At 38.3% G+C, this 144,179-nt stretch overlaps 1 protein-coding gene across 2 annotated transcripts; it reads right to left on the reverse strand.

Annotated features, from left to right (window-relative positions):
* Positions 1-10,524: 10,524 nt before the first annotated feature.
* On the reverse strand, positions 10,525-119,711 carry il1rap.S (interleukin 1 receptor accessory protein S homeolog). 2 transcript variants are annotated; one of them, XM_041564752.1, is made up of 11 exons: positions 119,364-119,711; positions 63,178-63,242; positions 39,321-39,606; positions 36,313-36,502; positions 34,425-34,587; positions 33,736-33,807; positions 31,713-31,839; positions 29,603-29,751; positions 23,608-23,757; positions 22,147-22,290; positions 10,525-11,998 (listed from the first exon to the last, which is right to left on the reverse strand). In XM_041564752.1, the coding sequence occupies exons 2-11, from the start codon at positions 63,239-63,241 to the stop codon at positions 11,274-11,276; spliced, it is 2,070 nt and encodes a 689-aa protein (XP_041420686.1). In that variant the 5' UTR covers position 63,242; positions 119,364-119,711; the 3' UTR covers positions 10,525-11,273. The 2 variants fall into 2 exon arrangements, with proteins under 2 accessions (XP_041420686.1, XP_018121102.1); XM_018265613.2 differs by lacking the exon at positions 10,525-11,998 and adding an exon at positions 19,851-20,928 and having other exon boundaries at positions 119,364-119,696.
* Between the last annotated feature and the right edge of the window lie 24,468 nt (positions 119,712-144,179).

Here is a 144,179-nt window from a genome sequence, read left to right on the forward strand (position 1 = left end):
GATTTTGCAAGCCTTTAAGCTTATCATTAAATATCTGATTCCCAGAATTAAATTATTTAATGTTACTCGTTACAAAATGCGACAAGGTTGACACTAATGTTATGGTTCTTTCCTACTGCCTAAGGGCAATGGCAGACGGGGCAACTTCAGGTGGTTTAAGCACTGCATTTTAGAGTAGTTTGAAAACACAGCCCAAAGCCCCTGAAGCAGCCCCCCTAAATGTCTGTCAAGTGCTAATGTTATGGCTTATCAGGAGGCAATAACCAGAGCAGTGACAGATGGAGCTCAGTGCCAATACACTCTGGACTGTGTTTTACGTGTTGAGGTCAGCCTGTCACTCTTCCATGTGCATCAGTCATGGCATTTTCCAATTCATTACATCAAGAGGAACATTTTTTTTTAATTAAGTAGCAGCATCATTGGTCAGAATGAGCTACAGGCCATAGAGATAAGTTATCATAAGAAGCCTTGCTGCTAATTACCACTGCTGGTATTTTTTCCATTGTCTACTGGAATATTCATTGTGAGACGAGAAGTTTTTACAAAATTCTTCCATATAAAGGAAGACTCAACCAGCAGCAGTGTGTGTGAATGGACTCGGAAAACTTGCAGAGTAATACCAATGCCCACCTGATACTGCCTTTCAGGTTTGGAACCAGGGGCAGACAGAAGAGGCATCGAATAATAGCAGTGTGTTTAAAAATGTGAATAAAGTTCAAAATCCTTATAGCTTTTATGTTATATAAAAGCATTTAAAATAGCTTTTATTTCCATACATGCAAATATGTGTTATTCCTTTACAGAAAGTGAAGAAAATATTATTAATGTTAAAAAAAGCAGTGTCTGCATTCCTCTTTTAGAATGACCTCTTTAAGTATTGAAACTGATCCATGATCCCTGATATGTGATATCAGAAACACTACCATATCATGATGCTTGTGCCACCATGTTTCACTGACTTCATTCTGTACTGTGACTTAAATTCAGTATTTTGGGGGTCATCTGACAAACTGTCCGCGGCCCGCAGACCCAAAAAGAACAATCTTGCTTTTATCAGCCCACAAAATGTTGCACCATTTCTCTTTAGGCCCGTCAATGTGTTCTTTGGCAAATTAAAAGATCTTCACCAGTCTTTTTATCAACAATGGGACTTTGCGGGGGCTTCTTGCTGATAGCTTGACTTCACATAGGCATCTTCTAATTGTAACAGTATCACAGGTAACTTTAGATCTTTTTTGATCTTCCTGGAGCTGATCATTGGCTGAGTCTTTGCCATTTTGGCAATTCTTTTATCCATTCAAATGGTAGTTTTCTGTTTTCTTCCACGTCTTTCAGGTTTTCGTTGACATTTTAAAGCATTTGAGATAATTTTAGCTGAGCAGCCTATAATTTTCTGCACTTCTTTATATGTTTTTCCCTCTCCAATCAACTTTTTAATCAAAGTACTCTGTTCTTCTGGAACGACCCATTTTACTCAGAATGTCAGAGAGAAATGCACTATACCAGCATGCACAACATTTGCTGCCTTCCTTCCTTAAATAAGGGCCGTAATTGACACCTATTTATTCAAAGATTGAATGACCTAACTAATTGAACACCATACTGCTATTATTTGGAACAAGTAATTATTATTATTTTGAACAAGCCTCAATTAATGATTCAATTACACAGAATCAGCAGCATGCATGTCATGATGGTGGTTTTCTATTACTCTACTACACCTACTAGTAAATTATTTGCCATGTAGAAATATAATTTATAACAAAAACAGAGATTGATCAGGTTGATCAAGTGATGTCCGACTGCTATTATTCTGAACACAATTGTGCCTTTTAAAGAGTCTTCTGCCTACCCCAAGTTGTGGCAGCAACATTGCTGCTCATGTGCTTGTGGGGGTGCAGGTGGGTGGCTGAGTTGACTAGGGTGCCCGGTCAGCTTGTCCCTCTTTTGCTGCCTATGATTATAACATCTTCCCTGTGTCCACAGTGACAGGTGGATGCAAGCAGTAAAATAGAAGAAATATAGGCAGTATCAGGTGGGCACTGGCTTAACACCAGTATTGCTGTTTGCCTATAAGAAATATGAAGTAGACTTTCATTGGCTGTGAATGATGTTACAAGCAATATTGAGTTTCTCTGAAGTATTTTAAGAATAAAAAGGATAATTCTTCCTACTTTCATGTGCATACAGTTCCCCATCATGGTTGTTTTGTTACATGACAAGGGGACTCCTCAATTTTACCCTTGAGATAACCCACTGGACCTCATTATTACATACCTTAATGAAACCAGGAGACAGAGATGGGTGTAAAATGCCCACAGCATTTATTCACATTTTATCAAATAAATAGCACCTTGCTAGCTTAATCCAAGGCAATATTCTAAAGCCAGAATTTAACAAGAGATCGCTATTCTGCTGTGCCGCCAACATGAGAGAAGTTCAGCAGCCCTGCTGCCGGACCTGCATTTGCAGTGTGTCGATGATAGGAAATCCAAGCAGGCTGCCCCCTAGCACAAGCAGTAGTAGCGTCTGTATCAATCAATCCACAGGAGAGAACCTCCTTTCTCCCTCTTCTAAACTTACCTGTGCAGTATACTGGCAAGGTCCTACCGCTGCTGTGACAAATAAAACTTAAAATATAATATCATATGTGCACTGTTTTGATCCAGAGGAAGGCAAAAAACCCAGCCCAAAGCCAGTGCCAATTATGCTTCAAGAGGGAAAAAATTCCTTCCTGACCCCAATGGCGATCAGAAACATTCCCTGGAGCAAGCGATTCACATTAATTTAACTTAAATCAATACAATACAGACTCTCACAATTATAATGTGTAAATTAACCACAGAAACCACAATAAAACAGCATTTTCATGAAAACATCCATATTCAGTTATTAATAGATAATATAAGGTAAAGTAAACTGCTTCTTCCCCTGACATCAAGTTCCTCTCTTACTCGACCCCTGGGCCTGGCCATGTCCTGCTTTAACTCATTCCTTCTCACCTAAACACAGCTACATGTGATTTGGCACATCTCTGACCTAGACCAGTATAATTTGGCTGCTGGTCATTCGGATCCCTTGTCATGCAGCCCCTGCGCTTATAGCTCCAGGGCTTTCCTTTACCGCCTTTGTCTCCAAACTGTCCTACTGACAACAACAACAGATTTCATATTATGTTCTAAACTGCAACCTGTGCTGCTACCTTTTCTAAAAAAAATTTACCGGCTGGTGGAGGGGCGGAGTGGTCCCTGATGCAAAATGGGGTGGAGTCACGCACCATGATGCAAAAGGGGGCGGGGCAACACACAAAATGCCCAGAAGCCTGAAAAAAAAAGGTAAGTACTGAGTGAATTGGGGGCGGGCCAAGGGCTTTTTCTTAAGTGTATTACAAATTACCGGCTACTACATTGACGGTAAATTTATAATACCGGCTTCGGCCTTGGCAGGTGCTTTACCGGCTAGGCCGGTAAAATGCCGGCCAGATGGCAACCCTAGGTGCAGCATGGACAGAGAAATGGCAGCCACTGAAGTAATAAAACAAACTAGATAATGTAAAGAACTTTTCTGATCTGGTCAGTATCCCGTATACTCAGTGTCGGACTGGCCCACCGGGATACCTAGAAAAGTCCCGGTGGGCCAAGGTGTCAGTGGACCCTAATGCTGCTAGTAAGGTTGCCACCTGGCCGGTAAAGTAAAACAGGTATTAAGATAATACCGGCAATTACATTGGCCGGTAATTTTTTGTGGGGAGAAATGCCACTTACTTTTAAGTAGCTTCGCTGCTCCCTCCTCCCTCCCTGCTCAGCTATGCGGGCTGCGCTGCGGCGCACTCTCGCCGCTCTCGCGTGATGATGAGAAGATTTGTGGGCGGCGTCAGCGTGACTGGGGGTTTAATAGCTAGGCACAGGGGGTGGGGCTTTGGGCGGGGCTAAGGCCGGTAGTTTTTTCTAGAAAAGGTGGCAACCCTAACTAGACATTTGGCATATTTCATGGCCATTCCCTATTTCTATGATAACAAAGAGGCTAAATAGATGGAATAATAGACTATAGTATGTAAAGAAAAGAGACTAGGAGAATAGAGGTTGAGTGAGGAGAGGAATAATAATAGTACTAATAGTGGGCCCCTGGTCTAAGATTAATCGGTGGGCCCCTAGTCAAAGGTTTTTGGGTGGACCCCTGGTGTCCCAGTCCGACACTGCATATACTACTGGACTGACAGTGGTGGGTAAAATATATCAGTCACTCATACGTCAGATGCTGCAGCAGATGGTGTGATAGCAGTTCCCTTTCTATGGAGAAAATACATTTCTCAATGCACACTGTCCTTTAGTTAGTTGATGTTAATTGGTCCATTTAATTCAGCGCTGTATATCACATGCATATTTGTCTGTCATCTCTCCAGGTTTTCCTCTCTCTAGAACCACAATTCATGCTTGTATTGCAGACACGGTATAAATATAAAAGATTCCAGCAAAATAATTATCCAGTCTCCTGACCTTATTGAATGCCGTCTGCCCCATTTGCAGCAAGTTTGATTTATGAGATGTCAATGTCCTGACTGTCTCTCTGCCTACACTGAAGGCATACGCAGTATCCCAGGTTACAGTCGCTGCTCTCTAAGGGACACATTTCAGTACCAATTTATAGTGCTGTGTAAAAAAGTAAAATAAGAGTAAAAGTTGGTGTAAGAAAATATTTTTTTGTTGCAGCCTTTGTGTGAGTTAAAACTAGATAATAAAATAATTCATTATAAAAATCGAATCCGCCTATTTAAATTATTTTAGAAATGGCTAAAATAGTAACATTTCACACTACTCTAGACTAGTGATGGGTGAATTTATTCGGCAAGCGCAAATTTGCGGTGAATTTCCTCATTTCGCCACCGGCAAATAAATCCACAAATTTGCTGTGCAAAATTCTCAGCAAAATCTGGTGATGATTAACGGATGCCCATTGACTTTAAGGGGCCCATTTACTAAGGGTAGAAATGAATTTTCTAATTCAAAAACTTCGAATTTCGAAGTAATTTTTGGGTACTTCAACCATCGAATAGGCCAAAATTCGATTTGAATTGAAAAAACTTCACAAATTCGACCATTCGAAAATTGAAGTACTGTCTCTTTAAAAAACTTTGACTTTGCCACCTTAAACCTGCCGAATTGCTGTTTAGCCTATGGGGGACCTCCTAGAACCTCCGTGAGTCTTTGGATAAGTTTTTAGAAGTCAAAATTTTTTTTGCATGAACCTTCAAATCGTTCGATTTGAAGGATTAAACGATTTTTACTTCGATTGAAAACGGCTGTTTTTGAAAAAATACTTTGACTATCGAAGTATCAAATTCGCTGGTCGAATTTCGAAGTTCTTCAACTTCGAAATTCGACCCTTAGTAAATGTGCCCCTAATTGTCACTGGCATCAAAATCTGCGTTTCACTAATTGGGACACAGAAGATGAAAAGTGGCATTAAAGCAACATCTCTTTTATGGCCTTTTTCAAGTTACAAAGTTACAAAGCTTTCAAAAATATCCCCTATTTATTCTAACAGAGAAATCCCTTGCAGCTAGCAAACAAACAAGAAACTATCCAATAGAGAACTCAGCCAGCTCACACATCACTTTTACTGCTGTCTAATATTTTCATGTAGTCTAACCACATATATGATTTACTAGTGCAGTCCTGCATCTCCCTGTGTCCTTGATCAGGCACAGGAATGATGTCTTTCCAAATTATGCAGCTGTTTCAAATAGTACCTTACCAAGATAAATTAGGGTTAGACTTGTTTTCAAGCCCATATAAACATGATATTACTTCTTTATATTTCAGTCATGAATGGAACAAATTACTATTTATACAGGTATAGGACTTGTTATAGAGAATGTCCAAGACCTGGGGCTTTCTGGATAATGGATCTTTCCTTAGCTTGGATCTTCATACCTTAAGTCTACTAAACAATCATGTAGACATTAAATAAACCCAATAGGCAATTCAATAAGGATTAATTGCTGTATATCTTAGTTTGGATAATGTAGAAGGAACGGTTTTTAAAATTTTGGATTATTTGGATAAAATGGAGTCTTTGGGAGATGGCCATAAATACGGAGCTTTCCAGATAACGGGTTTCTGGATAATGGATCCTATATATGTATATCCATTTTTATTTTCATGGTTTGATTGTACCCCATGCATGTCAATGGTTTATCCACTTGAGATATAAGAACCTGTATTTGATATTATCCTTTTTTATTTTATTTCCCCAAGCAACTATGCCTGCAGTTTTTGCCTTGCCTAAGGTGTCATTTTCACTTGGTTAGTCACAAGCATCCCTTACCTACTATACGACTCGTATTGAAGAAGAAGCCAGTAGCCATAAAGTCATTACTAGAAGCCAATAGTCTTGAAATCCAGGGCCACTCAATGGCATAACTAAACAAACATAACCATACATGGAATTGCTGTTTTTGAGCACTGTGGAGTGTTACTTACATAATATTATACCATATGTAGTAAACATGCGACCAGATGGTAAATTAAGAACTTGTTTTTATGAAATTACATTAAATCAGATGGAAACTTTGAAGTGGTAAAAAAATAACCCCCTTACATACAATTAGCAGATGACAGATCCTCTTAAATATATTACTGCATCATAAAATTAACCACAAACAATCAGAAACCCAGACATTACTGTAGTGGAATAACAATAAATTCAAGACCTTTACTGCTAATGTAAAGCTGAGATTGTCACACTCATCCTAAGATGTGAAACTCTCTGAGGTTAAGGTATAAGGGGTTAAATAATAAAATACATGGGGAGGCATTTATCAACATTCACATTTTTGTGGTTTCAGTTTTTTTGAAACTATGATTAAACTTAATTTCTTTAAAAACATGAATTTCTTGTAATTTCTTAAAAGATCCGATTTTAAAAAGTACGAACAGAAAAAAATGACAGAACAATGTGTTAAAAATATATACGAAAATGAAAACCTTGAAAACCTTAAAAAGTCTAGTGTTTTGGACAATTCATGAAAACAATTAAAAACCCCCCTAAAAGTCTGAATGGCTAAAAAAAGGGTAGGATCAGCACAGCTCCCATTGAGTTCTATAGGACCTAAACTGCTTTTACTTGTCAAAGTTTTGTGTTGTTTTTATAATAGGCTCCTAAATTTTCCCAGGAGCAGTAATCTATAGCAACCAATCAGCAGGTAGCATTTACTGGTCATCTGTTTAAAAGCAAACATCGTATTGGTTGCTATAAGTTTCTGCTCCTTGGCAAACTTAGTTCTCTTTATTACACCAACTATCAAACTTGTATGCCCCCAAACTGTAAGAGACTGAAAACAGTGGAGAGGAGGCCCATCTTGAGGGACTCTGCAGTGAAAGATTAGGCTGTTTTACTATAAAGGGGAGTCTGAACCCTAAAGGTTGGGAAAAACTCATATTAATCTTATACATTGCAAGAATTCATAAACCATGCCAGTTTTGTTATAGACAAGGTGCTGGATTTTTATATTTGTATCCCAGCAAGCAGTATAGAATCAATCAACAAACATAATTAATTTGTACCTACGCCCCGGTTAACACATCAATTACTCCTAAAAATGAAATCAGCAGCCCATGTATGAATCTGCCTAGGCAACTCCAAGTACAGCAACTTGGTTTCTTCCAAAAGAATTAGTGAGAAAATAAAGCAGTTCAACGTTTTGATGAATGGAGATACACAAAAAGAAAATTGAGCTCTTAAATCATAATATATGAAGACAATATTGTTTAGCACTGAAAATTCCCACAAACGGGAAGGTGTGCTTACATTCTATGCAATTACTTCAACCAAAAATCCCCCACAGGAGCTCCATGGTATGTTACAAGATCAGCATCAGTAAAACCAAACTGCTTACTTCTGTTAATCCAACACACACCAGAGGCTTCCCTAACGGACATTACTTATGCATTTTATGTGTGTGATGAAAAAAAAATTTCAAAATAATTAAAAATTATAAATATATATCTTAATAAATGTATACAATACTGTATAATCATGCTTCCAGTAAAAACATTGTTGTTGTTTGTGATAATCACAGTAAGCCAAGAAATAGAACTGCAGCAGAAAGAAGGAAAGATTTATTGGGGAGGAACAAAAGAGCATAACATGGGTCAGCAATAACACAAGACATAAAGTAATCAATGTTATTTTTAAATTAAACATCAGTTTTGTCTAATGAACAACTGTAGAGCTGACTTATTTGTATAATTATCCATCAGACAACTCCTGGTATTATTCTCACCTTCTGTTTCCCCGTAGTATCCCAATTGGCCCCAGGATAAGAGCAGGTAAAACAATTTCGTAAAACCTACTTTTATATAGTTTTTTAATGCACAGGCTTGTTGGCTAAACATGGACCCACCATGATATATGAAGTGATTGAAAGCCTTGTTACAAAAATTGCTTATTAGTTGTGCTGACCAAAAAAACAAAAAGATTCACAGTTAAAGGGGGTTACAAGTACAATGTGATTGTCACGGCACTAAGGGGGTTATTCGAATCTGAAAATCCGGCATATCAGACCTGTCGAGGTTGCATATAAGTAAATAGTCAATAGGAAAAGTCCCAATGATTTTTTGATGTGCGCTGGGTTTCGTGCAATACCCCAAAGTTTTCAGAGCTTTCGGATGAAAATTCCAAAAAAAACCCATGAAAATCGCATGGAAAAATCCGGAAAAAACGTGAAAATCTGATTTTTTTACCGCAAAGCAAATTTTCGGGAAAATTTAATAAAAAATAAACATTAAAAACCCCAGCGGATTTGATATTGAAGTTGATATTGAGATAAATTCGGACTTTTAGGGGCAAATTCATCACTCGATATTCGACTGGGGAATGAAAATCCTTCGACTTCGAATATCGAAATCAAGGATTTTGCGCAAATACTTCAACCGAACGATCGAAGGAACGATTAAATCCTTCGAATCGAACGATTCGAAGGATTTTAATCCAACGATCGAAGGGTTATCCTTCGACCAAAAAAAGTTAGGCAAGCCTATGGGGACCTTCCCCATAGGCTAACATTGAGTTCAGTAGCTTTTAGGTGGCGAACTAGGGGGTCGAAGTTTTTTCTTAAAGAGACAGTACTTCGACTATCGAATGGTCAAAAAGTCAAACGATTTTTAGTTTGAATCGTGCGATTCGAAGTTGTAGTCGAAGGTCGAAGTAGCCCATTCGATGGTCGAAGTAGCCAAAAAAACACTTCGAAAGTCGAAGTTTTTTTTCTTCTATTCGTTCACTCGAACTTAATGAATGGGCCCCTTAGTGTTTGTAATAAAGAAATTCATGAAGTTTAGCCATTGTTATGCCATAACTGCACTAACTGCTCTGACTGTAGCCGGCTGTTAATTTACTTTGCACTTCTAGACACATTAAGAGCATTGTTTCTAATTTTTTACAGAAGGTCCTTCTGTTAACCTTTATAGCATCAGACTAGTAAGGTTAAGAAAAACGAAGTACAGGTTTATATTGAAATTTACCATGACGTCAACCATATTTTTCCCCCATAGTACCTGTAGCATTGAAAAATTTGAAAAAAGTACCTCCAAACTAGTATTTTATATTGATTTAATTCTTATAGAAAGCTGATACTTACTAAATCAAATAGTACTTAAGTCCACATACCATCGGTTGAGGAAGGTTTGTGTTTTCGGGGGCTATCACTGTTCATATGGAGAAGAGCCCAAGTGAAGGTAACAGATTCTGATTTATATTAGTTCTTGCAGTGACTGCTTTTTCATATTGTTTTGCAGGGTATAAATATGAGAAATAATAATACAATATTAATATTCTCCTTTATATTACTGTGTTCTATTTGTTCCTTTGTTTCTCTCCAATCAAACATTTTTTACTGTTGACCATTAAAGGACAGGAATAAAAAAAAAAGGACAGAAGCTGAATATTTTATTTGCTCATTACTTTCTAAAACTGCTTTCCTTTATCTGTTGCTCAAAGCTTTCAAGCTTTCAAAGAAATGCTGATGTCTCCTTTATTTCTAAATTACACTGTTTACACAGCAAATAATTCACCCTACCATGTAAAATGCCATTCCTAACCCAACAAGTGTATTTTTTTAGTTGTAATATTGGCGTGTAGGCAGCCATCTCAGGTAATTTTGCCTGGTCATGTGCTTTCAGAAAGAGCCAACACTTCAGGATGGAACTGCTTTCTGGCAGGCAGTTTCTCCTACTTAATGTAACTGAAGGTGTCTCAGTGGGACATGGATTTTTACCATTGAGTGCTGTTCTTATAGCTACCAGGGACCTGTTATCTGGTTACCTTCCCATTGTTCAGCTATTGGGCTGCTGAAGGGAGGGGGTGATATAACTCCAACTTACAGTGCAGCAGTAAAGAGTGACTGAAGTTTATCAGAGCACAAGTCACGTGACTGGGGGCACCTGGGAAACTGACAATATGTCTAGCCTCATGTCAGATTTCAAAATTAAATATAAAAAAATCTGTTTGCTCTTTTGAAAAACGGATTTCCGTGCAGTCTGCTGGAGCAGCACTATTAACTGATGCAAAACATGTTTTCTCATGACAGTATCCCTTTAAGAGCCCTAGTCTTTACATAAATGGTGATTCTGACTATGCTTACCTTTGCTTGAAATAAAATCATAACATTGATGTTTGCAGAGGTGACATCTGGCCCCATAAGGTATCACTCGGCCTTTGTGCCTATTACCTTTGCTCATTTTGTTGACCGATTATGTTATATCTATGTTGATTAGATGCACTAAAGAAGATTTATTTTCTTTGCAAATGCCTGTTAAGGTTGGCAAGTGTGAATAGGTTCATTTAATATGCCATATAGTAAGATGGGTAGCTACAGAAAAAGCCAGAAGTCCTTTGAACTGTTGGGAGGCGACAGTGTGTTTTTGAACAGGATAACCAGCTCACGTACTGAACACACACAGTTTGTGATTATAAAATGGCAAAGTATATTCCAATTCTTGTTGCAAAAACATGTGAACAGACTGAAGGTGTGACAACATAATGTAAGAAACAATGACAAAAGCGACTGGTCTGGAAAAGTTTTACAATTTGAGATATACAGATCACAAATGGTTGGCTCCATAGTGTATTGTTTGTCTAATATTCTAGAAACCAAATTATAGTGAAAAAACAATTCCCACCAGATTAGGAAATTTTGTCCAAGCCTCAGCTAAAGGTCCTCCTCTCCCAAAGTGTTTATTAGTTCACAAGGAGGTTTGGTTGCATTGTGACATTTGTTAAAGCACATAGAAGTCACTGTTATTATTAGACAGATCTGAGAATTGCTGGAGAGTGAAAGCTGACACTGGAGGTGGTGCTGGAGGCTGCTGGGTGGTGCCATTTTGAACCCAGTGGGTTTTATTTCTATAACTAACAGGTTTGCATAAATGTGTCTCCCATTTGGGCTTTGCACCCGCACTGCACTTACTACGCAGTCTGTTTTCACTATCACAATATGTCACACAGCACTGGCAGGCCTTTGTACCTCTAGGTCCATTTGATTTGACTTTACCCCCTTGGGGTAAATTTTTTTCCTTAGTACTTTGCACTGTTGGTGGAGTAACCAGTTCTCCTTTTAATCGTCTCTTCTTCTTCTGAATCTGGTCTAGGCTGATATCCGACTGAGAAGAGCAGCTTTCATTCCAGCTGGATTGAGTGGTTAAGCTACGTAAGGGCAAAGCCAATCGAAGTGCTTTCCAAAACTTTGAATTGTTTCTTCTGGAACTCTCCCCTTCCCAGTGAACATAGGGTATAGTCTCCTTGAGTTTTGCAATGGTGGTATTTGTTCCTTGAATTGGTTTGTATTCCACAATGATAAGACTAGTGCAGATAGAATTCTGGCATACCATACCTAGCTTAAATTCCAGCATGCTAATGCTTTTATCTATCAAATAGTCAGGGCTCAACACAACTATCATTCTTCGACTTCTCTGAATGAACTCAAATACGGCTTCCATTGTATCTAGTATGAACAGGGGGGTAATAAGTGGGATAGGTGGAATGAAAAGGGTGAAAGAAAGAAAAAAAGTCATGTTAAGGACAGTGTATTTTTAAAGTTTTGTGAGTTTCAGGGAAAAAGGCAATTGTTAGTAGAATAAGCTGCAGAGGAAAAAACAGAACAACGAAGAATAGGAATTAGTCCCCTCCCTTTGTTGGGAGATATCCGCTATCAGTAATTAGGAGAAGAAATAAAGCTGCCTGGAACAGTGAAAAGGTGAGTTAAAATATCATGGAATTTAAAGATGAAATATAATATGGCTCATTTACAATTGCAAAGTGCAATTTCAGGCTGCATTTCCCCAAAATGCCAGTGTAATTTCTGCAGTGAGTTGGAAATCTTTGGTAGTCATTTCCAGTATTTTTTGCTTCACTTGATGCATGCAGTTATGGGAACCCTGGAACTACTGCCACCCTCCACTATTTCCCTTTTACAAAAGGAGGTGGGACAGAACTAGAAGTGCTGAGCGAAATCATTGATAATAGCACAACTGCACTTGCAGTTCATAAGTGACTCCTAGGGGGTTATTTATCCAAATGTCAAAAACTCAATTCAAGTTTTTTTACTATAAAATCCAAATTTTTTTGTGGAAAAAAATATTTTTTCAGGATTTACTAAACCCCGAGGCTGCAAAAAGTCTGAATCCGAAAATCAGGCATCTCAGACCTACCGAGGTTGTATATAAGTCAATGGGAGAGGTCCCTATCTTATTTGGAAGTTTCTGTTGTCTGCAGTGGAATTAGCCCAAAAATCTGACTATTTTGGGGGAGAAAATTGTGCGATTCGGGAAAAAACTCAGAAAAATACGGGTTTTACACTCAATTTTAATGAGTTTGTCCCCAATCTGATTAAATCGTGCTTTTTGTTTTTTATAATAAATAAGGTCCAATCATGGATTCTAGTTTGGTCAAACTTTTTTTATTTAAATACTCCGAAAAATTGGGTTTTTGATATATATGCCCCTAATGTATGTTTAACAATGTCTGACGCATCTTGCATTCATTTTATCAGCATTTCCTTACAAGATCTCAACCTAAGATATTCTTTCTGTGCAGTTCAATGTCTGCATCAATATTCCTAGAAGCAAAACACTGTCGGTCCACTGAATCTGACCATTTGATCATTCCAGGATCCCCTTTCTTTCCACTTAATTGTTAAACTATAAAAATTTAAATATATATATATATATATATATATATATATATATATATATATATAACACCACGAAACAAGCTGAAATATGCTGTGATCAGCATCTGTTATGGAAATGGGGTCAAAAGCAATTAAGCAATTTAGCATCTGGCTAAGCACAAAAAATGGGGCTTTAAATGGAATACACAGCCCATCTTGCTGCATTATTATTTTAGAGAGTTTGATTGAATCTGAAATGGCTTTGAAATAGATTTGCGTGAATCTTCTTGACACATTTATAAGGCATGTGCTGAAATAGCTTCTCAAACATTAAACATATTTTAGTGACCAATCCACCAGTGTTCCAAAAACAATGGGGCTCATTTACTAATGCAGTGCAGCGCTAAAAAGAGCGCAGTGGCCTGACATTCGCCCAGCGCATGTGAGTATTTAATAATGTAGCGCACAATACCTTAACAGTTCGATTTGTGCGCTAATGTAGACGCAGACAGGTGCGACGTGTGAAACTGCGTATCATCTGTCGCAATGCTTATAATAAATTAATAATATTTAATTCCGCTTCATTGTTTTCTAATCTGCAATCTTGATTCCAATGTTGTGTGGCAGATACCACAAAGGTAAGGATTAGTTGTGCTTATGTATGAATGCGCTGCTTTAATTAGTTGCGTCACATATTGCGCATATTGCGTTCACTTAGACGCAAGTGTGTTTGTTTCTGTGCTAATATTTGTTTGGTTGCAAAGGTGTTTAGCCTACCTGAAACTCTTAAAGGAACCTTGGTCAATATAAACATGTTGGGGGGAAGGCGTGGTTAATCTGCACTTTACAGGGGTTGTGCAACATGAAATGCAAAAATGTGAATTAACTAGCGCAGCTGGGCAGGAATACACATTTTGAAGAGCGTTATTATTACGCCACAAAGAGCCAATTGTAAATATTGTGGTGCTGTTGCCCGGGTGCAGTTTTGCACATATACAGACGCAAATCTGCGATGACCGCAGTGCAAGCACATTGTAGCCACCCCACAGCCACGCCCCTCACAACCACGGTATAGTTTGCGACATAAATGCGATCGTGCTCGTGATGGCGCAGACAATCTTTTGCGTCCACTTATGCGCTGCACGGCTTTAATAAATGAGCCCCATTGTCTTTTTCGATACATCACTTGCACAATGACATCACAGGGTGTTCTGCAAATGCTTCAAAACTTTACCCAGGCTAATGAGCTATGTGGGGATGGACATAAGGTTTCACTGGGCGAACATAAGGAAATTAATTAAAATTAAAGGTATAGCAAGCATTTACGGAATATAATTTATAGTGTAGCACTAATAAAGAGCAAGCCAGGGACACCATTCATCTTATTCATTGCCACCCTCTGCCTAATTGTTTCCCTTTCACTGAATATTGAAGTCAGTATGCATATTCAATACTGTTGTCCAATGGGGACTGGTTTGTTTTGTACTTTACATATTTAATTCCGCTTCATTGTTTTCTAATCTGCAATCTTGATTCCAATGTTGTGTGGCAGATGCCGCTGTGCTCAAGATAACATATTCTCCTGGCATCCGTCTAAATCAGACATTACAATGATTCTCCAAGATGGGTTACATAATAAGAAAAGTACATTGTGTTATGGTTGTTAATAATTTATAGATGTACTTATCTTTAAAAAATTTAAAATCATTTTAATGAAATTTTTACTTTTTAACTCAAAGTTCTGGCCCATATCTCTTCTTCCATTGACCTTGGCTTTTTTCAACTATGCAAAAAAATACACAGCTCATTCCCTAGACTCTCTCCTATGCATTTTAGTGATGATGTTGTTTATTGGCTTAAAAATGCAATCTTTCAAGATTATTATTTCATCTTTTCATCAGGCATGTTGCATTATGAATTTACAGTCTAAATATAAGAGATAATATAACTGGTGAAAATATGTACATGCACAGTATAACAGATAAGCAGATCTCTTGGGAGAACTTAGACTCACAGTTTAAAGGGTAATTGACCTTCATTAGCAAACTGTAACTACACATAAAAACCACAGAATTGTGTTCTAACTTTCATAACCTGCAAAATTTTGTAAAATGGAAATTAGGGTGTATGACCACAAAATGGGCATGGTTGAAAATGTTTGCCGAGCTCCACATGCAATTTTTTTGTCCCTCTTTCTATTTCTATTTCCGAAATTTTGGGAGGTATGGTATGCAGTGGGGAAGTTGGACCACCCCTAAAGTATCCCAAGTAGGTTGGGACAGAAATACTGACTTGGATTCCTCTCCCGAGCAGGAGGAGTTTGGGGGTTTAAAGGCATAGCAACAACTGCAGGAGCAGCCCAGCTTGCAAACCCCCAAACAATTCCCTTTGCTGAGGATAATGTCACACAGGGCTGTTTATGGAGCTTAAAGCACCATATTTTGAAGTAGCCTGAAACAGCCCCATTATATTAACCCTGCAATCACCTAACAGCAGAAAAATCAAACAAGCATGAACAAGTTCCCAACAACTACACTCTAACACCTGCTTAGGATTTAGAGAGATTTGAAATTGCAAATAGGAGCAGTGCCCACTCAGATTCAAGGTACAACCAAAAACAAGATAAAGGTCATTTACGACCGCAAGTGCAGTATGGAAAGTGGAATTTCAGTCACAACCACCATGGCTTTTACAAAAATGTGTTCAGTCGCATGTGTGTGTTTTAATAAATCAGGTCCAATTGTGCTTAAAGTTTTTAGGGCTGGGATTACATAATTTCAGCATTAGCATCAAGATGATGTCTGTACATGATTATTTAGGCGCAAGCATTCTGCAACTAATGACACAGCCTGCTATTGGAATCCTGGACTACCACCATTTTTGAGTAGACGAACAAACCTATGCGGAAATGTGCAATGACTGCATTCATTTTTGCACAACTAAATGAGCCCTGATGAGTCTTAGCCAGGAATTACTGCCAAATAAAGCCATCTCTCACATCCAATGCTAATACTACAGTCAAATTGATCTTGAAATCGGACTAGGGTGTAAGGGTTCCACCGGAATAGACAGGACAGCAGGCTGGGGACCCTGTAACCATGCCTTGGGTCGATGGGAAAGACAGGAAAGTGGTAAAAACACATAAAGAAAAGGAAAAAAACCCTAAACGGAACATAAACTCATAGCTACAACCTCCACTGCATGAAAAAAACTGCTTGCAAAGCAAGAAAAAGAAGACTGCATGGGTCAAGCTAACTATATAGGTACAGCTCTGCTCTTATCAACTGCACAATGTGTGTATACCACAAATCATGACTTGCGGACTTGTTTTCTGGTTGTTGCCATTTTTCTATAATTTATGTATTAAAAATAAATGAGTTTTTTGACCCCATTGGGTTTCCTTGTAACATATCAGTTATCCTGTGGAGTTTCTAGACTGTTACAATGTGATATATAAGTTGCTAACATTTGTTATGTGTTTGAATGTTCCTACAATGTAATTAGTTTCTGGCACAGCTTGAAGTCTGGGAGCATGATCTGTAGAGACTGAAACTGCTCCTGCTGAGATATGTATTAATTAATGAATAAAAATGTAACAGTTTTAAACATTGGCAACCAGGCTTTCTGAGCTGCTACTGGGAAATATAAAAAGGGACAATAATAAACAAACAAGCAAATGGTAAAATATTCTATTTGTGGTGCACTATTTTAAAACAAGACATTTTGTGATGGTCAACTACCCTTTAACTTGTAAATGGGAACATTTTCCATTCAGTCACGGTGCTCTAAATACCTTTCCAGCTTTCCTTCCTCAGTTATGCACAACACACTATACTGTACATTACCCATGCTGATTTTTTTTATTACCCATGCAGATTATTTATGGCACATCAGAATGACTGTAACAAAATGACTATAACAAAAGCCCATTTTCACAGCATGTTTATTTACAATTAAGGGGAAAAAATTGGGAACAGATGTCAGTGTATAAAAAAGTTTTTTTCTGTATAAAAGGTTTTTTCTGACAACTTTTTACAAAAAGATGCTACTGATTAACAAAGAAGAAGGAGTTGTACCTTCTAAACTGTGAAGAAATTATATTTTATAGCACTTGTAGCTGATAAATACAGTTCTAAAATGTACAGTTATTGGGGGACTCCCACTTTTATTACCGGTGGATCACATGTAACCAATAAATATGCAAGGATCCAAAATGGCAGCTATACAATCGAATGACAAAAACATATATGCATATAAAATGGGAATTAAAGAAGAAAGGGTGCTACGTGATGCAGAGGGCTGTGGCCAACCGTAGGGGAAGAAAATTACATGATTAGGTAATTCCAAGCAGGGACTATTCAGCTGTTGTTGCACTGCAAAACCATGGAAAAACTGGTGTGAGTTGCAGTTTAACAACTAGAAGGTTACAGGTTGTGCATTCCCAATCTTTACACTGAAGACTTTTAACATATTTTGTCATATAATTTGTACTTTTCCCCACATTCCCCTCATGTGAATCCTCTTTGGTGTCCAAGCAAATATCCCCTCTGCCTACCTTATAAACAACCCTAAATGTAAGGGGCAGCTATTTGTTCATGTTTCCTCATGATAATAGTCACTTTAAAGGGGGTATGAACCAATTTCTGGGTCACAAATCTTATTTTCAGATTTAATTTTCAGTTAAAAAAAATTGTCCAAAAAGATAGTATAAAACTATATGCTAACTGGTATTCTCCCTGCATTGAGTACAAATAGGAGAAAATATCGGCCTTTTAAATAGAGCTTGGCATCATGTCCCTTTTAGCACCAGGTACAAGATAATAAACATGTAAACATTTTTAAGTTTTCATTAAAAAGGAATAAGTAGTCTACTTTGGCTCCTGTTTTCAATAAATGCCAATAAAAATGGTATAAAAACACATAAATACATCAGAATCTTTATTTTTATCACCTCTCCCAACAACTATCTCGGCAGTATAGTAAGCATTCTCTAAACATTAGCTTTAAACATTAGCTGTACAGAGAATGCTTGTGGCATGACTAGGCTGAGTACTTCATTCGGTTCCAACTTTGCATCCATTCACTGGTGCCTTACACTGACGGAAGGGATATTGGGGGTATTTAGGGAAATGTTTCTGTGCTGAGAATAAATTTCATTCTGATTTCGCTCACTAGAGGGTTTTTAAGACAGTAGACTGTATGGAAAGTGTATAGGTCAGCATTCTTGTTGGGGCTGCATACTCAGCAATTATATGCAATGCTTTAATGGAAAGCAAATAACTAGAGTGCCTGCTACAAGCATAAATAATTATTTAGGTAACTGCTGTTAAGATTTATACCATTTGCACAATGGAAGAATGCCTGCTGCCCAGTAGCAGTAGTAGCAAAACAGTGCAATAACAGACAATGATACCTGACCCTTCCTACTTATTTAAATTTTGCTTCCACTATTCAATGATCACTTTCCTTATTATTTAGTGTTTAAGGACAAATAAAGCTGGACAAGAATTGGCATCTATGACTTATATTTAAACTTACTGTTCCACCCCAATGGCACCTCAGTCCTATAGTAGTGAGGATCTGTGCACCAGAAGCCCACATTTGCTTCTCATGCTTCTTTTCTGCATGTTCTACAGAACATGCTCATATTGCTGTGGCTGATGTCAATCATCTGAACTTAGGGAGAGACACACATTATAAAAAATTAGTTATAACTCCCAAATTTATCTTTAGACTTGAATAAGTAAACAGACAGTATTTGCTCTGTACAACTCTACAGTGCTTCTATTTAGAAGCAAGCAGCTATTATACTCGCTGTATGCTGTTGCATAATATTGGCTGCAACAATTTCCATTGCCACCATGTAATGCATAGCTGGGATATTTACTAGCCTTGTATCATGTGGATGTTATAGGTATTTTATTTAAAGCTCTTGGCACAAACTACATTTTGTCCACCGTGTGAATAGTTTGCACAGAGAGACATCAGGTTTAAACTGCGAATAAAATGCAGACTATGCCACTAGCTTAAGCCTTATGTCACCCTGGGAACTGCTGAATTGTAGCTGGTTAGAAGTAGGTTTCATTGTTTCCTATACAGGATTGGGATTCATTATATGGAAACCTAAACATTTTTAGAAGTTTCCTTTAAAAATAAAATCAGTATCTTTTACTTAATTCAAACTATTATATAATTAACATTATTGGCGGCAAAACAATCTTATTGAGTCTATTTAATGTTTAAATGATTTTTTAGTGATCAAAACTATAGAAAGATCCATTGTGTTTTGGCACCTTAAAAAAAAAATTAAAAAAAATAAATATATATAATATATATATATATAACATGCCATATATATAACAAGGTTGTTTAGTCAATATTTGAATTTTAAATTGCACTCTAGCAATGAGCTTTTCTATAGCAGCCCACAGCACATCAAGCACTGAATCAGAAGGCAAAGATGGGATTTCTTGGGACAGAGATATAGATTGTTACCACCATACGGCTGTTATGCCTCATACTGTAAGTTCAGTGCATTAGGTACTAGGGATGCAATGAATCCAGGATTCGGTTTGGATTTGGGCAGGATTCGATCTTTTTCAGCAGGATTCGGCTGGATTCTTGTGCATGGCCGAACCGAATCTGAATGTAAATGAGGTGTGGGAAGGGAAATCGTGGGAAAACAAGGAAGTAAAAAACATTTTTCCCACCTTCTCCTTTTCTGACCCTAATTTGCATATGCAGATTAGGATTCAAATCCCAAAAAGTGGATTCAGTGCATCCATATTAGGTACAGAATAAGCAGCCTGTTCTTTTATCAGCTTTACCTTTATCAGTTTTAATCCTTTAAGAAAGATTTGCAGTCAATCAATTTCATATGCCAAAGTAAATAAGGAATAGTGAGAAGCCATATTCGTTCTAAGCCCTTAACTAAACTAACCAACAAACTGTCTTTAACTTTTAGATTTTTGATCATCTCTAAATAATAAAATAAATGGTATGAACAAATTATTAGCAATTTTCTGCCTTTCCTGGCTGGGAACCTAAACACTTAAAATGATGAAAAATACTATTTTTTGCTAACCTGAAACATAAAAATCATCTGTATGCCACGAATCTCCTAAAGAACTGCTCTTCTAGTTATAACCAAACTTCCATGGCAAGCCTTGCTAATATGAATCTTGTGCAGTCTGTTGAAGGTAACAGAGAATTTTGGAGAAATGAACACATTAGGAAACCTTATTGACAAAGTTTTGCCTATTTTGACAAAGACTGCCTATTAATAAAGTAGGTAATTGTTACTCTGTGCTGTCTCAGCATGAAGTATAACATTTTGTCTTTCATATAAAGGTTAATGGATGTTGTCACTGGTTCTGGTATCAGTTTTTCTCATTTCAGATCTCTGGGAGGATACAGCTCCATGTAGTTGTTACAGTAGCTTTTAGGTCGAGACTGCTTCTTTACAGGCATAGCCACATGGAGCTGCTTCCAAAATCTGCCATTTGGATACATAGATTTATCTCCTTTCCATTTAATCACACCTAAAACAGACTGAGCCAATTTTAACTCTTTAACCTTTTTACTACTTTTTATGGCTTTATACTGGATCAAAATAATACGGATGTTGCCCTGGGTGGCCATGTTTTCAAGGCCAGCTTTTAACTCCAGCAGGGTTTGTGTACCCTTTAAGACATAACTGGGACTAATTACAACAAGAAGACGGCGGCTTTTCTTAATGAAGTTCAGTGTCTCATCTGTAACAGCTGGGAAAAGAAAAGCAAGATATTAATGAATTTACACAGTGTATAATTTCTTCAGAAGCTGGCATATCAAAAACATTTAATGGATTCAAGGATTAGAATCATAATCTTCACACAATCTATTCAACTAAATTATTATTAGCAGATTAAGGCAATATCTTATTAAACCATATTGAACTTTGCACAGGGAGATGTAAACACATACTGCAAACTTTTAATGGCCGCTGAACATCAGAATGTCAAAAAATAAAAAGTCCATTGTATATACAACTTTATAATAAATATGAATCTTGTTTTGCACATAGCAGACTAGACTGTATCCGTAATTTCTATTTTTTTCAAAAGGACGACACATAAAACATCCTTAAATACTTGGAATAATAATACAAAGAATTACTTCATTGCCTTACAGACAATTTCAGCTGGGTTCAGCTAACGTATTGTCTGTATAGTAGTATAAAGTAATTTGTGGGTGATGGCGGATGTGTGCACATGTGTCCAGCAGCTATAATTATATCTTTGACCCATACATTAACTTGCTTTAAAACAGCTTTTTTTGCCTTTATACAAGTAAAAATAGATCAAACTCATACTACCCAAACACAATACCCAAACACAATTTTGTTTCTGTAGAAACAACATATGACTGAACACCATCTAATAATTAAATACTGTCTATGGATGTCCATGCAGAATGAATACTTCGACTGAAGTGGTATAAATGTAAAATATAACATAAATATATATATAATATAATAAATATAACTCTAGAGAGGAGGCATGCCTTTCTCTGAAATCCATTCCCCAGTTCTAATTGCAGAAATGAAGCCATTTAGGTTAGACATGCCTGTAAACATATCACTTACCCCAGCAGACAAAAAAAACTATTGCTCTGTGAGGTTACAATTGTATTGTTATTGTTACTTATTATTTATCTTCATATTCAGTCCTTCAGTACTATTCATATGCTACGGTAAATAAGACGCTAGCAATCAGATAGCTACTGATATACTAAACTGGGGAGCTGCTGAATAAAAGATAACTGAAAAACCGAAAAAACTGAAGATGCAAATTTAAAGGTAAAATACCTCTTTAGTACATATTTGTTAGTGCTAACATTGTGGAACTCAGTGGAGATACAAATGGCAAAGTTTCAAGGCCAGCTACAGCCCAAACCTGGATTAAAAACCACAACAGTAAAAGGAGCGCAGGCCTACTTACTTCCACCTGGTAAACTGTCCCGGTCAAAGATACACAGCTTGTATCCAAATTCATTTTCTAGTACTCCTCTCAGTGTCACCAGCACAAATTCTTCTTCTTCCGCATTCCTTGCATAGGATACATAGACGTCATATTCCTTTCCATCTGATGCAAATTCAGAAATAGTGTCAACTATACTGCAACAAATCTTTCAGAATAATAGTAAAAATGAATCTAGAATGTCAAATGTGAAGGTACAGGATGAAAGATAAAAAGTATTATTTCTTTGACCATTCATACATGCCTACTTGGTCTGATATGGATTAAATGCATTTTTGCTGTTTTAAAATTCCTAAAACTCTTTTCACACTAGTGATTGTTTTAGATCTATTGGTTCAGTCTAATTTCCGGAGGAAAAATAAGACTTTGTACTTTATAGGGTAAGGGGTAGCTATGATTTCAGCTGCATACTGTAGGTTGGTGTAACTGTAGCATGGGTTACAACAAGTTGGAATGAACTTTATATTCTTTGCATCCCTGTGGAGTCACATGATAATTATAGAATCATGCAATTTCACTGTTTTTAATTTGAACAGATTGTTTTGCACACATCTCCTCTTCCAAGGGAACATCTAAATCAAACTGACATAACTGTGTTGAGATAACATGAAACTGGGCACGACATGGCAGGAATTATAGGACCAACAGAATCTCTAGTGTTATTTAGGCCTTAATTAGATGTCCACTTCCTAATGATCAGGCCAAAGGATTTAAATCTAAAAAAAAGGTTTTCATTTAGACAGTGATGTTTAAATCTGGATTTGCATGTTATTTTATAATTCTGTCACTTTAGGGACTAAAAATTTAATTTTCACAACACAAACCTTTCCCGAGGAAGGAGACTTGGCAAACAAGGGCTTTGTATTACATGGAAGCCATACAGTAATATGGCATGAACTATAACTACTTCAACAATTTTCCCTTTCAGCTAAAAAGCACTGCATGTAGCAAAATGAACAGTCTGCCAATACATCTTTTATTCAGTTTACATAGTTTAATTCCCAAATTAAGGTTAAAAAGAGACAATTCCATCATGTGGGATTGCAGTGTTAATATACCCTAGTTGCCAATCACCACCCCAAACTTTTAATATTTTGTGTGCTTGTCTCTCTCCTGTGCAGAATAAGTATCCAGCATGTTTTAACATCTGAGCCCACTGTTAACTAATGTTGGAGGGGACAGACCATTCAGTATGCAGAAATGATGGCATGTATTACTCCAGGCACCCAGTAAGTAGGTTTCTAGTGCAGTTTTACTGTGCCATATACAAGACAGCAGTGTGGTGTCTATTGTATACAGCCAGGCTTATTCAGCTATGCCCGCAGTACTGTGTCATTTATACATATGTGCCATGTTAACTGCCAGGACACTGAGCACCACCCAGTGAGCTCATTATTACACATGATAAAACACAATACTTACCTCCAATGGTCTCATCAGTGCCAAAATGAGCCCTGTAGAAAAGCACCATTTCCAGCCAGTAGACATGATATACAATGATAAGGCACACCACAAGGAAAAGTGTTGCTCCAAGTCCACATGCCAATTCAGTAATGTACCTTGGAGTGCCCACTGTACAAGAAATATAGAATAGTTTTTTGACATTATACTATATAACTCAGTATACTGAGGTTTAGTTGACACAGAAACAGCTACATTTTTTCACTGTCACCCTATTAAAATAAAAGTAGAACTATCTGACATCAAATTATTAATTATATGATTTTCTGTTAATTTAGAATGTGCAGTATTAATTTAAAGTGCAATATGTGTAGAAGTTCAGGCATTTTACTGATGCTGAGTATATATTGCTGCCTGCAGAGAAAATGTAATACAAAAGGTAGGCAAAATGGCAAATGCCTCAAAAAATTGGGAAATTAGACATGAGCCAATTTGGTAGAACATTTTTGCAGGCTATGAGTTTGGATTACTTTGGGCTAAATTCTAAGGAGCAGATTTATTACAATTTAAACTGATGGATGGACAGTGTGAAATTTATCACAGTAATAAGGATATTTCCTGAAAAATCTTTTTCTCGTAGGCCCATTCTGGCAGGACAACTAGGGGTTAAGTTGCTCCTCTCTGGAGGCAGAACAAATTAATCTGTACTTTGAATCTCTTCCTTCCTGGTGTCTCCACCTATTAGACTCCTCAGTTTCATTATAAAGACTACTGGTGGAGATGGTTAACATGACTGACCAACTGTCTTTTGGGCGAGCATTTTGAATGGTCCTACCTGTCAGTGCAGCATAACTGGGGATGTCCCAGAGCTTTCCTAAAAATGGGGAAGAACAATAAATAACTGGTAACCATTAACTAACGGAACTGAACATGACCATGTCCATCTGGGACACCAAGGGGCTATCATGGTGAGTACTAATTCTGACCTGATCTTTTGAATTACCCTGGGAATGAGTGGAATGGGAGGAAAGACGTACACCACTTGGCAGTTCCATGGACTCACCAGAGCATCCATCTGCTCTATCTTTGGGCCGTTGACTTGGGGGGCATAGAATCTGGGAAGCCGTGTGTTAAAATGAGATGCCATCATGTCCATTGACGGAGTTCCCCATTTCACGCTATCACCTTAAAAAGATTGTGGACCCCGGGAAAGAAGATGGCTGATATGAGACTGTTATTCCTTTCCACCCATGCCTTGATTTGTGACACTTCATTTAGGGCTAATGCGCTTCTTGTGCCTTTTGGCTTTTATTAAGGATGAAAGGGATACCATTTTGAAACTTTCTTATTTCATGAAGCGGTTAAGAGGATGCAGACTGAGTACCGGCTGGAACCCGCCATCCTTCTTTGCGACTAAGAAGAGATTAAAAGCCTGAAAATTGTTGTTGCTTGGGGACTTGTAGGATTACCTTCCTCTATAGCAGGTCTTGGATTATGTGACGGAGGGCCTGTCTATTTTCTGTTTGGGAAGGAAGGGTTGAGGGAACAAATCTGCGTTGTGGTGGTTTGGAGGGAAAAGATATTTTGTACTCATTGGCCATGATGCTAGGACCCAGGGATCCACAAGAGATTGTTTCCAAACGTCTGCAAACTGTTGTAATCTTCACCCAACCTGATTTGTGACTATGGGCAGGGTGGACTAGTCAGGAGTCCTGACCCTTAATTGAAACTGACTTAAGGGGGAATTTTGTTTGATTCTGCCAGGAAGATCTGTAGTGGCTGTTGTGTTGTCGTTGAATCTGATGTTGTGATTTCCTGTGCTGTTTGCTACTGGATTGCGATGACTTGTGATAGTAATTAGTAATACTGAACTGTCTTGGCCACAGTAGAAGAGACTGCCGCTGGCTGTAATATGCTGTTGAGCTTTGGAATTCTTTTCTAAGTGCAGAATCTGTAATGTAGTGTTATGAAATAATCTCACGATTGGGGGGGGGGGGTCTTTTAACACCATATCTTAAATTCCTCTTGTACTGGATAAGAGTTGAAAAATATTGCAGGAATATTATCCATCTTATCTGTTTGTCCCAATTCGTTATCAATCACTTTACTAGTGGACTTGAATGTATGTATGTATGTATGTATGTATAACTTTATTTGTAAAGCGCTGCTAAGGAGCCGCAGTGTTGTACAATGAATAAAAGTACAATATATTTAAAAGTATACATAGGGAATACAAATCACACAATAAATATACACAGAGTTCATATCAGGACAAACAGCTTAAGTGCTATGTCGTAAGAGACACAGTGGGAAGGAGGTCCCTGCCCCATAGAGCTTACAGTCTAAGTGATTGGTAGGCCAACATACAGGCACAAATTGGAGATTAAAAAAAGTGCACAAGGTAAGGCAAAGTCTGTGCTAATGTTCTAGTGCTCCAAAAGGTAGACTCTTAGTTTTTGCTTGAAGAGATTGAGAGAGGATTCCTTAAGGAGGAATTCAGGGATGGAATTCCAGAGGAAAGGAGCAGCAAGATAGAAGAGTTTGAGACGAGTGAGACGGTGGCAGTGGATGTGGATGGTGTGAAGAGAAGGTGACTCTAAGAGGAGCAGAGAAGATGACCAGGAATGCACAGTGAGACAAGAGAAGAAATGTAGTGAGAAGCAGAGGAGTGAAGGGCTTTGAATGTTAGTAAAAGGGACTTGTATACCAGAAACGACCTAGGGCGCTTAGCAAAGTTGGCTAAGACCTTGTCTGTTTTTGAGAGTGGAACTTGCTCCTCTTTAACATCTAAGATTGTGAATATAGATCTAAGCAGATTCATAGGGGCACATTTACAAAGCTCGAGTGAAGGATTCGAATTAAAAAAACTTCGAATTTCGAAGTGTTTTTTGGGCTACTTCGACCATCGAATGGGCTACTTCGACCTTCGACTACTACTTCGACTTCGAATCGAACGATTCGAACTAAAAATCGTTCGACTATTCGACCATTCAATACAGTACTGTCTCTTTAAGAAAAACTTCGACCCCCTACTTCGGCAGCTAAAAGCTACCGAAGTCAATGTTAGCCTATGGGGAAGGTCCCCATAGGCTTGCCTGAGATTTTTTGATCGAAGGATATTCCTTCGATCGTTGGATTAAAATCCTTAGAATCGTTCGATTCGAAGGATTTAATCGTTCGATCGAACGAATAATCCTTCGATCGTTCGATCGCAGGATTTGCGCTAAATCGTTCGACTTCGATATTCGAAGTCGAACGATTTTAGTTCCTAGTCGAATATCGAGGGTTAATTAACCCTCGATATTCGACCCTTCATACATCTGCCCCTAAAAGAAACATTCAAAAAAACGAAAGTGTTTTAAAGGAAAGCCAATATCATGTACTGGTGCCGTGCACTGGCAAAACTGATGTGTTTACTTCAGAAAAACAACTATAGTTTATATAAAGAAGCTGCTATGTAGCCATGGGGGCAGCCATTTAAGCACAGAATACACATTAGATAACACATACATTCTGAAGAATCCATTGTATGCTACAGCACTTATCTGTTTTCTGCTGTGTGTCCTGTGCCTTTTCAGATTTGAATCTCTGTCCCCATGGCTACATAGCAACTTCTTTATATAAACTATAGTTTAGTTTCTGAATCCAACACACACAGTAACAAGAAGGCTGCTGTTAGTTTAGACGTGAAATCTCAAGCGTCTGGAGAACCAAGATGACCCCCTGTTAGATTAGACAAGGAGTCTTGTGCGTCTGGAGAATCAAGATAGGCGCCACAAAGGGAACACAGCCAGAGGAAGCTGATCACAAAACATTTTTGTCTAACAGGGGAGTGCCCATTTAGGGCTCAACTGGTAAGGTAACTGGTATAGGCACTGAATGCAAATAAATGTGACAACCAGCTATAATAAAGATCCCCTCAGACTTCTGGTTTAGTGAATGCCTTACTGCATACAATGTGATGGTTTGTAAAGAGAGCTCACTAGTGATCAGGCTGTCGTGCTGCAGAATTCCCAATATATAATGAAAACTTAATAATAATGCAGGAGAAGACAGGATAAACTAAAAAAAACTGAGGAGTAGTTGGTGATACCAGGAAGGAGGAGACTCAAAGTACAGATTAGTGTGTCCCTCCTCTAGAGAGGAGCAACTTAACCCCCAGTCATCCTGTACCGACAGGTAGGGCTATACTGTACTTAGAAAAATATTTTCCTGACAGTTAGTAAAGTGATTTAATGAATTACTACATTTATTTATACATTTTTTTATGGGCAGCATGTTGAGCCAGTGGGTAGCACCTCTGCTTTTTCAGCACTGAGGTCTGCAAGTAGTTTGTATGATTTCCCTGTGTCTGCATTGGTTTCCTCTGGGTATGCTGGTTTCCTTCCACACTCCACAAATTTACAGGCAGGTTCATTGTCTCCTGACAAACTTGGCCCTAGTTTTGTACATGTTATAGGGACTAGACTGTTACGGACTGTAGGCACTTGTGAATAATGTATACTCTCTGTAAAGCACTGTGTTAATGTGTCAGCACTATATAAATAGCAGATAACAATTGTAGCAGAATTGATTTAAATTGATTCGGCAGTGATTTATTTCTTATGGGGTGCTTATCAAGCTGGTAAAAACCAATATTATGAATTACTAACAATTTATAGAAACATTGAAAATTATATTTTACAGACTCCACAAGTCCATGATAACACTAATCCTGCCAAAATGTTTGGGTTAAGAACCAGATCATGTGTTCGGTGCATTGCTAGTATAACTGTAAATATGCAGAAAAGGAAATAGAAATAACTTGAGATCTTAAATGGAGTTGCCGGAATTGTTCCTGTCTCTCCCAATCAATCAATTTAGCCACACTAAAACCCATGGGATAAATTCAACAGTCAATTTAAACAAGTGTGAACCTCTAGAGCCTGTGATCTTTGAAATGGAAAATTGACCAGCCAAGGTTTGTAGAAAGTGCAGCAAAAGTGCACATAGTCATTTGCAGAAATGTTGATAATGGGAAATAGGTCATACAATGTCAAAGGAATGTGAGATTCTAGAATACTGATCACAGCAGTCATTTAGCAAAGAAAAGAGTCCATTGTGCATTCTAGTACAACTTATAGACATGCCAATGGCATTCATTTACAAAATAATTAATATAACAACATTCATTTATTCTACCAAAATGAATTAAAAAATTCCTAAAACTATTAAAGGACTAGGGAATAGCGATGGACAAATTTATTCGTGTTGAATTTTCACGTTTCATGGCCCGCAAATGTTTTTTCGAGAAATTGCAGCCAAAATTCGCTAGCGAAAAATTCGCCTAAAAAGAAAGAAAATTGGCTAGCGCATAAAAATTGTTGTGTGTCAAAATTGTTTCACGTCAAAATAATTTTGACACCCATTGACTTTGACAATGTGTTTCACAAATTTTTCACCATTTGCAAATTTTTCAATGAAGCAAAACGGGACAGATTTGCCCATCACTACTAGGGAGAAAAACAAGTCACATGTCAAGTCCTTATAGATACATCAGAAATACTTCTGGACCTAATGCTTTTCCTTATTTGTAGATGTTTTTGGTAGCCAAAGTGACAAATTTAAAGCGCCAGCACTTCCTCTATTACATGGACCATGCAATTTCATTAAATAGAAGTCTGCAAATCATCCATTTGAAATGTTCTACATATGTACGCTATAATCCATATAGTATGATTTACTCAATTGTGAATTTTACATCTGAATATTTTCAAATGCCTTCCAAATTGGAACAGCAAGTTCTTTTAGTCAAAGACTCCCTTGAATAGAAGTATTTTTCCCCCTGTGGCATTGCTTATTTTTATGAAGGCTTAACACCAAAGATTTAAAAATAATGTTGCATTGTTTGATCATAAATTACTATGTTGATGGAGAGGAGTGCTGCACATTGATTAAAAGTAGTAGTACTATAAGCAAGACCATGTAAATCACAGCTACATTTTGCCACTGAGGAAGTGCACAGTTATTTTTTTACCTTTCTCTTTCACTGCTGCTTGCCTGGAGACTTCTCCCAAACTGTTCCTTGCCGAACAGGTATAATTGCGCTTCAGCTCCTCCATGGTTATCTGTTTAATACTGAGGGTTATTTCAATTGTCTTTGCTCCACCAAGATGCTGATTCACACTAGGGTATAATTTGAAAACATTTCATTACTTGCTGTGTTTATCAAATGAAGGAAAGGACTTCCACCATGTACCAATATAACTAAAAATGTTTATGTAGTCAGTACAAAAGAGAAGAACCAACCATTCCATAAAAAGCATGGTTGAAAAGACCCACAAAAGCGTAACAAATGTACAAAAGATAGAATTTGAAAGCACTTATAACTAGGGTAATAAGACAAGCAGTGTTGCAGTTGCCTACAGAACCATTGATAGTAAAACAATTAATTCGAGTTATCATTAGGGATGTAGCGAACGTCGGAAAAAAAGTTCGCGAACATATTCGCGAACTTGCGCAAAAATGCGAGCGGTTCGCGAACGGTTCGCGAACCCCATAGACTTCAATGGGAAGGCGAACTTTAACATCTAGAAAAGACATTTCTGGCCAGAAAAATGATTTTAAAGTTGTTTAAAGGGTGCAACGACCTGGACAGTGGCATGCCAGAGGGGGATCAAGGGCAAAAATGTATCTGAAAAATCTGCCTGTTATTGCAGCAGTCAGCAGATGAGATCAGAAGCAGGACAGCTGCCCACTGCAGCTACATACAGAGCACTGCAGTAGAAGGTAGATTACTAGCCAGCAAAGCTACCTAAGCTTAAATGTCCCTCAAACCCCTGCAGACTTCTGTCCCTCCAATAACAGAGCAGTATCAAAACGATTACTAGCCAGCAAACTTTCAACTGTCCCTGAAATCACTAACAGGCAGCAGCTCTCTCCCTACACTATCTCTTCAGCACACACAGGCAGAGTGAAAAAACGCTGCAGGGCTTCGGTTTTTATAGGGAAGGGGAGTGGTCCAGGGGAGAGCTTCCTGATTGGCTGCCATGTACCTGCTGGTCTGGGGTGAGAGGGCAAAAAAAAGCGCCAACAATGGCGAACCCAAAATGGCGAACGTCGCGCGACGTTCGCGAACTTCCGGCGAGCGCGAACACCCGATGTTCGCGCGAACAAGTTCGCCGGCGAACAGTTCGCGACATCTCTAGTTATCATGTCAGATTACAGGTATTTTCACATTATTACTCAATTTAAGTGCTTTAACAACAAAGATTCCTGTTTATGGCAATTTATTTTTGGGCAACGTGTCATCTACAGCATAAAGTCCCACAGCTAACAAAGTGCCCTGTGTGCCATCTCTATATAAGGCTACCATCAGCCATATTGGCCTGTAGCTTAACTTCTGGCTATGAAATCAAGTCATTTAGTAAAGTAGATTTTAAAGTATTTGTTCCTGTGACTTTTTATTATGTTACTAAAGTGATATATAGCAAGGAAAGTTCCATGTGTTAGCTTGCGCTTCCTAACAGTTTTATTTAATCATAGAGCTCGGACAAATTTTGTTTAGACACAAATGGCACACAACAGGATGACATATCACAAAAGTTGTGATGGGAGGATTTAGTGTGCCATGTGAATCAATAATCTTTTTGTCCATGTTAAGCTCCCATTAGCAATAGCTTTCAAATATATGGGTGAAGAACTTCCAAAAATGTATTTCTTTGACAAACTGTCTCTTAGTGGACCCTAAATGAAACCTAAACTTGTGTTACCTGTATGGACTGGTATCCAAAGAAATCTTCATGGTACAGTACACACAAATTCTCACAATCTCTTCATGCTGGCACCTTAATACTGGATGGGTAGTGTAAAACTTAAACCTATCATAGACAGTTTAGAACCATGGCTGCTCTGATACTTTGTCTGACTTTACATCCACTACTGTAAATACATATAGGGAATAATGTAATATATAAATATGTTCCATGGTAACGGTTCCATGACCATATAAAGCCCCAAGGCTGCAGGTTGAGTGCTTATACAGGTCATGGAACTCTGAGATGACTTCTAATATAATATTAATTTACAACAAAGCATAAGTTGGTGCATTCTGAATAATGAGTCTCCGGACCAATTTTTTACATTACCTTTCAGTAATAGTAATTCTTTCAGTATTATCCTCTAGCTTTTTGCCATCAACTGTCCACCAGATATCCGTACGAGAGTTCCTTACAAAAGAGAAGAATACTTCACAGGAAAGGAACATTTCTTCACCTAAAGAAACAGACAAAATATACAGTACCTCCCATTAAAAGCCAAGTTGTTCTCTTGGATTTGTACACAATGGAATGTAGAGCATTTTTGCTTTTAAAGCAAGGATTATAGATACATCAGCTTTATTACTGTAATATTTACAAAGCTTTAGAAGGACTGAGAAAATGAGAGAGCACAGACAGAAGAAAGGAGTCATCAATGAAATGTGTAATTCTGTACTCATCAGAGATGTTTTATTAAAATGGAGCAATTAGACAAACCGTTCCTGCTTTAATGTGAATAAAGCATGCCTGATACTGTATCAGTGATAATCATATTTTGACACGAGGAAGTAAAGTAATTAAAATTGTAAGAGTATTAATTCTAGGAAATGTTATGTTAAAATACCATGAAAATTACAACATAATGTATTCTTCTTTGCAACTGTGTAAATAAACCATGAGATTACAATGAATGGAGAACACATTATTCTTCTGAAGCCTTAACCTTACATGCCTTCATATTGCTGTACAGGTTAAGCTAAGGAAATTACCAAATCTTGGAAGATCCTGTCTGACTTGTCAAACCAAAAAAGAGAACATTTGAGTCAGCACTGCTATTCATTGCTATTACCCACATCCTTTAATTTATTTATTATTGGTTTCTAGAAACATTAGGTAACATTGTTCCTTATGGAAAGATATCATGGTATCAAACCTCTGCAGCAGGCATCCCCGGGCCATTGTGAATAATAAAGCAGTAAGTGGCTTTTGGCTAGGGGTTTTGGGTTTAATTCTAGAGTTTGTATGTTCTTCACATGTCAGCGTTGGGTTTCCTCCCAAACTCCAAATAAACATACGGGCAGGTTAGTTGAATGCTCATAAAATTGGCCTGACAGTGTGCAAATGTGATAGGGACCTTTGATTGTAAGCTCCACTGGAGTATAGGGCTTATGTGAATAAAGTATAACCTCTATAAAAAAAATATACAACTCCCACTTCTGAGGCTGAGTAAACCTAATGTTTTCTAAATATCTAACTTTTTTAATGCAGGCATTTGTCATAGTCGTACATTTATTATGTGACACCAAGCAATTGCAATAAAATGAATATAATCAGTAACAATGGAGATTATTACATTTATAGGGTCAATCACAGATCTCTGCCCACTGACTAGAATGGGAAGTGCAATGAATAGCACAGTACCCAAAGTTACTGGCAACAAACAATCCCAAGATATTATCTGTGCTTTTCTTTGTTATCAAAAGGGGTGCAATTCTCTGACATTTTGCTCATAGCCACTTGTAGAAAAGAGTACTCAATTGTGAAGCTACATAAAAGAAATGATTTCTGCGCACAGAGGAGTGAGGACAAATCTGGCACTTGTACGTTCACATTATTGGCAATCATTTATAGGAAATATGAAGTAAATGTAAAACAGCATATATTATAAGCAAGGTAGAAATAGTCTATCAATTTCCTTTGGTTGTTTAGATCCCCCAGTTGCTTTTAAACTTTGTAACCACTCCCTCTATTATTTTAAAACCTCAAGCTGAACCCAACTGCAGCACTTTGTATAAGCAAAAAAAGTCTGAAAAGGGTATTTACACATCACTTGTTGATTGAAATGTAACAGTAAGCACAGTCTTTCTGGGAATGTATAAATGTATGTGTGTGTGTGTGTGTGTGTATACTGTGTACATACTGTATACATACAGTGTGTGGGTGATATGCAGTTGGAAATGCCCATAAAAATTTAATCAATGGTCCAATGACAGGCCAAAGTATGGCCAAAAGCATTAGCTGGTGTACCGTAACTAAAAACAGTCTCTCCCAAGCTCCAATCTTTGTGTGGCTAGCTTTAGCTATAGCATTACAGTAAAACTGACATAGATAACACTGTCATGCTACTATTTACCTGCTGCAAACTCATATGTTACTTTAGCATCTGGGGTTGTCATCAATGGTGGTTTTTCATCTTTAGGTGATCCTGCAAAAACACATAATAAATAATCAGACATTTTTAGGAGGGGACTTAAGAACACCCAGTGCCTATTTGGAACGGTGATGCTACACATGGAGGAATCCTCCAGTGGAAAATGTCTCTAAAGAAGTCCATTCATTTAGTGAGGAGAAAAGAACAGAGGAAATGTTTTAGCAATAACTACTTGTTTGCTGTAACCAGGGAGGACCCTTTAAAGAATGTGTGCTCCACAGAGCTCAGATGACCAAGGTCACATGGTACTGCAATAAAATTGTATATAGTTGTATTGTTTATTGCAATGGAATCCCTTTGTCTGTACAATTAATGTATTTATTGTAAAAAAAAGTATTACACTGCATATACAAGTAGCGTAATAAAGCTATAGCTGAACATACATAAGCATCATGTTAAGTGGTTTCTCCTTCACCTCTTCAGTGTAAAAGTAACATTAAAAAGGAAATATGGGAATAGTAAGTGGCCTTGTCCAAGCAGTGAAGATCCAATAATTTAAAAATAAAAATAATTCGACAACATGAAATAAATACATCATTACTATTACATAATTACTCATAACATTTGTTAAAGATCATGAATAGTCTTATTCTTAATGAGCAGCTTCTTACCGACTACTTTAACTTCACTAGTTCTTGTAAGGTTATATATCTTTCCATTGTCCTCATAAGTAACGATACATGTGTAGTTTCCTTGATAGTTTGATCTTACAACTAAAAAAGTAAGATTGAGGCCTTGGGGGTATCGCTCATAAAATGCTTCAGAGATGCAGTCCTATGAAAAAGAGACATAGAGCAAATTCAGCTCAGCAAATAACAATATAGCTAGTAATGCTGCTAAGAGATAATTAACATTCCATTTAATATAAGTAAACAAATCTGTCTCTGCATTATACTATTGTTGGATCAAATCATCAATAGGTCAAGGCATGTAAAATGATACCCAATAGGGCCTATACACTAAGCATCTGCTGCTGTGGCACTGGCAGGAGGAAGCTGTCCTCTGTACCATGGGCCAAGGCAGGGGCTCCACAGGCATTTAATTATAAATGGGGCCCCGTGTGTTTTACATGACATTATGCAAGCCATAGCTTTGAATGCAATAATTAGAGCTAGAAATCTGATAATTATAATGGAGCAAATCAAACAAAAAAAAGCAATAGAAAGACACTGCCATGTGTAATTAAGAAGGTGGCTGAGATGTCCATTGGGAGATCTGCTTAATTGCTTGACCTATATATTTCAGTTCTGATTTAGGCTTTAGGAGCTTCACTTTCTGACTTAGTCAAAGAAAATAATGTAATATAGTGTCCACACTCGGGGGTATATATTGTGGTAAAATGCACATATTGTATACTGGTCAACTGGAGGTGTACACAGTAACATGGCTGCTCAGTTTATATATACATGGTTAATAAGACTTGACGTCAGAATATTTTGCTGGTTCTATTTTACTATAGCATTTATTCTGATATTCTGATCTCTGATTTGTCTGTTTCCTGATATCCTGACTGGACTACTACAAACACAAAGATGTTGCAATGCCCCTCTGTTTTGTGAGTTTGCATGCTAATTTATATATACTGTATAGACATACACACAGACACAGTGAATAATGCTGTATGGCATGTGAGTAAGTGCATGAAATATACTAGGAGTCTTTGTTTTAGGCTGTATGTTCCCTATGGATTCTGGTTAGCGTGACTGAAGTGTTTAAAGGTATCCAAGTGCTGGCCATTTCTTAATTGAGTTCCCAAGGGCCTCCCTTATTCTTAGCTTGGAATAAACAGGTATGGCTTCTTTTTATATATGATACTATATCATGTGGGAGGTATCTTTTCTTTTCTGATGTGTGGTATATGGTAGATACATTTCAGTTGGTATATAAGTTGCTTTGTTTATCTTGTTGCAATGTAATACTCATGTCCAGTATGTAATTTCCATGTTGCCTCATTCTAATACAGCCGGTTGGTTACTTATTAAAGAGATACTGATATCAGAAAATAACCTTTTTTTATATCTAAAAATATCTACAGTCAGTATTGCGTTAAGTCTGCTGTGACATCATTCGGATGTTCAGCAATGACATGGGGCGATTATAATGGTGGAATAAATCTAGCATCATTTGTGAAGCTATAACAACCTGATTTGTTTTAGTTGCTCTTTTTACCCTAAGGACTGCTCAGAAAACATAAAAATATGGGCTTATGATAAACCTAATTGCAATACTATTTGACTGCAGTGCACAATCTCATCATAGGCTTAGTAAGTTCATAAATATATATCTTATACAGTATATGAATAAAAAAATGTGTGTTTAGTTGCTTGAGTTGGGGGAAATTGGCTACTGCCTGTCTATTCAGTATATATTAGAGATGGAGAGAGGGACAGAGAGAGAGAGAGAGAGATAGGGAGGGAAAGGGAGAAGAGACAGAGAGTGCAGAGTCCTAAGATGCTGCCTCTTCTCTTATGCACCATTAGCTTCAGCACATTGTCCTACCTTGTACCATGTTACAGACGGAGTCACATTTACAGGGAAGAAGCCGTCAGTATCTGGGCACGGGAGCCTCTCTCTGTGCTCTAATGGAAGCTCTACTACTTCTGGTTTCACAGCTTGACTAACACAAGAATCTGGATCCTTTTGTACAACTTCAAGGGGAAAGGCAACTCTGCTGCAAAATGTTGTGTTCCTAAAAAAACAAAGACAATATGATCATTTAAATCATCAAATATGGCATGTGTGATGCCATTGGAAAATGCCAAAAAAAAAAACAATCGAAAAAAAATAGCAAGCTATACACATTAAGAAATTATATTTAGCTGTTTGGCTATCTTGTGTGTTTTAATTGTTTACATTGTTTTATCACACCTTTTTATCCTAGTATTTGTGACAGCAGCCAAAGCTGGCTATACACAGGGATCCCTGATCAGGAAACCAGTTATCCATAAAGCTTCAAGTTACAGGAATCAATCTCCCATAGAGAAGAATTTAAAAAATGTTTTTTTCTGTAATAATAATAGTGACTTGTACTTGATTCTAACTCAGCTGCATAGATTGGCAAACAAATATTATTGGGTTTATTTTAGCAGACTGAAGGTATGAGGATCAAAATTATGGAAAGATTCCAAGCATTTCAAAGAGTTGGCTTATCTCTCTTGTCAGTGGGCAACACTGTAAATCAAGGCACAGTGGTCTCCTGGTGGCATGCGACCATCACTGGGAAAGTAAAACCTAACCTGCTGTTTAGTTACTAGAGTGTGCAACACTAGAAAGCTGAGAGCACTAAAATTGCTAGCTGTGTCTTTTACTTTTAATCATTATATATTAATCATCCTTTTCTTTCACCTAATAAAATGTTTTTTAAAAACGTATTTTCTCATCATGGTCACCTTGTTAGCAAAGTGAACCAACCCAGCAAGATATTACAGTACTTTTACAATTCTAAGTCATATAAGGTTTCTCTGATTTCTGTTGAAAATTAAGGCCAGTAACTTGGGCCTCAATTGCAATTTACAGAGAAAAACATTTTTTTCGAATGTTTCAAAACCTGTTCTGCAACTGACAAAAGGCAAAGCTTGTTTGATCAAACTGAACTCACAGCAGTGCATTAAAGGAGAACTAAACCCTAAAAATTAATATGGCTACAAATGCCATATTATATATACTGAAGTGCGCCAGCCTAAAGTTTCAGCTTCTTAATAGCAGCAATTATCAAGAATTTCAAACTTGTCACAGAGGGCCACTATCTTGGAAAGTGTCTGTGACACTCACATGCTCAGTGGGCTCTGAGCAGCTGTTGAGAAGCTAAGCTTAGGGGTTGTCACAAAATAACAAGCAGAAAATGAGGCTGGTCTGTACTATAAGCCGATGCTACAAGGCTGATTATTCAGTTCTGATTCTAGTTGCACTGGTTTCTGTGCTGTCTTATAGTAATGATCTGTATTAAGTACCAATCAGCCTTATATTGTGACATTTATATTCTATGTGTACTGTAAATTGTGAGTCGGTCTCTAAGCTCAGTAAGTGATAGCAGCACAGAGCAAATGCAGTGAATCAGCAGAAAAGAAGATAGGGAGCTCCTGGGGCATCTTTGGAGACACAGATCTTTATGGCGTTGGTTGCCTTGGGCTGGTACAAAAACATAATGTACAACGTCTTTAGTTAAGCTTTAGTTCTCCTTTAAAGCCTTGCTGTCAGCCATTGCTTGATTTAGGCCTGATTCCTCATAGATTTACACATTCTAAACACATCTCAGAACCATATTTCTCAGAGGCAGAAACAATTAATAGCACCCCTCTCCCTCTGTGGATTGCTGGAAAAACCCAAAGCACATTTAAAATGCATTTTCCAAGAACATGAACAAATGAGTGGTTGCTCAAGTGCAACCAGGCAGTCTTTTTCATATACATAGTGGGAATAGTAGTGCTCCTTGATATTCTGTAAGGAATCAGGGTGGTCAGGAAATGCCACCATGCAAGAAGGTGCCAGCCTACAATATATGAGGTAAATAGCACCTGGCACAGAAAGTTTGTCTTGAACAGGGTGGCTAATTAAGCATTTCTAACAAAAAACTAGCAAAAGATGTTACTTTCCAAATACATTATTGTTATGAAAAAGGATCATCTGAATACTAGCAAAAATTTGTCGACACTTTACTTTAGCGAAGATGCAGAGATCGTCAGTGGGTAAAATTCTAGTGTTCATTTCTGTGCCACACTCATTCACTAGCACAGTGGAAATCCTATTGGCTGTTGGTCAGTGATGGCAGATGTCAGTGATGTCAACAGACATGTACAGAAGCCATGCTATCCTTACAGAAGATTTGTATCTGCAATTATATAGTGGAGGAAAGGGTCAGTGACCCCCATCCTTTGAGGGGGGAACCCAAAGGCACTTTTTGTAATCTACGCAGAAATATAAGATGACCTAAAGTACACCCATCAAATTGTATGTATGTATGTATGTATGTATGGCTGTATTCCTGCATTTGTTATTATTTATAGTATATGCATGACCCCACAATCTTACTCTTCTACTAATGCAACCTCTTATATAACAAAATACATTCTCTGCAGTCATTATATCTTTGCTCTTATATATAAGACCTACATAGACAAATACATAAAAGGAAGTTGCATTTATATTCTGGTAAAATTGCACTATATTTCTTTATAATACACAAAAGCCATGAATATCTTGTAAATGATATCCTTAGAAATGGTGAGTTCTGATGTCATCAGTTATAAACAGTGAGTTCTGATGTCATTTCTGTCACATGACTCACTAAAACCTGTGTATTATAATAAATAAAATACCCCCAGTTGCAAAATATGAGGATATTAGAAGTTACCTCGGAGTTCCATGACCTGTATAAAAACACTCGGCCTTCGGCCTCGTATTTTTGTCATGAAACTCCTCGGTAACTTATAATATCCTTATATTTTACAAGAGGGGGTACTTTATTTACTATATAACGTACACAAGCAAATGCATGTCACAAAATATACCTAAGCATGCAGGTGTAGTTTCCTGTGTCACTGATGATAGCAGGCCGGAACCATAGTGTGTCCTTGTCTTTGATGATTCTATTGTTTGGAAGACGGATGTTGACTGGCTCTTCAAGGTCCTTTCCTTGGCCTGTCCAATACCACATAAGGGTCAGACCTGCTGAATGTGCTGTGCTATAATTATGTTTTATAAAGTCTTGGAAAAGAGGGCATCGAATGCGGGAAGGCTCTCCTTCATATGAGTGGATTAGCTTCATAGTGTCCACTCCCCAATCATCACATCGCTCTAGAGACAAAAACAGATCACATTTAGACATTAGAAACGTTATGCCTTTATTCTTAAAATTACCACATTACCACTACATTGCAATTGTGACCAAATGGTCTGAATATCCCCTATATTATATTAGGGTGTTTAGTAATGTCATTAGTTATAATCAGTGCTTAGTGGTGTAATTTCTGTCACATGACTCACTGAAACGTGTTTATTATAAATAGCCCCCCCCCCCTGTTGTAAAATATAAGCATATTAGAAGTTCTCTCAGAGTTTCATGACCTGTATAAAAACACTCAGCCTTCTGCATCATGCTTTTATCATGGAACTTTTCGGTGACTTATCCTTGTATTTTGATATATGTTACAAGTTTATATATCCTCTTGCAGTGATCTGTTAATATACTAACTGCACATCATATAACCTTTTATTTTAGAGAGACCAGGAAGCTTGCAAACATAAAGGAATAATAAATTCAAACCAAGGCTTTTTTTTCACTGGTTAGTGAATTTGCCCCATAGACTCCATTTTAATCAAAAAACCATTCAAACAACTAATTTTTAAAATGTATTTCCTTTTTTCTTTGTAATAACAGTACAAACTGTAAAAACCAGTGTAATAACAGTAGAAAAAACAGTACCTTGTGATTTATTGAAACTAAGATATAATTAATAATTACTGAAAGCAAAACAACCCTTTTGGACTTAATGTTTAAATTATTCTTTAGTAGACTTATGGAGATCCAAATTATGGAAAGATCCAGAGCATTATGATTAACAGGTCCCATATCTAATTGGCTGCTTTGTATCTTAATCTGTATGTTCAGTGTATACACTCATTTATTGTATAACACTGCAGAACATGTTGGTATAAATATGTGATAAATAATTCCTGTGGTTACTTGTATGCTACTTTAAATTTCCCCACAGTCCAAAGCACATGCTATCTGTATGAATAGTGGACCTCACAGTCCATTTTCATGCTCTTCTTTGCATATTATCCTCTGCAAGGCAAATGGCATAGGTTTATGGTTTGTCATAGGACCCACATGTAAACTAGAAGTCCAGTGACACCAAATCAGAAAATAAAACATAATCTAATGATACCTGTTCACATCCAACATGTTTATCACAGAACTCTATGCTTTACACTACAATATTAGCAAAATGAACACAAACAGAAAATAATTGCAAAAAGTCTTTATTTCTGGTCAACTAGCTGAAAACAACTAAACTGAAAAAAGTATTTGAAGGTGAATAACCCCTTCTTTTAGCCCTTTTTAGCCCTATATACAGTCTTTTATATTGGCCATCTTAAACCCTCATCACCCATGAGAAGGAGATAAATTCAAAACCTCACTAGAAATTCAGCCAGTTTCACCAGGTAGTGAGCTTTGCCCTTTGTAGCATCTGAGGTGAGAATTTGTAGAAATCTTGTGACAGGCACATATATTCTATTTACTATATGTTTTATGCCTGGAAATCAACATGTTGGCTCTTGCCTAGAGCCTTTCTCAATATCCGAAGAGCTGAAATGTTGATTTTCTGGCATGGTACAATAAAAGGTTTCTACTTTTTTTAAAAAAAGAAAATGAGGCTGATACCTAGCCTCAAGGCAGAAGTGTAGCAGAAGGAAACACACCTACTTCTCGTATTTCCCCTTCTTCTTCCTACCTTTCCTCCCCCTCTTTTGCCTTTCACCTTCCCAGTTAACTCTTCCATCCCTCCCCCAAGCGGCTGTATGGAAACAAAAAAGTACAAGCTAACAAAAAAGGTCATACACTTTTACTAGTGACCTTTAGATAGTCCAAGCATAAAGACACACAGAACGATTTACCAATGACACTCAACACGTTGATTTTATGTAAAATTGTACTTTATTAAACTGTTAATTGTTACAATGAAAATTAATAAAATAATAAATAATAAAAAAGGCTCAAAAAAAGAAAGTCCTGGGAGTGTGCTACTATTATTTATGACTATATATAATCATCTTACAATGAATAAATATCAAACTAGGCAGTCACATAAACCACTATCTACGGTATGTTCGAAAAAGCAGGGAAATTCTTTTGTAAGTGTGCGGGAGTTCACTTAGCAAAATGGCTTCTCTGTGGAAGGAGCAATACTTCTATTCTACTGCACTGCTATTGACAGTTTTCCATTATCCCACATCCCCAGCGATTCTCAGGACAGTGAGTGGCACAGACGGAAGAAGCCAGCAGTTCATTCTCAAGTGTCAAAGACAAATGATGCTGATGGTGTTTAGTGCACTGCTAAGCCTCTGGGTGTCACATCCAAGCTGCTTGATTCATGTGTAGCCACAGCTACATCTAATAGTTAATAAGACAGACGGGTTGTCTCTGACAGAATGCTAATGGTTGCATGGAGTACAGTTTACTTGTCTAAGGGAAATTGCCTTATGTTTAAAGGCAATGAAAAACCACTCTTTTTACTGTTGTTAATTTTTCAAATAATTTTGTCCCTGCAGATAAAACTGAATGTTACAGTGTGCTTAAATATCCCGTAAAATATTTCCTTATAGATGGTTCTTAAGACCTTCCTCATTTATAATTGGTGTTTATTGATGTAATTTGTGTCACATACGAAATAATATACTTCCTACTGTAAAAAATGAATGATATTGTAAATCACCTCAAAGTCCAATTGACTGTATAAATGTACCCTACCTCGGCCTATTGCCTTCTCAGTGATGTCTAATATCCTTCTGCTTTACAAATGGAAGGACCATTATTCCTTATATCTGTAGTAAACAGAATGGCAAATTGTATATGCTTACAAGTGAAAAAGTTATCAAGTATAAAGCTGAGATGTAGTCATATCGCCAGAGGAAAGCAGCTAAATTCCAGAGGGATTATGATTTGTGCCATTTTTCATGCGTTTTCATCTTCACAGCCATATTTTTCTCCCTTTGATAAACTGCTATAAAACACATGGCACAAGCAAGTGTAAAAGAAAAACAAACTCCTTATCACCTTACAATAACAGGATCTAAGAATAAAAAATCTGGAAAATCATGCTACTTAGCTGAACTATATCAGTTACATAGGTTTTTAAAGAAATAATAAGAATACATGCAAAAGAAAAAGTTAATAACCAGTTCTTTATAGGTTAATTGGATCCAAACTTAATATGTGTATATGATAGGAACCTTAGACTGTAAGATCCATGGGGGACATAAAGTGACATGCAGAGGGTGCCAGCTGGAGCTACGATAAAACTAACCACGGGGAGCAGGGCAGGGGAAGGTTTTTAGCGTTGCAGAAGGGTGCTGGAGCACAATTCTGGAGGGGGGTGCAGGGTGCACACCCTGTACCCAGACCAGGCCATGGTTGGTTATGCCACTGGGGACTCATGCTAATGATATAGAATATCTGTACAGCTTTGCAGAATATGTTGGCTCTATACACGTACTATTCCTATCTGGAATAATTGGGGTCTTTCCTTCTATGATATGGATCACAATACCATAGGGCTCTCAAATACATTTAGAGGGTTATTTATTAAAGTCTGAATGCTAAAAACATGAAAAAAACATCCAAAAATCCGCCACCTGCCGAGGTTGTATATGAGTCAATGGAAGAGGCGCCTATACTATTTGGAGGTTTCTGCGGTCTGCGCTGGAATTAGTCCAAAAAATCCAACTATTTCGGGCTTTTCAGGCAAAAATCCAAAAAAATTATGAATTTCTGTGAAAAAGCCCAAAGAAATCGAGCAATCGTGTAAAAACTTAGGGGGAGTCTGGCTTGCAAGGGCATGGTCGATAGGACCCAGCGGACCTAGGTTTGGCCAAGCCCGAAATCCGGGCCTGGTTCTGGTTAACAGATTCCTTATCTGTATAAACCTAACAATAACTCACATTAACTATGCTAGCAACTGGACTTTTCTCTTTATTGTGTATTATTATTAGCATTCCTGATATTGTTATCTGGTTGTTGGTGTCACTACTCTCAGCAGCCAAAAAACTGATATAACGTACCGTATATACTCGAGTATAAGCCGACCCGAGTATAAGCCGAGGTACCTAATTTTACCTACGAAAACTGGGAAAACTTATTGACTCTAGTATAAGCCTAGACACAACTACAGCCCTGTCTCCCAGCAGCGCACATTCTGCCAAAGCGACCCCCCCAGCGATCAACCGGACTTCTTTGCAAAGTTGATGGTGACAGAGAATTGCCAAACGGATTACTGTGTGCATTGTCCCACTGTCACACTACCATGTGCAGAGGGTGCTGTTTGATATTGCCATCACTGCTAATCTTTCGTATAACCAACAGAGGGCGCTGTGTGATATTGCAGTCACTGTTATTCTTCCATATAACCAACAGATGGCGCTGTGATATTGCAGTCACTGTTATTCTTTCATACAACCAACAGATGGCGCTGTGTGATATTGCAGTCACTGTTATTCTTTCATACAACCAACAGATGGCGCTGTGTGACATTGCAGTCACTGTTAATCTTTCATATAACCAACAGAGGGTGCTGTGATATTGCAGTCACTGTTATTCTTTCATACAACCAACAGATGGCGCTGTGTGATATTGCAGTCACTGTTATTCTTTCATACAACCAACAGATGGCGCTGTGTGATATTGCAGTCACTGTTATTCTTTCATACAACCAACAGATGGCGCTGTGTGATATTGCAGTCACTGTTATTCTTTCATACAACCAACAGATGGCGCTGTGTGATATTGCAGTCACTGTTATTCTTTCATATAACCAACAGAGGGTGCACTGTTATTCTTTCATATAACCAACAGAGGGCATTGTGGGATATTGCAGTCTCTCCCCAAGTGTACTGTTGGTATAGGAATGATTACAAGTGACTGCAATCTCAGCGAGTCGGGTCGGGTACCGCTGACCCGAGTATAAGCCGAGGTAGACTTTTTCAGCACATTTTGGATGCTGAAAAACTCGGCTTATACACGGGTATATACGGTAGTAGTGCATTTAGCACTTTGAGGTTAAGATTTATATTAGATCCCATACAGCACTGTATTTGAAAGGCTGCATAATTTTAATAGCTATTTTGCAGACAGTCCCTTACATCGGTTCTGTGAAAACACAACTTCAGTTTCGGTGGCTATTCTGCAGCATATCTGCTAAATAACTCAGCTGGACAGAATTTGCTATTTATCAGTGCAGAATGGGTAAGGTCCTTCTTCTATACACTGATTTTAAGTACTTTCTTAGTAGTGGCTGCTTCCAAAACAGGGATGTCTGGCTAACAGTCCTTCTATTAGTAACAAACTTCTTTAGAAATAAAAAACAAATTTGTTTTTTTGCAATGTTTCACAAAAAATAATTTAAACTCTGAAAGCAATTCAGCCGTGTATATGTTTTTTGGATACCAAGCTCCCTGTTGACTTTCAGAGGCATTCCTATAGCAATTTAATTGAATCTGCTGTAGACCTAGACAGGTATACAGCAGCATCATATGACCTATGGATATGCTGGTACAAGAGAAATGTTTCCTTATGTAGGTGACATGTGTGCAAGCCATTCTTTAGCTTGATGCTGGGACTCAGATGCCCCCTAAATCCAATGGAAAGTCATAAAATCCATCACAGGCACTAGAAGATTAGGCAAAGTCTATCAAAATCCAGGAAAATAAATGCCCGACTGATGCTGTGCACACAATAAGCATTCTGGAACCATTCAGTAAAAAATGCAATACGTTACAAAAGAGTTTTAGGGGAACAAGATTCAGTCAAAATGTCTGAATAACAAAGCCTGTATGAGAACTTGTAACATTATAGCACAAGAATAATTATCACTGTTTTGCCTTCTTCCAAAATGTACTGAGTATACCAAAACTAAACAAGTATTATTACCAAAATTATTTAACTGATATAGGTTTGGAAAACCCAGGAAGGCATATATCATGACTGAAGAACAAATTTTATGCGATAAGCTATTTAACACAAGACGATAAGCCATGTTTATATGCGAATCGCAATTGTATTTCTTTGGTACAGATCAAACTAAAATAAAGAATTAAAAAAAAAAAATATATATATATATATATATATATATATATATATATATATATAAACAAAAAAGTGTATAATTTCCCTTTTGTTTAATTGAAGCATATTCATTTAGATGAGTAAGCAAAATGCAGAAATGCGGCTTCAGTGCTGTTTTTGTCAATATGAAGAACACTTGGAGCATTTCCATTATCTTACGCTAGAATAAAAAAAGAAGAGGCGATCAATATTTTTCCATCAAGTTTAAATTGATGAGTAAAAACATAAAGAAGCTTAAGAGGAATAAACAGGATTAACCCACTACTGTGGCCATAAATGGTGAAACACCTTGCTCTGTGGAATCCAGATGGTTTAACCAATACATCTTTATCTATTTACTAGCCTTTTTTTAATGAAACCAATTGCAGAATCCCAGATTTTACTTATACTGCTTATATATTCAGATGACAGACATGACAAATATTGTTTGGAATCCAGATGGTTCAACCAATACATCTTTATCTATTTACTAACCTGATGAACGTTTTTTTTTAATGAAACCAATTGCAGAATCCCAGATTTTACTTATACTGCTTATATATTCAGATGACAGACATGACTGAATCCCAGATTTTACTTATACTGCTTATATATTCAGATGACAGACATGACAAATATTGTTTGTTTATTGTTTGTTTAATATAGAACAGACATCAGTTTATTAACCTTTTAAATGCCACAGATCGTAGAATCTACGTTCTGTGGCAAAGGTACTTGAAATGCCACAGAACGTAGATTCTACGTTCTGCAGCATTTCCTGGTTCAGGAGCGGAGGAGCGGCTGTTAGAGCCGTTCGCTCCGTTCCTGCTCGATCCCCTGCCCCTAGGCAACGAGCAGAGCAGGGGATCGAGTGGCCCCTGGGGCGTGATCGCCCAGGGGCCCAAAAACAGCAGCAGGCACGTGTTACTTACGTGTCCTGCTGCTGCAGCCTGCACCGGATCGACGATCTCCGCCCCCACAGCACACAGACAGGAACCACGAGGCAGATGTCTTCCAGAGGCTCTTCCTGATCGCCTGCAACAGTCTCCAGCGACTTTTTCAGGTTAGTGCAACAATTACACACACAAACACACCAACACACACTTATTACAGTAATACACACTTAGATTCACACTTACACACACTTACACATACATTTTTGGGGATTGGGGGGGTCACTTACACTCACTGCACACGCACACACGCGCACATAACATGTAATTTACCATTTGTACACACGCACACGCACATACATGGCATTGTGGCTTTTTTTTTTTTTTCTTATCGCATCGTTTCTTTTTTTGGCTGAAAAAAATGTTTTATTGCCATTACGCATAGCGTATTCGCTAACCGTACTGTGCAATACCTTTTGTATGTTATTTCGGTGATTATATTGCAATTTTGGGTATTTTGGTGCATTTTTAGCCATTTTATTGAATTTTTAGCCATTTTATTGCATTTTCAGCTCTGCATATGTTGTGTTCACTTGTTTCTAGCCGTAGAACCTGTTTGGCCCATCTAAAATATTCAAACTGTGATTCTGATGGCCGATAACACTAGTCTGGAAAAAAAACATTGATTTTTGTGGTTTTATTGGATTTTTTTGCATTTCACCCTTTACTGCCTTATTTTGTTTTGCCTTGTAAATTTTATCTACTATATATCCATTTGGGGGTCTCTGTGCGCCACATAGTTTGGTATATCTATGCATATTGGGCATCAAAGTGTTCAGTAGACCTCTGGCGTTCATATTTAGGATGTTTTATGCTGATACGTTACGAAATGTGGGGCATATAATGGGGTAAAATTCAAGCTTTCTGACAATTTTCAGAAATTTGATAAAAACCGTTATGTTCAGCATTGCTTTGCAGTTTGGCAGTTTGCAGTAGAAACACATATTTACCCATATTGGATTCGTCAGAATGTGTACTTTCTGAAAATATATGGCTTTCTGGGGTCTCTGTACTGTTAGGTGGTCTAATGTCGCATATTACACACACCAGGTGCTTATATTGCAGCAGCCAGCGCGTCAGCCGTGAAAATGTATATACACTATTGTCATTTGGTGGTCTCTGTGCGCCGCATAGTTTGGTATATCTATGCATATTGGGCATCAAAGTGTTCAGTAGACCCCTGGCGTTCATATTTAGGATGTTTTATGCTGAAACGTTACGAAATGTGGGGCATATAATGGGGTAAAATTCAATCTTTCTGACGATTTTCAAAAATTTGATAAAAACCGTTATGTTCAGCATTGCTTTGCAGTTTGGCAGTTTGCAGTAGAAACACACATTTACCCATATTGGATTCGTCAGAATGTGTACTTTCTGAAAATATATGGTTTTCTGGGGTCTCTGTACTGTTAGGGGGGTCTAATGTCGCATAATACACACACCAGGTGCTTATATTGCAGCAGCCAGCGCGTCAGCCGTGAAAATGTATATACACTATTGTCATTTGGGGGTCTCTATGCGCCACATAGTTTGGTATATCTATGCATATTGGGCATCAAAGTGTTCAGTAGACCCCTGGCGTTCATATTTAGGATGTTTTATGCTGATAAGTTACGAAATGTGGGGCATATAATGGGGTAAAATTCAAGCTTTGTGACGATTTTCAGAAATTTGATAAAAACGGTTACGTTCAGCATTGATTTGCAGTCTGGCAGTTTGCAGTAGAAACACTTATTTAACCATATTGGATTCGTCAGAATGTGTACTTTCTGAAAATATATGGTTTTCTGGGGTCTCTGTACTTTTAGGGGGGTCTAATGTCGCATAATACACACACCAGGTGCTTATATTGCAGCAGCCAGCGCGTCAGCCGTGAAAATGTATATACACTATTGTCATTTGGGGGTCTCTGTGCGCCACATAGTTTAGTATATCTATGCATATTGGGCATCAAAGTGTTCAGTAGACCCCTGGCGTTCATATTTAGGATGTTTTATGCTGATACGTTACGAAATGTGTGGCATATAATGGAGTAAAATTCAAGCTTTCTGACAATTTTCAGAAATTTGATAAAAACCGTTATGTTCAGCATTGCTTTGCAGTTTGGCAGTTTGCAATAGAAACACTTATTTACCCATATTGGATTCGTCAGAATGTGTACTTTCTGAAAATATATGGTTTTCTGGAGTCTCTGTACTGTTAGGGGGGTCTAATGTTGCATAATACACACACCAGGTGCTTATATTGCAGCTGCCAGTGCGTCAGCCGTGAAAATGTATATACACTATTGTCATTTGGGGTCTCTGTGCGCCACATAGTTTGGTATATCTATGCATACTGGGCATCAAAGTGTTCAGTAGACCCCTGGCGTTCATATTTAGGATGTTTTATGCTGATAAGTTACGAAATGTGGGGCATATAATGGGGTAAAATTCAAGCTTTGTGACGATTTTCAGAAATTTGATAAAAACCGTTACGTTCAGCATTGCTTTGCAGTTTGGCAGTTTGCAGTAGGAACACATATTTACCCATATTGGATTCGTCAGAATGTGTACTTTCTGAAAATATATGGTTTTCTGGGGTCTCTGTACTGTTAGGGGGGTCTAATGTCGCATAATACACACACCAGGTGCTTATATTGCAGCAGCCAGCGCGTCAGCCGTGAAAATGTATATACACTATTGTCATTTGGGGGTCTCTATGCGCCACATAGTTTGGTATATCTATGCATATTGGGCATCAAAGTGTTCAGTAGACCCCTGGCGTTCATATTTAGGATGTTTTATGCTGATAAGTTACGAAATGTGGGGCATATAATGGGGTAAAATTCAAGCTTTGTGACGATTTTCAGAAATTTGATAAAAACGGTTACGTTCAGCATTGATTTGCAGTCTGGCAGTTTGCAGTAGAAACACTTATTTAACCATATTGGATTCGTCAGAATGTGTACTTTCTGAAAATATATGGTTTTCTGGGGTCTCTGTACTTTTAGGGGGGTCTAATGTCGCATAATACACACACCAGGTGCTTATATTGCAGCAGCCAGCGCGTCAGCCGTGAAAATGTATATACACTATTGTCATTTGGGGGTCTCTGTGCGCCACATAGTTTAGTATATCTATGCATATTGGGCATCAAAGTGTTCAGTAGACCCCTGGCGTTCATATTTAGGATGTTTTATGCTGATACGTTACGAAATGTGTGGCATATAATGGAGTAAAATTCAAGCTTTCTGACAATTTTCAGAAATTTGATAAAAACCGTTATGTTCAGCATTGCTTTGCAGTTTGGCAGTTTGCAATAGAAACACTTATTTACCCATATTGGATTCGTCAGAATGTGTACTTTCTGAAAATATATGGTTTTCTGGAGTCTCTGTACTGTTAGGGGGGTCTAATGTTGCATAATACACACACCAGGTGCTTATATTGCAGCTGCCAGTGCGTCAGCCGTGAAAATGTATATACACTATTGTCATTTGGGGGTCTCTGTGCGCCACATAGTTTGGTATATCTATGCATACTGGGCATCAAAGTGTTCAGTAGACCCCTGGCGTTCATATTTAGGATGTTTTATGCTGATAAGTTACGAAATGTGGGGCATATAATGGGGTAAAATTCAAGCTTTGTGACGATTTTCAGAAATTTGATAAAAACCGTTACGTTCAGCATTGCTTTGCAGTTTGGCAGTTTGCAGTAGGAACACATATTTACCCATATTGGATTCGTCAGAATGTGTACTTTCTGAAAATATATGGTTTTCTGGGGTCTCTGTACTGTTAGGGGGGTCTAATGTCGCATATTACACACACCAGGTGCTCATATTGCAGCAGCCAGCGCGCGTCAGCCGTGAAAATGTATATACACTATTGTCATTTGGGGGTCTCTGTGCGCCACATAGTTTGGTATATCTATGCATATTGGGCATCAAAGTGTTTAGTAGACCCCTGGCGTTCATATTTAGGATGTTTTATGCTGATAAGTTACGAAATGTGGGGCATATAATGGGGTAAAATTCAAGCTTTGTGACGATTTTCAGAAATTTGATAAAAACCGTTACGTTCAGCATTGCTTTGCAGTTTGGCAGTTTGCAGTAGGAACACATATTTACCCATATTGGATTTGTCAGAATGTGTACTTTCTGAAAATATATGGTTTTCTGGGGTCTCTGTACTGTTAGGGGGGTCTAATGTCGCATATTACACACACCAGGTGCTCATATTGCAGCAGCCAGCGCGCGTCAGCCGTGAAAATGTATATACACTATTGTCATTTGGGGGTCTCTGTGCGCCACATAGTTTGGTTTATCTATGCATATTGGGCATCAAAGTGTTTAGTAGACCCCAGGCGTTCATATTTAGGATGTTTTATGCTGATAAGTTACGAAATGTGGGGCATATAATGGGGTAAAATTCAAGCTTTGTGACAATTTTCAGAAATTTGATAAAAACCGTTATGTTCAGCATTGCTTTGCAGTTTGGCAGTTTGCAGTAGAAACACTTATTTACCCATATTGGATTCGTCAGAATGTGTACTTTCTGAAAATATATGGTTTTCTGGGGTCTCTGTACTGTTAGGTGGTCTAATGTCGCATAATACACACACCGAGTGGTTATATTGCAGCAGCCAGCGCGTCAGCCGTGAAAATGTCTATACATATTGTCATTTGGGGGTCTCTGTGCGCCACATAGTTTGGTATATCTATGCATATTGGGCATCAAACTGTTTAGTAGACCCCTATGTTTATATTTAGGATGCTTTATGCTGGTAATGATACATGGACAATACGATGCTGGAAAGTTGAAGCTTTGAGGCAATTTCCAGATATTTCACCAAAACAGCCAAATTTGGCAAAGCCTTGCGACTCAGTAGTTTGGAGCAGAAAGGCATGGGTACTCATTTTAGATTCCGTAGAATGTGTACTTTCCAAAAATATATGGGTTTGGGGGGTAAACATATATTTCTGTGTTTTTACCCCGCAAAAATGCAGTCAATGTGTTGATTTTTCATTAGCTGAAGTTACCCACGGGACTGTTTGTATGCGCTAACTTCATTTTGGGGCCTCTAAATGCCAGATACTTTGGTAAACTTATGAACAATGGCCACCAAAATGTTCAGAGGAACCCTGGCAATCATATTTAGGGTGCTTTTTCTTAGTACGTAATGACACATGGGTGATATGGTACTGGGAAGTTGAAGCTTTGAGGCAATTTTCAGATATTTCACCAAAACCGACAACTTTGGGAAAGCCTGGCGACTCAGTAGTTTGGAGCAATAAGGCATGGGTACCCATTTTATATTCTGTAGAATGTGTACTTTCCAAAAATATATGGGTTTGGGGGGTAAACATATATTTCTGTGTTTTTACCCCACAAAAATGCAGTCAATGTGTTGATCTTTCATTAGCTGAAGTTACCCACAGGACTATTTGTATGCACTAACTTCATTTTGGGGCCTCTAAATGCCAGATACTTTGGTAAACCTATGAACAATGGCCACCAAACTGTTCGGAGGAACCCTGGCAATCATATTTAGGGTGCTTTTTCTTGGTGCATAACGATACATGGGTGATATGGTGCTGAGAAGTTGAAGCTTTGAGGCAATTTTCAGATATTTCACCAAAACCGACAATTGTGGCAAAGCCTTGCGACTCAGTAGTTTGGAGCAGAAAGGCATGGGTACCCATTTTAGATTCAGTAGAATGTGTACTTTCCAAAAATATATGGGTTTGGGGGGTAAACATATATTTCTGTGTTTTTACCCCACAAAAATGCAGTCAATGTGTTGATTTTTCATTAGATGAAGTTACCCACGGGACTGTTTGTATGCGCTAACTTCATTTTGGGGCCTCTAAATGCCAGACACTTTGGTAAACTTATGAACAATGGCCACCAAAATGTTCAGAGGAACCCTGGCAATCATATTTATGGTGCTTTTTCTTAGTACGTAATGACACATGGGTGATATGGTGCTGGGAAGTTGAAGCTTTGAGGCAATTTTCAGATATTTCACCAAAACCGACAACTTTGGGAAAGCCTTGCGACTCAGTAGTTTGGAGCAGAAAGGCATGGGTACCCATTTTAGATTCAGTAGAATGTGTACTTTCCAAAAATATATGGGTTTGGGGGGTAAACATATATTTCTGTGTTTTTACCCCACAAAAATGCAGTCAATGTGTTGATTTTTCATTAGATGAAGTTACCCACAGGACTATTTGTATGCGCTAACTTCATTTTGAGGCCTCTAAATGCCAGATACTTTGGTAAACCTATGAACAATGGCCACCAAATTGTTTGGAGGAACCCTGGCAATCATATTTAGGGTGCTTTTTTTTGGTGCGTAACGATACATGGGAAGTTGAAGCTTTGAGGCAATTTTCAGATATTTCACCAAAACCGACAATTTTGGGAAAGCCTTGCGACTCAGTAGTTTGGAGCAGAAAGGCATGGGTACCCATTTTAGATTCGGTAGAATGTGTACTTTCCAAAAATATATGGGTTTTGGGGGGTAAACATATATTTCTGTGTTTTTACCCCACAAAAATGCAGTCAATGTGTTGATCTTTCATTAGCTGAAGTTACCCACGGGACTGTTTGTATGCGCTAACTTCATTTTGGGGCCTCTAAATGCCAGATACTTTGGTAAACTTATGAACAATGACCACCAAAATGTTCAGAGGAACCCTGGCAATCAAATTTAGGGTGCTTTTTCTTAGTACGTAATGATACATGGGCGATATGGTGCTGGGAAGTTGAAGGTTTGAGGCAATTTTCAGATATTTCACCAAAACCGACAATTTTGGGAAAGCCTTGCGACTCAGTAGTTTGGAGCAGAAAGGCATGGGTACCCATTTTAGATTCAGTAGAATGTGTACTTTCCAAAAATATATGGGTTTGGGGGGTAAACATATATTTCTGTGTTTTTACCCCACAAAAAATGCAGTCAATGTGTTGATTTCTCAGTAGCTGAAGTAAAGTCCTGATCAATTTGGATGTGCTAACTTCATATTGGTGTCTCTAAATGCCAGATACTTTGGTAAACCTATGCATAATGGGTATCAAACTGTTCAGTTTGGTAGTTGGGAGTAGAGAGACATAGTTACCCATTTTGTAATCGGCAGAATGTGTACTTTTCAAAAATGTATGGTTTTCTGGGGTAAACCTACGGTTTCAGGATTTTTTGCCTTGGAATCTAAAGCATGCTGTTTTCTGCCTTAGTGCTTTCAAAATTTGGTAATATACTGCCGGGAGTTTTTGCTGTACAGAAATCCTAAATCTCCCTAAAACTATACATATCTGGTATTGGCACGTTCGAGAGACATAAGGCTTTCCAAATCAGTTGGATTTTCATCCCTAAAATGAAATATTTTTCTGGTATAAATTGATATACGATGAAAAATGGTAATTTTTCATTTTTTTTTGGTATTTAGCACTATAAATTTTTTTGCACAGGTGGAAATACATGAAAACTCAGGCAGATTTAGAAAGCTCAGTTTCTACCGAAAAAAACAATGTATAGTTTTCCTAGGTAAACTATAGGTTTCCCCTCAGAAAATGCCCCTAAAGTGAGAGAGCACAAAATGTTTCAAAAACGGCTGGCATTTTGCGTAACCAAAATGTGAAATTCTGCTGGCACTTAAAGGGTTAACACAGATGACCTTATTGTTTATTGCATACAATTATTCACCAACTTGCAGCAATGTGGTCACTTACAACATATTTTAATTACTCTAAAATGAGTGTCTGAAGCTTCAATACACAGACAGAAACCTTCCTACACAGACCCAAATATTCCTCCACAAACCATTTGCTTACTGAAAAGTTGAAAGTCAACTAACTAATCAAGTCATAAAAAAGGAACCAAAACCCAGAGCTTAAAGTTTAAAATGATACTGAGGCCTCTCAATTAATGACAGCAGAACTCCATGTGGTCAGGTCCTGCAAGCTGGGAGCATTTGTACATTCAGACAAGATGTCCTACTGCATGTCAAAGCTGAGAACCCCTCAGGCATATAGCACAAGGTGCTCTTTATCAGTTGGCAGAAAAGCATTAAGGGCATTCAGCCATTCATTTTCTTCAGTGGCAGGGTCGGACTGGGGGGCTTCGGGCCCACCGGGGCTATTGCCCCAGGGCCCCGCTGCCTCTCCGGCGTGTTTCAGCGGAGCAGTGCGCATGCGCGCGGCGCCGCGTTTGTGCGCACGCGCGCAGCAATACCTTTGTGCGCATGCGCAGATCCTCTATTCTACCGCGACCCCCGACAAAGTGGGGTCGCGCAGCCAAACTAAGTAGCAGATCTGGGCCGGCGGGGCCCACAAGAGCCCGGGGCCCACCGGGTTTTTTCCCGGTGTCCCGCCGGCCCAGTCCGACACTGTTCAGTGGTATAAAGCTAGATGTAACAGATTTAGACCAGAAAACATACAGGGGCACATTTACTAAATGGAGAATTTTTTTTGCCAAAATGACAATAAAAAAGATAAAATGCTTGTGTTTTCTCATATACTAATGTGGGATTATGTTTTCAATTTGTAACTATTAAATATATGTTATTTACACTTTGTGAACAATTTGAAGCTCATGCCACATTTGTTTTAGGGTGGGCTCATGTCTAGAACAATAGAGGATCTCTTTTTGCACCCTTGGACATTTTTAATAAGTGACCACATCCAACAATATCACCAACATCACTAATAAATACATACATATGACCTTTATGTAGTCGCCTTATTGAAATTGATGTAAGCGTAAGTATGTTAACGAAGTTTTGCTAGGAAAGAGAAAATTCGCTAACTTTCACACTGCTGAATTTTCACTGGCGAAAATAAGCCGGTGTTCATTTGCAGAGACAAAGTTTTGCATTTTGAGGAATACCCATTGTCGTCACAAAATATTGTCTGCACCACAGAGAGTTGTTTACAAGACACAGTATCTGACCACTTGTCCCACAGACCAAACAATCTGAACAGAAAGAGGCAAATAAAAGCCACAGAGATGTGACTCCTCTTCATTTTTTTTTTGGCTGACCAACTGAAATCTTCCTTAAATCATTAGTCTTCAATCCACCAGGACTGCATGATTATCAACTTGAATGGCACCACAATTTGACATGGCCAAATGGTAGTATGGTCAAAACAAATAATTTGTAGCAATGTTTAAGCAGGTGCAAAATACAGGGATCCGTAATTCTCATACACTTATTCAAGTGTCATACATTCAGATGGAATTGGGTACAATCAAGCTGGAAAGATGAAAAAACATGTGTTTAGTTTTTGCACCTTGCCTAGCATTAGAAAAAAAGCTCTTTTATCTCATTCACATTCTCTTCTTTGGCAATAAAATTTGTTTCAAGATGCCTTGGAAAAATCTTTAATGGAATAATGGATATTCATGAAAGCAGTTTGGATCCAGACTTCAATGAGCAATATAGATCCAGGAATATCCAAGTAACCTTTGATATACCTCTCTCAAATTTGTGTTATTCCTTTACAGAAAGTGTAAAAAAGTAATATTATGCTGTTCTTAAAAGTGCAGTATCTGCATTCTTCTTTACAAACTCAAACATTCACTGTAAAAACTGAAAAATGCTTCAATATTTAGCTTTTCTTTGAATCACTGAACTAATATTTTGTTGTATAACAAATTTCTGAAAAGTGCTGCACATCAGTGTTGCACGAAGTTGACCAACTTTTGTGTTTCCATTTCTTGGTTTTGCCTCAGAAACAGCATTATTAATGTCACCCCACAAGTTTTCTATTGGATTAAGGTCTGGGGATTAGGTTGGTCACTCCATAACGTCTGAAGCCAACGTGTTGCTCATTTACTGGTGTGTTTGGGGTTGTTGTCTTGTTGAAACACACATTTCAAGGGCATTTCCTCTTTGGCATAAGGCAACATGATCTCTTTAAGCATTTGATGTATTGAAACATGATACCTGGTTTGTGATAAATAGGCCCAACACCATAGTATGAGAAACATGCCCATATCATGATGCTTGCACCACCATGCTTCACTGTCTTCGCAGTGTACTGTGGCTTGAATTCAGTGTTTGGGGGGTCATCTGACAAACTGTCTGTGGCTTGTAAACCCAAAAAGAAGAAACTTGCTTTAATCAGTCTAGAAAAAAAAAGTTGCTCCATTTTTCTTTAGGCAAGTCAATGTGTTCCTTGGCAAATTGAAACCTCTTTAGCATGTCTTTTTTTGCTTCTTTGCTTCACATAATTGTAACAGTACTCAAAGGTAGACCTTCTTTGATCTTCGTGGATCAGTCTTTTCCATTTTGGTTATTCTTCTATCCATTCAAATAGTAGTTTTCTGCTTTCATTCACATTGTTTGGGTTTTGGTTAATATTTTAGCGCATTTGAGATCATTTTAGCTCAATAGCCTATCATTTTCTGCACTTCTATATATGTTTTTTCCTCTCCAATCAACTTTTTAATCAAAGTACTCTGTTCTCTTGAACAATGTCTGGAACAGCCCATTTAATTCAGATTTTCAGAGACAAATACACTATAACCAGCATGCACACCATTTGCTGCCTTCCTTCCTTAAATAAGGGCCGTAATGGACACCTGTTTTTTCACCAAATTAATTACCTCAATAATTGAACTCCATGCTGCTATTATTTGGAAAAAGCCTCAATTAATGATTGAATTACACAAAATCAGCAGCATGCATGTCATGACTGTTTTGTATTTACTATGGTTTCCTATTACTCTACTCGACTACACCTAATAATAAATTATATATAAAAACAGTGATTAATCAGGTTAGTGATGTCAGACTGTTATTATTCTGAACACAATGGCTCAAAACAATAATCATGATGATCTGAATTAGGGAAAATTGCTTATAAACCTATCTTTAGGAAAAGACACTGGTTTATATATAGTAAAAAAATTTAACATCTGGGCATGTTTTACAAAGAGTAAATAAAAAGGGCCATTTAAGAAGGGGAGTGCCATACAAATTCCTCACAACTTGCATGAAGAGTCAATGTCAATACTTACTAGTTAAACTTAAGGTTAAGTAGACCAAATGCATTTACAATTAGTTTAGACTTTCTCGAAGGGGCAGATTTATCAAAGGTCGAGGTGAATTTTAAAATTCAAAAAATTTGAATTTTCAAGCTATTTTTTGTGTACTGCGACAAGGGAATAGTCCAAATTCTTACTTTAATGGTATCGCTGCGGAGCGCCGTTCAAAGCAACAACGGAGTCTGGCGTTTGAATATCAAATTTTCGGCTTTATTGAGCGCATTAAAATTGTAGAGGGGGGTTACATCTAACGCGTTTCGTGTCAGTAAACCTGACACTTCATCAGAGTAGTCCAAATTCGATTGGAATAAAAATCGAATTTCCAAATTCGACCCTTGATAAATATGCCCCAAGGTGTACCTTTTTTGTTTTACAGTTGGAGGCAATTTTTCACATTAATGTGCCCAAATTTAAACTTCTGAATGTAGAATAGCCACAAAATTTAACTGATTGTATATCAGAAAGTGTCTAGTTTAGTATTACATCAGAATGACATTAATCTTCTATGGGGACTGAATAATTATAGATCAGTGGCTTTATCTTCACTTTATTTTGTTCAGCTATTTCTCCTTAAAAGTAGTTCTTTAGAATTCTAATTAAACACTGTGTTCATTTCTATTAGACTTGCATGACTTATTAATATTTTATGAAACCTAAGAACCTTCTACTTCTTTGAATTTTGGAATAGAATCAACAAATTCAGAGACTGTCTGATTGTGTTATAATAACTTCATAATGAATGTGGGTTGGTAAATGTGTCATTCTCATAAGAGAGAGATCTAATGGCTTACATTCCCATTCCGCAGGAACATTGTAATGATAGATAGGTACAGTTGTCTGCTCCCTGACATTTCCGAGGCAGCAGACCAGACTGAGTTATTAGACAGTGTGTTTGTTGTCTAAGATGCAGAATGCTTCGTATCTTTGGGACATCGGTTTATTCAGGTTTGAGTTCTTCTTGGGGATAAATACATTGTTTTGATGCCGTGTAGCAAGAACAAAGTATTGTAACATGACCTTTGTAGTGGAGTATGCTTATTAGCAGGACTTGGTTTGAGCTTCACCATCTCTTAAGCTAATTAAAATCTGTCTAATGGGACCAATCAATTTACTTGAAATCACCTAGCCTATGAGTAAAGTTTAGCCAATTACAATCTCCACTGAATTGAAATGTTGCAGGCATTTTTTTGCTCTATATTTAAAGCAATTTTTTTCCAATTTAAATGTTAGGAACTTACTTTCTAGTTAGAACCTGCAAATGTTTGCAGTTATTATGAAAAAAGGTAATGCATTCAGCATCCTTGTTATATAAAGGAATACCACTGTTAAATTCTGTTCCTCAGCATTTATTAGCACTTTCTTCATTTAATTGTGATCATCCGTGTTGTCCCAATTAGAAAGGTTTTTGACAGGGTACTAAAAGTGATCAAGCACAGAGACATTATTTATGCCCTGCAAATTTTTAAGCTGCATTGTTAAGTATGCATTTTAAAGGGTAACTACAACCCAGAACCTCTTTCAAACCAAGCAACTCTGTACATTGTACCTTCCACTGTGTTCTTACTTATCCAACCCCGGGGCATAATGCACACAGGACACTTGATGTGCATGCACACTGGGTGCGCTACTGCATACATACAACCCTCCAAAAAATAAGAAATGTCATACAAGAGAAATACAAAATACAATTTGAATTCCATTCTAAACTAAATGTCATAGGGCTTCTGGCTGTGGAAAAAAGCACAGGAACTTGTGGTCTGTTCTTAAAGGGGCAACTCAGTAATTTAATTACACTGGCCACAGTAAATTATTTCCATTTAAAACATGTTAAATATAGCTTATCGTATCTACTAACAGAGCGCTCCTCTGCATTCTGTGCTGTGCAGACCCAACCCATAACTTAAGATTTAATAACATTAATACATTCTCTTTTAGATGGAGAATACACTGAACTCCAATAATCAAAAAAACTTTCTGCTGCAATTCTATGAAAGTTAACATTTTATCCAGGTCATGGTATACTGTATCTAGCTGTGATAGTCTAAAATACCTGGACTTGTTGAGCAACCTTAAAAATGTTGCACCACTTAAAGTGGCTGCTGTAGTTCAACATTGTTTAACAACAGCATTTCCAATTCTTAAAGAGATACCGACACCAGAAAATAATATTGTCTTTACATACTATTTATAATTTTGCCATAAAAGTATTTGCCAGATGCTTTTACATTAACTTTCTTACTATCCTATTCCCTATGAGGGCGCTGCCATATTTGTGCAGCTGTAGTCCAATAGCATTAGAAACTCTAACTGATAGGTTGTCAAAACAGTCAAGTTTAGGAACTTCAAGTAACAATTACTTACAAACAGAACTATCCGTGAAATACAATCAACATGACCTATAGGTAACTTTTAATGTAGATTAATATTTTGAAAAAACATTTTTAGTGTCAGTATCACTTTAAGGATGATACAATCACCAACATCCAATAATCATGATTCGATTACACTTATTCAGGCAGGTGTAACTCAATGAAAACTCAAAAATTTGAGAAAAACTGTACTTAGTGTTTTGGTTATTCTAAAAGCATCTTATTCAATTAAGTTTCAGAAACTTTGTATATTTTTCTGGCGTCAGTGCAGGAGATCAAAGAGAAACTCAAAAAAATTTTATAAAAATCCAGGACTGCTGGCTGAGCTGTCAAAACTGGGACTGTCCCACAGAAAACTAGACAATTGGGTAGTATGATTTAAGGGTCTGTATAAAGAAAATTAAACTTAAAATGAATATATACGAGAGCTCTTCCGGCCTGCATTCCTGGAACATGATCAACAGAAGTTATTGCAGTTAAAATTTCAGTGAGCCCTGTAAATCATCCGCATAGTTATAACACAGAACAGCTTAATATTGACCTGCACAATTACACCCCAACATAATATGGTGGACAGGGTTTACAGGATTTACTGTAAATCAACATTCGGTTTATAGAATTACAATAAAAACAGCCTTTTTCAACTTGGCTAACTATAGCATATAGTTAATAAATGAATGATGCTATTAGGATGGTGGGATAGGCGCTATCAATCATCAGAAAGGGATACAGAATGAATCCTCATTCTGTCTTTACAGAAGGCAGTGTCTACTGGACAGAATGGGTGCTTTTGTCAACCCCCTGGCCACCAGTTCTAAAGTCATTCTGTGAATTTTTAAATTGTTTTTACTTCTTGTATTGGTTGCTTTATTTGTATGTAAAGAGTATGTTCGTTGTAATAATAATAATACTAATAATATTGATAAATATTGATAAATCTACCCTCTTAATCCCTTTATTGATATTGACCATGTATCAAGTTAAACCATATTTAATGTTTTTCCCTACATTCTTTGCTCTTATTTCTTTGCATACCCCACATTGATATTATCTGAATGACTGAACCATGGTATAATTTCTGCATTTGTCAATCTCTACCATTTCTAAGTAAAAGCGACTGGACCATCTTATACTGTACCTCTGGAAAGGTATTTTGCACTTAAAACCTGCACCTTGTGGAAGAGATGAAGTTATGCTGTGCCTAGACTAAGTGAAGAGTATATTATCCTGCGTGGGGTGTAGGCTATCCTCAAATTTTCGTTGTTGTTAAAAGGATTCTGTCACGGGAAAACCTTTTTTCAAAATGCATAAGTAGCGCTGCTCCAGTAGAATTTTTCAGATTTTTTTATATTTAATTTTGAAATCTGACATGTGGCTAGACATGTTGTCAGTTACCTAGGTTCCTATCAGTCTTGTAACTTGTGCTCTGATAAACTTCAGTCACACTTAACTGCTGCAACGCAAGTTGGAGTAATGCCCCCCCCTCCCTTTCACCTCAGCAACCCACCAAAATCCAAGTCCCATTGTGACTTCTTCAGGTACATTGAGTTGGAGAAACAATAGCTTAACTGAAAGAAGTTTCATCATGCGGGCATTTTCTAAAAGCACATGACCAGGAAATATTACTTGAGAGATTTGCCTACACACCAATATTACAATTAAACCAAAATATACTTTTTGGTTCAGGAATAACATTTTATATGGTAGAGTGAATTATCTGCAGTGTAAACAATGTAATTAAGAATTATAAACTACACCTTAAGAAATCACGACAGTATCCCCTTAAGAAAAACAGTCTGTGCTGTATGAAGAGGAATTGAGTTTATCCTTTGAGCACTCTACTTATTATACAATGGGACTCTCAGCCAGTCACATTTGAACACCTTGACCTATTTCCCAGTACTCATCTGGTGCTTGTCTGTCTGTTGTCATTGATCGGACACATTCGTTTGCGAATCCTTATGTAAGCAGTTTTTTTCAGCATGAGCAGCACAATTTGAAGATTGCTCATCAATTCTATTAGGCTTGCCAATAACATCTTAACATCTTACACATTAATGGATCCTTAGGTAAGAATGATATTTAAAGATTTACATTAGAGACACAGGCCTGCCTATGTTGCAGAATTTGTTCTGGCCTGGAATATAATCAGGCTTGTATTTAGAAGATTTAGGAGCAGTGAATGATTTATGGTGCATACTACAGATAGCTTGCTAGATTTTGGTGTCAGAGATAAAAATATATTATGCTGTCAGTCACGACTGAGTTGACACCTATCAACCCTCTTCAGATCCGGCAGGCTCTATGGGGCTTGGAGAAATAAAGATTTGCTTCAGGCTGTGATCATTTTCTGTGAATCTGCAATGTTTCTTCCTGGGTGTAATACTGAGGTATGAGGTCAGTGAAAGTGCAGGCATTGCAGGCCTTTGTGAACTTCAACACCCACTCACTGGCAAAAGCCATACTTTCTGTTAATGCTTCATTATCAGGCATATTAGTACAGGTATAGGATCTAGTAATCAGAATGCTTGGAACCTTGGGTTTTCCAGATAAGGGATCTTTCCTGTAATTTGGATCTTCGCACTTATATAATATAAGTAAAATATAAAAAAACCTTTAAACATTAAATAAACACAGTAAGATTGCTTTGCTCCCAATATGGATTCATGCTTAGTTATGAGTCAGTACAAGGTACAGTACTGTTTTATTATTACAAGGAAAAAGGAAATCATTTAAAAAAAATACAGAATTATTTGAATTTCTGCTTTCTGTACAAGAAGAGCCAGATTTCTGGTTTAAAAGCTGTCATTTTATCAGAATAATTTACCAAAAGTAGCTTTTTTTGTATTACAGTTTTTATCTATGGACAAAAAATAGTACTGTACTGCCCTTTCTGTGGTAATATGAATAATATGAATAACATGAATATTATGTACATATTTAAGTTAAAAGAAGGGGAATCAGAGGCTTTAGGAGGCATCAATGACCCTCTTAGATTGCTCCAGTAACAATAATTTACAAGGTGCTTCCTTGCTTTGCAAAAGGCATTTTCATATATGTAGTCAGAAAATCAGCCCAGTAACAAGAAGTGCAAATTAAGGCTTGAGAGGAGAGGAGAGCTGAGTTGACAAACAAAGTCTTAGCAAATACAGATAAATCTCTTTCACATAAATATTCTTTCAATTGTAACTTACCAGACGCACTGCATCTTGGGTCAGTGAAGACACAAAGACAGCACAGGAGAAAGCCTACCTTCATCCTGTCAGAAATAAACACACAGTAAGTACGAATACAGCCATAGCAATAAAATAGTGATTTACGCATTTTCTAAAGAAAGACACTTTGGGGCATATTTATCAAACTTCAAAATTCGAATTCAAAAAGACCAACTGAAAGTAAGTCGAAGGTTTTTTTTTGGTCGAATAGGTCCGTTTTCGATTGAATAGGTCCGTACTCAGCCAAATTCGAATCGTACGAATCGAAGGAATATCGCATTCAATCGAATTTGATTCAAAGTTTTTCCCACTGTTTTTCACTATCATGTCGTAAATTATACCATGTGAACTTTTTAAGAGCATTTGTGTCTAATTTGCTTCAAAGTGCAACTGCAACTTTTTAATTTTAACGCCTTAGCTACAATTGCATCAGGCACATCCCCCTGGCAAACACAATTACACTGGAATCATGGGAAAACACTGCATTGTGGGTAAAAAAACATGATTATGAATTTGAGGTAAATGACCTGCACGTGATGCTTCCAACACATTCATATATCCTTGCTGAAAAGCTTTCATGTCTGAATGTACTTAACCTCTACTAAATATTGTAAAGTCCTTTGTGCACTTGTTTTATATTTATAAGATGTACAGTCCATTCAGGTGCATGTACCACTGCAAAGAAAATGAATGGGTAGCTGTTTGGATTGTCAGAATTCCTGTTGCAGAGCTTTTTTTAATTGCATTTCATGCCCTACAGCGTTGAGGCAAATACCTCACTAATGCTAGCCTCAATATAGGTCAATACTTTCAGTTATGGATAAAAAAAAGTGCAGTGAAATTGGACGTTTGTCAGTAGCCGCAGGATAACAGTTAATGGAACACACATAATAAAGACAGGTCGCCTTTTATTAGTGATAAGATACGACAAACTTCCTGTGCAGCTTCAGTTCTACAGTGAACTAAAAGAATTGAGCAAATCTTTTGCCTTTTTGCTAAATACATGAATCTGGGAAATTAAACGTGTTGCTTTGTGTCCTGAGATTTGAAACTCTGCACAAATTGGACTATAGTTTACACCCACCAAACCACTTAAGTATGCAACCAGATTATTGTGCATTTGGTTCTGCTTACTGTAGTCTTACACTATAAATAACATATATTTTAATTTTCCTCCAACGATAACTCAAATTGATTTGCATGTGCAAAGAAATTTACAATGTATCTTCACACTAAATTAATTTTTTTATGAATACTGTATGTCTGGTTAGATGCTTCTCAGTTGAAATGGTGCAGCAGCACAACAGAGCACTGGTTTCTGGGAATGGGAATTATGGTCTGGAAACGCATTTACACTGCATAACCTCAAGGTTTCAAGGTTCATACTGTTTTTTTTTTTGTTGCCTGTGTCCTTTGCCTTTTTATGCTCTTAAAGGAGAACTAAACCCTAGAATATTGCTAAATGTGGTATATTTTATATAATGAACTTATTGCACCAGCCTAAAGTTTCAGCTTCTCATTAGCACCAATGATCCAGGATCTCAAACTTGTCCCAGGGGGTCACCATCTTGGAAAGTGTCTGTGACACTCACATGCTCAGTGGGCTCTGAGCAGCTGGCTCTGAAGCTGGCCTGTAATATAATCTGATGCTACAAGGCTGAGTTGTGCTAGTTAGACTTGTTTCTGTGCTTACATGTAGTAATTATCTGTATTAATTACTAATCAGTCTTTTATTGTGACATTTCTATTCTATGGATTTACTAAGCTCGAGTGAATAGAATGCAAAAATATTCGAATTTCGAAGTATTTTTTTGGGTACTTCAACCATCGAATTGGTCAAATTCGATCGAACCAAATGGTTCGAACGATTCAAAATAAAAATCATTCGACTATTCGACCATTCGATAATCGAAGTACTGTCTCTTTAAAAAAAACTTTGACTTCATACTTCGCCACATTAAAGCTACCGAAGTGCAATGTTAGCCTTCCAGAGCACTTTTCTAGGTTTTTTTTGATCGAATAAAAATCATTTAATCGATTGCTTAAAATCATTCGAATTGCTAAAAATGCGCTAAAATCCTTCAAATTCGATAATCGAAGAATTTTACTTCGAGGGTTTTTTAACCCTCGAAATTTGACCCTTGATAAATCTGCCCCCATGTGTACTGTATATTGTGAATGGGTCCCTAAGCTCAGTAAATGACAGCAGCACAGAGAATGTGCAGTGAATCAGCAGAAAAGAAGATGGGGAGCTACTGGGGCATCTTTGGAGACACAGATATTTACTGCTAAAGTGCTGTGGTTGTCTTAGGTTAGTACAAAAGACCAAGACTCAATGTACAACTTTTTTAGCCTACTTCTTTAGTTAAGCCTTAGTTCACCATTAACACTATTGATGTCTATGAAAAACAGTGTTTTATAAGGATAGTGTATGCTCGCAACCACATAAATAAATGCAGTCTACTAAATTGATGTTTCTCATGCAGCCAAAGATGCTCCTTGCACTTCTGTATAGGTGTGCTCTGTGGCGGTTTGTCTTGCCTAATGCGCCAAATCACACACAAGCAGGGTTGCACTAGGGGGTCTGGGCCTACTGGGGCTGCCACAAATGATCACTTTTAGCTGCACGAATATGTTGTGTGTTTTGATGTTCAAGCTGATAATGCCATTGTTGTACATTTGGCAACCACCCAAGCAATCGAATATGCATGTGAAATTTAGAAATTGCTGCTATTTTTGCACTGATGGCAGACAAAAAAAACTAGGCAAAGAACACAAGAAGCATTGCAGCTTTCATAGGTTAAACATATACACAGGTATTTCCCCACATATAAACAAAGGTTTTTTTCACTAGCGTCACTAGAGGGGGGGCGGACCCTGGTGCGTGATGCGCAGCCGGGCCCCGCCCCCTCCATACGGCCTCATTTGGCCGCATTTGTCAGTGGCGCGTGAGCTGCCGGGGGGCCCTGAGGGGGTGCGGGCCCTGGCCTGCTCGCACCCCCTGCTCCCCTGGTAGTTCCACCACTGGCTTTTTTGGTTTGTCTTAAAAATGTTGCTTAATAAATATACATGTCAGTATATTCCCCTTGTAAGCAAGAAAAGGCAAAAGGTTTGATAAAAGTGTTGGTGTTTAGGCTGGTAAGAAAAAAATGTGCTTTTAAGGCAGGGGTGTTCAAACTTTTTGCAACAAGGGCCAGATTTGGTGAGGTGAAAATGTGTGGGGGCCGACCATTCAGCCTGACATTCTTTGAACCATTAACATCATTTAACTCATTTAAGCAAGAAATTTCTTAGCCATATCAGTAATATTTGGGCATATTAGTGAAATGATCTGCCACTTGGTCTATACTGCTGCCTGTGTGCTGAAGGTGTAAGTAATAGACATATACTTGCACATAATGATGCGCTGCTCTCGAAGACTTCTTTAGTTTTCAGTACTGGCATGTCAGTACTTCTATTCACACCTTTAGCCCTAAAAAGTATGCGAGAGCGGTGCGTCACTATGGGGCAGATTTATCAAGGGTCGAATTTCGAAGTAGAAAAAGCTTTGAAATTCGACCATCGATTTGGAATACTTCGACTTTGAATATCGAAGTTGAAGTTTTTTTACATCGAATTTGGTCATTTGCAGTAGAAGTAAAATCGTTTGATCAAACTATGAAATTCTTTGAATCGAACGTTTTTTCTTCAACTTCAAAAAACTTAGAAAAATGCTCTAGAAGGTCCCCATAGGCTTACATAGCACTTCGGCACGTTTAATTTGGCAAAGTATTGAAATCGAAGTTTTTTTTAAAGAGACAGTACTTCGATTATCAATGGTCGAATATTCAAACTATTTTACTTCGAATCGAATTTGAAGTTGTAGTATACTATTTGATGATCGAAGTATCGAAAAAATTGGATGACCCTTAATAAATCTCCCCCTATGTGTCTATTGCTAAAAAGGAGTAAAATATAGACAGTAGTACATAACATAAGAAATTTAGATGAGACTCGCAAAAATTTTTTTTACTTCCTTTATTTGTGACAAAAAGTCACTCGATTTCCCTCCCAACCCCTAATTTGCATATGTAAATTAGAGTTTGGATTCGGTTCGGCCGGGCAGAAGGATTCGGCCGAATCCGAATCCTGCTGAAAAAGGTCAAATCCTGGATTCGGTGCATCCCTATTTTATATACTGTAAATTATTGCTTTATGTAATTATATTTGTTAACTCAATATGGCAATTGACTCATTTAATGCCAGACATGCAGATTTCCCAGTGTTCATTAGAACCAGGAAACACTTAGGGGATTATGTATCAAAGTCCAATTTTATCTCAACATTTTCTGCTACAAATGGCGATCGAATCCACTCGGGTTTCTGAAGATTTTTTCAGATTTTTCATCCACAAAACTTTGGGGAATTGCATGAAACCCATCACACATCAAAAAATCTTTGGGACTTCTTCCATTGATTTATATGCAACCTCGACAGGTTGCCAGGTTTTCTAATTCGGACATTCCATCCTCAGGGTTTAATAAATTCCGAAAAATGTGTGATTTTTTAATAGTCTGATTTTATTTTAAAAAGTTAAAAAAAATTCTGGATTTTTGCATTCAGGGTTTAGTAAATAACCCCCTTAAAGGGTTAAACACAGATGTTCCCCTAAAAGTAACACAAAAAAATAAATACTTACGGAAGATTAGATGTTCTGCTGTAGAAACGTAAAAAGGTCATACATGTAAAGTTCTGCACATTCAAACAAGTTAGTTGTTATTCAGGTTACCTTAATTGTCAAATAGTCAATGATCAGTTTAGGCAGACCCATCAGGAAAGGCCCATTTCAATTTCCTAATGTGATCCTTGCATGGTGGGATTTATAAATGTACCTAGCAAATATCTGTTGCTTCCATCCAGATATTGGTAGCATGTCATTTTGGCCAAAATATCATGCCATCCACTTAGCCCTTCTAAGCTTTAACTTTGCAAATACATTTACACTTGCAGAAATATAATTTAGCAGTAAAATACTTGCTTCACATAGGATACTAATAAGGGCATCTTTGATTTAATATCAACAAGGAAGCCTCTTTTTTCCAGCCCAGCAGTACACCAAGGACACAGATAATCTTGATGTCTTCCTTGTGGAATGGCCTCTCATATCATACAAGTCTTCCAGCTTAGGTCAAGATGATGGATGCATGTTGTTTAGCTTTATTTCAACTATTAGCAATCTCTTTATTTCTTTATCTTTTAGAGGTTACACATGTAACTGCAGAGCTTCAAAAATATACGCCAAACGTATTCCACTAATCTGTCTTTTGGGTAATTTCTCCATGCGCTAGTAATGCATCTTTCTGCTTTAAAACAAAAATTAATAGTTTGATGCGCATTTATCAAAGGTCGAATTTCGATTTTATGTGAGTTTTTAAAAAATCCTATTATGTCCCATGAACTCAAATTTCGAAATAAAAATTCAATCTGAGTTTTAAGAACTTGAATGTCAGGAAGGCTGCAAACAACTCCAAATTGTTACCAGGAAGCCTCCCATTGACTTAAACAGCAATTCGGCAAATTTTAGGTGCCGAATAGTCAAATTCGAGTTCTTAAAGGGCAAGAGTATGATAAATCTCGAAAATCAAATTCGAATTTTTAAAAAAGCTCAAATCGAATTTGAATAATTCCCTAGTCAAATTTGACCCTTGATGAATCTGCCCCTTTGTCTAATAGATGAAAAACAAATTAATAAATGCTATTAATCAGACGCCCAAAATACTAACTGATTAACAAAGTGGACTATAAACTTTTCTTTTTTTGTCTGGGAAGGCAATACTGTACTTCCCTATAGCTGAATATATACTGCTTCTTAAGTGCCAGGAACTGTCAGTAAAGATCAACTAGGAAATTTGATCTACTTTTGTTTATTGGCTTTACAGCAGCTTCGCCCTACTTGGTCAATAAGCCACTCAGTGACAGTGCCTACACAGCAGCCTTTTTGCACTGGTAATTACATTTACACTAAAAGAAAAGAGCAGGATTATTATTGGATTATTGGACTACTGGCAAAAGACAATATAAGATGATAATAAGTAGGCAATGCCTAGCAGCTACTTTTGCCATCTAAGCCTAAAGAAATACATTATGGTAGGCAGGAATGGAAATATTATGCTTTAGTTAAATAGCACCAAGTGCTAAGATTTGGGGGAGATTAGTCGCCCAGCGACAAATTCCTTATGAGGCAACTTTGGAAAATGAAAATCGCTACATATGCCCATATGCCATACTGCCGGCGGTTCACATTCTTGCCGGGGCAAAACATTTGGGGAAATGAATCGCCGATGAAGAGGAGATTTGTGGATGGGCGACTAATCTCCCCCAAAACAGGACAGATTCGCTCATCACTACTTAGGACCTGCATATCAACCAACAACTAATGCAAATTAAAGAATAAGTTAGCAAGAACCCCTGTTTCTGTACTGCATCTCAACCAACAAAGAATCCAATTAAAAGAATATTTCAGCAAGACCTTAAAGAGAATTGTTAATTTCCTAAAATAAACCAAGTATTCAGTGTATTAGCATCTAATGTCCCATGTCCTGCTGAGTCTAATCCACATTCTGAAACATAACTGACAGGAGGATTGATAGCATCGATACACATGCAGAATAACTCCGTAGATGGCTGGATTGTATTCTAACACTGTTTCATTTGATATCAATTATGTATCTGTATTGATCATTTTTGAAATATAAAATCAATATTTTCTGTTCATGCTCTTTAACGAGAACAGCACGGAGATGGTTCCTGGTGATGAGAAGCTTTCATGGATGATCATATATACACTCGATGCTGTAGGTTTCTCCAACACTTTTTACTGAATAAAGTGACCATTTCTGACACATGCTTTGGCTAGAAGCCATGGGAACAGAAAAGGTTTTGTAAGATGGTGGAAAAATGCAGGCTGATTTACAGGTACATGGAATTGCAAGTTGTTGTAGCTAGTGTTTCTGCATGTAAATGTTGTAGATACAATCATATAATAAAAGTACTTATCTAAATATATTTTCCCCAAATCATGGATGCACAAAAAATAGAAAGGAATACAACAAACCTTGTACCTCCTACACAGTTTTTTTTTCTATGAGCCACAATCTAAACAATCTAAATACCAACTGAACATATTCAGGCAGCTTTTCAGCCATTTAACATGAAAAAATAAGAATGGGCAAAGGGTACATGGTACAATATATACGATGACTTGACATTGATTGTCCATAGACCATAGAAGCAAATATAAAGTCATACGAATCTAAGTTTTGTACGATTTTCGGACCGTGTGTGGATAGTCATTTTTCGTTTCATGTCGATTGGACAGGTTAGAAGATTCTGTCGGCTAACAATAATTTCTCTGTGTGTAAAGCCTATCTGACGATATTAATGGGTGACTTTCACTGCTATTTGTCAGACATAACGTTTGGATGATTGCTGTCACAGGCAGAACATTGTCTGTTTTATTCTTGTACTACTTTATTTAATCTGAATGGTTAGTGGCAAGCTGGAACATTGCAGGTCGGAAGATTGCAAACCAAGTTTTTCGGACAATTCGTAGTGACAAAAATCCAAAACCCCATAAAATTGGTTTAAAAATGGTCAAATAGGATCAGCACACCTCCCATTGACTTCTATAGGATCTCAACAACTTTTACTTGGCAAAGTTAACCCTTTTTAGAAATACAGGAAAACCACACATTTTTTCGAGATTTGTGGAAAAAAACAAAATGTGATTGTTAATAAATGGGCCCCTTAAAGTTAATTTAAAGGTTAGCAACCCCTTTAACTAGCATTGACATTTATCATTCACAAATAATATTCTTCTGACAAACACCTTTGCTTTTCTGTGGAGGTAGTATAGAATTTTAGGAGGTCCTGGTGAAAGCCCACATTTGCCAAGGTAAAGTAAAGATCTTCTTTACCCTATGCACACACTATAAACCCCCTTTTTGCTCTGTGGTAACGTTGCATGTCCATGAAACTCCGTTGCATTTTTCTGTGATTCATTAATCTACTGCTTAAATACTAACGTAGAGGAATTGATTTCTGTCCCCAGTAACCTGTAATTACAGAACTTCTAATCTGTTTTCAGATTTACATACACAACCTAATGTGTGCCCACTGCGTTAGTACCCAGTAGACAGGATAAGAGGAGGAATATTTATCCAAGTGTTTCCCTGTGGTAGCAGTATTGGGAGAGCAGTATTGGGAGAGCTGGTAGTAGCCTCATGTGAGAGCAAGAATATCTGGCCACCAAGTTATCTAAGCTTTGTAGATATAGGGTGCAGGTGAATCCCAGCACTGCAAGTGAGGGAGAGCCCTGAAAGAATTGAAGTGACCCTTATTATGTGTGTGTATTACATGCTTTGCAGTTTCTCTAGTAGCTGTTCTACTTTGGCACTGCACTGATGGGTTTACTGTGTAAGACTTATGGCACACTTAGTATAATTTCTGCCCGTGGAGAAGGACCAGAACAGGGCCATACAGATTGTCATTTGTTTAACTACCTGTCACTGCACCAAATAACTTAATGACTCAAATGGGATACCTTTTTTTTAATCTACAGAGCTAGGCATATTTTAAAGAAAATCCCTAATACTGTTAAGAATTATGCAAAGAAGAAATCATCACAGCACAATTTCACCTTGAAAGCATTTGGAAATTGATAAGACTGCCTGTCCCTGTTTTAATGTTTGCACTGGAAAGTATGTCTGGGCATTGGAAATATCTGTGAGAAGCTGACATTACATAGCAGCACAAGGAGATAGGGAATATTTTCTTCCTTAAAACATCCATAAAATAATTGCAAATAAACAGCATAAATCACATCCCTAAAGGCAATTATTAAAGATTACAGTTCTGCATATTTCATTCAAGCTCTCTGAGGAGCTGCAGATTTAGGTACTTATAGTCACACTGCTTTATTACTAACAACAGAATTATGTACCAAACACACCAGTGTTTCCCTCACTAGACGGAGAAGATTGCTTTAGAAGTGCCCTTGTGGCTGCAGAAGCAGATGATGAAGTACAATGAACAGAATTCTAAACGGAACATAACCATGATTTTCCACTTCCAGCTGACCATTTTAAACAATTTAGACTATTTGAATGGACCTAATTTGACCCCATATTTTGTTTGTGTGAAGGATTTGCGATTCATGCTTTACAAATGCCCTAACAATAACAGCTTTCTTCTTGTAGCTTTCCTCTTCAGTCCCTGCTTCTTACAATGCTGTAAATTTTTAAGCAAATCATGCCACATTTATAAGTAAGGTTTAGCTTCCAATAATAATTTCCTTTAAGAAAATTATCTGATCTCTATCTATATCTAAAAACAGATATAAATATACTTGTGCCAAATGGTTTGAATGAACAACTGATTTTTATTGTTATTTTTATTGTCTATGTTTTTCTTTAAACGAGTTGGTAAACAAAAACACCTATACAAGTCTATTGTGTATTTGTAGCAGAAGAATTTATACTATGGTTGTAAACTTCACTGGACTATATGTAATTTGTATTTTGTGTGATTTAGAACTTCCAGTCATTTTTAAATATCTGACCGAATTCCATGAAGCCTATGTATACCCATGTTGGTTGGCATGCCCGTTGCAAGCCACACTTACCAATCTAATACCGACAATAAATATACTTAAAGGAAAAATAACACCAAAAAAAAAAGAATGTATTTTAAAATAGTTAAAATACAATGTACTTCTGACTTACAATGTAGTGATGTGTGGGCCAGGCCGATTCCCGCGGGATTACCCATGGGTCAGTCAGGTTCGGGCCGACCTCGCACCCCCATTTGCGGTTGGCAGGTCAAGCTCTTCTTCCTGCTCTCCCCGCCCGCCACCTTATACTATAATAACAAGACCCTGTGTAGCCATGGGGCAGTCATTCAAGATGAAAAAGGAGAAAATGTTCAAGTTACATAGCAAATTACCTTTGTAATAGAATACAATGGTATTCTATAGTGCTAATCTTTTATCTGTTTTGTAAAACTGTGCCTTGAATGGCTGCCCCCACCTGTGCCTACACAGTAGCTTGTTTATATTAACTATGATAGTTTATCTCCTGCACTGACAGCAGAAAAATATACAGTTTCTGAAACTTAATTCAATAAAAGGCTTTTGGCAGAGAGCGCTGAACACTCAGAACCTGCACTTAGATACAAATGTTTAGAGCTGCCAAAATTTGTAAAATTAAAAATTCTGCATCATTTCTGAAATGATCAAGTTTATGGTCAGTATCCCTCTCTTAACATCTGTTCCTCCTTTCATAGCAGATAAATTAGAGCTCGCTCAAAAAAGTAATTCCAGTACAAACAAAATCTAACAAAATAGCTGGGCCACTTCTGCCATGAGGCAAGGTGAGACCCTTGCCTCAGGCGGCAGCAATCGGCCAGTTACAAGGGGCGGCAAAAAGCTGCCTCTTGTAACTTTAAGAGGTAAACTTCCAGGTGATAACCCGGAAATTCTGCCCCTCTAGTGCAGAGAGCGCCATTGCACTCAATGCACTAGCGATACGGCCCCCTTAGACCCGCTCCGACGCTAATTTTTAAATATAACACTAATTTTTAAGCGTGGAGCAGGAGAGGAGGGGGGCGGCATCTGGGAGAGACATGATGTCTGCGGATTTTAATAGAGTCAGTTCTTCTAGGCAAAATAATGCATAGGCATCTTCTATTGGATCTATCTGTCAATGAATATCTGACACCCAACTCCTGCATGAAGAGAGAATGAAGAGATGCTAAGAGCAATAGTGAAGAAAAACTTGATTACTTCAGAAATACTATAGAATTTTTTATTGATTGTATTTATAAAGTTTATTATTTCAGTATGCTGAAGCTTTTATTACATTTTCATTGTCATGATAGATTCCCTTTAAATCTGACAATATTGAGCACCCATTTATCATGTACTTTAACAAAAGTTGCTTTTCCAAGCAACCTTGATAGTCCAACAAATGAAAGAAAGGAAAACAAAAACAGTCAAGCTACAAACTGATAGAATCATTAATTATAGGTGTTAGCAAAGACAATTACAGAGTGTTTAGATGCTTTAATGTACTGCACTGTCATGAATGAATTTATTTCAAGAGATTTGAGTCAGCACTGTAGAGACAAACAAGTGTAAATTAGTGTCAAAGAAGTTGACAAGGTTAATTTCTGCATTTAGAACTTCTCTTCACATTTAAGGCATTTTACTTTAACACACACATATTTGTGGAGTTCCTGTGACCTTTCCAAAAGCCATTTTATGCTCTGAAAAATTATACTAACCTTTCTGTTTATGGTACTGCACTTTACAAGTCTCACTGCACATTTTAAGTTTTAATTTCTGTATGTCCTGCTATTTAAAAAACATTTAGAAAGCACAGAGATAAAGTAGATGAATAACTGAATTTTCAAGATGTTCCGCTGTCCACACCTTCATTCAGGAAATGTACATTTCCATTTAGTTGAACATGATACTTAATGCACCCACAGTGAGTATGTGCAGCCAAAGCTTTCTTTTTATCTAGTACTCTAGCAGGGCCAGGCCAAGGGGAGGGAGGGGTGAGCGACAGAGAGGAGGGAGGGGACAGCAACGGAGGAAGAGGAGAGCGACGGAAGGAGGGGAGGGTGAGCGACAGAAGAGAGATGAGGGAGGGGAAATCGACAGAGGGGTGGGTGATAGAGCTAAGGAAAGGGAGTAAGACTGAGGGGTGCGGACTAGGAGTAGACAGACAATTTTAGAGGTAGCTGCCCAGCAACCCTATATCATTGCACCCTAGGCAGCTGCCTCTTCTGCTTACCTCTAGTTGCAGCCCTGTACTCTAGCATAGATCAGATTGTTATGCTGCACTGTGGCCACATAAAAAAATCTGCAAAGAGTAATGTTTTTATGATTTACCACTAAATTCAAACTGATCTACAAGAAGGTACGAGAGCTCATCTTATATGCTTACTTATCCATAGTGATCTTTATGTCCAGGTGCATTTTGTCATCTAAAATTAGGGAAATATATATCCATAGTGCTGTAAACTTGTCAGATTTACAAAAAGTGAGAAACAGATATGAGATTTACCATGAACTGAGTTAAAAATAAAAATTTAAATAATTGTTAGAAATTCTATTACTAACATATGTCTAATCTTATTAGCAACAAAATGAGATTAAGCAAGAGAATACAATTTGAAGGGTGCTAACAAAAACCAAATAAAATATAATGGAATATTATCATCACTGCAAGATTCAGATATTGTAACAGTGAAAATGGCCATTGGTTATATGGCAATATTTTAACATTGTATAATTTTTGTACATTTCTTTTACCGCTACAATTCCAGAATTTCTAGGACACTGGGCCAAGCAACATATAGTAGCTAAAGTATTGCAAAACTAAAAAGTGAATTAAAATATAGAATACTAATATCATGCTGAAAGTATATGATAATTCAAGCTGGGTGTCTATGACTTCTTAAAAGATTCATTCTTCCAATTAAAAGATATGTTTTATCAATACTTCCCAATTTCTCAATAGCGGCTCAACGCACGTGTGTGCTCTGTGATCATTACTACTGTAGAGATGCTGAACCTTTAGGCTGGTTCAATACGTCCAGTATATAAAATATGGTATTCCCAGCCATAATAACTTTTAAGGTAATTATTATACATTAGAATGTGGCGACGGGCTGAGCATATTGTTGTTTTTATTTTACTATATGTAGACGTCACCTAGACACTTGTCATCAGGTGCCTATATGGGCTTGAATAAATACAATCTGTAGCATACATTAAAGACATTGATGTATTGCTACTCTATGGAAAAAACATGGCTGAGCTTTGTAAGAAGAGGTACTTGCTAATAACAATGATATCTTATTATTATAGTGTCTCCATAGAATGGTAAATTATTCTGGTGCACTGTACAATGAATTGTGGGGAACTATAAACAGTGTATCAAAGCAGAAAATGAGCTAAAAAATGGAATCAGCATAAGCACCAAAACCCAAGTCCAGAAGTCCCTTCTAATGATCTATATACCAGCTATCATGTGATATATAGAAGAACTGAAAGATATTCTTTGGCTTTAGGATTTAAAGTGCCCCAATATGAAAAATGACTAGCGGAACTAATTAACCACATCTGAACAGAGGAAATATGTGGAACAAGCAGGAAATACTATTAACAATGACTGTTGTTAAAAAAAATGTAAATATAAATAAAAAAAAAATAGTGACAAGAGTTTAAGTAAGCATTCCAACACTTTTTATAATTTGGCCACTGGGTACAAGGCATCTATGCTTCTGATGAAGTGACTTTATCGTCATGAAACGCGTCAAGCAAATCTTCCCCTGCCCCTATTTTTAAATATTACACAATAAAGATGGATTTATTTAAACATATTGGTTCGCACGCGGATTTGACTTTATCCGGTGGAGTTTGCGACTATCATTTTGGACTACAGTGGGATCTAAAGATATCTAAATGTTGTTGGAATACATGCAACCGTATTCATGTTTAAACACTGGAGTATTAAAATGGTCACAAGGTAGCGCTGTGAATATTGTTAATGTATGATTGCAATGATCTGTGCTGTTGTATTACTGCACTCTGTTGTTTCTGTTTCCTTTTTGTGTCTCCACCATATTGTCCTTGATCTTCCACACTGATAAATGTGCTCTGTATTATCCCTGAGTATAAATCCTTTCCCAAGTTTCTGTGCTGAGTGTTCCCTGCGTGATCATCACAAAGACCACCTCTGCCAACAGGTTATGGGCCCAGGCACAATCCAACTCAGTGAACAGACTGACACAAGGAATCTTCCAGAGGTACTGTGAACTACAAAGCACAAGTAAGAATCACAGCTTTATACAGTTAAGGAAGTGAGACAGACATGGCTAGCAGCTCAGAACTTAAATTAGCAGTGGCTAAACTGAATAATGAGAATTATCAACTGTGGAAGTTTAAAGTAGAAATGCTGCTATCCAGAGAGGACTTGTGGGAAGTTATATCTACAGATAGACCAGATCTTAATCAACAGGAATGGGATAAGAAAAACAGACAGGCATGGGCAACAAGAACAGCTTATTCATATAAGGCATCAGATTACTGCTAAAGGCATGTAGGATGCATTGCAAAAACTGCATGAAAGATCCAGCCAGAATAGCAAACTATTCCTGCTAAGGAAACTAAACCAGATGAGACTAGGTTCAGGAAAAGACATAGTTACATAGTTAGTTACATAGTTAAATCGGGTTGAAAAAAGACAAAGTCCATCAAGTCCAACCCCTCCAAATGAAAACCCAGCATCCATACACACACCCCTCCCTACTTTCACATAAATTCTATATACCCATACCTATACTAACTATAGAGTTTAGTTTCACAATAGCCTTTGATATTCTGTCTGTCCAAAAAATCATCCAAGTCATTCTTAAAGGCATTAACTGAATCAGCCATCACAACATCACCCGGCAGTGCATTCCACAACCTCACTGTCCTGACTGTGAAGAACCCCCACGTTGCTTCAAATGAAAGTTCTTTTCTTCTAGTCTAAAGGGGTGGCCTCTGGTACGGTGATCCTCTTTATGGGTAAAAAGGTCCCCTGCTATTTGTCTATAATGTCCTCTTATGTACTTGTAAAGTGTAATCATGTCCCCTTGCAAGAGCCTTTTTTCCAGAGAAAACAACCCCAACCTTGACAGTCTACCCTCATAATTTAACGCTTCCATCCCTCTAACCAGCTTAGTTGCACATCTCTGCACTCTCTCCGGCTCATTTATATCCCTCTTAAGGACTGGAGTCCAAAACTGCACTGCATACTCCAGATGAGGCCTTACCAGGGACCTATAAAGAGACATCCCTTGAGTTAATGCCCTTTTTATGCAAGACAGAACTTTATTTGCTTTAGTAGCCACAGAATGACACTGGCCAGAATTAAACAACTTATTATCTACAAAAAAACCTAGATCCTTCTCATATAAGGAAACTGCCATTTAGTGTATAACTTGCATTTATATTATTTTTGCATAACCTTGCATTTATCAACATGCAAGAGCATATAAATACAATGTTGCAGGTTTGTGGCACAACTCCATGCAATTGGAGAGAATATAAAAGACAGCCATGTATCAGCCATACTTCTGTGAAGTTTACCTGAATCATACAGTGCACTTATTAATTCCTTGGAAACAAGGTCTGAAGCTGAACTAACACTAGAATTTGTCCAAAGCAGGCTCATAGATGAATACAGGCGCAGAAAGGAGCAAGCTTTTGACAATACAAAAAGTAATACTGAGGCATTTCTTAAAGCCACAGACACATAGCTACATAAGATGCAAGAAACCAGGGCACTTTAAGAAAGACTGTTCAATATGGAAGGCAGAGCAAAGGGCAAAATTTCCAAGAAGTTCTAAACAAACAGTCAGAACTACAGTGAATGACAATGACAGAGATCAGTGGCATGGAACTTTTAAAGTAACAAACACCCTTTCAAACCAGAAATGGTATATAGATTCAGGAGCAAAAAGTCACATGACAAGCGACAGAAACTTCTTTACAGAGTTTGATACAAATAACAAAGAAACTATTTACCTTGCAGATGGAACTAGCACTACAGCTGAAGGAATTGGGCATGGAATTCGTATATGTCACAATGCTGACAGACACAGATTGCCTATAAAGGATGTGCTATATGTTCCAAAACTAGAAGGTGGGCTCTTATCCGTAAGGCAACTTGGATCCAAAGGACTTATCACAAAATTCCAAGGTGACAAGTGTACAATCCATAATGGAGAAAAGGTAATCGCAACAGCGATAGTGGATAAGCATCTATATCGACTGGACACAATAAAGGAGGAAGCAAGACTCTGCACACAGGGGCACAACAACTGCATTCACATGTGGCATAGACGTCTAGGTCACAGACATCCAGATGTAATACAAGAACTGATTAGGCAGAACCTGCCAAAAGATCTAGTATTGCCAGCCTGTCCAACTACCGTGAGATATGAGTGTTGTATCAAAGCCAAAGCTACAAGAGCAACTCCTCCAAAGGTAAGCCAGAACACAGCTTCAAAAATGCTTGACCTTATTATACACAGCGATGTTTGTGGTCCTATGCGAGTGCCAACACCAGGAGGTAATAGATACATAGTGACTTTTACAGGTGACCATTCAAGATACACAGTCACATATCTACTGAAAAACAAATCAGAAAAACTGCAAGATTATGTGATAAAGGCAAGTAACAAATTTCACAAAGTAGAGAATTTCTTTAAACAGCTTGGGATAGAGCATATACACCAAAACAGAATGGGGTAGCTGAAACACACCAGAGTTTTTGGGTGCAAAGCATTTGCTTACATTCCAGAAGAGAAACACAGCAAACTGCAAAATCAGGCAGTGGAAGGTATCCTTGTTGGATATGCAGAAAATTCCAAAGGATACAGAATTCTGTGCTGAGTGTTCCCTGCGTGATCATCATAATGCCTCTGCCAACAATTTTATCTTGGCACAGTAGGAAATATAATAGTTATTATTTATTTATTATAATAAACTTAAAGTTTAAACTTTTTTAAATACAGAGTAAATGGACTTCAACGTCTCACAGGACTGAATACACAATTAGTGTGCTCTTCACTGTACAATTAGGGTTTTTTTTACTAAAACTCAACTTTTGTTTAACCTTAATTTACCAATAATGTTTTTTATAATTATCCTTATACATTATTATAGAAAATCGGTCTGACAAAAAGTCGCATCAAAATCGAGCGTTAATTGTAATAATGCGATTTTCGAATTGTCGCTCTGAAAACTTGAATTTATTTAACAAAAACCAGAGCAAACAGCCCAAAACTGAATGTAAAAACATGTTCCAATTGTTAAAGGGACCGTCTTCCATTGACTTCTACATGATTTTGAAACGTTTTAGCTGGAGTTCAGATTTGGATTTTTAGAAGTTTAGGAGCATAATAAATCTCAAAAAAATTTAGTCTTTTTTTCCTCTAAATATATAGATTTTTTAAGGGATAGTTAGTAACATTTAAGGAAACATTCCTTTAATCACAGCATGCACATTCATATTTATTTAGATTAGACCTAAAAATAAATATTTTAAGACTACAACATGCTGACTTTATAATATGCTGTATCCATTTCTGTCTCCTTCCAGTGTAAGGATTCTAGCCAGTGTCGAACCGGCCACCAGGATACCAAGAGAACTCCAGGGGGCAGATGTTTTAAGGGTCAGATATCGAGGGTTAATTAACCCTCCATATTCGACTGGCGAATTAAAATCCTTCGACTTCGAATATCGAAGTCGAAGGATTTTGCGCAATTCGTTCAATCGAACGATCGAGGGAATAATCATTAGATCGAAAGTTTAAATTCTTCGAATCGAAGGATTTTAATCCATCGATCGAAGGATTATCCTTCCATCACAAAAAACTTGGAAAGCCTATGGGGACCTTCCCCATAGGCTAACATTGACTTCAGTAGCTTTTAGGTGGCGAACTAGGGGGTCGAGGTTTTTCCTTAAAGAGACAGTACTTCGAATATCGAATGGTCGAATAGTCAAACGATTTTTAGTTTGAATTGTTCGATTCGAAAAGGTCATAGTCGAAGGTCGAAGTAACCAAAAAAAACATTCGAAAATCAAACTATTTTTCCTCTATTCCTTCACTCGAACTTAGTGAATGGGCCCCCAGGTGTCAGTGGGCCCTCCTGATTCTAAGAATTTGTAACAATTTCATGTTCATTCCCTAATTCTTTAGATGGAAATGGAAAATGGAATATATCATGTAAAGAAAAGTACTAAGTAAATAAAAAGGTTGAGCGAGAAGTGGAAGAAAATTAGCTTGAAGAATAGGCCCATGGTCTACGGTTTTATGGTGGGCCCCTGGCATCCCAGTCCAACACTGATTCTAGCTGCCCTTATAGCAGCACACAAGGCATGATCGGTAGAACTAAACTACATTTCTAATGATTGGTTTGCACTCAGGATGTTTAGTTGTAATTAAAAAAAACAAAGCATCACTGACTCTGGAAATTACGTAATCAAAATAGTAACTTCACACAACTATTGCAATGTCTACAAGAAAGACAGGGGAAAGTACCATGTTTTTTGATCACATGTCTCCTGGAACATATTGAATGCCGAGTTTCCTGATATGATGGTATTTCATATGCCACCATTAATATCGATAGGAGACACTATGTGATCAAAACATGGTACTTTCCCCGGTCTTTCTTGTAGACATTGCAATAGTTGTATGAAAGGGGACACAGTTTACCATCCACACAAGGACAATGCAATTAAAATAAGGAGATATCATATTTGCTTATTAAACTTTGTAGTGTATGCTATAAAATGTCCCTGTGGACTTTTATACATTGGGCAGACAACAAGAACGTTAAAAGAAAGAATTGGGGAACACAAATCCGACATTAGGAGAGATGTGAGACAGAACAGTAATTAAAAGAGAAACATTTACTAAACAAAAAAAAGATCACATTAGACAGGAAAGTCAATGTACTGTGAGCTACAAATAAAATCTACTTTGAAAAAACAGGTTGTCAAGATCAACACGATCACAATTCTAAGGGTTCTTTGCTGTATCCTAAGTTCTAGAACAGGGATCCCCAACCTTTTTCACCCGTGAGCCACATTCAAATGTAAGAAGGGTTGGGAAGCAACATAAGCATGAAAATAGTTCTTGAGGATGCCAACAAAGGGCCGTGATTGGCTATTTTGTTGCTCATAAGTGAACTGGCAGCTTACAGGAGGCTCTATTTGACAATACAACTGTTTTATATGCAAGCAAAACTTGCCTCCAAGCCAGGAATTCAAAATTAAGCGCTTTGAAGCCACTGTGAGCAACATCCAAAGGGTTATGGAGCAACATGTTGCTCTCGAGCCACTGGTTGGGCATCACTGTTCTAGAAAGTATGTGAACAACAGAAAACAGTACTGGAAACCTTAATGTAATTGGTACAAGGCTTGAGACTGCAATATAAAACAACAACACAATGCCAACTATTTATACTCTATGCCGCATAAAAAAATATAGGATTCGCTGATGTTCTGTCTTTCAAAAAAAGGAAGCAATGTTTTTCTCCTGTAAGATAAAGTCTAATAGAGGCTATAATCCACTGAACATTCTTACCACAACGATGTTCCCTGCAAAGACAAAACCTAATCATTTTATTTTATACTAAAAATGCTCCTGTCATAGCATCACTTTGAACTATGTTCTTGTATTAAAACGATACACCAAACCACCAGCAATAATGCAGATGTATACACTGCCCCCCATAATGTTTGGGACAAAGACACATAGGGGCAAATTCACTAAAATTCGTTGTTGCGCCATCGTCCGCTTCGCTGCACTTCGCCAGGCGTATTTTCGCCAGCGCTACGCAAATTCACTAAAATCTGAAGTTGCGCTCAGGGGAAGTGTAAGGTTGTGAAGTTGCGCTAGCGTTAATTCGCCAAACAAAGCGAAGTTATGATTTGCATACGGCGCAAAATTTAAGTTACAATGGAGGTATATGTAGCATCACTACACAAGCCTGGGAAAGCTTCAAAACAGCAAATAAAATTTTTATTTTGCCCTACACATGTGCCCACTGTATAGTTAAGGTGCCATGAGTTAGGAAATGTAGGGGGAGAGGAGGGTAGCCCCAAAATTTTTTTCGATCTTTTTCAGCCTATCACCCATAAAAAAAGAAAAAACTTTTTTTGAAGCCATCCCTATCTACTCTATTGCACTTCGCTTGGTCTGAGGTGGCGAAGGAAGTCTGGCGTAAAAGGTAGCGTTCAGAAAAATGAGCGCGTCAGTGAATTTGTATAGTTACGTTCGTTGCGCAAATTCGCCAGGTGTAAGGGTGTGAAGTAACACTAGCGAATTTCCGCCACCATCCGTTAGTGAATCGGCGAATTAACGAAAATTCGTTACTCTACGAATTAACGCTAGCGTTAGGCGCTTCGTCCTTTAGTGAATTTGCCCCATATTCTTTAATTTACGCATGTTCTCCTCAGTGTGTAAAATTTTAAGTCAAATATTTCAGATGTGATCAAAGTGCACATTCCAGACTTTTGTATTAAGGTTAATTTGCATACATTTCAGTTTCACCATGTATAAATTACAATACTTTTTATACATAGTCCCCCTCATTTCAGGGCACAACAATGTTTGGGACAAAGTAATGGAAGGTATATTAAAGCTGTCATGTTTAGTACTGTTTTGCATATCCTTTGCATGCAATGACTTGAAGGTGCAGGTGCTAATTATCTTCTCTGGTGATGCTCTCTCAAGCCTCGACCACTTTCAACTCCTGCTTCTTCCGGGGGCTTGATCCTGTAAGTTTCCTCTTCAGCATATAGAAGACATGCTCAATTGGATTTAAACCAGGTGACTGGCTTGGCTACTCAAGAACAGTCCATTTTATTGAACTCCCTAAAGGAAGAGCCATTCCCAAAACATACATATATGCAATACAGGGAATCAATCTTGGGACAAGAATTGACTCTTCCCAAGTGGAAAGCAATGTGGGAAAACACACGTAAGATGGTTGTATGTACTCAACAAAAAGAGAGCGTGTACAAAATAATGATGAGGTGGTATCTTACTCCTGATAGATTATCAAAGATGTACACACAAAGCATCCCTATGTGTTCAAGAGGGTGTCAACAGAGGCACCTTACACCACATTCTATGGGAATGCCCTAAACTCACTACCTTTTGGGGAGAAGTGAGTAATCTAATAAAGTCAGTTCATGCTCAGGATACCCCTAACTATAGAAATACCACATATGCTTCTAGCAATTCCAGTACCCCGGTAGTTACGCACTGCATAGATGATGAAATCCCCAAACTCTTTACATTGAAGAGCATTATTTGTAAATGTTTGCCCATACAGTGTTTCAGAGTGATGAACCCCTGCTATCATTACTTCTGACATTTGCATTACATAACTTTTCTAGTCTTCTGTAACCACTGTCCTAAGTTTTTAAAAACATTTTGCTGCCATCAAATTAAAAAATGAGCATATTGTGATTGGGGATGGTCGATGAAAGTGTGTAGACCAGACCCAGTCTTAAATATGCAAAGTTTTTATTTACAACTGTGACAACATGGTAACTTTGTTGTATATATATTGAACCATGGTGCAAATAAAAACAGAAAAAAAATTTGCATATATTTTTCCAAAAAGCAATAAACATATTTGTTGTATATAGTCTTTGTACTATTTGCAATTAAATATAGGGTTTAAATGATGTGTGAATCATCAAATCACCCCATTTTCTTTTTAATTAGAAAGGGAAATAAATAAAAGCATAATGCAGCAAAAAATGCAGCGGTAAGGACTTTTGTGCAATTATGTGTTATCACATACCTATTCAAGGGTATTTTTGGCCATTTATCACCCATGGATGAAAGTCCCATATGCCATTGTTTTTAAAGCTTTCCTATCACAGATGTCCGACTAACAGGCCAATAGGTATTTGGCTTAGAAGAGGATACATTTTAGAAATATTGATTATACCAGACATCAAAGCGTACTAGTTATAAAGTGGTTTGGCAACCACAAAGTTAAACCCCTTTAGTAATTAGGGTAAATACCATCAGGTTCTCAACCATAATGACTATTATGAACTTACTACTGAGACACATACATATATACTTGATCAATTAGTGTCTCTAAAGGAAGACTTTATAAATTGGTGGAATTTTATTGTGGTGAGCTCTAATTTTACACCCCTGGGTGAAGAAATTCTGTTTTTAGATTGGAAATACAGCTGTTCTAATGAATGAGTTTAACTGCAATGCCCCTAACTCACCCCATATTAAAGAAAACAAATTGTATGTGGCGGCATGGGATTAGAATTGGCCTTCTTCTTGCTAACTTTTCCATTACATAAAAAAATTGTTGCCTTGTTAAGGCCTCTCTTGTTCATAAAGACAATATACAGAGAATACATGATAAAAGTAGAGATTTGTTTTACTTTTTGCAGCAATGTCCTTTTCATTTTAAACTCTTTCTTGCGGGATTGCCTGATTGCTATTTTGCATGCTTGAATGACCTCCTTCTACCTAATAGAATTTTTAACTACTCAGGCTAACTTAAAGGCATAAATGCATGTCCATGCAGTCTTTTCTATTAAACCATAAATGTTGCTTTGCTATAGCCTTACTTGTTTTTAAAGGAATAGTAACACAAAGTAATGAAAATATAATGTACTGATTGTGCTGCACTGGTAAAACTGGTGTATTTACTTCAGAAAGGCCACTAAAGTTTATATAAACAAGCTGCTGTGTAGCCATGGGGGCAGCCATTCAAAGCTGAAAAATGAGAAAAGGCACAGGATACATAGCAGATAACATAAAAGCTGTGTTGTGTACATTGGGATTTTTGAGAGCTTATCTGTTATCTACTGTGTATCCTGTGCTTGAATGGATGCCCCATTATAACACAGTAGCTTGTTTTTATAAACTATAGTAGTGTTTCTATAACAAACAAACATGTTTATCAGCACAGGCCAACACTACATTATATTGTCATTCCTTTAAAACACTTAATTTGCGTTTGGCGTTATTGTTCCTTTAAGGTGGAACACCTAAATGTATATTTGACAAATACCTTTTAAAGTCAATTTGACTTATGTGTTTAACCCTGCAGAAAGACTCTCTATGCTGCAGCGATGGCCTTATACTTTATACCAAAAATGTACTTCTAAATTTTTTGTGTATGGTATGAATAGTTTTCTAAAACAGTTTGCCATTATATTTTATTTTTTTCTTCTGCAGTGTTTAGGCTTCAAACATAAAGTGGCCATAAAAGAGAAAAAAAAAGCTGCCTTCTCAGTCAGAAGCTTACAGGTTCATGTATGGGGCCCTCACCAACAACATGCCTAACTAAAATTCAGGAGAGAATCCCATTGGGAAGGATCACAATGATATGCTAATGCAGTTCTCTAGTGACAAGTCTCTAAAGGACTGCGGAATGATCTGCTTTTGCCTAATAACTAATTGAACAGAATGCCTATGTTTGTTCCCCGGGCAGGTGCTCCTCTTAGGGAAAAACTTCACAAACCCAGTGAAGTGTTTAATCTCAGTAGTGTGGCGACATTTTACTTTGCTTTCCAGTTGCACGTCTGTCAGTTTTAAAATTGCACATGAGCAAGCAGTAGTGTAAAAATGTTTGACTTCTCACTGTGGTGCATGTGCAAATAAATCTATATCTAGTTATTGCAGAAATAAACCTAACTGGCTTTACTCATAATTTTTATTAGGAATTTGCTTAAGCACAGTTGAACTTAGATACAATATCAACTAATAAAGAAGTAAAAATTAACCTCTATAATATCTTTTAATTTACAGACTGTCTGATTCTTTTTTCAGCTGGTCTACATTCTTTCTCTGTAATACCCGAGGATGAAAGAGGCAGTAAATTACATAGCATCAAAGAACAGGAAACAGGAGATTCACCTTTGGCTGCTGTAATCTCTGTAACCCTACCCAACCTGCCAACTCCCAAGACTAGTAGAGGAGGAGGAAGCTGTTGTTGTAGGTATATTGATGGGTAGCTAAAACAAAACTATCCAGAATTACACTTACAAATAAAAATAATTTCTAATGCCTGTCAGCACAGTTCTATTATCTGGAATGCTTGGGACCGGTCATTTTCCATATAAGGGCTTTCCATAATTCATCATCATCATACCTTAAGTCTTCTAAAAATCATTTAAACATTAAATAAACGTAATGGGAATGTTTATTTTATATGGGTTCATGCAGCTTAGTTACAATGAATAACAAGGTATTGTTAATTCGTAAAGCAGAAAAAGGAATCCATTCTTAAAAATTTGAACTATGGTAGAACCCCAATTTTACTCTGCAGATTTTATGCTGTTTGTCACAGTCCCATAGGAAAGGTAAAATCAGGGCTGAACTGTATCTGCTTAGAATGAAAACAACATACAACAGTAATCTTGTCTTGCCTGTGAAGAACAATTTATGTTTCTTAAAAGGGACCTCCTTCATAAATGGGATCCTTACCCAAAAACTGAAATGAAAGCAATCTTCAAATATTATTTGTAATTGCAATTGGCAGCAATGTTTGTTTGTCGTATTCTCTGGTATTGACTCTGGTTGAAACGATGTAGAAGTCAGTTCTCCTTCAGGTCATTTAACAGCTGCTGCATCTTTTTTATTCTCTAAAACAATCAAACACTGCTTTCAACAGCAGTTGCATTTAAAATCACTACAAATCTTTAATTACAGTGAAACCTCAATGACTTTTGACAACAGGACAACTGAAGTTAATAATTATGTTTTATATGCTGCAATTTTTTTTGCGTATGAGATTCAGCTCATTTCATGTGCTAATTACGATCCAATTTTGGTTCAGAATTTGGACAAATCCTTTGTCATAGGCTCAGTATTCAGTCAAGTCCAAAAACTGTTGATTTGGTCATCCATACACTAAGGGGCACATTTACTTAGTTCGAGTGAAGGATTAGAATAAAAAATACTTTGAATTTCAAAAGTTTTTTTGGGCTACTTCGACCATCGAGTTGGCTACTTCGACCTTCGACTACGACTTTGAATCGAACGATTGAACTAAAAATCGTTTGACTATTTGACCATTCGATAGTCGAAGTACTGTCTCTTTAAAAAAAACTTCCCCTAGTTCACCACCTAAAAGCTACCGAAGTCAATGTTAGACTATGGAAGGTCCCCTTAGGCTTTCTAAGATTTTTTTGATCGAATGAATTTCGTTAGATCGATGGATTAAAATCCTTCGAATAGTTTGATTCGAAGGATTTAATCGTTCGATCAAACGATTATTCCTTTGATCGTTGATCGAACGAATAGCGGTAAATCCTTCGACTTCTATATTCGAAGTAGAAAGATTTAACTTCGACAGTCGAATATCGAGGGTTAATTAACCCTCGATATTCGACCCTAAGTAAATCTGCCCTTTAATAAAGTGACATTTTACCCTACAAACAAACAGTATTTAAACAAGTGGCATAGCTGGTTGTAAATATAGTTCTGGGGTGCAAAGTTGGTTCCTTGACTTGGCTCCCTGAAATAAAAGTTGCTCACCACACTTTTTTTCGGTTGAGTTGTTTTCAGATTGTTCATCAGAAATACAGACTTTTTTCGATTGCTTTCCATCTTTAATTTTTTTACTGTTTTTCCAAAATGTAAGTTTGATGTTCCTGTCTATGGTGTTTCAGTCTGGCAGCTCAGTGATTCAGGTGCAGTTTCCATTTTGATTTGATGCATGTAGTTGATAAATTTCTCAGCAGCATCTTTGGAATATTAGCTGCCTTTAACAGCTCAGCAGCTAAGAATAAGAAATGCATCAAATATTTATGTATCAATTTAAAACAGAGTCGGCGACCCCTTCCAGCTGATTTAGAAAGACATAAGAAGGTGAAAAATTAAACTTTCCACTTCATTATTAGAATAAGGGTCAGAAATAGAGAAAAGAAAGCAATTGGAAACCATTTGTATTTCTGGTGAACTATCTGTAAATAACTGAACTGAAAAAAGTGTTTGAAGGCGAACAACCCCTTTAAAGAAACACTGGTATAGCTATTACCAAGGCATTTCAGGCTGCCTTGCAATGATATTAATTACAGGGTTAGACAGGGGACCATTATAACTTGTTCACTGGCAGCTCAATCATTTCAATTGTGGACAGATCTGTACATAACACTGCATTCCATTTGAATTATTTCAGTGTACAAAGCAGGAACCTAGCACAGAATGAATGGTTTGTATCCCCCAAAATACTTCCTAACTGTATATCACCAGTGGAAATAATGAAGACATTTGTAACAATAAATACACAGAGACACAGAGAAAGGCCAATTTAAACAATGGGTATTGAAGAAAATAGAAAAATACATTCATTTTGAAAGGAATGAATAAAAAGGGGTTAACCCTATACCATCCTAAACAGACCTCACCCCTCTTTGGGATGGAGGGGGATGTGACACTCAAAGAGCCCCATGTGCCATTACCCAAACCAGCCCACTTCCAGAGGGTCACAAAAATAAGATGAAATGAATAGTGATCTTTGACGACTTGAAAAAGTGTCCCATCAAATAGCGGGAAGCAACGAATTCTTCTAAGCTGGTATGTAAAGTAATAAGTCATGAATATGTCCAGTTAAACTGTATATACAATTCTTCAGTACTTCAATGATCTGGACTTTAAGCCAAAAGAGCATGTTTAAAGGAATTGTTCAGTATAAAAATAAAAACTGGGTAAATACAGTAGATAGGCTGTGCAAAATAAGTGACTGGATGTCTAACATAAAAGAACAGAACACTACTTCCTGCTTTTCAGCTCTTTTGGTTTCCACTGATTGGTTTCCAGGCAGTAGCCAATCAGTGACTTGAGGGGGGGCACATGGGTCATAACTGTTTGCTTTTGAATCTGAGCTTGAATGCTAATCTATTTACCCAGTTTTTATTTTTACACTGAACTGTTCCTTTAAGAAATGCGAAAGAAGACATTTAACTAATTGATGCAAGTAATGTAATTTAATTGTGTAATTCAAATGGGAATGGTAGTGCAGATTTAACCGTGGGCGACAAATCTTAACGTATGCCATTGCCCTTAGACATAAACCAAGTAGTTTATTTTAGCTAAACCTGCGGATTTCTTATCAAATTGAATCCTTTCATGTCTTCTTGGACAGATAAAACAAAGTTGTATAAAGTTGCTGTGATTTAAGGTTTTTCAGACGTAAGGCTTGTTTGCTAAACCCTTGCATCATACTTTTTTTGTAGATTTTTATCACCCCTTTTCTTGGTGCTGATGCAATTTTCAGCAGAACCCAATACATACTCTTAGGGGCAAATTCATCAAGGGTCGAATATCAAGGGTTAATTAACCCTCGATATTCGAATATCGAAGTCGAAGGATTTTGCGCAAATACTTCGATCGAAGGAATAATCGTTCGATCGAACGATTAAATCCTTCGAATCGAATGATTCGAAGGATTTTAATCCAACGATCGAAGGATTATCCTTCGACCAAAAAAACTTACTCAAGCCTATGGGGACCTTCCCCATAGGCTAACATTGGGTTCGGTAGCTTTTAGGTGGCGAACTAGGGGGTCGAAGTTTTTTCTTAAAGAGACAGTACTTCGACTTTCGAATGGTCGAATAGTCGAAAGATTTTTAGTTTGAATCCTTCAATTCGAAGTCGAAGGTTGAAGTAGCCCATTCGATGGTCGAAGTAGCCAAAAAAAAACACTTCGAAATTCGAAGTTTTTTTTTCTTCTATTCCTTCACTCGAAGTTCAGGAATTGGCCCCTTAATCTTTTCAAGAACAAAGATAAGGACTTGGAACTAATATAGTATAGTAATAGGGCAGAGAAGTCTAAGTGTAACACATTTAGATAATGTGTTAGTGATAGGTAGCATTTATAGCGACTTTTATAAATATGTTAAATTTTATATAATATGTTATCTAAAACACATTTAGATAATGTGTTAGGGATAGCTAGCATTTATAGCGACTTTTATAAATATGTTAATTACTTTGGTAATGCTAATAAAATAAATATGTAAGTTATAACCTTCACCCAATTAGACATAATAATTAGAAATAAGTAAACATTTTAAATACCATTAAAAATAAAAGATCCATCTACGACATGACTAAATATGACAATATAAAGAAGCAGGCTTTGAGGCGCTGGAATTCTGGCATCCTGCCTGGATTGAATAAATTAACGAGTAATGAGTTTACTGCAGTTTCAATAAAAAACATCTTCACCCTTTTAAAATGCAAAAAATAATAATGCATCATGCACAAGAAATAACTGATAAGGGGTGGGGATAGTGGGAGGATTATGGCTGCATTCCTACTATTGCAAAGACCCAGATCCTAAATATCTTGATGACAAATTAAAAATAATCAGCAATTTCAATCTTCAGTGATCCAATGTTAGCATTAGTCAAAACTGGCAGAATAGAGGTAGCACAGACATTACATTGTATCTACTGTGGAAATGCCCACAACACATATGCCAGCAATATACAGTGGAACATGCCATTGCAGATATCCTGACAAACAGTAGTATTATCCACAGCACATATACTGACAATACAGTGGTAATGTACACCATTCATATTCTAGCAATAGTCTCTCTGCCAAACCCCAATTAAGTTAGAACCATTATTTATTTTTCTGGCTGTTCAGTGCAGAGAAAAACTGAACTTGCCAGTACAAATGAGGGACTGCAGGTTGAGCTGTCAAAAGATGGACCGTCCCTCTAAAAATGGGACAAGTGGGAGGTATGTGAACATACCCTTTTTTTATAAACAGTGCCTTTCAAATGTTTTCAGAACCACTCATATTTTCACAGATGTTTCCCCACACAAGGTGTAGTTCACCTAACAAACAGATTTTAGTTCCCCTTGTTTCAAAAGAATCTCTTATCTGGAAACCTGTTATCCAGAAAGCTCCAAATTATGAAAATGTAATCTCACAGTCCATTTTAAGTAAATAATTCTAATTTTTTTTAATAATGTTATTGTTCCCCGTTATAATTAAACAACACCTTTTATTTTAACCTAACTAAGCTGTGTCAATTCAAAGCTTTTTTATATGCTTTTTAGTAGACTTAAAGGAGAACTAAACCCCCCAATTAGAAAAGCCCCATCTACTACCCTAGATAGTCTCCCCTCCCTACTATCTACCCACATGGTGCATTATTCCAAAAAGTGTCCCTGGTAGCATGCTCACTTATTTATTAGAGTAGCGCAGTGGAGCTCATGGGTGCCATGTGGTTAGAAAGCAGGGAGGGGGGACTATCTAGGGTAGTACATGGGGCTTTTCTAATTGGGGGGGGTTAGTTCTCCTTTATGGTATGTTGACACAACATTACCGAAAAAAACGTTATCTGGAAACCCCAGGTCCCAAACATTCCAAATAATGGATCTGATGAACATAGCTACAGCAAAACCACAATTTTACATCCCCTGATTTTAAGTTTTTCTGCATTTTTTTTTTTTGTGGCCACACCAATATATTATGCATAATACATTTCCCTGATTTTATATTATTCTGGCTGTAACACCATTGTTCTTGTCCCCTGAAAGACATAAAAAAGGAATTCTACTGTAGTTACATTTAGAAGTGTTTTTAGGAGCAGCATTTCCCAAGCTAAATTACTTTGTTTTTATTTCCCACTTTGGGAGAACTACGTTTTTGTATGAATTTTTCACATTTTAAAAAACCATGAATGTCTGCTGGTTTATTAAAAGATCTGAATATAAAAAGCGTGAACAAATAAAAATAAGGAATGAATCAGAATAAGAATATGAAAACCTCCTTTTTTGTGTGTTTACATGAAAAAAATTAGAAAAACTCAAACCTAAAGTAAGTGACTTCTACATGACTTACAGCATGTTAATATTAGTGTTAATGCATACAAAGCCTTGTGGAGGTTTTGAGGTTGAATGTTACTACTCCCATCTAAATGGTTCTAGTATGTGTATTCAATTGATAATTGTAGGTACTGAAAGTCCTACAGAGCTCCCCATTCTAAAAACTTAAGATCTATTAAGACAGTAGTAACAGTCAAACCACTTTTAATGCCATAGAACAGATTTTTACAGACTTCTAAATCATTTTTTTAAACTAAGGCAAAAGGTCTTACTAGAAAGTTAAATGAAATAAAATTAATAAATTCATTTCATTCTAATTACTGGAAGAAAGGGCACAATTCAATACAGGTGAGCCATTAACATAAGCATATGGCAACAGCAGCATTCAATCTTCTCAGTGATATTTAATTAACACCTAACAGAGACACAGAGCTGTGCCAACAAAGGTACATAAACTAATCATACTGTTTCAACTAGATGTTTAAGCAAACATACGGTTTGCTAGTTAACTGTACTTTACATAGTACTTTACGTAGTTAATAAAGGTCATTAAGCTTTTAACTTTTTGTACAGGTTACACACATCAGATACAATAACTGTCTGAAAGCTTGAGAAATCTGCCCATCCATGTTAGTTTAATATAAATATATCATATTAATGAGTCACCTGGGTTTTCTGCAAATGACCCCCCCCCCCGGTTGTTTTCAAATAATAAATAAAAAGTCTATATTTCCCAGTGGCAGATCTGGGAGCCAGACCACTACCTTACTAAATTGTTAACTTTTAATACAAGAACAACATCAGAGAAATCTTAGAAACCAATCAAATAACAGTGGCTGCTTAGAAATGTGTAAACTGATGTGTGTGTCCAATCTGCCTCAGTGTTTAATTCTTTCTGTATAAAGAAAATGTATAGATATCATTAAATGCAGTTGAATTACAATTACTTTATATACCAAATAACTAATGTGTAACTTTACAAATAAAGTTATACATACATACTGATGGCAGTTAAAGGTTTAAGGAAAGGTGGCCATACATTATAAGATTAATTTGTCCACCAAAATGCTCACCTTGAAGTGGGGAAATATCAGGCTTGTCAAATTGTCTGGCCAATGATTGGATCATTATGGCTGCTATGCAAGTGGTCAGATAGAGGACCTCATCAACAAGCAGATGGGGACCTTGATGGGAAAAATCAAACCTGCTCAAACTACATCTGAGTGATATAGGTTGGGTGAACATTTCAGAGGGCCCTTTATACAGACAGAAAAGCTGCCAAACCAGTCTGAAGGGCCTGAATCAGCACCTTAAATCTCTCCATGTATAGCAACCTTAAAGGGGTGCTTTTAGTATGCTATAACTTTTAATATGCTATAGAATGGCTAATTCTGAGAAACCTTTTAATTTACCTTTTGTCTTTTTTTATAGTTTTTCTTTTGACTCTTTCTAGCTTTCAAATGGGGGTCTCTCCTATTAATATTCTATTATCTTATTCAAAACCAATGTATCATTGCTAGGGTAATTTGAACTGTAGCAACCAGATTGCTAAAATTGCTGGTAGCAGCTTAATAAAACACTAAACAATTCAAAAACCAGAAGAAATAAAAAATGAAAACCAATTGCAAAACTGTCTACAAATGTCCCTCTCTACATCACACTAAAGGTTATTTAAGGTAAACAGCCCCTTTAAAGGGAAAGGAAAAGGATTTTTACTTGGGGGTGCCAAAAGTTCGGCAACCGCAAGTGATTGTATCTACGTACCTGACACCCTGGCCAGTGCACCTATCAGGAAAAAACTGCACCAGTGAGCACCACTGATTGGTCAGCTTACTTCTTCATTTTTAAAATTTCCCGGGGCAGATGCATGCGCAGTAGAACAAAATAGCCTACTTTTTGTACAGCACAAGAAAAAAGAAGAAGCAGGAAGATGACTGCCCCGTGGTGCTCGCTGCAATAACCCCGGGCCGGTGCAGTTTCTCCTGATAAGAGCACCAACTTGGAGAAAAAAACGCACTCCTAGGACTTATTCAGTGAAAAATCTGACAAAATTTATTCTCAACGTTTCGGCAACTATACTTGTGCCGTCTTCAGGAAAGTGAATAATACACAAATATGCTTGTGCTTATAAAGGTGTTAAAATGGCGCCAAACAATCATGAATATATATATATATATATATATATATATATATATATATATATATATATATATATATATATATATATATATATACAGTATACTCAAAATGATAACATTGCCTCATTCATTTAGCAAATAATAGCAAAATAATGCAAATCTGAGGTAAAAACATATAGACAAATACAAGAGTCCTCTGCACTCAACCCATTATCAATATATTTGTAAGACAATATATTTGTAAGACAGGGACATACAGCTACTAAGAAATGCCTTACCCTGTAAACAAAGGGTTTGTTTAAAGGGTAAGGCATTTTTTAGTAGCTGTATGCACAAAATGTATTGATATTGGGTTGAGTGCAGAGGACTCTTGTATTTTTCTATATGTATTTTGTGGTCACAGTCTCATTGTACCCCTGCTTAATGCTTTTAAAAATTAGTGGTGAGCACAACTTTCCATTGTTTCTTGATGTAAAAACATGTTTTGGTAATCTATTTTATGTTGGCAATAAACTACTTTTATATATAAAATGAATATATATTGTTTTTCTTGTTTATAAACCTATTGTTATTAATTTGTGATTACACAGAAAACAGGGCTTTTACCCTGACAACAGGCTGCTGATCCACATGAATATGCTACTTAGTCCTACATACTGAAACTGAGGGGTGAATGGAAATTGAAGGAAACAATGAGGAGAGGTGGAAGAGTTACATGGAGCTTTACTCTATTTAAAAATGTCGGGAGAAAATGTAATTAAAAATTTTGTTTTCTTCTCAGTTTTTGTTGTTTTAATGACATATTCACAAAGGTGTCTATAAACTGTTCTTTATTTCACCAGAATATGAAAAGTGGAGGTTGAATCAGTATTATGGTGGATTTCTGTTTGTGAATACGGGGATTGTATTTAAACCAGTTTTAACACCACTTTTGCATCAAAAATATGCTTCCTCCAGGTTTGTGAATTCCCCTGATTGTGTTTTATACTAAAGGCCCTTTCACTACAAGTAAATAATCACACTGGTATTTAGGAAAGTATTTGAGAATCTCTGCCACCTAAAACTTATCAGGCACCATAATTCCTTGTCATTTGTGATGAACTGACAGTGCTGCCACAAGATGTTCATATATTTATTAACCTGCATGAGGCATAAAACAAAAGCATTCTCTTAGCCACTGTAAGGGCCCGAAGGCGCAGCAGTAATAGTTGTGGACCAAAGAGGAGACAAAAACCAGGTTCGAAGTACAAAAGGGTTTATCCAGAAGAATCGTCAGGGTACAGGCAAAATATCAGTTCAGGCGGCAAACAACGGAGTCAAGGAAACAGGCAAAGATCGGTACACAGAAAATCAGTATTAGAAATCACACCCAGGAACACAAGTCAATGGAACCTATAATTGGGCAAGGAAGAAAAGGGCAATGGGGTTTAAATAGTCCATGGCTTGGCGCCAAAATGTTGACGCGCTGGCGTCAGACGCAGACGCCAGCGTCCCCACGCTGACGCCCTGATGCCGGCGCCCGATTCTGACGCCGGCGTCCGTTCCGTCGCCGGCGACCAATCCCAGATCGAGAAGACGCCGATGTCATAGGACAGCGCCCAGCAGGAGCCATGCGGTGGAGCAGAAGGTCACCATCTTGGACGCCATCTTGGGTGAGTGTCATAGTTTCCATTACAGTACCCCCTTCCCTAGGGGGGCCTCAGGACCACCGGGACCAGGACGAGAAGGAAACTGTTTGTGGAACCTGCGGACAAGGATGGGAGCATGAACGTCAGACTTCCTCACCCAGGAGCATTCCTCAGGACCGAAACCCTTCCACTCAATGAGATATTGGAGAGCACCTCTGGAAAAGCGAGAGTCCAAGATTCTGTTAACTTCAAACTCCGAAAGATCATTAACGACAACAGGAGCTGTGGAAGAAGAAGAGGGAGAAGAGACCACAGGGGCATTACAGAGACCAAAAGGCATGACCAGGTACTCATAATGACCATCGCGAGTATTGAAGGCGGTCTTCCACTCGTCCCCCTCACGAATCCGAATGAGGTTATAGGCCCCACGAAGATCCAACTTAGTAAAAAGGCTGGCACCCCTGAGTTGATCGAACAGTTCAGAAATGAGAGGAAGAGGGTACCTGTTTTTAATGGTGATTTTATTAAGTCCTCTGTAGTCAATGCAGGGCCGCAAACTACCATCTTTCTTTTCAACAAAGAAGAACCCCGCTCCTGCAGGGGAGATGGAAGGACGAATAAATCCTCTCTGAAGATTCTCCTGGATATAGGACTTCATAGCAGAAGTCTCCGAGGGAGAAAGTGGATAGGTGCGGCCACGAGGAGGCATGGAACCAGATAAAAGTTCAATAGGGCAGTCGTATGGACGATGAGGTGGAAGATTCTCGGCAGAACTTTTATTGAAGACATCGGCAAATGCTTGATAAGCACAGGGAAGAGAAGGTTTTGAAGACACAGAAGAAATTTTAACGACAGGAACAGCGGGTAAACAGTTCTGTAAACAAAATGGGCTCCACCTGGAAACTTGTGTAGAGGCCCAATCAATAACAGGATTATGGAGACACAACCAGGGTAGACCTAGAACAACTGGAGTGGAAGGGCAATCAATAAGAAGAAAGGACAGTCTTTCCAAATGCATGGTGCCCACCTTGAAAGAGAGTTCTTGAGTAGACTGCGAGATGATAGCAGAAGACAAGGGACGATCATCAATCGCCAGGACTCGAAGCGGATTCGCCAAGGACTGGAGAGGAATGGCATGGTTTTCAGCGAACACTCGGTCCATGAAATTTCCAGCAGCGCCAGAATCAAGGAAGGCCTGAGAAGAAATCTTTTTGGAACCAAACTGGAACTGCACTGGGAGGAGGAAACGTTGAGCAGAAGAATGGGGAGAACGACAAATCCCACCCAGGTAAGTCTCCCCAAACTTACCTAGGCTTTGGCGTTTCCCGGCTTCACTGGGCATTCATGAGCAAAGTGAGCTTTGCCCCCGCAATAGAGACATAACCCCGCCGCCCTTCTCCGATTCTTCTCCTGTTCGGAAAGACGGGCCCGTCCGATCTGCATCGGTTCCTCTGCTGGTAAAGAAGAGGAAGAAGCAGAAGCCGTAGGAGGTGGAGAGGGCGAGACGTAAGCAGGATCGTAGAGCAAGGGTCTCTGGAAACGGGGGGCCAGGATAGGCTGAAATCGTGAATTCCTCTTGGAGCGTTCTCGATCTAGTTCGACCTGGAATTCCCTCTGGCGGGTATCCACTTTCACGGCCAGGGCGACCAGGTCCTCCCATCTGGAGGGAATTTCTCGGGACACCAGGTCATTCTTTATCCGCATAGCTAACCCATTGTAAAAGGCTGCATGGTAACCATCGTTATTCCAAGAAGTCTCCGCCACCAGAGTGCGAAATTCTATGGCATACTCGGAGACCGAGCGGACGCCTTGCTGTAGTTGGAAAAGCCTTGCGGAGGATGCAGTGGCACGACCTGGAGCATCAAACACCGTACGGAGTTCTTGGACAAATGCCCTGGTGTTGTCAATCAGTGGATCCTCCTTTTCCCAAAAGGGTGATGCCCACTCCAAAGCCTTTCCCTGTAGACGGGTGATTATATAACCCACTTTGGCACGTTCAGAAACGAACTGACCTGGCAGCAGGGCGAACTGAATCTCGCACTGGTTGATAAAGCCCCTGCACGCTTCCGGATCACCGCTAAAAAGAGGTGGAGCAGGGAGACGAGGTTCAGAAACCTGGAGCGGAATAGGAATGGCCAGAGCAGGCATACCGCAGGAGCTGCAGGAGACAGAGCAGACAACTTCTCCAGAATTGCCTCAAGGGCCTGGCCAAAATGGGATTGCTGGGCTTCATAGGTTTTCATCCGCGAAGCCAATCCACGAATGGCCCCTCCTACATCGAGAGGTGCTTGGGCCTCCTCCGAAGGGTCCATGGCCCAATTATACTGTAAGGGCCCGAAGGCGCAGCAGTAATAGTTGTGGACCAAAGAGGAGACAAAAACCAGGTTCGAAGTACAAAAGGGTTTATCCAGAAGAATTGTCAGGGTACAGGCAAAATATCAGTTCAGGCGGCAAACAACGGAGTCAAGGAAACAGGCAAAGATCGGTACACAGAAAATCAGTATTAGAAATCACACCCAGGAACACAAGTCAATGGAACCTATAATTGGGCAAGGAAGAAAAGGGCAATGGGGTTTAAATAGTCCATGGCTTGGTGCCAAAATGTTGACGCGCTGGCGTCAGACGCAGACGCCAGCGTCCCCACGCTGACGCCCTGACGCCGGCGTCCGTTCCGTCGCCGGCGACCAATCCCAGATCGAGAAGACGCCGATGTCATAGGACAGCGCCCAGCAGGAGCCATGCGGTGGAGCAGAAGGTCGCCATCTTGGACGCCATCTTGGGTGAGTGTCATAGTTTCCATTACAGCCACTCTGCTGGATTTTTACCACATCTGAGGCAAGAGGCACAAGCATGGGAAAACCACTTACCGTATATACTCGTGTATAAGCCGACCCGTGTATAAGCCGAGGTACCTAATTTTACCTACAAAAACTGGGAAAACTTATTGACTCGCGTATAAGCCTAGGGTGAGAAATGCAGCAGCTACTGGTAAGTTTCCCAAAATTTCTCTAAATAACAGATAGCTAGAATCTCAGCTGCCATAAAGCAGGACAGGACTGCTGCTTACAATGGGGATCAGATAGGATCTGTGCAGCCACTGGGACAGAATGCTCTCTTATACAAACTCTTATACAAATAGCTAGAATCTCAGCTGTACCCCACTCGAGTTTACATACTATTGTATTTACAATACATTGCCTTCCAATAGCAGACACCTGTTGCTTGTTGACAATGCACTTTCCCAATACATTCCCTATACATAGAGCTCACAGGCGGTAATCACCACAAACCTGCATTCACATCACCCCTGCAACAGCAGATTTTCCAAGAGAGCCGTGGGCATCACTATCTCATCTAACAAGGGAAAGCAGCCGGAACCAGGGTTCCCACAGCATCCTGCATGAATACATGCAGTATGGCTCTTGCAAGGAAAGCTGATTCCATGGAATGAGCAAGAGTTACTGAACGTGAAAAAGTGCTAGCCAAATTCTGGAAAAGTGACAGGATTCTAAATGAGGAGGCAGCACTAACATATGATAAATGGCTTCAATAACGGGACGAGAGAGAGAGACCGTCATCCAGCAGTATATTACCGTTACGGTGCAACAAACCTCACAAGTGCGTCGGCAGAGAGAGAGACCGGCATCCCGAGTATATTATGCGTCAGCAGCACTTCCTACACAATGCGCTGGACGTCAGATGCGGGAGGCTGCTGATCATTCTCGCGAGGCCAGCGGGGGGACAGGTGATCTTTTCCTCCATGATAGCCTGGCCACCCAGACCCCTTCAGCTAGGCAGACCCTCTACAGGGCCCCTAAAACTAGCCGGCTAAAACTAGCCCCTAATCTGGCCCTGGCTGCGGCCCAATTACAGAAGATGTGGAGTAGGAGGGGCTATCGGAAGCATGTAATGCAGGGAAAATGGCTGCCGGCTGAACTAATCAATACAGCCAGGAACGAGGCAGCTGTGTGGGGCACAGGAGGATTTCTTCAGCGCAATTGATGCGGTTTGGGTGACTGACCCGCCTATAAGCCGAGGTAGAGTTTTTCAGCACATTTTGGGTGCTGAAAAACTCGGCTTATACGCGAGTATATACGGTATATTTTCAACCACAGGAGGAATGCTTCATGCTGCTTTCTTTCACACCTCTATATGTATCAAGAGCAACACTTCAGCTTCTTCTATGCTTGACACACATGCAGGTGCAAAAGCAGGAACACAGCAATGGGTTGTTTAGGGTATAATAAACTCCCAGGAATGCAGTCGAAGCCAGGGAATTTTCCTAAAAGCAGCCGTGGAGTGATGCCAGTAAACACATTTCTCTCATGTCATTGAATTCCCTTTCTGACGGCATTAAAGAAGCAGCCTGTAGCAATCATGAAAAAGTGCTTACCTTAACAGAACAAGAAGATAAATTATGGTGCTAAATCACAGCAACTATCCAGCAACTATCCGAAAGCCATTCACAGTAAGGTGACCAGATCATTACAGAATATCAGAGACTCAGACACTTTTACAAAATGTGAATAGCATGGCTGAACTGATTACTATGTAATATAAACACAATTAATCCCTGTAGCCTAGAAAACTGCATTTTGAGGAAGAGCCTCTTATTATTCAGATATACTGTAGATAGCATGGTGGCACAGTGCTTAGCAATGATGCCATGTAGTTATGGGATCTTGAGTTCAACTGCAACTTGGTAACTAGTGGTTTAGAAAGTTTATGGAAACTGTCGGCTAATGCACTTGCAACAAATTCATTATTAGCAAAACATAGACAATTCATATTCATTAGTCACCAACTTTGTTTAGATTCTTCTGGTTTGGCAAGGTTGCAGGTTTGGTCATCTAGGTGCAGGGTCAGATTGGGCTGATAGTTTGTATCCAGGGCCAAATATTGGATCATGTAAATTTTTGTCAGTTTCCCTGTACTTGTACAACTGGATTTTCAAACCTGCCCGATCGATATCTGGCTGCTAACTTAGTCCTAAGGGGTCGAATCAACAGATTAAATCTGCCCACATATGGTCAGTTTTAGACCGTAAACTCCAGTTAAAATTGAGAACAACCCAAATTAAAAATAAAGTATATTTATGATACTGTTTCGATGATTCAAATGTATGTGTGTGCATCTTTAGCAATAAAAGCCAATAAACAACTATAAGTTTATTTGGGTTACTCTCTTAAATAGTTATCAACCCATTGCAATTCAGAGCCCTGAATTCTGTCTGCATACGAAAGATACTGGGAACTGGGATTTACAGTGCAGTGCCTCCACCTAGCACACCTCAGGGGGGATTCCACTAGGAAAATAAAACACACAGTTTGCAAAGAAATAATAAATGTTAGTGCAAGAAGCAATAAACACTACCCTGGAGAACCTGTGTAGTCTATCCAACCCCTGGCACAGTCTTTCAATGCCACAGTCCCACACTCCACTGGGAAATGCCTACTAGCACAGTTCATGCTAGCACAGTATGTTCCCAGGTAGCGCTACCTGCCCCCAAACTACCTCTCCCTTTGGACTTTGTAGCCGCTCCCATGTGGCAGGTAGACAAGCAAGACTTGTCCTCACCCTGGGGAATCACACTTTGCCAAAGTATCCACACACAGGAGACAATAAACAGCCTCTCCTCATGTCAGAAGCTCATATGCTTATTCAGCATCACTCTCTCAGCTTTCCTTAGGCCTCTTACCAGGCATCACTTACACCCTCTCTGCTGTCTCTCTCAGTCTCTCTTTGGCTCTGGCTGGCTGCTACAGCAGGGTCTCCTTTAACAGTTGTCTTTGTAACAATGTGCATTTGGCTCCAAAGTAAGGCACTCCCCTGGGTCCTCATACTCTCCCAGGGATGCACTGTAGTGATGTGTGGGCCGGCCCGAAGCCAGCAGGACCCGCGGGTCGGGAGAGTTTCAGGCCGACTTCCACAGTATGTCTTCGGCAGGTTCAGGTTAAACTTTATCCTCCATTCTCCCCACCCACAGCCTTCTTCTGTCCCACTTCCACCTCTTTATATATTTGCTCAGGCCCCGCCCCTTTTGTGATGTTACAGCATGGCCGTGCGGTGTGGGTATATAAAGAGGGGAGCATGCAGGGAAAGACTTGTCTGGTTCCCTACACAACATTGAAAATTGAAGAAAATTGTGTCTGTTTCTAAAAAATAAACCGTACTGCTCAAAAATAGGTTAGAAATGTGTGTACTGATAAGCAGACTGGACAGGTCAGTTTGAAATCATCTGGTTGGTTACTATGGGTGACTTTATGAGGAGTAAAATTAGCAACTTCCAACCTCACATCATAACATATATCCATTTCAAAATTCATATTTGTTCAAACTAATCAACAGGCCTTTTGATATATTTAAAGCACTGCGTATCTTGACAGCGCTATATAAATAAATGATGATGAGGATGATGATGATATTTATTTCAAGCTTCTTGATCATGGAACTGCATTTAAATGCATTTTTGTCATGGCCCTGAAAGAATGCGTGGCTGTGCCAAAGAAGACTTTCAGTAAACTCTCCCATAGTTATATTAAATTATTGACCTTGGTGGGGTGTCTTCTGAGTTTTTGGTTACTTCTCCACTAAACTTTTAGACATAAATAATAATGTCAATAATGAAAATGGTTTGCAGATTTCCCTATTTATCACTAAGCCCCATTAAGGGGCTGTGATTTATAAATTGATTAAAATGGTTTTACAATAGAGCAGTAACAAATAGTCCCCACTTGACCCCCACTGTACTAAGACTTTAGGTTTTAACAACTGTCCCTTTTCCCCATCCCCACCATGTCATAAGTATAGGGGAGCAAGAATTCAGAGTGGTAATAATGTTCAACACTGTGCTATCACTCTATAGAACAGAATGGTGTTCTACTCCTAAAAACATTCTGACCAATTGCCACAGGTTTGATAAATGTATAAATCTACTGGAATCGATATTTGATAAATCTGTCCTTAAAATATATCCATACTATCCAAGTCTTTCATGAACAATTTTGTAAATGTACACTGCATGTGACTAGGACTAATACAGAAATCTTTTCAGTACATTTTAATTTTTTTGTTCCATAGTAACAGCTTTCTTTTGTTTGTGTTGGTATAACTAATTAAAAAAACAAAAACGGATTGCTCTGCAGATGGAAAGCTTCACAAAGTTAATTAAGCTTAATATGATAATGGAAAGGAAAATATAACTGATTAACTACATTTCCTTAAATTAGTGTATTCTAGTGGGAATTATTAAAAGTGAAGAGAGGAAATGTATTTAACCATTTGGAAAATGTTCTAAGACTTCTGTTTGAAAGTTAAGGCATGTGTCACTGTCCCTTCAAACTACACAAAGATTAATGGTTAGCCATATAAACAGTTATATATTTTCAGGGGGAGTGTAGATTTCTCTAAGCCACAGAAATTTTAATTGAAAAGACTTGGAGAATACCAAGCAGTTAGCTGGTTTTACGAGCAAATATATTTAATGGTACATCATAAAATTAGAATGTATAACTTAAAAATGAAGACATTTTGTATAGTAATGTATCTGTAAATTGCATATCACATATTGTTCTTTTAAAACAGTTTCAAGTTTTTTGCTATGGCATAGGTTAATAATTGGTTTTCTTTTCTGTTTGAAGTGCAAATTGAGTCGTTCAGTCTTTGCTCTTTTATCTTTTGTGCCGTTTTTGCAGTATGACCTACAATATGTCAGACAATAGACATTGCCATGCCCTCAACAAAGTCACAAGCATAAAAAGTATGCACTTATAAGTAAAATAACTTTACATATTGCTCAAAAAATGATTGTAGACACTTAGCTGCCCTTATACTTTTTAGAATTAGGTTTCTGTGCATGAGGGTGAGCTTCTACTTTCATACACAGCCTTTAGCTATGCCTGGTTTGCCAGCACAAATATTATTACCCCAGACTTGTCAACTACAAACACAACCCAGCTGAATCCAACATCCCTAGGCTGAGCCAGTTAGGGAATTATATGATCAATAAAGAATGCTATTAAGGTTTGACATTTTAAGTGCATATTTGTTATTAGAAAAAAAACTGCCCTGTAATAAAAAAGCATTTAATCTTTACAGCTACCTTTTTTCTTTCTTACAGTGGAAAAATAAGGCTTACTTACTTGCAAATTTCAATATGAGAAAAGCATTTAAAGGGATATTGACACATTTAAAGAGGAATATGTTTCTATGCCATATAAAAGGTGCCCCGTCTCCCCTCCAGTCCCCCACCACTCATGCGTATCAAGGTAGTTGCAACTGACATCAGGTCTGGGGTGAAGTAAAGAGCTGATAAACTGAGGAAGTGTTTACATCAGGGCCAGAACTAGGGGAAGAGGCAGCTGCCTAGGGTGCAATGATGTGGGGGTGCTGGGCAGGTACCTGTTTAAAGGTCTTCTGCTTACCCCTAGTCCATGTTCGATCCCCTGCTGCTCCCCCCGCCTCCCTCATCTTCAAGGCTATTGATACTTTGATTATTAAGATGGCCAAACATGCACAGATTTTGGGGCTGTGTCTGAATTATCATTCCAACTATTTTCATGCTATGGGGATCAGTCATGTACCTGATCGGACATGCTAGAAAATTTCTGTCAGATAAAGATAATAGCTGTGCATGTATTGCCTATCTAACAATATCAATGGGTGACCTAAAATGTATTTCAGAGACATAACTATGAAGATTTTCATTCATCCAGGTCATGGTATATCTAATATAAGTAATTAAAAAAAAAAGAGACATGTCTTTCATACAATTGTTGTCTTGCAATTGTTAATGACCAAAACATTGTCAGATTTGTTATTTTTAGGACGTTAATCCTACAATTTCAGTCTAAATGTTAGTTTCACATTATTGCATTTAAACATACACGTAAGATCGGTATCCAAACTTTCTTCATAGGACAAGTAAAATCTGAATGCATATGGGCAGTTTTAGATTGCAATTGCTTTAAAATGTTATACACAGTAGCAAAGTTGAGTGTAGACTTGCAATGAAACAATGATTTCATTCAAATTCAGGGCAACCTTAAACACTCTGGCTTTTTACTATATTTCACATATTTATCTGTATATATTCTTAAAACAAACAGGCTCAAACAAGAGAAGTGCATAAATTAATTTTTTTTATTTTCCTATCATTTGAATATGCATGAACTCTGTGATTGCCAAACCACTTAATCTTCCAGGATTTTTTAATGTTTTGAGAGAGAGGTTGGCAAATCACTAATGTTGTGTCATTATTCAAAAAGGGATTCCATTAACAGCCTGGAACTACAGACTTGTTAGTTTGACATCAGTGGTAGGAAAGCTTTTGGAAGCGGTCAAGTTATAAGGGAATCAGATACTAGAATACATTGCAAATTGCAATACGAGTTTATGCCACCACGACTTTATACACAGTAGATCTTGCCAGACGATTCTGGGGTAGCAATGGATATTATCTATTTAGACTTTGCCCAAGCATTTACAGTACCGTATAAACTGGTTTAATGAAGTAATCTTGAATCTAAAAAATGTGGGCACCCCAAACATAATTACATAAAATTAATCTTATACGAATCTGTATGTTAGAAAACAACATATTAAATGGTAACACACATTTCATGTTATTGCACCCACTTTAAAACACAGGAACAAAGAAAACGATTAATTATAGACACAGTTTGTGTATATATGTGATTGTATCAATAAAACTATACAGTTGTGGGATTCATTATCCAGAAACCCATTATCCAGAAAGCTCAGAATTACAGAATGGCTGTCTCCCATAGACTTCATTATAAAGAAATTTTAAAAAATGATTTCCTTTACTTTGTAATAATAAAACAGTACCTTGTACTTGATCCCAACTGAGATATAATTAATCCTTATTTGAGGCAAAACCAGCTTTTTGGGTTTATTTAATGTTTACAGAATTTTCTAGTAGACTTAAGGTATGCAGATCCAAATTATGGAAAGATCCATTATCCGAAAACCCCCAGGTCCCAAGCATTCTGGATAACAGGTCCCATACCTATATATATATATATATATATATATATATATATATATATATATATATCTATATCTATATATATATATTCAAAGCTCCAGTGTATATTTATATTTTATATGTCCTTTGAGCTATGTCCAAGGCCATCAGCTCCAACTCTGTAAAGAATATACAGAAAAGAAATAAAAGCTTTATGTTAAGTAATGAAAAACATCTCAACGGAATTCATCTGCTGATGTTAAAAACTGTCATTGACAGTGATTTAGCCAGTTCCCCTTTTGCGGTTTATAATGTGATTTAAAAACATTTAAAAGACGACTAAGGTCTTTGTGATGATAGCATATGCACTGATTTACACCAAATAGTTCCAGTGCAGTAAATATCTAAGGCAGTGCTGTCCAACTCTTTTTATGTAGGGGGCACTTAGTTGATATAGTAAATATTTGTGGGCTGGATTATATAGAAATATCATACCTAGCAGTCTGTGGAGTGCACATACAGGGAGCCCTAAATAGATAATATTTACATTATAAAAAGATTTCCAAACAATATTGATTGAAATAAGTCCTGAGATCTGTGAAGAATGAATTCAGTCAATGCCATTTGCAAATGTAGAGGTTATATTCTACAAAATGAACAGCAAAGCATGGTTTATTCTGAATTTGCACATCTGCATTTACACAAATCATTTGGTGATCCTAAACTGTTTGCTTCAATTTTGCCATTGTCTGGTTACGTTAAGACCAGTACATTCTAAACAAAGATATGAATGTTGATAAATCAGTCCCATAGTGTTTTAGAAGCAAAAGTTTTAAAAGAACACGTCAATCCTTTCTTTACACATTTAAAGGGTAACTAAGCCTTTTATTTTAAAATTCGTTAAAATACTCTAAGCCAAAATAAGATACCTTTCTCCCTCCATTTAGTCCTATTTAGTTTCCCTTTCACAAGAGCACCCCTTTTAGCGACTTCCTTTTCTAGCATAAAACTCCGCCCCTGAGCTCTCCACTCCAACTATGAACACCTCAAAAAGGTGCTTACTGTGCATACTTGATTGATTTCCATTGAAGCAGGGGCAGTGAGCATGCCCAGTAAGCACATCTTTGAGGTCTTCATAGTTGAAAAAAGAAGGAGAGTTCAGGAGGCAGAGCTGCATTATATATATATATATTGCACTATAATACACAAAAGCCATGAATTTTCTGTAAATAATATCATTAGAAATGGTGCTTAATTTTTCTTGTGACTCATTGAAACTTTTTATAATGAATAATGTAACCCCCTGGTTTTAAAATATGGCCATGAAACTCCTTGGTGTCTTATAATATACTTACATTTTACAATAGGCACTATACTAATATGTATGCATTTAAGGAAGAAGCTTAATGGGTTTGTTCACTTTCAAACTTTTTTCAGTTCAGTTGGTTTCAGATAGTTTAAAAGAAAGACTTTTTCCAATTACTATTTATTTGTCACGTTTTTTCTAATATTAAAGTGTACAGTTTCACCTTCTAAAGCAGCTCTGGGGGGGCTGACTCTGTAAACTGTTCTAAATTGATACATTTCGTTGATATATTTGTTATCTTTGTCCCTATTGAGCAGAATCCCTGAGTTATATTGAAAAGTAAACATAATTTCAAGCAACTTTGCAATATACATCATTTAAAAAATATGCAGACTTTTCATGATTTTTAATGTTTCTGACAGTTCCCTGAGCCTAGCCCCATGCACTCCTGCTGATCTGTCTGACTACTTTGCTGAGCTGGCTAACTACTGTTACTTTGTATCAACAGCCAGTTGTCCTTAGCCTGCATCCCTCAAACCACACAATTCCCTGCACACGTGATTTCAATAAGAAAAAGGAACATCACAATGCAATGCATTTTGGGTTATGTAGTTCCGCAATGCTGTCTGTAAACTGTAGAGAAGTTGTTACAATTTGTAACATCAGTGTTTTACTCCCTCCTTCCCTGCCAGGATTTCAAATGTTGCAGAAAGAGAAGAACTGTTAAACAGCTGGATTTCAGCATAGAAAATCGCATTTATTCATACTCTTTGAAGAAACAGGTAACCGTGATGGGTATATTATGGATTTCTGTGTTATGTGGGCCTCTTTATCAAATTTTGGTTTGGAAGCCAGCGTTCCCCTTTAAAGGCAGCTGTTAGAATTGATAACAGGTGCTTATATTCCACAGATACTGCTGAGAAATGTATCAACTAATTGTATCAACTAAATGTAGCAACTTGTAACAGTTCAGAATGCTCCTAGATTACTCAGCTGCCAGACTGAAACACCAGAGACAGGAGCGTTACATTTTAAAATGAAATTCTGGGAAAATGGTAAAAAATAAAATATGGAAAGCAATTGAAAAAAAGTATTTGTTTATGGTGAATAATCTAAAAAAAAGTGTTTGGAAGGCGAACAACCCCTTTAACTTATGGCACAGCCCAGTCCTAGAACTGAGGAGCTAGGCACTTGACTTTTCTTTTCTTAATCCTCTCTGTTCCTTGCACTGCTCTACAAAATCCAATGGCATGAACCTTCTTCCACATGGATTTGTGAGCTAATGTTAGGCTTTTGTGAGTCTTCTCATTCATGGAAAACGTATCTTTCCAACAAACAGCTCTTATGTTGATATTACAATTTAGTACATGGAAGCAAATTTTCAACCTGAGGATATACAATTTTAGAAAAGGTTCCTCAAACGTTTTGCCAAGTGTGTCCAGATTGTTTTGACCTTAGAGTGTAAATGTTGTAAATTAATGAAAGCCACTAAGGAAGATGTATTCTTAGTTTCTGACTTTTGCTCCATTTCAGGTACAACACATTTACAAATGTACATACTGTATACATAAAAACACTGCTGTAAATAAGCAATTCAGAAAAGAACATTTATGGCAGCAAAAACATTTTCACCCCCAGTCACTGCTTCAGACACCCCCACACTATTTAGTCTTTAGATTTCTATCCCTTTAAGGAATGAATAGACCAAATTATCTAAAGCTAAAGTCTTAAAGGGGCAATAAAGTCTAATAATAATAATAATGGTAGAAATGCTGTATTTTGTATACTAAATATAAACATAAACTTACTGCACCAGAAGCCTAATTAAACAAATGATTTATGCTTTCAAAGTTGGCCACAGGGGGTCATGATATTGTAACTTTGTTAAACATCTTTGCAAAACCAAGACCATGCACATGCTCAGGGTGGTCTGGGCTTCTGTTGGGAGGTTAAACTTAGGGATCGTCATAAATTATTAAAACAGCACAAGTTAAATAATATCTGCCATAGTAGCTGATATGCATCAGAATATGCAGAGTGCACTGGAACTGTGGATACAAATCTCTACACAGTTGCCGGCTGCTTTGCAGGGAAACAAACAAAGCTGCTTGAGTTCTGGGAAGTAAGGCGGGGAAGCTCCCACCTGCCGTTTGAAAGTATGATCCTTTCCCTGCAGAGCAGTTAGGGGCCGTCTTAAATTTCCAATCCTCAGCAGTCAGTGCAAGTAAAACGAAGGGGGAATTTCACTGTATACAGTCAGGTTTCTTTTAAAAACAGTAGACATTTTTTAATTAAAGTATTCTGAAAATACATTTCATTTTCATTAAAGAATGTAAAATGGGATTTTACTTTTTGCCTTTACATCCTGTTTAAAGGAGAATTCAACCTGTTGATAAAAAAACCCGTACCCCCCACCCCAGGTAGACCTCCCTCCTCCCCTCAGGCTTACTACCCCCTCCCCCCCCCGGGGAGATCCATCTTCCACGATCTCTGTAAGCTGACTGAGAGATAGGTATTTCTGCACATTGCAGTTGGAGCAGTTTGCCGGTTTGCGGCAAATGCGCATGCATGAAAATTCACAGAGGGGTAAGTATGGAGTATGGGGCATCTCCCCGGGGGAGGACGGAGGGGGGTCTACCTGGGTTGGGGGTACGGGTTTTTTTACAAACAGGTTGAATTCTCCTTCAACTAAAACAAATCAACCAAGCTACTCTGATAAACAATGTCCCTCAATAGCTTTTACTATTAAAGCAGAACAGTCTTGATTTTAGTGCGTGTTTGCAAAAGGCTGATTACAAATGTTTTATATCAAATAAAAGCCTCTGCCAGGAAAGTATGGTCTGTAAATGACAAAAGATGCACTGCTGCCTAACCCTCTAATTGTGTCTCCATACGGCACACGTCCAAATGGGATGTAGAGCTGATCTATGCATCCTCTCCCTCTGGCTTCCCACTGGGGAGAGACACGAGCAGAGGATTAAACAGCATGTGTTTTTTTATTATTTCTACTGCCTCATCATAGCATGAGAGAATATGGTGCAGTTGTAGACTTATCAGCTTTAACATAACAGCTCTCAGTGGCAAAAACAGCTAATCTCCAGACTTAGCCAAACAAAACTGCACTATCCATTCAGACATATTGTACAAGCTGAATTCTCCCCACCCAGTGTTTTTAAAGGGATTCTGTCATGATTTTTATGGTGTAGTTTTTATTTGTTAAATTACACTGTTTACACTGCAAATAATTCACTCAACTCATTTAATTTCATTTCTAGCCCAACAAGTATATATATTTTTTAGTTGTAATACTGGTGTGTAGTCAGCCATCTCAAGTATTTCCAGATCAGTTAATGGGAAAAAGTTAATAAACTTGTTGTATGACAATTTAATGGCAAAGTTGTTGAGGAGCCAACCAGAAAAAATGCTATTCTGGATCTAGTGATCTCTAATGACCCAGAACTTATAGCAAATGTGCAAAGTCATTGAACCCCTGAGTAATAGAGACCATAATGTTATATCATTTAATGTCTGGTGCAAAAAACAAATATATACTGGGGCCACAAAAACATGAATTTCAGAAAAGCTAATTTTAGTGCCTTGAGGGCTGCCCTTCAGAGCATGGAGCTAAAAACACAGAACAGAAATGGTTGTCATTTAAAATAATATTTAATCATTACTGTTCTCAATGTATTCCCTTAAGGAGTAAATGTAGAAGCGCTAAAAATCATCCTATGTGGTTTAATATAGAAGTAAAGAAGTTAATAGGAAAGAAGAGAAAGGCATTTAAAAACTACAAGTCTGTTGGAACAGAAGCTGCATTTAATGAATATAAATACTATAATACATTTTTTAAATCAGCAATCTGGAAGGCAAAGAAACGAAATGAAGAGTGCATTGCGGCGGAGGCTAAGACTAACCCCAAAAAGTTTTTTAAATATATTAATAGTAAAAAGACACAGGTTGAGAGTGTTTCTCCATTAAATAATGGTACCAGTATGGTTGTAACAGATACAGAAAAGGCAAATTTGCTAAATCAGTTCTTTTCTTCAGTGTATACAATAGAGGAGTCTCCCAGGCTCACTTCATAGCTGCAGTGATGGCTCAGCTCAATCTAGTCAGTGGCTGACTCAGGATATGATCCATAAAGCTTTAATAAAAATTAATGTAAACAAGGCTCCAGGGCCTGATGGCATACACCATACACTCTTTAATAAAATACTTACAATTTTTCAAAACTGATTTCCTTTTTCTCTGGAAAAATTGTACTTTGATCTTAACTACGGTATAATGATTTTTTATTGGTGGCAAAACAATCCTATTGGGTTTATTTAATGTTAAAATAATTTTTACGCGATTTGATGTATGGTGATCCAAATTACAGAAAGACCCCTTATCTGGAAATCCCCAGGAACCAAGCATGTTGGATAAGAGGTTCCATACCTGTATAACATTCATATAATAACCTGGGAATCGGAGGTGTAACTAGATATTGCTGGGCGCCATAGCAAATTATTTTTCAGGCCCCAAAAATGTCTAGAGGTTGACTTGTTTTAACAGTATTTATTCAAAATATATATGAATTAGGGACTCATGGGCCCCTATACCTCCTGCCCCCCCCCAAACGCAGGGTCTGCTTCCTCTTTAGTTACTAGGGATGCACCGAATCCAGGATTCGGTTCGGGATTTGGCCTTTTTCAGCAGGATTCGGATTCGGCCGAATCCTTCTGCCCGGCTGAACCAAATCCTAATTTGCATATGCAAATTAGGGTCGGGTGGGAACTTGCGTGACTTTTGTCACAAAACAAGAAATTAAAAAATGTTTCCCCCTTCCCAACCCTAATTTGCATATACCTTTGCATATGCAAATTAGGATTCGGATTCAGTTCGGTATTCGGCAGAATCTTTGGCAAAGGATTCAGGGGTTCGGCTGAATCCAAAATTGTGGATTTGGTGCATCCCTAATAGTTACTGGGAAGCTTTACAGCTCTGAGAAATATTTTAACGCTTTGTAAATACATGTTAATAAAAAAAAACTTTTCTCCCCTTGCTCCACCCTGGTTTTCTTAATGCCCCCAGCCATCTCTGCAACAGTTTCAGATATTCGGGAATAATTTGCAATATTTTATTTTTAAATTCACCTAGACATATACATTATTATCTTTCTCTGTAGTATCCTATCACTTGATCATACAGATAAGAGTAAAATCATTTATCATGACCCTGCAACTCCAGCCAAGGTATAATGAGGTATAATGAGATCAGTATGCACCACAGCACTGGTCTGCCCATGTGACACGTGTACTTCCAAGCAATGAGACATCTGTCTTTCCACTCCACCTGTTTTGACACATTTCTTTAACCTTGCTCTATAATGTATAAAATAATCAAGGAAAAAATATGAAAAATTTGGACACCCTTCTCAAACACCAACACAAAAGGAGGTCAGCTGGACCAGAGTAGGAGGAAACAAATAAAAGACATAACGATTTACATGTACAAACAAAAACATTTGATGCACATAATTACAACTGCATATTGTTATGAGACAATACAAGGAGGGCCCCTGACTCACTGGAGCTTACAATCAGCCTAAATCAGTCTAATACTTTTCCTCCTACTTAGTCTGGATCACAGAGATCTGACTTTGACAAAGAAATGGCATCCAACCTATTCATTAAAGGAAGGATCTTTCTTGTACCACAACTCGTTTTCATCAAAAAGCATTGCGATATTTCCCTCCTTTGTCTCAAAAGTGCTTCTTTCTAATGAGAGTGCAAAACAAGAAAACTGAAAGAGCACCCGTTGGCCAAAGATATTATCTCCAAAGATGCGGGCTAATAGAGCCCGTACTCCAGCTGTTTTTTTTTTTAAATTGCCCCCCCCCCCACCAGAGCTAGGACACTGGGAGCTCCCAATGTGAGAAGTCATGTCATGCATAGCGCATATGCATAATGCGGGTCTTATGCCACGCGCATGCACATAATGGGCATGTCTCCAACATGGCCACTGGTACCAGGAGCTCCCTTCCAGTGTGGATGGCCTAGCACTGGCGGGGGGTGATTTTTTTTTAAAAAAAACGAAGACTTTTGCCAACAGGTGCCCTTTAAAGGACATGTAAAGCCTACATTTCCCTACCATGTATATTAGTTGGGCACATCTTCACCACCCACGCCACATCATTTGTACTGCATATACCCCCTCCATTTGCCAGGACCATCAAATTTTCCAAAAATAAATAGCAGCTTTCACCTGGTGGCCATTTTCCCTCTGACACATCATCAGTAACATTGACATCTGCAAACAAGATGTGTATGCTGTAACCAAAAACTCCACAGGCTGACGGCACTTCTGGACAAAAACTGGAAAAAACTGCTGTAAACCGCCTAACGCGTTTCGGGATTGTATCCCTTAATCATAGGCTAACAGTCCATTTCAAACAGCTGTAGTTTTATAAAGAAGGAACTAATGACCCCTAGTGGGCCTTTCTTAAAATTACATCTTTATTTAAATAGTTTAAAAACTGATTGTGCAATGAACATGTTTAAAAAGTGACTAAAAACCAAACAATACTGTATAGACTTATGAAAAGGGAGAAAAGGCCGAACGACATATTTTTTATATACATATTCCAATTGTGATGTAAGGGCATTTAAATTTAAATTTCTATGTATGCTGTAACCTTCATGCAATGCAGAACACTGTAATGGTTACGCTGAGCTCAGGAGAGGAGGTTAGGAGAAAAAAAAACAGGATCAGACAGCTAGAGCAGAGTTTTTATGGGATCCAGCAATGTCTTCATTGGTTATACTGGAGGGTGTGTTTAGTAATCTGAGCTGAGAAGAACTGAGCATTATCATAAGTCAACAGGCAAAGCAAATTCCTGAGGGAGAGGGATGAGGGGGTTAGAGGAGGAGAAGGATTTCTAAGTCCACAGTGGCAGTTATCTAAAGATTTCAAAGAGGCTGTTCACTGATTAACGTTTTGTGGAGGGGGGTTATATGTCCTTTAATGTGGTAACTTGTAGGATGCGCCACACACCAAAGGAAATATTGACTATTTGGATGCTCAATATATCTTTTAGGTCTGAACATAGAAAACTGACAGTGACCACAAAACACAAGTAATAAATTCACACATTAATAACGTTCAACCAATTAATGACGTGAAATATTTATTGAATTTCTGGGTGGGAGCCAGCAGTTATAAATGAAGGCCAGCAGCTTACCATGCAAAGGGGGACTACGGGATAAAGTAATAGTAATTAAGCTTGATTAGCCATAAATGGCATTATCCCAATCAATACTAAATGGAGGATAAGTTAATATGTGCTACATTTAACCACCAATCCTATATTGATGGATTAGAGCTGTGATATTTCATCTTTCCTGGTGGATGTTCTGAATAATGTGTCCTTTCTGGTTGAGATTTGGTATACTGATAAAATAAGCTCTCCATAAAATTCCTGTCTTTAACTTAAAGCTTGTCATTTTCTGTTAATTGATTTTTTTTTTTGTTAAGATTAACATGAACATTAATGTGCACTTCTCTTGGTTAGACTATATTGATTCCCCCTCATCAGTACTTACCTTATCTAGTTTATTTTGCTTAAATTACTAGCATAAAGATAAAGAGTGCAAAAAACCTGTATCATTATTAGGAATTCTAAGCTCCTTCCCCTGGCCTATTTAGAAGTAGGTGCAGTGCTGTGCTCTGTATGCGTCATTGCCTCAGGATGCCTATGCAGGAACTGAACAAGAATATATATTAGCTAGGTCACAAGGCTAAGTGCTCATCAGAGGGATCCCCCTGGCTGCCAACAACTATGGGAAAAGCCCTGTAAGGAAAATCACATGCTTTTGAGCTCTGAGCTTTTGGGTTAACTTTGTAGGGCTTTGTGATTCTAAATCCTTTGTCCAAAAATTCTACACATCAGAGGTGAGAAAAATTAAAGTACCTAGAGTCCTACTTATATCTCACTTTGAAGGTATAAAGATTAACTACAACAAAATATATAGCCAGTGTGTATTCCCAAGTTTTGCCAATGCAGCCCAATATTTGCTCACCAGCAGGTGGTCTAGTTCTACAACACATCTCTGTTCTTAGGTGCCTACCACAACTTTAAGACATTTTTAACAAATAAATCATGGCAATATGATTTATTCCGCAATACACTGTACTGCCTAAACCAATGGACATTGCCTAATGCAAGGAAAGATATTGATTAACCAACTTACAAACGCACACCCTGGCCCTCCTGGAACTTGAATCCCTGGTGCCCAGCAAAAAGGGGGGATCGGCCAACCCCTCAATAATGCGAAGAAAGAAGTTCACTGGCACTCAGGTAATGCTAGCAGGGTAAAACCCTTGCTTTAAATTTATTTAGTGCGGCATGCAACGTTTCGGGGACAACCGTTGTCCCCGAAACGTTACATGCAGCACTAAATAAATTTAAAGCAAGGGTTTTACCCTGCTAGCATTAACTGAGTGCCAGTGAACTTCTTTCTTTCTAATGCAAGGAAAGCTCATAGGTTGTGAAATCACAATGGAAAAATCAAACTTGCCAAAGACATTCATGCTCACTAGTGAATTCATAGCTTCCATCACAAAAAAGGGACAAGGTATCCCAGGCTTACAAATTAAGAATTTTACAAGCACTAAAATATCATGTGGGATAGTAGTGCTAGTGCATTTGTTAGTAAATGTAAAGTGACAGGTACTGCTAACTGCCAAGTGGACCTGTGTTGTTATTAACCTTGGCAATAAAGGCTGGTTTACAAATTATACCTGACACTTAGTCAATTTCATGTCATGTGAACTCTCTTTACTACGGCCAAGTGTCACTCACCATGAATGAGTCAAACTCATTGGTTGGTCTTCCTTGCTCGTTTACCCTCTCAGCAGTCTTGAACAAATCAATAAAGTCTGATTCAGTAGAAGTGGAGCTATCATTAGCATGACGTGTCCCCCCCACCATATCACTATGACAGCTACCAGTGGCTTTGCATTCTTTTTATTTACAAATACAAAGATGCAATCTGCAAGAAGAGGGTGAGCTGCCAATCATTTGCAGACTTGGGCTGAAAATCACAATAAATCATGCTTTTTGATCCAATAGTTTCAGGAGCGTTAAATTGTTTCCCATAATGTGGGTGCAGATGCCTGGGAGAGTGAAACACAAAACACTCTGCCTATTATCTCCTATGTATTTACATAATTACTGCCATTACTGTGGTTACGTTTGATATAAGTGATAAATTGTGATGTAACACAAAATGATAAGGCACTATACTACTGTAATGAGATGGTTACTTGCGCCAACGAAGGAACAGCTCTGTGATGAAATGAATTGGGGGCTTACAACCCACAACCACTTTCAAGAATTGTATCCTGTAGATTTCTACTATTGCTACAGTGTCAAAGGGGACATTCAAAATATCCCACTAGTAGCAGCTTTGCATCAGAGAATGTATCCAGATGAAGCTATATATCCAAATTTTGACTGTTGTCCAAAACACAGCCCTGGCTAATCGTGTGCTTGAGCATTGTAATAAATCATCTGCCTGCTGGGATAAATGAAAGGCACTTTAGGTAAAGCAAGTGTGCTGAGAGTGGAGGGCTGCACGATGCAGTCGTATGGCCTTTAAGCGGGTCCATATTCCAATTGGCAGCAGTGAACACTGCTATGGAATCTGTGTGTGTACAGAATTGTTGTCATTGAACATTGAGGGAGGATCCCTGTAACTTCCGCGTGCCCAGCAGCACTCCATTTATTTAGTGCGGCATGCAACGTTTCGGGGACAACCGTTGTCCCCGAAACGTTACATGCAGCACTAAATAAATTTAAAGCAAGGGTTTTACCCTGCTAGCATTAACTGAGTGCCAGTGAACTTCTTTCTTTCTAATGCAAGGAAAGCTCATAGGTTGTGAAATCACAATGGAAAAATCAAACTTGCCAAAGACATTCATGCTCACTAGTGAATTCATAGCTTCCATCACAAAAAAGGGACAAGGTATCCCAGGCTTACAAATTAAGAATTTTACAAGCACTAAAATATCATGTGGGATAGTAGTGCTAGTGCATTTGTTAGTAAATGTAAAGTGACAGGTACTGCTAACTGCCAAGTGGACCTGTGTTGTTATTAACCTTGGCAATAAAGGCTGGTTTACAAATTATACCTGACACTTAGTCAATTTCATGTCATGTGAACTCTCTTTACTACGGCCAAGTGTCACTCACCATGAATGAGTCAAACTCATTGGTTGGTCTTCCTTGCTCGTTTACCCTCTCAGCAGTCTTGAACAAATCAATAAAGTCTGATTCAGTAGAAGTGGAGCTATCATTAGCATGACGTGTCCCCCCCCCCATATCACTATGACAGCTACCAGTGGCTTTGCATTCTTTTTATTTACAAATACAAAGATGCAATCTGCAAGAAGAGGGTGAGCTGCCAATCATTTGCAGACTTGGGCTGAAAATCACAATAAATCATGCTTTTTGATCCAATAGTTTCAGGAGCGTTAAATTGTTTCCCATAATGTGGGTGCAGATGCCTGGGAGAGTGAAACACAAAACACTCTGCCTATTATCTCCTATGTATTTACATAATTACTGCCATTACTGTGGTTACGTTTGATATAAGTGATAAATTGTGATGTAACACAAAATGATAAGGCACTATACTACTGTAATGAGATGGTTACTTGCGCCAACGAAGGAAGAGCTCTGTGATGAAATGAATTGGGGGCTTACAACTCACAACCACTTTCAAGAATTGTATCCTGTAGATTTCTACTATTGCTACAGTGTCAAAGGGGACATTCAAAATATCCCACTAGTAGCAGCTTTGCATCAGAGAATGTATCCAGATGAAGCTATATATCCAAATTTTGACTGTTGTCCAAAACACAGCCCTGGCTAATCGTGTGCTTGAGCATTGTAATAAATCATCTGCCTGCTGGGATAAATGAAAGGCACTTTAGGTAAAGCAAGTGTGCTGAGAGTGGAGGGCTGCACGATGCAGTCGTATGGCCTTTAAGCGGGTCCATATTCCAATTGGCAGCAGTGAACACTGCTATGGAATCTGTGTGTGTACAGAATTGTTGTCATTGAACATTGAGGGAGGATCCCTGTAACTTCCGCGTGCCCAGCAGCACTCCATGAATTCCTGCAAATGTGCAGTGTCCCTGCTACATGAAACATAAAGTAGGATAGTCATGCTAGGGTATGAGGAGTTTGTAAATGGGAGCAGTTGTTGTTTACACCCCCAGGGAGTGAAAGTAGTGCCTTGGCAGAGCAGTCGCATCGGTGGGTACCACACAGCAAGGATGCAGGGGGGTCTGCACACACATTAGCCACTTTGCTTATTCCATACAGTGCGACCTGCAGTAATCAGAAGCCACAGTTGGCAGCAAAGACGTGTTTTTACTATTGGGCAACCAGTGTCCCCAGGCAGATGTGGTTTAGCCGTGACATGTCCCTGCTGAAGTGAATTACAACAACCACCGTCCCCTGTCAGAGAGAGAACTTGAGAGCGCTGATTGACATGTTCCCACATGTACCTGGGCTGTCTGTGGCCCCACTCACTCCCTGTCTAGATATGTCGACATTCAATCCCCCATGTGCTGACACTTTGTGGCAACTATATCGTCCCTTACCTGCGTCAGGATGTTCACCTTCCCACACTCGCGGTAGCGATTAGCAGCAGCGTCTCCCGTCCCTTACTGGCAGACTCCTTTCCAAGCTGAAGCCGTCAGCCGCAGCCCTGCCGCGGGTCACCCAGCCACTTTCCATGACACTTTTTTCCTCTCTCTTCCCAGCTTGCCTCTTCTCCGTCCGCTCCTACGGTTCCTCCCCCTGTGACAGCGGATTGGTTCAGTCCCGGTGACTGTCAGAAACCGAACTTTTCCTCCCACTCTATCCTTGCGTGGGGGGTGGGGTGGAGTTAAGAAGCGGGCGGTGTGTTAACGCTGCTGCAGACCTGAAGCTGCCACAGGCTGTGTTGACATTAAGACATTTAGAGAAAAATGTTGCTGAGCCGCTTGTACTGAGTCACTCACCTCAGGCACCTCCGAAGCTCGTGCATACAGGAAAGGGAAATGAGGCTTGTGCAATACATTCTTTGCTTGTTATACCATTTGTGAAACAAGTCCTTGCCATTCCGAAGGTCGGATATTGTGATTATTGTTATTTCCAGATAGTGTAAGCGCATCCAAGTTTATTGGTACCGTCTCTCAGGGTGTAACTCAGGGTTGCCAGGTCTAATTTTCAAAACCAGCCAAAGTCAGCTACAAAACCAGCCCTGAAGAAGCACTTCAAAAGTAGCCCCAAAATAGCACAAAATGTGCAGTGAAAAAAAATCTAAAAACGGAATGAATATATGTGAAAATACACCTTTTTCAAATTTTCACTGTTTCGCAAATTTTTTCATGAAGCAAAATGGGACAGATTCGACCAGGGGTGTAACTACAGAGGTGGGGGGCCCAGGAGGTATAGGTGCCCATGAGGCCCTAATATATATACAATTTCAATTATAAATATTGGTGAAACTGGTCATCCTCTAGTCATTTTGGTGGTCAGCGGGTTGTTGTCCCAAAACTATCTGAAATTGAGGAAAGTCACCAGAAAATGAGAATGGGATACAGAGCCCAAAATCTGGTAACTCCTGACTTTTACACAAGTCAATCCCATTGCATGCTGGTTAATTTGGCAGTTGGCAAATTGTTAAACAAAAACTGCTTTACCCAACATGCATTGGGAGACAGGCTTGGCACGTAACGTAACTGGAGGGCCCTGATGCGGCACGTGCCACAGGGCCCCCGTCTCCCCTCCGTTACAGATTATTTTCCCCGAAATTGGCCGATGCAGCTAGAAATCAGCAGTGCGCGAGCTGCCAGTTGGGCCCTGAGGGGGTGCAGGCCCTGGCCCAATTGCACCCCCTGCTCCCCCGTTAGTTCCGCCACTGGGCTTGGCACTTTAGGGCAAGAAAAAACTTTGGATGGTAACCAAAGTACAAACCAGCAAAAGGCCCAACAAGTAGCCTAAATCCGTACCTTGGCTAGTTTGTACTTTCAAAACCTGCCTAGGTTTTAAATTAGTGGACCAATTTGGCTGAAAAACTGCCAATCTGGCAAGCCTGGTGTAACTATAGAGGAAGCAGATCCTGCGGCTGCAGGGGGGCAGCCGCCCAGGAGGTATAGGAGGCCCTAATTTATATACCATTTCAATAAATATTGGTAAAACTATGACTATGAAGATTTTCATTCATCCAGTTCATGGTATATCTAATTAGATAAGTAATTCTAAAACAACTGGACTACTAAACTTCACACATCCATTCATGCAACTCCCACAAGTCACATCTGTTTCTAGAAGTTGCATGACACATTGGATTATCCTATCACAGTAACTACATGGAATCAACCCCTCTGTGGGTTTCAGATGTCACCTTTCTGAAGAGTTACAATGTGCCGTTGTGATTGGATTAGTGGAAGAGTTTATATGCCGAGGATTTCCCACACCAGTCAGTTGTACTGAAGAAGCTGCTCGGATAATTAGTGAAACGTCTTCAATGATTACTCAGCAAGTCCAGTTGATTTAGAGTTACTTATATTAGATAATGGTAAAACTAGTCAACCTTTAAACATTTTGGGGCCTGAAAAATAATTTGCTATGGGGCCCAGTAATATCTAGTTACGCCACTGCCGCCTCTGCTTTAGCAACTGCTTTGTGCCATTACTGGACCTCACCAGAACTTCGTTTGTGAAACGAAGTTCTGGTGAGGTCCAGTAAAAAAAATACCTTGAACTGGCGATTGAGCTGTTGTTGTTCTAACTCCACATGTGTAGACACTTAAAGTGGTTGTTCACCTTTAAATTACATTTTAGAGATATGAGACAATTTGCAATTGATTTTAATTATTTGTGTTTTATGAGATGTTTAGCTTTATATTCAGCTGCTCTCCAGTTTGCAATTTCAGCAATCTTGTGGTTAGGGTCCAAATTATAGAAAAAATTGGTTTTGGGGTGTATGCTATCTTAATAGCAAAAACGGTGCATGGGTCCACTACCATGTGTTACATATAAATTATAAACATGCACAGTTTCTTACTTAAAACATTTTATCAAAGGTAAAAATTCATATTAAAACATCGAGTGAGAAACGAGGAAAGAGTGGCTGATATGAGGTAGGCAGACCGGGGGGGGGGGGAGGGGGAGAGACACTGCATTGTGGTGTGATATGCTAAAAGTTATGTTTAGATGTTTTAATATGGTTTTTTACTGTTGATGATGAAATGCACAAAAACATTATTTAGGGTCCAAATTACCCTAGCAACCATGCATTGATTTGAATACGAGACTGGAATATGAATAGGAGAGGCATGATTAGTAAGAGGAGTAATACAAAGTAGCAATAACAATACATTTGTAGCCTTACAGATAGTGATGGGCGAATTTGCTGTGAATTTGCGCGATTCGCAAATTTTCGCCGACGTCAAAAAAAAAAACGGACACCGGCGTCCAAAATGTTTTTCCCCGTTTCGTGCGAAATTCACGAATTTTTCGGCGAAGCGAAACAGAGCATTTGTTTTTGTAGATGGGGTCAGTGACCCCCATATGAAAGCTGGATTGGATCGGAAGAAAAAGTCAAATAATGTAAAAACTATAAAAAGATAATAAAGACCAACTGAAAAGTTGTTTAGAACTGTCCATTTTATAACAAAATAAAAGTTAACTTAAAAGTGAACCAACCCTTTTTATACCCACATACTATATAGAGTTCCTAGTGTTCGTTTATCAAACATGAACAGTTTTTTTTTCTTCCAGGTGCAAGCTTTGTGAATCAGGGCACATTACATGCTAACCGTAGTGTTTTATAAGTAGTTTAAATGGCACATCTGGGTTAAGGTTGACACTGCCCATTTGCTGAGGCCTAGCTGCTAAAACTCATAACTGATGCAAATGTAATGTATACTAATTAAGAGAGAAAAGAGTTTATCTTGAAAGTGGAAGATATGATTACAGACTAGAGTGTCATTGAGTGGAATGGGGTGACCTATGCTAGTGATGGATACACCTATCTGGGCCACATGCAGATATTGTGTTTATGCTGCAACTATTATGTTCAGAATTTTGAAAGAGAGCTTACAAGCTGTTAGGGCTGCCACTCTTTCAGGGTAAAAACACCAATGTTTAAATTCCCTGTTAATAACATTGGCCTCATTTTTAAGACTGGGCTGGAACATAGCCTGCAATGTTGGTAGTGGATGCATGCTAACATACTGCAGTCTGTATAGGCCAACTGGAAGCTGTGAGCTACTGTAGGTTAACCCTGTAAGACCAGTGACAGACACAGACCCAGCTGATATTGTTGTTTGTCAGAAAAAAAAGTTTGCTTGCAGTCCATTTTTAGCAATCGAATGGGAGCAGAGTATAATATTTTACTGTAGGAAGAGGCTAAATACATGGTGCTATAATAACTGCTTTTCAGAGATTTCTTTTTATGGAAAATTGTCCACGACTTTTCTTCTGCTTCCTTCTGTTGCAAGGATCAACTGAATGTGTCAAGGTTTATATCAAGGTGAAATGCTTGGGGAGTTTGTAGCTAAGCCAAAGTGGCTGCTATACAGCTATAAAGATACTGGTTATATGGTCAATTAAACATTTTCCATCAGTTAATGTTTTTGACTTACCGTAATGGGGATAGAAGATATGCCGGGTTCTGTTGCTATGTAGTTTTTGCTACCTTAGTTGAAAAGCTTCAGGCAGAATTCCACACCCAGCAACAATACAAATCACTTACAGTTTTCCTTACTGTGAATGGCAAAGTAAAGGACTTAAGGTGACCATAGACATTAAGATTTTTCTCTCCCTAACAACCGTTTTTAGTGTGATCCGACAAATCCATCAAATTATCACGAGGTTAGTGGGCACCGAATGATTAAGGATTTAACAACTTTTTGGTCAGAAAATTGATATGTCAGGTTAAAAGATTTTCATTGTTCATAGATCACAGTGAAATAAATCCATTGTCCAGTTGTTTGCCGAGCCAAGCAGGCAGCTACCCACAGTTTTCCTAGCTTCAGCTAGAAGATATCTCTTGAAATAGTTGCTTTTGTTGATGGACACATCGTACATTTAAACGATCATTTCAAGGTAAGCTTGGTCCTAAGATAACGAAAAAATCTTTTTAAAATCTTAACATCTATGGCCACCTTTGTTTAGTAGAACCACTCTAATCTTTAGTTCACATATTTCCGCACCATAAAGTAAGTGAAGCTACTCAGGAACTCATTTGCGTTCCAGATCAGAGTTTTGAGACTTAGCCATGCGACACGCAGTTACAAGATGTCACACGCCGCTAGACTTTTGCACTAAGAATTTTACAACACACACAAAGAATTTTACAACACACACAAAGAATTTTACAACACACACAAAGAAAGGTATAAAACTATTCTGTACAGTAGGTTCTTTCTGCCTTTTTATTTTTATTTTGCTTTGTGCCCCTGACGAAGACCGTTACTCGGTCGAAACGCATTGGGCAAATACTTGTGATTATGTACATTTTTGACTTAATAAAATGTTTATTTTTTACTGAGTGAGCAATCTAAACCTTTTACTTTGGCTGATGCATACAATAGAGACTTAATGGGCAGTCTCCTGTTGGATTGGCACCTCGCATTCAAACAGTGTGTGTGCCCTCTACACTCTTTTTTGCTTTGTGGTATGGGCAGGGGTTAGAGAAGGGCCCTGAGACGTCAGCCCGGTGGGCCCTGGGCACCCCAGTCTGACCCTGCACAAAAATGTGCACTATCCATATTAGCACTTGTGCATTTCTGCTCTGCGATTCCATACTATTTCCAGCTTAGATAGAGCAACCAGTGCAAAGCAGGGAGCAGAAGGGTTGAACAAATGGCCCATACCTTTACGTGCTTTATAAGCTACACACAATTAAATGCATCCATGACCCAGCTATGTGCCAACCCTTATGTTACAGAAGCAAGTTGCTCTGGATACTGACACGGAAAGATGCCACCTGGCTCAGAAAGAACTCCAATGACCCACAGTGAAGAAGTAGTTAGGGAAGTAGACACGAGGATCTGGAGGTAGTTTAAGCCCCTCTTAACCCCAGGTTTTATTGGCTTTTTCAAAATTTGCTGGGGTGATGATGTTTGCTAAGCACATAAGGGGTGCAGGGAATTTTCACTCTTCCCATTCCAGCTCAGGTAGCACAGTTAAATGCTCACCCTCCTGCCTTAAATGCATGCAGGCTTGTTTTGGTGGTTGTAAGGAAACATGGATGTGTTAGGAGGGGAGTTGCAAGTTTAATGCCAACCTTGTCACCTCAGGGGTAAATAATTGCCCAGGAAGTGAATTATGTTGGAGGGGAGGTGGGTTCAGGCTACTGTGGCAGATAGCAGCTCTCGTTGTTGTCCAGTTATAGGGTTTTTATGGTACATGGTTGATCAAGAGGAGGGTGGATAGTTGAGATGGGCAAGGCAAGTCCAGACGATGCTCCAAATAAGGCTAAACAGGGGTGGATGGGAAAATGTTTTGGAAAGGTTATGATTTATTCTCTACTTTCATTTAAAATATAGAAAGAGTGATTCATAACACTAGATCTTTGAGTCATATGTTACTCAAAAGTATTTTTTTTTTTTTTTCTGTTGTACTGCTGGGGTCATTAAGCTTATATTATACCGATGGTACATACATTTGGTTAAATCTGCTGTTTCTGTTGAGCTTAGCTAAGTTTTACTTTCACTACATCTGACTGATTTGCTAATAATGTTATGTTTAGAAACATCAGTGAACATGGAAACCATAGAACATAAGAACAGATACGTACCTCATTGAAAAAAATATTATTAATTTTTGAAAAAAGAAGAAATGGTCCACTACAATGTGTTTGATTATAAACTGATAGGTATGGGGTCTATTATCTGAAAGCCCTTTATCCAAAAAGTTCCAAACTACAGCAATGCCATATCTCATAGTGCCCCTTTTAAACAAACAATTCTTTATTTCTGACTGGTGTTTGTCTCTCTTTTATTATAAGATAGTAAACACCTTATAGATGATGATTACTAAGCTTATAGCATATATTTTACTGTTCTGACAAAAATGTACAGGGAGCATTTAATTTGTATGAAATGTGCTAAATTGAATACCTAGTCGAGATAGGGTAAATATTCCCTCCCAGTAACTTTCCATTCATTTCTATGGGATTTTTATAAGAGTATTTATCAATTGGTGAAAGTGAAAATTCATCCTTTGAGAAATATGCCTTTCAAAATGCCATAGAAATAAATGGAGAGTGGCGACATTTTAGTCTAGCAGACTTTGGCGATCTCTAACTTTACTCTTTGATAAATATACCCCTAATCTCTAAATTAACAGGGTCCTAAACTGATGGTGGTCCAGAGCCTGGGAGAGGCAAAGGGGTATTGAATAAATAAAGGCAAAGTCTTATTTTCTGTGTTTTTTGTGTCCCTGTCTGTTTGCACAATAAAACTGCCTGCCTACTGGAATGTAATGAGTTATTATATTATTAACAATCAACCCCTGCACCAAAGCACATTCCTAAAGGGTATGTACACCTATATATACAATGTTGCCTAATTAAAGGGGCTGTTAACCTTTCCAGACACTTTTCCATCCTTTATCATTACTGTTCTCACAAAATTGAAGTTTAAAATTTAATGCTCCTGTCTCTAGAGTTTCAGTCTGGCAGCTCAGTGATCCAGGAGTAGATTCTGAACTGTTACAATTTGCTACATTTACTTGATACAATTAGTTGATACATTTCTCAGATTATCTGTGGAAGATTAGCAACTATTGTATCAATTCTAACAGCTGCTTTTAATTAAACTCGAGGATTCTGCTCAGCAGGGCTTAAGATAACAAATGTATTAACTAAATGTATCAATTTAAAACAGTTAAACAGTCTGCAACCCCCTCCCCAGAGCTGCTTTAGAAGGTGAAAAATTAAACTTTACATTTCAATATTAGAAAAAAGGTCACAAATAGAAAGTGACGGGAAAAAGTGAACTATTCTGGTGAACTATTTTAAACCAATTGAATTGGAAAAAGTATTTAAAGTTGAACAACACCTTTAAATAAAATGTAATTCTCCAATACACATTCATTTCAATTGTTTTAAATATAGTTGTATTTGCAAGTTCAATTAAAAGCAGTTTTTCCCCTTTTGCATTTATAGTTTTGACTCCTGAACAATGTAAAACAAAATTCAGCTCTTTTCCAGGCAAGACTCCATTTCTTAGAATGATCCACATGCTATTCAGTTAGCTCCTGATTTTGAAACATGGAAAATAAGAGACATGTAATACATAGCTCAAATAGGAGGCCAGTCTGTATATATAGCTCTCTTGTGGTTTCTTCAGATTTATAAGATTTACTAACAGCTGTAGAGAAAGTAGACTGGCTTCTCCTTTGTCATTCACAGGTGTCAAGTCCCCAACTGACTGAATATTGAGACCTGTCAGTGATATGACATGGAACTACTGCATTTATACACTTACCTTGGGGGAAAAGGCTGTCTTCCCAAAGTAAGTGAATGAGTTGGGTTTAAGCAACTACTTCCCAACAGTTGTCGTCACAGCTGTTGTACTTCACAAGCTGTGCAATGATTGGCATATTGGTGCAGATGCTGTCAGTTTATTAAATTAACCCAGGGACCAGCTCTGCTTAGCCATAGGTACTAGCAGTAGAAAATGTCTAATACTTAAACAGCCTAACAATACTTGCTCATAAGCATGCTCTGTTCATATTACTTTAGGCTTAATTATTCGATAATGTTAACAATCTTCTGACTGGAATGTGATATATACAACCCAAACCATTCCAATGCTCATTACTACTGATGGCATGCCCGTTTAGCCTGTTGATTCAGCACACTGCCTGGAGCTAATCTTTGCTCATTCCCTATCCATCTGAAATTGGATTAATGCCACATTTTTTTTAAATTGCCAAGATCCATCCCTTTATTTCTTAAGAAACTACTAAAACACTAATCCATACCCTTCTTTTTTAAACTTTTGCAACCTCCTATTAATCAGTTTCCCAGACTCCCGCCTCTCTAACATTCAATAAGTCATAAATTCTGCTGCTAGAATTCATCTGCTTTCTCTTAAAGGAGAACTAAAGCTTAACTAAAGAAGTAGGTTAGAAATGTTGTACATTATGCTTTGTGATTCTGTACCAGCCCAAGGCAACCACAGCCCTTTAGCAGGGAAGATATGTGCCTCCAAAGATGCCCCACTAGCTCCCCATCTTCTTTTCTGCTAATTCACTACACATGCTTTGTGCTGCTGTCACTTACTGAGCTTAGGGACCAACTCAAAATATACAATACAGATAGAATATAAATGTCACAATATGATGGCAGCACAGAAACCAGTGCAACTCACATGAGAGTTTAATAATCAGCTTTGTGCCATCAGCTTACATTACAGACAAACCTCATTTTCTTCTGGACAATTTGTGACAACTCCTAAGCTTAGCTTCTCAACAGCTGCACAGAGCCCAGTGAGCATGTGAGTGTCACAGACACTTTCCAAGATGGTGACCCCCTGTGACAAGTTTAATGTCCTCGATCATTGCTGCTATTGAGAAGCTGAAACTTTAGGTTGGTGTAATATGTTCAGTATATAAAATATGCAGAAAATGTAAAGTTTGGTGATACATTTTATTGGCTAACTGAATAAGTAACAATTGCAAGCTTTCAGAGCACAAAGGCCCCCTCGTCAGGCAAAATACCTTTTTGCCTGACGAAGGGGCCTGTGTGCTCCGAAAGCTTGCAATTGTTACCATAAAAAAAGGTATCATCAAACTTTACATTTTCTGCATTTTTTCAAATGGCTAACACAGTACTACATCTTAAAACTATATAAAATATGGCATTTTTGAGCCATATACATTTTTAGGGTTTAGTTCTCCTTTAAGAGGGAACCTGTTCACCCTCTTGAAAATCTTTATCGTAGATCCCTGTTAAGCACAGTATAGCATACAAAATCCTTCTGCTAAAATTCAAAGCCCTTTAATCCTCTGCCTATCACTATATGTTGTCAATTGTCTCCACTGTAGATTCCTGGCTGCGACCTCCTCTATCTATCTTGCTGATCCTTATTTCTGGAATTCTTTCCCCAAATTCCTCCCTAGGGAACGCTCTCTCCAATTCTACAAAAAGGAAATCACTTCACTTAAGTAACCATGCCCTCCTACTTGTGTATTAATGTTATCAACGCACTCTACAGTGCAGGCACCACTTTCTTTCTTTGTCTCTACATGACATTGAATCTCTGTGTAATTATACTTATTTATTATAAGGTATATCCTCCCTGTGCATGCTTTTCTATATTATAAAACTGTACAGTGCTTTAACTTACTGTTACTAGTTGTTTCGGGTAGTTCTTCTGTATCAACCAATTAAAAACTCACTACTACACTTGCACACAGTTGTGTTTGTGAAACTGTCCGTAGTACTGATTGTACACTATCACACTTTGATTCACAGCCCATAGCATATGCATTGTTCTAGCCTTTGTAAAACACACAATATAGAGTCCTTCTTTAGGTGAGGTACCCGCAATAAGTACTGAGTATTGGCCCTTTGGAGTGCTCCCCATTAGTATGCTGAGCAGACAGTTCCACCATACAGTGCCCCCCCGGTTTGCAGGGGAACTTAATATGCTTACACAGAAGATTTATGCTGCTGAAAACGTGGCTTAGCATGGTCAAAGAAGTGAAATTTGTGACACTGCAGGCATTTTCACCGGTGCAAGCATAATTAATTAATACTGCCACATATTTAACAGTGGCAATTGTCAATTATCCTTGTTTGCACAAAAGTATAGAGCAAGTCCTGTAATAGAAGGATGAAAAGTCCTACGTTGAAATCTCTTTATCACTTGTGTCACTGGAAGAAAATCATTATTAACAAACAGTTAAAAGTGAATAAGTCACAAATATCTCAATGCAACTTATATAGTCCTAAAATGTGAAATTATCAAAGATTGCCTGAAAAGAGTCAATGGAGGACTGTTAAATATTGAGATTTTTAAAGATGACACAACCCTAATCCTGCCTTAACTACATGACCCTGACCCTTCTGTACTTGTGCTTCTGGCTCCTTCACAGCACTGAATAAGCATTCACTAGGTACACTGTATATTCTGTTGATAACAAACCAGCTCTGCTGCCCTAAAAGCCGAAGCATTAACAATTCAAACTTGTTTTGAGCTACAATTTAATCTTTAGCTTTTGAATTTTATGACCATGAACCTTTTTAACGTGCTTATAATTTATATTAGTGAATTTATATCCCAGTGTCACTTTACAAAAAATATTGTACTGCTACAGTGGAAAGAAAACACATTTTTGTATTTTAATGGTAGGTATTTGTCACCTATGTATTTAGAGATTTAGCACAGGCCTTTGTAGTTTATGATATGTGTGCTGCTGGAAGAACTGAAGATCCAATCAAGTCTTCATGTATTTACAGATGGTTATAATTTGATGTAGGCTTTGAAAAGAGATACATTCTTTATGTGGTTGTTTTCATCCAACAGACAGAATCCTGTTTTCAATTACTGCTCTAATATAAACTTCAGTGATGGATATTCTCTAATACACTCTGAGATATGCAGATCTATTTATCGTACTTCTAATAAGAATACAATTTGGTAGGCTTGTTAAAGTAAATTTTAATGGACAGTATTCATCTTGCATGTATTCATTTGTGAGTACAATATGAGAACCAAAGCAAGACTGGTTCTCTTATTGTTACTTTGACAATTGAGGCTTATTCCAAGTGCTAAGTGTCAGCTCTCCAATATCCTCCCCAAGGTACTAATGATCATTTATAACCACAAATGTAGTTGTGCTCTGTTGCACTCATGTGCTCAAAAATCCCATTCATTAAAAAGTACTAGCGTTAACATGTCCTCATTGCACTTCTATATAGTTACTTTTAGCACTCCTCCCCCATCCTTCTGCCTCCTGTTCTGAATATCGCACAAAGCTACAGTTACCTCCAAACCAGACATTCTATTGTCATGACTATTAAGCATTGTTGGTAAAAAAAAACAGCCTTTGCACTTGAAATTGCACTAACTCTGCACTTGTGGTCGCAAATTACCCTACTCTTGCTAAAAGGACTAAATTTGAAGTAAAACATAGCTCAACTGCAGTGTGCAAAATGAAATTGAGGCGATGTTACGTTTCAGGTTGCAGTTTTGCAACCTGAATAGAATTATGCTGAAAATCTTGTGTTTTTGGATTTTGTTATTTTTGGTGCTTGTAGTCAAAATGTCTGCAACCAATATTTTAGCCACAAGTGCACTGTGTCTATTGACGCAGGTTGTTGTGGGAACCCTGAAGCTACTGTCACCTTCAGAGGTTGGAGTAGCTCCAGTTGCTTCATGAGAGTGGATGGGATGGATGAGCTGCACCCCTCAATGTTCCTCAGTAGTTCCTGCTGCTGGTACAGGGGCAAAACCTTCTAAACAATGTACAACCGTGATTCAATTGTTAATGTACTAAGACATTTGCTTGCAGTTTTCAGAAAGTAAGGGATGTACGTGCTAGTTAACAGTCACTTTTTGTCATCTGTCTTCTGATTCTGTATTCAAGTTCTGCATTAAAACATGCCATTGATGATCTAGTCATGTGCTTTACTGTTTACTGTAAGGAGAGTGTTATATTAGTAGAATGGCTTTTCTCTAGTTTTAAATCAGCAAATTTCAGCATGTTGGAATTTCATGGGTCCTCTGGAGTAACTAGTGTAAACAAGCAGATGCATCAGAATGACCAGGGCCGGAACTAGGGGTAGGCACAAGAGGCAAGGGCCCAGGGCACAAAGCTTGGGGGCACCATGCATTTACCATATATGCAGCCTACCCCTAGTCCGGCAACTGTTACATCAGTGAAAAGTGGGTGTGCACTGTGAAGTCGAAGTGCTTTGCGCACGACCACACACGCGCGTCCTCGGTTGCGCACGGTTACGCACAATTACGCACGCGCGTCCTCGGTTGCGCACGGTTACGCACAATTACGCGTGCGCGTCCTCGGTTGCGCAGGTTACGCACGCGCGTCCTTAGTTACGCACGCGCGTCCTCGGTTGCGCGCGGTTACGAACAACTGCGACGGGGACCGGAGTTGCCAACGGCCAGCTGGGTTGCTTGGGGCAACTGACAAACCTGGCCCGTCACTGAGAATGACACTAGCCCTTCCCTCACTTGGCTCAGTATTTTGTATTATACAGGCAGCTTCCTTAGTTATTTGTTATGACCATTATTAAACTATTACTATAATGAAGGAGGGTTAGAATGCAATCATGTAAGATGTAGCTAGAGGGTTCAACTAATTAGCCACGGTGTGGATAGTCTAAACCAACGCGGGGCCTAAGACTGTTCTTATGCATTGGCTTGCATTTGTAGGTAGTCTCATCTTCGTCTTTGTTTGGAAGTCTTGAAGGATTTTTTGTTTTCCAGTTGTCCTTAGGCAGAAATAAACATTTACATTTGAAAAACAATCTGGGTAGTTGCAGGGGCCTTTTTATTTTTACCTGAAAGTCAGACGCAGAACCTTGTTCGAATGGTAGTGTTTGTTTGTCTGCGGTAGGACCCACAGCTAAAGACAACATTAGGGCATCTTAAGGCAGTTCTCTTTTGAATCAGACACAGTCTTGTTTATAGAGTCAACTTTCCATGGAAATTATGCTACCAACTTGGCTTGTAATTACAAGGCCTAAACACAATGCATAGGCCTCCTGCCAATAACACACAATCAGCCGCTTTGGTTTAGATACACACTGACTTCATTAAGCTAATAAATGTGGATTTATTTTAGTAAATTCTACTTCTGTATCCAGCAGAATAACAATTAGAAATGCTTCTCACGCACAAACACCAGTATGAGCTTTTTTTAATTAGTTATAGCTTCAACATGGAGCCTTGATGCAATGTTAAAATGGCCTATAAATGGCCTATATTAATTTCTTCCCAAAGCCATTGTTCCTTTGTTCTTCCTCTATGAGCAAATGATTAAATAGCCAAAATCTATAAAAAATTACAAAAAAAGAAACAACCAAATTTAATTTTATATAAATGGGAAGTGAAGTACTTATCCTCAGCAACTAAATGTTCTGTATCTGTGCAGAGGCTGCTCTTGTTTCAGTACCTTGGCCAGAGCATAATAAAAGAAGCCCTGCAGTTCACTTTCATTGTTTGGTGGGTAACACATTCTTTTCCAACAGTCTTACAACTCCAGAAACTCTCAAGAATCCCACCACTCCCCTACACATCCCCTACACCCTATACACAATTAAAACATACTACAATGTGAACACTATACATACTACAGTGTAAATAACATTTTGTATCATATGAAGACAGCAAAATATAATGCAGAGTGGATAAAGAGTGATATAAACTATATATTAATACTATTGTACCGACTAACCAAGGATTATTGGAAATGAAGCTCACAGCAACTAGATTGCTTCTTATTTGTATTCATAATCAACACATTTCCTTGTTGCCTGGAAGGTAATGAAAGAATAGTTATTTAGAGAAATTCAAAACATTTCTATCACCTCTCTTTTTCCTTCCTCCAATATGGTTTAGTGAACATAATTCTGTCATGGTCTGCATGAATTATCAATATCCTAAACTTTACAGGAGAAAATGGCAAGTCTATAAATTCCTTCTCCAAGCCATGCATCATTGATTTATTTTGTGGGTTTATATGCCTTAGATCATTTACACAGTGCTGAGCAAACGAAAGTAAATATGGATGCACAGCTAGCTAATTAGTGCTCAGTTTGCAGGTGTTTTAGTGCAGCAGTGTTCCGAATGGAGATGGACTAATGTGTTTCTGGATAGAAATATTTACCTTCACTGTTGCCATTCTGCTTAAGAGTTGGGAACACCGGTAGCTCAATCTCATATGTGCCTGCAGCTTTTTTTTTAGACAAAGAAGAAACTGCACTCAGACACTATGCTTCTCTTGCTTCAAGAAGACATAACTTCATTAACACTTCTGCATTAGCAGACAAAGATCATGTCACATGATAATGTTTCAGTATCAGATCAGTATGGGATCTTTATAAGAGCACACACATTAATACACACATCAGCAGTCCCATTTTGATGGGGTGAGTATGATGCTGAGGTCTCATGGCAAATCACTCTTATTTTTCAGAAAGTACAAATAAATGAGTAATCATCAGTAAATGCTATGGCATATCTAAATCTAAAAACAAAAACATTTTGCTATAGGCTCTATGGGGCCTGCTAAATCAGTGTGCACTAGTTCAAGTGATAGTTTGGCACTGGTGTCAGACTCTCTGTTTCTGTTCTGAACAAATTTTCCCTGGGTACCAATTTCACAATTTGGATTAGACTTATCAACTTTATCCTTAATCTTCATTAGGGATGGGCGAATTCGACCCATTTCATTTTGTCAAAAATTCGCCGCCGGTGAAATGTTGCCGACGGCCATTAAAGTCTATGGGTGTCAAAAAAATGTTGTCGCACGGCGAATTGTTTTATGACGCGCGTCTTTTTTTTTTTCGTCGCACGATGCCATACAAGTCTATGGGCGTCAATTCCACACCGAAACAAGGAGAAAAAATTCGCCCATCCCTAATATTCATACCATCAACTGCACTTTGTAGCTTTAAAAGATCATCATAATTACAGTGACCAAGGATTTTATGCAAGGTTTGAATATCATAACAACCATGACCACTGTCGCCAGTCTCATCAAAAGTGTCCAGATAATGACGTTGATTATATTTCTTGATGGTGAATTTAGTACCGTTCTCACGGATCAGTCCACTCCCATCTTTCCAAAATTTAACAAATGCGCCTGTGGATATGAGGGGATATAAAGTGCATTTAGTAACGTTGTCTTTACTCTGTTCCCCTTGCTGTCAGTCATGCACACTTCTGCATCAACTCTCCTCAGACACCAGAAGTGTTTTTACCATCTGCCAACTCCGTGTTTCAATGTTCATCATCATCATTTATTTATATAGCGCTGTCAAGATACGCAGTGCTTTACTGCAGTTATAGCAAACAGGGAATAAATGGTGGCTAACAGACAAGGATTACAGAGTACAATGGGGTTTACAAACTAAAAGGTTAGGGTACAATTGAGACATTAGGATTATATAAACACTTTGTCATTTTTGATACAGCAATGATTAATTAAGGTACAACGAATAGGCCTCTTTAAACAGATGGGTCTTTAAGGAGCGCTTGAAAGTTTGGAAGGAAGGAGAAAGTCTGACAGCTTGTGGCAGAGAGTTCCAGAGAAAAGCAGAAGCCCGAGAGAAGTCTTGTAGACGAGAATGGGCAGAAGTGACCAGAGGAGAAGTGAGGCGAAGATCAGAAGCAGAGCGTAGGTTTCGTGAAGGAGTGTATTTGGAGATTAGAGATGAAATATAGGGAGGGGTTTCATTATTAAGGGCCTTGAATGTGAGTGTAAGTAATTTGAATTTGATTCTAGAAGAGATTGGGAGCCAGTGAAGGGACATACAAATGGGAGCAGCTGATGTTGAGCGGCGAGCTAGTTGAATGAGTCTAACGGCCGCGTTTAGAACAGATTGGAGTTGTGAAAGGTGACTTGTTGGAATACCTGTGAGGAGTAAGTTGCAGTAATCAAGGCGGGAGATGATGAGAGACTGAATCAGTGTTTTAGTTGATTCTGAACTGAGATAGGGTCGTATTCGAGCAATGTTGCGCAGTTGAATACGGCAAGATTTTGCAAGTGTTTGAATGTGTGGTGAAAAAGACAGATGAGAGTCTAAGATAACTCCTAGGCAGCGTGCCTGTGTGGTGGAATGAAAGGTGGTGTTGTTTACGGTGAGTGATATCTGAGGGACAGGGGAAGATCTTGGAGGAAATATGATGAGTTCTGTTTTAGAAAGGTTCAGTTTCAGGTGGCGCTGTGACATCCAGGAGGAGACAGCAGAAAGACAGTCTGTGACTTGGGAAAGGACAGAATTAGAAAGATCAGGAGTAGACAAGTAGAGTTGGGTGTCATCAGCATAAAGGTGATACTGAAGTCCAAATGACTGAATGAGTTTTCCTAGTGAAGTTGTATAGAGCGAGAACAGCAGGGGGCCAAGAACAGAGCCTTGAGGAACTCCAACAGAGAGTGGGAAAGTAGTAGAAGTAGAGTTAGAGAAGGAAACTTTAAAGGAACGGTCAGACAGATAAGATGTAAACCATGAAAGAGCAGTGTCCCGAATGCCAGCTGAGTGTAGAATGTCAAGGAGGAGTGTGTGGTCAACTGTGTCAAAGGCTGCAGAGAGATCTAGTAGAATTAGAATGGAATAATGACCTTTAGACTTTGCCAATAGAAGATCATTGGTTACTTTGGTGAGGGCAGTTTCAGTCGAGTGTGATGGGCGGAAGCCAGATTGCAAGGGGTCGAGGAGGGAGTTGTGAGTGAGATGTGGATCAGGCGTTTATAAACAAGCCTTTCTAGTAATTTGGAGGCGAATGGAAGAAGATAGACCGGTCGATAGTTAGTGGGAGAGCTGGGATCAAGGGAAGGTTTTTTGAGGATAGGAGTGATTAGTGCTTGTTTGTATAATGATGGAAAGGTACCAGTAGAGAGTGAAAGATTGAATAGGTGGGTAAGTGCAGGAGAGAGTGTATCAGAGATTGGGTGGAGAAGGCGAGAGGGTATGGGGTCAAGGGAGCAGGTGGTGGGTTTTGAGCTGGCTAGAAGTTTGCTGACTTCCTCTAGAGTTGCAGGGGTGAAGGAGTGCAAAGTAGATGTGAGTGGACTGCACGTTGGTCTGAGATTGTTGTCGGACGGTATGCTCAGCCTAATGAGATCGATTTTTTCATTAAAGAAATGAGCAAGGTCTTGGGCAGTAACATTAATAGGTGGAGGAGGTGGAGGGGGGCATAGGAGTGGCAAACAGCTGCTGTGGTTTGGAGGACATAGTAGATATTAGATAAGAGAAGTATTGTTCTTTGGCTAATGATAGAGCTCGGTTATAGCAAGAGAGCATGAATTTGAAGTGGATGAAATCAGGATCAGTTCGTGACTTTCTCCATCGTCGCTCAGCTGATCTACTACATCTTCTGAGGTACCGTGTTACACTAGTGTGCCAGGGTTGGGGTTTAGCTGGCCGGCTGTGACGGGTGGTAGAAGGTGCAAGGGAGTCAAGTGCTGTTGAAAGGGCATCGTTGTAGAGAGAAGCTGCCATATTGGGACAGGAGAGAGTATTAATATGAGATATGGATTGTGCTGATACTGTTGATAATTGTTGTGGTTCAAAAGCATTAAGGTTTCTGTACGTATGGGTAGAGAGAGATGGTTGTGAAGGTGCAGGTGAAAGCAGTATCTGAAAGGAGAGTAGATGATGGTCAGACAGAGGGTAGGGAGAGTTTATTAAGTTGGATGGGCAGCATGAGTGGCAGAATATAAGGTCAAGAGCATGACCCTCGATGTGGGTAGGTGAGTCGGTCCACTGAGAGAGACCAAATGAAGCTGTTAGAGAGAGAAGTTTAGAGGTGGCAGCAGAAGCAGAGTTGTCAATGGGGATGTTGAAGTCCCCTAAAATGAGAGCAGGTGTCTCACTGGAGAGAAAGTATGGAAGCCAGGCAGCAAAGTGATCCAAGAAGGTGGAGTAGGGACCTGGGGGGCGATATATGACAGCAACACGCAGAGAGATTGGAGAAAACAAACGTATGCTGTGGACTTCAAAAGAAGTGAAGGAGAGAGAAGACGGTGTAGTTAGATTTTGAAACCTGCATTTGGGAGAGAGAAGAAATCCCACCCCACCGCCATGACGGCCATCCGGTCTAGGAGTGTGAGTAAGTGAGAAGCCTCCATAGCAGAGGGCAGCAGGTGAAGCAGTGTCTGAGGGTGAGAGCCATGTTTCAGTGATTGCAAGAAGGTGAAGGGATTTAGCTATAAAGAGGTCATGGACTGCTGTTAGTTTATTGCAGATTGACCGTGCATTCCAGAGGGCACATGAGAAAGGTATGGAGGGTGCTGGTTTTATGTGAATTAGGTTTGCAATATTAGAAGTACGTAAAGTCTGAGAGACTGGAAAAGACCTTGTTGAATGCCTGAGAGTAGGAATAAGTGAGGGTACAAATGAGTGAGTTGGACCAGGGTTTGGGGAGATGTCCCCAGCTGCAAGTAACAGTAATAATGAGAGTGAGACAAGGTGTGACCTAGATTTGACAGTGCGAGCAGTGTATTGTTTGATGGAATGAGAGGGGATAATAGATTTAACAATACAAGATAGTGTGCTTAGATTGAGAGAGGGTGATGGGAGCAGTGAAGAGGAGATTTCAATTTCAGGATAGTTTGATGGATGTTGGAGTGCAGAGGATATATGCAGAAGTATAGAGGAGAGAGAGAAAAAGAAGGCAATCAAATTAAACATAGTTAGACAGTATAATCCGGCTTATCTTGTTGATAGAAGAATTGATGAGCAGTGATGTCCAATGTTTGCTTGGAGATTCCAATTCAACTCTGATCCAACTGTTGTCCAACTCTGTCTAACTCTATATGTTGTACTTAAACTTCTGTACTTTAACTTGATGGACTTAAGTTGTTAAATCTGCCATGGCTCTCCTGCCATGCTCACCCCTGCTATGCTTCCCCTAGAATGTTTGTAATTGTATGTGATGTTGCTCCTGTATCCAGAGCTGGGCCACATCGTGCAGGCGCCCTAGGCAACCTGTCCCGTTGTGGTGCCGGCTGAGCGTGCGCATGCGTGTGTTGACGCCGGCGCGCATGCGCGTGTTGACGCCGGCGCACATGGGCGTGTTGACGCCAGCGCACATGCGCACAATCGCAAATCGGCATGCGCTCATGCGCAGAAAGGCCAAACCGTGCAGGAAGATAGGGAGTGATGGGACCGGACATGGGGTAGGCGACAGAGCAGGTACGTGCCTGGCACCCCCCCAGCTTTGCGCCCTAGGCACGTGCCTACTCTGCCTACCCCTAGTTCCGGCCCTGCCTGTATCCACCATTAGTCCCTTTGGTGTTAAACTTTTGACTGCCTCTCACTAATTTTGAAGGCAAATGTTTGCTCTGTGTCATCAGCTGTTTGCTTTACATTGCCCCACCCCTTTCATCTGCAAAATGCCTCTTTATGTGTTGGGCTCTTGTAGTAGTTACACCACTGTGACCTTCTTTTATTTAGTTTGCTTGGGCATGCATTAGCTTTGTGGCCCTTTTGGTAGCAGTTGTAGATGACAGTGTTAATGTTACCCCTCTCCCTTAATGTTATAACAGGGGTGCTGACCTGCATCACAGTGTTTGGGCTGACACGGTATTTCTCAGTGTCCTCAAAACTTCTTAACTGCATTTTAAACTCAGTAAATGTCCTTTTTCTATCACCTTATGGTATGTGATATGGATAGCAAAGGGTTTCAATTATTCAGGTAGGCCCTTAAGAATCATTGCAATCAACAGTCCATCACTCAGTGTCTCTCCAGCATTTCTGAGTTTCTGCACGTATTATATAGTCTGTGACACTTTAATTTGCAGATTTCAGAAAAGTTGTTAAATCTGTATTTAAACTAATAATCCATGGCTTACCATTGCCAGCATAGTGGTTACTCTGGATTTGAAGGGCTTTCCTTCCATCATCAGCTGCTTCTCTCATAATCAGAGACAGACTTTTATCATCCAAAAATTTAATTAACTCAGCATAAGCCTCCTCTTTCTTACTACTGTCCAAGTGTGTGTCCTCTGTGGGTTCATGCAGGATGGGTTCTTTAAGTTTCATCAGGTGCATGTGGCCTAGAAACTTTGTCTCCAATAGTTCATAGTTATTTTCATCTCCATCAAATATCAGCCTGCTCTATTGGTTTCCTCCCTGTCTTCTGGGCCCATAACCTGTAGCCATTCTGCTTAAAGAGATGGAAACACTGGTAGGTCAATCTCACAAGAGCCTGCAGCTTTCTTTAGACAGAGGAGAAACTACAATAGACACTAAGCTTCTCTTGCCTCAAGAAGACATAACTTTATTAACACTTCTGCATTAGCAGACAAAGACTTTATCAGTATTGGATCAGTATAGGATCTGTATGAGAGCACACACATTAATACGTATATTACGTATTCACCATATAGACCTTCACTACATTAGAAGAGGAGTCAGCACCTTACCTGATATAGGGCAATCCTGCTTCAGTTATTCTGGATTGTAGCAGGTGAGTCCACATTCATCTCACTTTTTCATGCAATACACATCTAGTTTCATTAGGATATATATCTTTCCCAAGTTTAGTCTCAGGAGTAGTAGTGTTTTAAATGGGATTCACTTAGAACACAAGACATAGTGGTCAAATTTGCACCTGTGCAGTAACACATAGCAACCAATCAGTGATTAGCTTTTTTCAGGCAGCTGCAGGTTGAACACTGAAAGCAATCATCTTATTGGTTGCTATGGGTTACTGCCCAGGTACAAATTTGACCACTGTTTATAATTGAGCCCCACTTTTTGCATTTAACTAATTTATAAATTATGTTAAATGCAAGGGACACATTTTCACATGAGCTATGCTTATTTCAGAGCCATTACTTTTTCATACCTACGTCTTACAGCCTTTTGAAATGTCTATTTTAAGAAATAAATTACTGTTCTGTGTATAAACTGTTTTTGCTTTTCTGTTTTTAAACCTCAAGTATCAGATAACTATGGAATAGCAGCACTATTGGACTGTATAATATAGGGAATATAGGGGTCTGCTTTATGCTGTGTATTCAAGTAAACTATTGAGTGAGTGCAATGAAGAGAGATTTTTTTTTTGTGGATTTTAATAAACCTATACAGGTATGGAATCCGTTATCCAGACATCCGTTATCCAGAGAATACGAGATGGCCATCTTCCATGGAGTAATTATTACACACACATAAACTATGTTCCACATATCGTACCTTCTCCCCTAAGATCATTCTCTCTTCTTTTGTGTTAGGATAAATTGTATTTTTTATTGTAAAGTTTCATTCAGTTGGTTGATTTAAGAAGCTTTTTTGAAGGAGAGAAAGGAAAGGTAAAAGGAGTTTTGGAATGGAGAGAGAATGAGAACAGAAGTCATGGGAAGGTTTCCCATGGGTAGAAAAAGAAAGTGGCACAGGAGCCAGATGCATCAATCAGCCACCAACACTACTTACTATATGACCAGCTGAAACTCATCAGGGAGCAATCATTCCTGTAATGCCCATTATCTAGAATGTAGTGGATACGCAACATTATACATCTTTTAGAAACAGCTGGTATTCACACAGTGGTGGCAACATGAGATTTGGTAGAGAACTGGTGTTTGAGTATGATACAGTTGTAGCGTTTCAGATTCATTTTTCATCAGTTATAGAGGTTAGAACTCCAAATAAGATTTTCTTATCTATGACCCACACATGATAGGTGCATTTAATGTTAAAACATATCTAAGCCTGTATAATCAAGCAAACATGTCAGTATTAAGTATTATCTGCAATATATTTAAGAAACACTAGCAGGCTGTCACAATGTGACTGCCATCTATTCCTAAAGCAGGAAATAAGTACCGAACCATATGCAGAAACAGATACATTGATTTTGTAGATGTACATTTCTAATATAAATAGCCAGACATTTTAAAAATTTTCACAATATAATAGAGATAGCTGATTTTTACTTCTATATCAAATTGATTCTATTGCAACTACATGATAACAGGCTTATACCTGTACTTATTTATTCAGCACTGTTAGAAGTCATATGCTAGAACAAAGCTTCTACACAAATACAATTCAGGGTAGGGTTGTATGTAAAGTTGAGTTTTCCTCATGGGATAAATCTGAACAGAAGGGATCACAATATTAAGCATATCATTTTATGAATGCCGGCTCAGTTATGATGAAGCATAAAACTTCACAGCACTGCTAAACATTTTAACACAAAGCAACATAATGAGCTGAAAGTGTGCCTTTAATTAAATGTCATCAAATAATAGTGTCAGTGTGCAAATAATGAAGTATCTGAACTTGCCAATACTACAGTTCATAGATCATACCAAAAGTGTCCAATTTCTGGTGCAATTAAATTTTTATGCATTCATTATCTTTTCAGCAGCTGGTATGTAAGAATCTCTGCATGTTAGCTGGGAAATGCCCAATGGAAACAACTTGATTTTCAGCTGCAAACACCTGCTTCTAGAAACAATTATCTATGCAAGCTAAAGTTATGCCCTAGTGTCTAGGCATTAAAAGCCAATGCATTGGAATTTGTTGATTAGCTTTTAGTTAGTCTAATATTTGTCAGTATTCAAAGTCAAGCAATACTATGTAATGGAAATTCATTTTTAAAACAATAATACTATTTATTTTCTTGACTGGGAAAACTGGTGTATGAGAAGCTCTTCATTTAGATGACATAACTATAATGATATATATATATATATATATATATATATATATATATATATATATATATATATATATATATATACACACAGTATATTTTGAGTCGGACCCTAAGCTCAGTAAGTGACAGCAGCACCGAGATTGTGCAGTGAATCAGCAGAAAAGAAGATGGGGAGCTACTGGGGCATCTTTGGAGGCACATATCTTCCATGATAAAGGGCTGTTGTAGCCTTGGGCTGGACCTGAAGCCCAGAACAATCCATACAACATTTATAGCCTACTTCTTGAGTTAAGCTTTAGTTCTTCTTTAATCACTTTTTTATTGTTTGCCTTTTTATTTTGCCTCTAGATTAGCCATAACAACAAGATAGCAGTTTAAATTTCACGCCTTAGAAGTGACCAGATGTTAGTAGTTGTATTCCTAGGCAAGTGTAGACATCATTTAAGCATATGCATGCCAAAGCATGTAATTGCAACCAATAGAGAATCAAGACCAGTGGTTCGAAACTGTAGGGCTGCCCCCCCTAGGCAGACCTAAGCCAGTGGAAGGGGGTCCAGCATGAAGCCAAATTAGGTGAAATGTGAGGTTGCATGATTATTTACAGTTTTGGATACCAATGGAAATAAGTGGCTATTACTACCATGTTTTTATGTACTGCATCTGTTACCTTGAGCTTAAGTGCGCATGACCAAATGTTTCACCACAAAGGGGTCCAGAACCAAAAAAAAATAAAGACTAAATAATACTGAGCGTGATGGACTAGCTTGCAGATTATAACTGATGTGCTAAAAATATTTATGCTTGCCCATATCTAGTAAAAATCAAATGCATATTTTCATGAAGCTGACTAGTAAACGCTACCCACTAACTGTTTGTAATCGGTTCTTAGACACACATGGCATGATTTTTTATATTACCCCCTTATTCGAAAGGTAAAGATACTAATTGGTCAGATATGTGGCAAAGCTCTGCTCTCATAGAATAAATGTTTTATGTAAAATTAAAGAAATTTCACTTTCAGTTTATTAATTCAGAATAGAATTTAATAATAAGAACATGTATTAGGAGAATGCAAAGTAAACATTTGTGCTAGTCTGCAAAGTATTATCTATAATTACACTTTTCGGCTGACTCTTTAAATTTTGTAAAATAAATGCAACGTCTGTTACTTCTAGATCTTTTGTATTAGCAGATGAGCACTAGAATGGTAGAAAATAATTCAATCTATAATTTGGGCTTCATATCATTTTTTGAAATGTGTCTCTTGGATACATTTTGCATCTGCTCTTAGTTTTATACTTAATAAACTTAATATTCACTGGTCTAATTGACTGGCAGCTTGGGAAAGTAACTCAAGTTGAGCATTTTGTATAGCTAAATTAATGAGGAGGGAAAGAAGATTCTGAACTGACATTCATTTAAAGTTTGGATAATTACTTCAATACTGAGTGTATAATTCTTATATTGGGCTAAAAATGAATAGGTTATATAATGCCTAGCAGATGTCACTTTTATTCAGTAGCATTTTTACTTGCTTTTAAACTGTAAAATGTATGATAACCCAATCCCACATACCCCCCCCTCCCTGTATCATAGGGACCATAGGAGAATGAACGGGGAGAGACTTAACTCTTCCACACTTGGGAGTGTGACAGCTCTTTTTTATTAAAGTTTTATTTACACATGTTTTTCCCCATTAAAAGTTTACCTGTTTTCCGATTGGTGAATATTTAAATCCCTTCCTAAAAGGGGTGTGGCTTCACAACAAGGCGCTCTAAAAGGCAAACATGCCGATCGGTCTTCATTCTTCACAGTAGGCCAAAGGGAGAGGATCGTTCTGGAAATCCCACCTGCCGCCCTGTTATTGAATAAAGATATGTTTAAAAGATATGGCAAAAAATAAAACAAATAAATAATATTGTCACAGCTGTAACTTGTCGATGACAGAGAACGTGTCGTGTGGAGGTATGACTCTGGCTAGGTGGTAAATAGGCGGGGTTTAAGGATTATTAATCTTTACGGCGGTCTGCTGTAGAGATCTGATACAGAGGCT

The sequence above is a fragment of the Xenopus laevis genome, chromosome 5S, assembly GCF_017654675.1.
Source record: "Xenopus laevis strain J_2021 chromosome 5S, Xenopus_laevis_v10.1, whole genome shotgun sequence".
Classification (NCBI taxonomy): domain Eukaryota; kingdom Metazoa; phylum Chordata; class Amphibia; order Anura; family Pipidae; genus Xenopus; species Xenopus laevis.

Excerpts from the sequence above, each read along its gene's own strand:
- il1rap.S (XM_041564752.1), bottom strand. The coding sequence starts at position 63,241 with ATGAAGGTAGGCTTTCTCCTGTGCTGTCTTTGTGTCTTCACTGACCCA. Across the intron at positions 29,752-31,712 it reads AGAATTACTATTACTGAAAG|TGTGAATCAGCATCTTGGTG; the intron begins GTAATGTAAAAA and ends ATTATACCCTAG. Across the intron at positions 23,758-29,602 it reads AGCAGCAGTGAAAGAGAAAG|TGGGCACTCCAAGGTACATT; the intron begins GTAAAAAAATAA and ends TTTCTTGTACAG.